Here is a 109,306-nt window from a genome sequence, read left to right on the forward strand (position 1 = left end):
TTAAGGGAGGAACAACCCAAGAGAGCCTTCTTTTTTCTTCTGATACTGTGTTAGTTAATTTGCCTTCATGTATCAATTAGGACAATCGATTTTAATGAATCTATGAAATATAAAGGTCCTTTAAGGTAAGTATATAAACCAAGAAAATATTACAAACCTTGTTAAAATGCTGACCAGGAAGAAGTTCATAGTTGTCTTATTTCAGTATAATCAGGGTGGCTAGCATATCTTACTGAAACAAATTATTAACAGGGACGACTTACAATCTTTCTCCTGATTTTTCTTACCTGTGTTACCCTTATCTTGACAAAAGGAAACTCCTGTTTACTATTTATAATCTTAACTAATACAGTATCACCATGAGGACTAATGAGAACCCAATGCATGAGTTTACTGAGCAAAAATAACCTAGTTTTAAAAAGTAAATTGCTGTTTTTGAATCAGACATTTCCCCCGCTGAAATCGGAAAGGCGTTCTTCACCTCTATCCGAGTTTCTCAACGGTGACACTACAGACATTTTGAGCTGGATGATTTGCTGTGAGGGCCGTGCTGTGCATTTATAAGATACTTAGCAGCTTTGTTGGCCTCGGCCAACTAAATGCCAGTGGTACTCCTCCAGAGATGTGAGGAAGAAAAATACCTCCAGACATTTTAAATGTCTTCTTGGGGACAAAATCGCCCCCATTAGAGAACCACTTAATAAATCCTAAGTTTTCTTGCTAATGAGGTTGGAAAGTTCTAAGGAAAACCATTAAAAATAAAAACTTGGCACGTTAGGCAGAGTTGTCTTTTGTAACTTTGGCAATTGCCTAATGCTAGACTTTACATGAACCCCTTTGAAAAGTTCAGTGGACCTTAACTTACTCCATTCTATTTTCATACTGTATCCTGACCCATTGAGATGAGATGATATTTGACTTTTGAGACCACTGGTGGTAGCAGTCAGGATAGACTAAGTCAGGCTGTGGTAACAACTCAAAAATCTTGGTGGCTGTTCCAACAAGGAGTATTTCTTATATGTGCTACATTTTGCCAATTGGCTGTGAGCAGTGCTCCATGTCTATACCCTGGGACCTAAGCTGTCACTGTCTTAAATTTTTCTAGGAGACAGTGTTCTGGAGTTTCACTCTAACAAATTTTGTGGTTCAGAAGAAACACTCATTTCCATTCATTGGCTTGAATTTGTCATATGGCCTCACACAAATAGGAAAGTACCCAGAGGTGCAGCCCTGCCATGCATGTGCCCTGAAGGCAGAGCTGGAATATTTGATGAGCATCATTAGGGATTTTCACATGTACTGAAAATACTGGAATTTGGTATTAGACCTAGATTTAAATCTTGACTGGCTCTTATTTTTTAAACTTTTGCATATATTTAACCTTTCAGAGCTTTGCTTGTTATAGAATAGGAATAATATTTATCTTAGTAGGAGAATGATACAAGTAAGTATGAAAGTACAAATAATGAATCTAGTGTTTTAGGAAATGCTCAATATGAAAATAATGGTTATTGTTTTGCTGTGTTTTGTGTGTGGGGGGGGTTGCTTTTGTTTTTTGTTTTTTGTTTTTTTGCCTGTGTGTCACCTGGAAGGGAAGCAGAGGTGATAGAAAGGCTAATGATTTGTTTTGGAAAAGTTTTGGATCGTGAAGGTGGTTCACAAAGCAGAGCCTGAGATGCTGGAATGGGGAAAATTCACTGCTGCCCTTGGTATTCAGCGTAGAAGATTTTCTGTAGCTTTAGGCCATTATGAGACCCAGGAAGAATCTGAGATAATAATGTAAAAATTCTAATAGTTTTGCTTCTTATCTGTTATCTCAAAGTTTGACATTTATATTCTGTTTGGAATTGAGCTGTCAAGATTCTTGATCAGAATAGAATTTTCAGGTTTGGTTATGATATTCTTTAATGAATTTTTAACTTTTCTGATATTATTGGTGAATTAATGTGAATTAAGGAAACACTTTTACTAAGCTTCACAAAGAATACCCAAACCGGCCTGGGTTTAATACCACCACTCCACTGAAACTGCTGTAAAAGCGGTACCAGTGATCACTTTCCTGTTCTTTTATCTTTCTGGAAGTCTCTGCTGCATTTAACACTGGACCACTTGCTCCTTGAAATTCTTTCCTGCTGTTCACAACACTATTCTGGGGTTCCTCCTCCTTAGACTCTGTGCTGGCTGCACCTCTTCTCCTGACTGTCTTTCAGGATGTTATCCTTGATGCTCTTTTTGCCTTGCTCCACCTGAGCTGGCTGAGTGGGGTCCAGACAGGTATTTTGTTTGAAGTGGTTCAAAGAAAATGCAAAAATGAATTAGTTGGTAGTATTTAAGAGCTGGGAGATTTCACTTAAAGTCCATGTTTCTACTTCTCCGAGAAATCATAACTGTCGACACTGGGCCAGGACTTCCTCATGGCAGCACTCAGCAAGGGCTGAGCCGTGGCTGTGGCCTTAAGCCAGCACATGGGCCTGGTTCACCCACCACCATCCCCAGCTGGTCTGGGAAAGTACAGTTCATGTCTCAGTCAAGGGTGCCTTGTTTTCAAGCCAAAATCTTGATTGGCATCATAACATCCCCCCTTAGGTTCACCTTTTTGTTCTTTAATTCTATCCGTAGACTTTGTAAACATTTAGTTACCTTATTGCGCTTGGTTTTATCTCACTGTTCTCTTTCCTGATACTTTCATTTCTACTTTTAATTTTAATTGGTTACTTCCTTCTGTTTTCTATGTATCTAATTTTTGGTAGAAACTTCCAAAATATATGTATATGTGGATTTGTGTGTGTGGGGGGGTGTTTAGTAGAATCGGAGAGGTTCTAACTTAGTGGTAATTAAATGCTGATCTGTAAGCTGATACCATTTGCAAAATAAGAAAATTTTGTATAAGATGATGAATTTTTCATAAGGCAAATTCATTTAATTGCATGAAATTTATACATATATGTGTATATATAACTAATTAACATTTATAACATTTATTAACATTTATAATACAAAAGAACCTGTCTAATTCCTATGACAGGGGCCCCAGTGACAAAGGATTTTGAAAGCTGCAAAAATGCATTGAGAACAGGAGTTCATAAACACAGGTTATGGCAGAAACCAACACACTTACTTGAATTATTTTGGCAAGCTTATTTTGTGATTAAAACGTGGTCTGAGATTTGGGGTAAACGTTTTCAAACATGAGCAGATCCTTCATATACTAAAAACCTACTGCAGAAATTCTCGGTCCTGTAATAAAAAAGGGCACTGGCCTTCTCTTGGTTCGTTTTCTTTTTAAATGTGGAAATGGAAGCTTTGATTTAAAGGGTTTTAGATTCTCAGGGTGCCTGGCTGGCACAGTCTGTTAAGCATCCAACTCTTGGTTTCGGCTCAGGTCATGATGTCAGGGTCGTGAGATTGAGCCCCGCATCAGGCTCCATGTTCAGCTTTGAGTCTGCTTAAGACTCTCCCTCTCCCTCTGCCCCTCTGCCCCTCCGCCCCCCCCAGAATAAATAAGGAAATCTTAAAAAAAATAAAAAATACAAAGGATTTTGCATTCTCAAAGGCCTGCCTTCTGAGGTCAGCCTTGCCACTTACTGTCAACGTGGCTTAGCAAATTGTTCACTCTCAAAGTCTTCAAGTCTCATTCCCATGTTTAGAACAGGGATGAGAATACCAACCCGACCTTCTGCAAGGACTAAAGCCTACTTAGGTAAAGCACTTAGCACACATATAGTAAATGCTCAATAAAACGTAATTCTGTTTTCTTTTGTACAACATTTTAAATCAAGATCTCTACCTTTTGTTAAATTTCAGATGTGCGCATGTACCACTTTTGGGACTGATTAAGGTGCTGATATATGCCTACTGTGTCAAGGACCTGTCCCTGCTGCGACCTGCAGTACACTATCCTTTATCCATCACTACTTTAACTTATTACTTAGATATCTGAATGCACTCTCATTAAAGGAGTTCAAATAGGGAATTAGGTGAGGATTTGTCAGCAGTGCTGTACAAAGAATTCTTGTTGGCTATGAGGTTAGAAATGTAACAGTGGTTTACAGATTTTAACACAGGAAGCAATTTGTAAGAAATTCAGTTATCAACTCTTAATTTTGCCAAGTAAAGTCATTTTATTTTTCTTATTTATATATTTTTGAAGATTTTATTTATTTATTTGCGAGAGAGAAACAGCATGAGCAGGGGGGAAGAGTGGAGGGAGAGGGAGAAGCAGGCTTCCCGCTGAGCATGGAGCCTGATGTGGGGCTCAATCTCACAACCCTAAGATCACAACCTGAGCCGAAACCAAGAGTTGGATGCTTAACAGACTGTGCCAGCCAGGCACCCTGAGAATCTAAAACCCTTTAAATCAAAGCTTCCATTTCCACATTTAAAAAGAAAACGAAACAAGAGAAAGCCAGTGCCCTTTTTTATTACAGGACCGAGAATTTCTGCAGTAGGTTTTTAGAATATGAAGGATCTGCTCATGTTTGAAAACTTTTACCCCAAACCCCAAAATCACATTTTATAGGTTTTTTTTTAAAGATTTTATTTATTTATTTGAGAGAGAGAGAATGAGAGATAGAGAGCACGAGAGGGAAGAGGGTCAGAGGGAGAAGCAGACTCCCCGCTGAGCAGGGAGCCCGGTGTGGGACTCGATCCTGGGACTCCAGGATCATGACCTGAGCCGAAGGCAGTCGCTTAACCAACTGAGCCACCCAGGCGCCCCCCCAAAATCACATTTTAATCACAAAATAAGCTTGCCAAAATAATTCAAGTAAGTGTGTTGGTTTCTGCCATAACCTGTGTTTATGAACTCCTGTTCTCAATGCATTTTTGCAGCTTTCAAAATCCTTTGTCACCGGGGCCCCTGTCATAGGAATTAGCTAGGTTCTTTTCTACTATGGATGTTAATAAATGTTAGTAGATGTGTTGTAGATGTTAATTAGTGTGTTAATAAAATTACTGATTGTTTTAAAGTCCTTGAGATTCTAGGATGCTAAATATTTTAGCATTCCTTCAGCACTGTATACTTCCAAAGTAGTTAATAATCAGCAGTTAGATATTTCCCACACAATCTCAGTGGAATAGATTGGTATTCTTGTTATTTTACTGATGAGAAGAGAGATAAAGCCAGTTTGACTGACTTGCTGTTTACGTAAGTCACCTTCACATTCTAGATTAACATTCAATTTAAGGTTCCTAGTTTTGTGCTGAGTTCACAGGATGATGCGTTCTCAAAAAACTGGTGATTTTTCAATTTTCCTGCAAATAGATAGATCTCTGGTTGCTGGGAAAGCTCTGGGTGCCAACATTCCAGGAGGCCAACCCATAGAGCAGAGCTCAGAGGCTGTTTCAAATGAGTGCTTATAGGGAGCATGTTTAAGATGCAAGTGAAAACTCCAAAGTCTGAAATAGTAAACCCCATCCCCTTTTCTACATCTCTCTTCCTAGGTTTTTAATGTCTTCATGAACTGGGTTTGTGCCACAGCCTCATCCTACCAAATATTACCCCACTCTCATTTCCCCACTTCACACCCTAAATTGTGGTTCACATCTAATCTAATGTACCTATGAGATCAGGTTGTAGTGGCAATCCTACCCACATTATACCCTATCATTTCTTCCCTGTCCCTTTCTCCTCTCACCTAGAATAGTACAAAAATGTCATAATTGCTGCCCACAGAGCTACTCCCTTACACTTCCCCCTTCCTTCATGCTGCCAAAGTGAACTGCCAGAAATGCAAATCTGAGTACTAAACTTTCCAGTGGCTTCCCAGTCCTAGAGGATGAGTCCATTCCTTAACATGGCATTTAAGGGGGTTCCTTTATGACTGGTCCTGTGTACCTCTCCAGCATCGCTTCCCATCACTCCTTTCTTTAGACTCATGCACCAGAATTATTTATATTCCTCATGGTCCCATGTATTTCATGCCTGTGAACATTTTTCTCATACCCCTTTTATTTAAATTCACCCCCACCTCCTTGTATTTATTTAATCAACTGCTTAATTCTTCTTAACCTGTTATGACTAGACTCAACAATCAACAGCAGGAAATCTTCCTTGAACCAACAAGGTGCCTTAGTTCTATAATGGTACCCAGCATGTAGTGGGCACTTAGTAAATATCTGATTATTGTGGTATTCATTTTGCCACATTTACACATATCAAATCATTATTTTGTACACCTTAAGCTTATACAATGTTATATGTCAGTTATATCTCAGTGAAACTGGAAAACAATAAATACTTGATGAATGAATGACTGATTTACATTTCTAATTTCCCTCTAGACTCTACACCCCTTGAAGACAATGACTGTTATTCATATTTGTATACTAGGCATCTTGGACAGTGCCTAACAAGTAATTACTCAATGTTTTAAACTTCTGTGTCTTCACATGTCTTTTCTCCTATATTTTCATGAACATTAATTTATGCTATACTAATAGACTTTATATAAGGTGCTTCTTCATACAACCCCTTAGCATAAAATTCATTTTAATTTAATGAACATTTACTGAATTCTATGCCAAGCATAGTGATAGAGATTGCGGTTCAAACGTATAGCAAGAGAGAAATATGACAACAATAATACAAAGTATTAAGCTAAATTAAAGTTTGTATAAAGCCCCACGAAACAAACATGGAAGCAGTTTTGCTCGGAGAGGTCACAGTTCAAGGAAAATGACAGAGGAAATACTTGAGCAGATTCTTCAAAGGATTAGGAACAGGCAGGTGGCAAAGGAATATAGGAAAAATGAATGGCATAAACAAAGGACTAAATATATTTGATTCTTTTGATGAATAGTAGTCTTCTAGAGGCAGAATAGAAGGTTAGTGAAAGGGAATGACATATAATGACGCTGGGGCTAGACTGATACTTTAATTCCAACTCAATAGTTGGGATTTTAACTTATAAGCAATGAGGGGCCAATGAAAGATTTTATTTATTATAAATTTGTCATAAAGCAAGATGTATTATAAGATGATTGATGGCAGTGACAATGTATGTAATTGCAGAGTGGCAGAGAATAGGCAGTAATACAGGTAGAGATGATGAGACTGGCCTGTGATAACAGCAGTGGAAAGAGAAGCAGATATGTGTGTGAAGGGTGATGGTGTGGTGGATTTGTACTGGATCAGTTTAAACTTAGACTATATCTCAGAATCCCCTTCCCTGTATAGTTTCCCAGTCCTGGCCACAAGAGACGTTTTGCACATTTGGAAGGCACAAGTCAAGCAGAAGCTTAGTAAGTTAGCGTGAAGGCATCGAGTGTCAATAACATGTGTCCTGTTGCCAATGTGCTGGCTTGCTTCACTGGTGTGAATTAACCATGGAGCCTGCAGCCTCTCCCACTTCTGCCAGATCTTCTCCTTCAGCGTCTCTGAATCCCGGGGCAAGCACAGCACCACACACATCATCAACATCCCTATATAGATGGCTTAAACAGCTCCCACAATTACCTAAGGCCAGTCTGTATGATTCTTGGTCTTCTCTGATAAAGAATTTGCTGCTTTAACAAAATACCTAAGCCCTGTAATGGGTTTTGGGACTGGGACTCAGGTTAAATTAGAAGGGTCTTTTTATTTTATTTACTTAAGATTTTATTTATTTGAGAGAGAGAGAGAGAGAGAGAGAGAGAGAGAGAGAGAGAAACTGTGTGTGAGTGGGGGGATGGGGTAGAAGGAGAAGGAGGGAGAATCTCAAGCAGACTCCATGATGGAGGCTGGCTTGGGGCTCCATCCCACGACCCTGAGATCATGACCTGAGCCAAAATCAAGAAGTCAGATGCTTAACTGACTAAGTCACCCAGGCACCCTAGAAGGGTTTTGAAGAGACTGTTAGCAGGAGCCTGATGTTACTCCAGGAGGCTGCTGGTGAGGATTTAAAGGAATATGAGGAAAATATTGGAAATGTTATTGTTACGTTATTGGAAGAAAGGTGACTCTTGTTACACAGTAGCAGAAAGTTTAGCAATGATGCCAGCAGCATTAACATGGAAATTAAAAAGTGTATCTCATCAACTGGATGACCTACCTAAGGAGATTTCTAGATAAAATGTTAAAGGTGCTATCTAGATTTTTCTAGCTGCCTATGGTAAAAGAGGAGAAAGGCAAGCAAGAAGAACTGTAGATGAGCCACAAATTTGGGGGTTTGAAAAATTAAATTTTCTTATTCCTAGTCTCTCCAGACAGTAAATGATCTAAAATTAAATGAGTTCCAGACAGAGAACAAATCAGGGAACTGTCAGGAAAATGAAGTATAGAAATGAAGCCATGAGCATGACTGCAAAACCCTTTGTTGAGACCTCGGGAAGCTTAAAGATGCTTTCTAGTCAACAGATGCGAGAGCTTCTCAAGTTATTATTTTTTTTAAGATTTTATTTATTTATTTAAGAGACAGAGAATGAGAGATAGAGAGCACGAAAGGGAAGAGGGTCAGAGGGAGAAGCAGACTCCCTGCTGAGCAGGGAGCCCGATGTGGGACTCGATACCGGGACTCCAGGATCATGACCTGAGCTGAAGGCAGTCGCTTAACCAACTGAGCCACCCAGGCACCCAAGCTTCTCAAGTTATTAAGGCTATTGTCCCATAGTAGTTTCACATGGAAACCTGAAATAGAGGACAACTCTAGCAAAGACGTTGTGGGTGTGGCTTTTGCTGATGGAATGAATTATAAACTCAAGACAAGCTTGCAAAATATTAAAAGGGACTGTATCAGTTTGGATCAAATGAAACAGTATAACTTTTTTTTAACATATTATGTATTATTTGTTTCAGGGGTACAGGTCTGTGATTCTTACACAATTCACAGCGCTCACCATAGCACATACCCTCCCCAATGTCTATCACCCAGTCACCCCATCCCTCCCACCCCCCCACCATTCCAGCAACCCTCAGTTTGTTTCCTGAGATTAAGAGTCTCTTAAGGTTTGTCTCCCTCTCCCTCCTTGTTTTCCCTCCCTTCCCCTAAGATCCTCTGTTTTGTTTCTCAAACTCCTCATATCAGTGAGGTCATATGATACTTGTCTTTCTCTGATTGACTTATTTCGCTTAGCATAATACCCTCCAGTTCCATCCACGTTGTTGCAAATGGCAAGATCTCATTTTTTGATGGCTGCATAATATTCCATTGTGTGTGTGTGTGTGTGTGTGTGTGTGTGTGTGTGTGTGTGTGTAACATCTTCTTTATCTGTTCATCTGTTGATGGACATCTTGGCTCTTTCCACAGTTTGGCTATTGTGGACATTGCTGCTACAAACATTGGGGTGTACATACCCCTTTGGATCACTACATTTGTACCTTTGGGGTAAATACCTAGTAGTGCAATTGCTGGGTCATAAGGTAGCTCTATTTTCAACTTTTTGAGGAACCTCCATACTGTTTTCCAGAGTGGCTGCACCAGCTTGCATTCCCACCAACAGTGTAGGAGGGTTCCCCTTTCTCTGAGTCCTTGCCAACATCTGTCGTTTCCTGACTTGTTAATTTTAGCCATTCTGACTGGTGTGAGGTGGTATCTCATTGAGGTTTTGATTTGGATTTCCCTGATGCTGAGCGATGTTGAGCACTTTTTCATGTGTCTGTTGGCCATCTGGATGTCTTCTTTGGAAAAATGTCTGTTCATGTCTTCTGCCCATCTCTTGATTGGATTATTTGTTCTTTGGGTGTTGAGTTTGATAAGTTCTTTATAGATTTTGGATACTAGCCCTTTATCTGATATGTCATTTGCAAATATTTTCTCTCATTCAGTCAGTTGTCTTTTGGTTTTGTGGACTGTTTCTTTTGCTGTGCAAAAGCTTTTTATCTTGATGAAGTCCCAATAGTTCATTTTTGCCCTGGCTTCCCTTGCCTTTGGCGATGTTTCTAGGAAGAAGTTGCTGCGGCTGAGGTCGAAGAGGTTGCTGCCTGTGTTCTCCTCAAGGATTTTGATGGATTCCTGTCTCACATTTAGGCCTTTCATCCATTTTGAGTCTATTTTTGCGTGTGGTGTAAGGAAATGGTCCAGTTTCATTCTTCTGCAGGTGGCTGTCCAATTTTCCCAACACCATTTGTTGAAGAGACTGTCTTTTTTCCATTGGACATTCTTTCCTGCTTTGTCAAAGATTAGTTGACCATAGAGTTGAGGGTCCATTTCTGGGCTCTCGATTCTGTTCCGTTGATCTATGTGTCTGTTTTTGTGCCAGTACCATACTGTCTTGATGATGACAGCTTTGTAATAGAGCTTGAAGTCTGGAATTGTGATGCTCCTAGCTTTGCTTTTCTTTTTCAGCAATCCTCTGGCTATTCAGGGTCTTTTCTGGTTCCATACAAATTTTAGGATTATTTGTTCCATTTCTTTGAAAAAAGTGTTTGTTATTTTGATAGGGATTGCTTTAAATGTGTAGATTGCTCTAGGTAGCATATACATTTTCACAATATTTGTTCTTCCAATCCATGAGCGTGGAACGTTTTTCCATTTCTTTGTGTCTTCCTCAATTTCTTTCATGAGTATTCTATAGTTTTCTGAGTACAGATTCTTTGCCTCTTTTGTTAGATTTATTCCTAGGTATCTTATGGTTTTGGGTGCAATTGTAAATGGGATTGACTCCTTAATTTCTCTTTCTTTGGTCTTGTTGTTGGTGTATAGGAATGCCACTGATTTCTGTGCATTGATTTTATTTCCTGCCACTTTACTGAATTCCTGTATGAGTTCTAACAGTTTTGGGGTGGAGTCTTTTAGGTTTTCCACATAAAGTATCATATCATCTGCAGAAAGTGAGAGTTGCACTTGTTCTTTGCTGATTCAGATGCCTTTTATTTCTTTTTGTTGTCTGATTGCTGAGGCTATGACTTCTAGTACTATTTTGAACAGCAGTGGTAATAGTGGACATCTCTGGCATGTTCCTGACCTTAGGGGAAAAGCTCTCAGTATTTCTCCATTGAGAATGATACTTGCTGTGGGTTTTTCATAGATGGTTTTTATGATATTGAGGTATGTACCCTCTGTCCCTACACTGTGAAGAGTCCTAATCAAGAAAGGATGCTGTATTTTGTCAAATGCTTTTTCTGCATCTATTGAGAGGATCATATGGTTCTTGTTCTTTCTTTTATTAATATATTATATCACATTGATTGATTTGCAGATGTTGAGTCAAACTTGCACCTCAGGAATAAATCCTACTTGGTTGCGGTGAATAATCCTTTTAATGTACTTTTGGATCCTATTGGCTAGTATTTTGGTGAGAATTTTTGCATCCATGTTCATCAGGGATATTGGCCTGTAGTTCTCCTTTTTGATGGGGTTTTTTTCTGGTTTTGGGATCTAGGTAATGCTGGCCTCATAAAGTGAGTTTGGAAGTTTTCCTTCCGTTTCTATTTTTTGGAACAGTTTCAGAAGAATAGATATTAATTCTTCTTTAAATGTTTGGTAGAATTCCCCTGGGAAGCCATCTGGCCCTGGGCTCTTGTTTGTTGGGAGAGATTTGATTATTGCTTCAATTTCCTTACTGGTTATGGGTCTTTTCAGGTTTTTTATTTCTTCCTGGTTCAGTTTTGGTAGTTCATACATCTCTAGGAATGCATCCATTTCTTCCAGATTGTCTAATTTGCTGGCATATAGTTGCTCATAATATGTTCTTATAATTGTTTGCATTTCTTTGGTGTTGGTGGTGATCTCTCCTCTTTCATTCATGATTTTATTTATTTGGGTCCTTTCTCTTTTCTTTTTGATAAGTCTGGCCAGGGGTTTATCAATCTTGTTAATTCTTTCAAAGAACCAGCTCCTAGTTTCATTGATCTGTTCTGTTCTTTTGGTTTCTATTTCATTGATTTCTGCTCTGATCTTTATTATTTCTCTTCTCCTGCTGGGTTTAGGATTTATTTGCTGTTCTTTCTGCAGCTCCTTTAGATGTAGGGTTAGGTTGTGTATTTGAGACCTAATTGTTTCTTGAGAAAGGCTTGTATTGCTATATACTTTCCTCTTAGGACTTCCTTTGCTGCATCCCAAAGATTTTGAATAGTTGTGTTTTCATTTTCATTGGTTTCCATGAATTTTTTAAATTCTTTAATTTCCTGGTTGACCCATTCATTCTTTAGTAGGATGCTCTTTACCCTCCATGTATTTGAGTTCTTTCCAACTTTCCTCCTGTGACTGAGTTGTAGTTTCAAAGCACTGTGGTCCGAAAATATGCAGGGAATTATCCCAATCTTTTGGTACCGGTTGAGACCTGATATGTGACCCAAGATGTGATCTACTCTGGAGAATGTTCCATGGGCACTAGAGAAGAAAATGTATTCTGTTCCTTTGGGATGGAATGTTCTGAATATATTTGTGAAGTCCATCTGGTCCAGTGTGTCATTTAAAGCCTTTATTTCCAAAACTAATGATGTAATGTATGGTGACTAACATAACATAATAAAATAATATTTAAAAAAAGCCTTTATTTCCTTCTTGATCTTTTGCTTAGATGATCTGTCCATTTCAGTGAAGGGGTGTTAATGGCCCCCACTATTATTGTATTATTGTCGATGTGTTTCTTTGATTTTGTTATTAATTGGCTTATATAATTGGCTGCTCCCATGTTAGGAGCATAGATATTTAAAATTGTTAGATCTTGTTGGATAGACCCTTTAAGTAGGATGTAGTGTCCTTCCTCATCTCTTATTATAGTCTTTGGTTTTAAATCTAATTTGTCTGATGTAAAGATTGCCACCCCAGCTTTCTTTTGATGTGCATTAGCATGGTAAATTGTTTTCCACCCCCTCACTTTCAATCTGAAGGTGTCTTTGGGTCTAGAATGAGTCTCTTGCAGACAGCATATCGATGGGTCTTGTTTTTTTATCCAATCTGATACCCTGTGTCTTTTGATTGGGGCATTTAGCCCATTTACATTCAGGGTAACTATTGAAAGATATGATTTAGTGCCATAGTATTGCCTGTAAGGTGACTGTTATTGTATATTGTCTCTGTTCCTTTCTGGTCTATGTTACTTTTAGGCTCTTTCTTTGCTTAGAGGACCCCTTTCAGTATTTCTCGTAGGGCTGGTTTGGTGTTTGCAAATTCCTTTAGTTTTTGTTTGTCCTGGAAGCTTTTTCTCTCTCCTTCTATTTTCAATGACAGTGTAGCTGGATATAGTATTCTTGGCTACATATTTTTCTCATTCAGTGCTCTGAATATATCATGCCAGTCCTTTCTGGCCTGCCAGGTCTCTGTGGATAGGTCTGCTGCCAATCTAATGTTTCTACCATTGTAGCTTACAGACCTCTTGTCCCGAGCTGCTTTCAGGATTTTCTCTTTGTCTCTGAGATTTGTGAGTTTTACTATTAGATGTCAGGGTGTTGACCTATTTTTATTGATTTTGAGGGGGGTTCTCTGTGCCTCCTGGATTTTGATGCCTGTTTCCTTCCCCAAATTAGGGAAGTTCTCAGCTATAATTTGCTCCAATATATCTTCTGTCCCCCCACCCCTTCTTCTTCTTCTGGGATCCCAATTATTCTAATGTTGTTTTGCTCTATGGTATCACTTATCTCTCGAATTCTCCCCTTGTGATCCAGTAGTTGTTTATCGCTCTTTTTCTCAGCTTCTTTATTCTCCATCATTTGGTCTTCTATGTCACTAATTCTCTCTTCTGCCTCATTTATTCTAGCAGTTAGAGCCTCCATTGTTTATTGCACCTTATTAATAGCCTTTTTGATTTCGACTTGGTTAGATTTTAGTTCTTTCATTTCTCTGGAAAGGGATTCTCTAGTATCTTCTATGCTTTTTTCAAGCCCAGCTAGTATCTTTGTAATTGTCATTCTGAACTCTAGCTCTAGTTCTGACATCTTACTAATGTCTATATTGATTGGGTCCCTGGCAGTCTGTACTGCCTTTTGTTCTTTCTTTTCTTTTCTTTTCTTTTTTTTTTGAGGTTAGTTTTTCTGTCTGGTCATTTTGTCCAGAGGAAAATAGATGAATGAGAGAACAAAATGCTAAAAGGGTAACCATGACCCCAGAAAAATATACACTTCAAGAAAGTGGTCACTTTTCTGTTCATAGAATTGCTGCTATTCTTTTCTTCGATCTCCTGTTGAGTTTGTAGGTGTTCTGAATGGTTTGATAACTATCTAGCTGGATTCCTGGGACCAGACAAAATTTAGGTCTCATACTCCTCTGCCATCTTGCTCCTTACCCCTCCAGTAGAACTTTTTAAAAAAATTTATTTATTTGAGAGAGAGAGAGAGAACACAAGAATGGGGAAGGGCAGAGGGAGAAGGAGAGACAGAATTCTCAAGCAGACTCCCCCTCCACCCCGCTGAGTGTAGAGCCCAATGTGGGGCTTGATTCCAGGACCCTGAGATCACAACCTGAGCCAAATCAAGAGTTGGACACTTAACTGACTGAGCCACCCAGGCGCCCCCAAATGTGACAGTATAAAATGAGAGGATGGGGGCACTGGTGGCTTAGTTGGTTAAGTGTCTGCCTCAGCTCATGGTCCCAGGGTCCTAGGATTGAGCCCCGTGTCAGGCTCCCAGCTCAGTGGGGAGTCTGCTTGTCTCTCTGCACCACCCTCGTGTGCGCTCATGCTCTCTCTCTTGCTCTTGCTGTCTCTCTCAAATAAATAAAACCTTTTAAAAAATAAAAGGAAAGGACGAACCCTCATACACTGTTGGTAGGAATGTAAACTGATGCAGCCACTTTGGGAAACAGTCTGGCAGTTCCTTAAAAGTACCCTATGATGTAGCAATTCCTTTCCTAGATAGATACTCAAGAAAATTCACATAAATGTCCATAGCATCATTTATAGTAGCCAAAAAGTAGAAACAACCTAAATTTCCATCCAATGATAAATTGATTAAAAAAAAAGTATTAGAGCCATATGATGGAACATCTTTAGGTGATAAAAAGGAATGAAGTGGTACATGCTATAACATGGATGAAACCTGGAAACACTGAGTGAAAGACAGTCACCAAAGACCACATTTTGTATGATCCCATCTATATAAAATGTCCAAAAGAGGCCAATTTAGAGAGATAGAAAGGAGATCAGTGGCTGCCTAGGGCTGGAGTGGATGGGAAGAACGGGAGGGTGATAGCTAAAGTACACAGGGCTTCTTTTTCAGTGATCAGAGTTCTAAAATTGTGGTGATCGTCGCACAACTTGATGAATATATTTAAACGACTGCATTGCACACTTTAAATGGATGAATTGTGTGGAACATGAATTACAAATCAAAGTTGTTACCAAAAAAAGAGAAAAATGAAAAGAGGTCTTTGGTGTCTTGAGCTTCTATGGACAAGCACTCTGAGAAAATTTAGCAAACAAGGGCAATGTTTTATGAAAAAGTAAAGATATTTCAGGAGTCCAGATAGGAGACCAAAAGCCAGCCCCAGGCAGTTGGACTGAACATTAATCAAGGATCTGACAACACATACCTACTTAAGTTCCAGAATTGCTACAAACCAAGGCTTCCTTGTGCCTCTCATTTTTCCCTTTTTTGAGTGGCAATGTCTACTGTCTGTCCTATGTTTCACCTCACCCATTGTTAAATTCTGGGTATGTGAGGACAAGATATCTTGTCTCTTTAGTTCATGGGTCTTCAGATCAAGATGAACTGTCCTTGAAATGGACTCAAGGAAGATGACAAGATTCTGGAATCTGATGCTCTAAACAGATGAAACTTTTGGAGAATGGGGATCTTGCAAGAAAGTCTATTTTGTGTGTTGAAGGAATATAAATGACTCATGGCCAGGGGGTGGACTGTGGTGAGTTTTAAGACATGTCCACTTACCATTGAGAGGTGATTCATCTTCTTTTGAATATGGGCTGTTCTGAGTACCTTGCTTCTAATGAATAGAATGTGGCAGAAGTGATGCTACATGATACGAAGCTAGGTCATGAAGTGATATGGCTTCCATTTCACTTTCTCTCTTGGGGTGCTCACCCTTAGAACTAAGCTACCATGTTGAGGGGAAGCTCAAGCCACCTTGGATTGGCTGCATGGAGGTGTTCTGGCTGACTGCCCAAAGGTCCCAGCACTTATTACCAGATATAAGTGAATGAGCCTTTAGATGATTTCCACCTCAGCCTTTGAGCCATCCCAACAGGTGCCAAAAGCAACAATGACAAGCTTTCTCCACTGAGCCCTGCCCATATTGCAGATTTGTGAATAAAATAAATGTCTTAAACCATGTTTTACAGTGGTTTGTTACCCAGCAACAGATAACTGGAACAGGTAGTATTAGTAGGACTGACTGATGTTGGAAGTAAGAGAAAAGGAGGAGTCAAGAATGTTTACCAGATTTTCTAGGTTAAGCAAATTAATATGAAGCAGTATTAGCTTGCAGTGTTCTGTTTACCTGTTACCTGGCAGTAACAAATTACCAGTATTTGGATAGTGTCAGCTGGGGTACTGGCTGCATAGAGTTACTTCAGAGGAGATGAGTGTCCATGAGATTTCTTTTTTAAAGTCCGTGATCAGTTTGTTTAGAGAGTTACAGCATGATTGTTCTTAAGAAACTAAAACAGTATCAGTAAAGAAGCTGGAAGATAGGTTTGGAAGAGATAAGACAAAGCACAGTGATTAAGTAGCTGAAAATGATTTTATTCTAGCAACTGGAAGTCACTACTTGCACCTCTTGTTTTACTATTATGATGGTACTGATGTACATACTACTCTTCATAAATTTAAAGATGATTCTTTAGGACTATATATATGTACATAGGCATATATATATGTTTATGTAACATATAACATATATATAAAACATATAACATATAACACACACACAATCCCAAATACCCCCAAGCCTCAAACTGACTCATAAGTTCTAATAGTAATCAGCTCCACCTCATTCCTGTTATTTTTATCTTGTCCTAACCTTTTATTTGAATAATGAGAATAATATAATGAACCCATATATACCCATTACTGAGCATCAATAAGTTTGATGTTTCTCCACTCACTTGTCCCCCCAGTATTTTAAAGAAAATTCAAGACATCATGTCATTTCACCTGCAAATTTCAGATGCATTTCTAGATGTTAAGTACATTTAAAAAACACTACCAGCACACCATTATCACACATAGCAGAATTAGCAATTCCTATCATCTAATATCCTGTCCATGATCACATTTCCCCAGTTGACTCCATAATATTTTTATTCAAATCAGGATCCAAACAAGGCCCACATATTGCATTTGGCTGTAATTTTTCTTGTCTCATTTATTTCCTGTTTCTCCTCCTTTTTATTAATGCCATTGATTTGTTGGTTGAACCTTTTATCAATTCTGCAGAATTTCTCATGTTCTGGATTTGGCTCACTGCTTCCCTGACATGAAGTTAGCTTGTTTTCTAGTCCTCATATTTTCTGTAAATGGCAGCTAGCTCTGGACACATGATTACATTCAGATTCAATTTTTAGGCGAGAATATTTCATAAGTGGTCCTGTGTGCTTTTTTTAATTGCATCACATCATGAGACTTAAAACATGTGGTTGTCTCAATTTTAATGATGCTAAAACTGATTTTTAAGTTATTAGCCTGATTTCTTACTTATAAAGTTCTCATCAACCTCTTACCTAATGCTCTTAGCATCCAATTATGATTTTTGTGAGCTCCGTTCTTTATTTGGATTTGCAAAAATAGTGATTTTTCTAAATCTGTTTTTCTTTCCTCATTTATTGGCTTTTATTTTTTCTTTGAGTAGGAACTTTATTAACCCTTAAGTTACACTAAAATGCACTTGTAGTGGAAAAGCAGAATAAATGCTTCCTTTTTTTCTTTATCAATTTTCAGACTTATGAGTTCCTTAGCAATCCCTTTGTAATCAATGAGTTTCTCTTATTTTTAAAATACCATTATGAACTCTTAGATTTTAATGTATTTTCACATGTTTGATTCTAGATTATTCTTTCTGATCCTCAAATTTCCTGGCTTAGACCAATGGGAACCTCTGGAAGTTGGTTTTTGTGTCCTTTTGACGTGTGATCTCATTAGTCTGATAACTTCCATGTCTCTGGCATAAGATACCCTAGGCTCCTCTTGTACACTTCCTGCTCCAAATCTGGAATCAGCTATTTCCTCTCCCTACCTTTTTCACAGGAAACACTCTGATGCCTCCTGTCCTCGACATGGTAGATCTCAGAATGTTTTTGTTTCCATGACACACCCATTCTATAATTAGAGGTTCTAAGGAGGCACAATAAGTAAGTTAATCCCTCGTGATTACCTTCTCCCTCTTCTATTTCTCTTATAAGCCCATGACTGAAAGGTTGTTAGTAAGAGCATTGAAGGGTGGTGAAAACACTAAGATCGTTACCTTGAATGGGAAGAAGATAACAAAGATGCCCTCAACATTAGATAAACTGCCTGGCCTGAAGACTCTGGATCTTCAGAATAACCAAATACCCAAGGTGGGCCCTGAGATAAGCACCTTGACCCAGGTGAGGAATAGCATATCATTTTGGACTGAGGTTGGAAAATAGGAAGAGAGAAAAGAGGTGAGAGAAAAATAAGGCTTTGATCTCTGGAGACAGCTCCCGGGAGTCTTACTATGGAGGGTTGTTGGAGAGGCATCAAAAAGCCCTCTCCCTTAGGGGATTACATATGGTAGGGGAGAAGATGTTTCAACTTATTTGTGTGCACATCTGGAATCAGAGGATTAGGTCTCTGCCATACTCATCTTTCTGGAGGCTGTCATCTGGAAAAGGGATGAGAGCCTGGATCTGCTTTGCCTACCTTGGGGGCTCCATCTGGAAGTGGGATTGAGGATCCCCGAGATGCGGTTCACCCTGGAGACTATCCTGAAGCTTTGCATATGGAATGAAGATAGTTTTTGGATGTAGCAAGGGGGTTCCTTTTCAATTTCCTAGAGCAGGCTGAATTTTGAAATGGGAGTGTTGGCAAGGAATGGGAAGGAAGAAACATTCATTTCTTCTGAAGCAGGCTTTAAAAGAAGGTTAGTATTTTAAATAAAGAATACCCTTCTGAAAGAGCAACAGTTGACATGAATGAATCCCAGATGCTTGTGTTAAACATTTCTGCCCAACAATGTGAAACTTCAATGGCTAAAAATCTTGACGTTGGGAGAAAGCAAGGAATATTAATTTTGCAGTTTTCTTTTTATTTGCTTCTAACTTGTCACCAAACACTGGAAGAACCTATAAACAGTAAAGTCATTGCAGTTCATTGGTTTTGAGTTCAGAGTTACCAAAAAAAAGAAAGAAATAAAAAAATCTATTTTCTTACCTTCACCTACCTCATTTCCTTCTAGATTCACAAAATTATTTGAACTTGTAATCTGTGGCCAAGTCTTTTAAAAAAAATAGGGTAATACTCACAAACTCCTCCTTTTAATGGTAACTTCCAAAGTGCATATATGGTTGCAGGACAAAGATTTGGACTTTTCTAATAGAATAGAGGAGTTTCTATGCAAAAGGATTTAGGATTTGTCTGAGTCACGACCTGATTTTCTCCCCCCACTTGATTTTTTTTCCATTAAAGTAACACAATGCATTGTTTTAAGAAAATCAAATACTACCAAAGGCTTATAATAAAAAGCTACTATCTTCTGTCCCACCCTCCCTCACCCCCAAACCTGATCTCCATGTATAAACATTTTTTACTCATCTTTTTTTCCTTGATTTTTCCATTTTAGATATCACTCTTCTTCATTCTTTCAAATACTATTAATATACTTAGTTTCTCCATAGTTGTCTTTTAAACTTAATATTACTACACCTTCATTTCTTCTCTTCCCAACTGCAGTCTCTTTGTAGTCCCCACTTTGTAAGATGACCGTGTCAGCATCTCTAATCCACCTTCAGCTCTCCTTCCCTCCTCCTCACCAAAAATTTTAAACTTAATACTTTTATAAGATGTATACCATTTACACTGTATTCAGTTATAACTGTGGTTAAATATTTTGTCTCTTGGGGAATTCTAAGATGCATATCATTCATTAAATATCATTCATGCAGAGTTAATTAATGTATTATGATTACATTTTCTTCCTTATATCCCATTTCTGTTCCCTTGGAGTTTCCAGTTGCCTTTCTTTTATTCTTGTGTCTTTTGCCTTTGGCATGACCTTGTTTTATTTCAAACTGGATTATGTTACATATTCTATCAAGTGTGCTTTTTCCTTGAGTGACATCCCCCCAGGGGCCTCCATCCTCCTGCCCCAGTTGAAGCTGATTACTGTGTAGGTTTGCTGGATAATGTCAGGCTAGGGCGGCTCTCCTGAATTGGACCCATTGTTTCCTCTGGCCCATATTTTCCTCTTGCTTGGTTTCCTTTCTTATTTTGTAAGAGTAAGTCTCCAGATACCATCCTCGTCTGGGTATGTGGTAGTTCAATTTTTTTTTTTAACCCTTGCATGTCTAAAAATGTGTATTCTTCCTTCATGTTTTGTCAATAGCTATTTAGTAAAAAAAAAAAAATTAAAGACTGTAAAATATATTTCCTCAGGGAAAAAAAGCCGAAGTCTGATTATCCTTACTTTGTCTTCTTCTCATGGCTCCCCCAGTACTTTCCTCCTTATCCTTCTATTTAGGAGAGCCCCTAAATTTTGACTTCTGTTTGCTCACAACTTCCTTAAATAGGGAGCTGGCTAAGCTCAGCCCTTAGTTTTAAAGACAAATTCATCTGATTTAGAAAGTAGACTTCTTGTGGTCTACCTCTAAAGTGCTTTACAAGTCAGATTCAGGCTAATGGCATAGCTGTTTAGCTGTTCATGAACTAGCAATTTTTCTCATATAGAGTCTCCCTAGTTGTGGAATTTTGAAAAAAGTCAATCTCCCCTTCATAATGGGAGTTGTAGACATAGCTCAAATAAAATGTGCTAAAAAAGATATAGATTGTTCATATGGTTCAGAAATGCTGCACAGTCATTCCCATAGTTTCTAACAGAAAGGACAGATGATAGAAAAGAGAGAGCTAAGAGGGGCTGCTCGCCCTGGAGGAATGTTTGGGAGACCTGGATATCTGAACTGGTTCAGCCACGTACCAGCTAAATAAAAGGGGCTTAATCCCCCTGGGTCTCAATTTCTGCCTTCATTTACTCCATCCACACGTAAGTATTGAGCACCATCTGTGTCTCAGGCTCTAGGAACTGGTGAATGAGTAACAGATGAAAATCCCTGCCTTCATGGAGCTTCAAACCAACAAGCAAAACAAACAGGATGTGAGGCAGTGATCAGTGCTAAGGAGAAGACGGTAAGAAGGCAGGCAGGACATGTGGCATTTAAGCTGAAAAACTGAGGAATGATCTAAGCCACAAAGTGTCTTTGTGATCTTTATAACCTGGTGATATGTATATCATAGTTCTAAGATCATCATTCTTATTCTCATCATTTTCTATAAAATCCCCGAATATATTTTTCAAGAGTTAGTTTGGACTCTTTCTTGTATTGCCTCAAATCCTACATTTTATGAGTAATTATTAAAAGTATCCCCCTACCACACTTTTGGGGGGTCTATACTGTGCTTGCCTTTTGGACTAGCCTTTTTTTTAAATCATTGTAGGAAGTCCAGTTTGCCCCAATATTCTGATTTTTGGTCATATTTTCTACAAAATATTAAAATGGTCTTGATATTTTTTAAGTTCCTAAAGCAAAAATAATACTTTTAAATTTCAGCACTCATAAAACGGTATCAAATAGAATAACAACATCAATCATTTCTTGAGAGCCAGGCACAATGCTAGGAATTCTGTTCATTTTCAAGGAAGTTACTACCCTCCTATTGTTAATAAAATGTATGTATGGTTCAGTAAGAGATTAAATCACTTGTCAAGGTCCCTCAACCAGTGAATACATCTATAAAATGAGGTCTCTTTCAAGGTTGCTTTCAGCTCTGTTTCATTAGTTATATACTTAATGTGAAATTTACCAGGGTGTGGTATTTCAACTTGTAGTTCCTAAAAACAAAAACTGGGTTGCCTAAAGAGAGAAAGTTTGAATGCTACATGGGTCGTCCCCACTTACCATTTCTTTTACATACACATTCTTTTAACAAACATTTACAATTCATCTTCCTGTGTCTGTGCTGGTCCCAAGGATACAAATGTGAAAAACACATGGACCCTATCTTTTTGTTTGAGGATTAAGTTAAATGTTAACATATGTAAAGCTCAATGCCTGGCACATAGGAACTTTTCGAAGTTATAATTGCTATTAAGATTACTATTACCATTGTAGTGTAACTGGCAACAAGCATAAAATGGGAGGAGGTTCTTTAGAAAATACAGATCCTACTTCTTTCTTTGTTTATTTGACTAGTGAAATTTGGGGAAATTTTAATCACTTCTAATGACATGAAAAAAATGAGTTAATGCCCTGTAATTTATGGTGAATGCATTTGGTCTGTGACTGATGAAGTGCTGGGATAGCAACAATGTTCAAAGAAGCACTTTGTAACTCTTGAGGGAGGAGATCTTGTTTTGTCCAGTTTACCAGTTCCCAGTGCCTGGCAACTAGTAAACCATATATTGTGGACTTCAGTGGAATGCGATGGAAGCCATTTTCAGAGTCCAATTTAGCCAAACACAATGTTATCATAATTATGGCATCATCTAGGAACAAAGTCTTTTTATAGGCAAATCAGCCATAGTTTTAAAATCCCCAGAGAAACAAATAACCATCATCTCTATTCGTGTGTAGCACTGTTAACACGCCTCATATGGTCCAATGGTAGTACAGTAACGTTCCCCTTATGAGGCTCACATGTGTAACTGCCCGGAAATAAGATACGATCTACCAAAGCTTTTTATTTGACCATAAACAATTGACAGTAAGTAAGGCCAATCTTAAGCAGAGTTGGGTAGTTTGTAAATTTGTTATTGTGTTTTTAGTCTCTCCTTTTCTTATTTTTACTGCCCTTCTCATTGACCCCTAACACAATCAACTTCCTTTCTTCCTCTCTCTCTCCCTCCCTTGCTTGCTTGTTTGCTTCCTTCCTTCCACTCGTCCTTTCTTCCCATGTTCAGCAAATAGTTATGTGTGCCCGCAGTGGATGAGGCACTCTGATAGATTTTGGCAATGTAAAAAAGAACAAAAATATCCATGGGTCCCTATTCTCAGGTTTGGTGGGGAAAGGCAATCAAATAGAGGTAAAATTATAATTGTGAGAAGTACCATGAAGGAGAATTATACTGTGCTATGAGTATCTCTAGTCAGAGAGGTAAGAGAAGGTTGTCCTGAGAAGTGCAACGGAGTGAAGATCTGGAGGATGAGTTATGCAGAGGAACACCAGAGGGACAGCACATGCAAACACTTCCCTTTCTCCCTCCTTTGGGGTTCCGGGTCTCACTCTAGAAGCCTCAAGAAACAGTAAGGAACTGACGTCATCTGTACTGTTTGTCAGCCGTACTGTCCTTTCTTCTGTCCTTACCACTGGAAATTTCTTCCTCCATCAAGTAGTGCCTCTGTTTTCTAAGCCTGGCTTTCCTATCAAACAGGGATTTATTATCCTGCTTTACTCTCTCCTGTCCAGGTACACAGGCCCCTAGGGAGTTCCTTCTCTCCAAGCTCCTTTATTCTTTCTTTGCCTCTGCCTCTCTGCGCAAGCCTGTGTTAAGCCTCTTGCACCCTTTCTGGAACTTGAGCTTTCTCCACTAGCTGGCAGTCAGGTGTCCAGAAGAGGCTCAAACCTCTTCTCTCACTTGCTGGCTAGGTGATGGGAAACAGCTCACATTATCTCTCTATGCCCTGCTTGCCTTATCTCTAAAACATGCTTCATTATTCTTAGCACCTAATGTTGCTGTCAGCATTACCTTGTATAGAATGCCTTAACATCCTGGTTACTAGGAAAACTGTAGCCCCTACCCTCACTCAAACATCCAAATACTTCATTCTTCCAAACACTTTGGGTTTTACATTTTAACTAAATGTCAGTTTTGTGTTGTAATTCCTCTTTTCTGACAATTTGAAACTCTCGTTTCTTCCATATTCTTAAGAAGCTTCTGACAGGATGCTAACGGGTAATATTTTGTTCATGATTTTACTGTGAATGCCAGTCAGAGAGTCTTTCTTATGATGAGTGAGTAGGACTTGCCAATTCCGTGACACTGGGTTTCACGTTGGGGGTCTAAGGGGACAGTACTTAAAGGTTGCAGGTATCCCTAGAGAGATTAGATGGTATGCTGGACTTTGGAAACTTTGCCTCTCTTTCCAATGAAATGACAATTGTTTTGAGAAATCTGACTTTATATATTAAGAAGTTATGCAAATTTAAATAATAGTTTTGAAATCTGCAAAATTATTCAAATAAACAAAGTCAGGAATAGCTGGACTTAGAGAAAAGCATTTGGCAATTGTATTAAACTGTGGTTTTATTTTATTTATTTATTTTTTAAAGGTTTTTATTTATTTATTTGACAGAGAGAGAGAGACAGTGAGACAGGGAACACAGCAGGGGGATTGGGAGAGGGAGAAGCAGGTTTCCCGCTGAGCAGGGAGCATGATGTAGGGCTTGATCCCAGGATCCTGGGATCATGACCTGAGCCGAAGGCAGACGTTTAATGACTGAGCCACCTAGGCACCCCTAAAGTGTGATTTTTAAATATGCCACAGATTCCTTAAAAAAATTTTAAAAAGGCATTTATAAGAATTAGCAGAGTGAGCCATAATGTTACCCTCCTTGATATACCTTGGTCATACACATGCTAATTAAAAAATGTAAAAATCCCGTTAATGTTCTCTCATTAATTTGATTCAATTATTTTTACTAAATAGTTTACAGAACCTAACATTATATTATGTATTATTTAGGTATAGTGAATGGGAATATTCACTGTCCTTAAAGAATTTCAGGCTTAATAGTCACATACTAGCTAAAACACATACATATATATGTTATAGGCAAATGATCTAACAGCGTATTCCAAAATGGTATCATCAAGCATGATTTAGTTCAAAAAGATGTCCAGATAAAATGGACATTTGCACTTTTTTATGATTTATTTATTTATTTTTAGAGGGGGGCAGGGCAGAGGAAGAGGGAGAGAGAATCTTGAGCAGACTCTGTGTTGAGCATGAGCGACCCAGGGCTCAATCTCACGACCCTGAGATCTCCACCCTGAGATCATGACCGAACAGAAACCAAGAGTCGGAGGCTTAACTGACTGTGCCACCCAGGCACCCCTGAACTCATTTTTTTACACTTTTAAAAATGTTTTTATCCAAGTTAGTCATAGATATCATTTTAAAAATCAAATAAGCAATTGAAAGACACAATAAATAGCACAGAGTTTACAGTGGCAATTAATAGTGACAAGCACAGCTTAATTAAATGTTAGAAGTTGCCTGGTGCAAGTTCCAGGCAAACATCTGATAGGTGGGCTCTACGCCAAATTGAGTATAGGGGTTAGTGAGAATGAGCAGATGGTTAAAATAAGGAAAACATGCAGCCCTTAGAAGGAAATATATCAAGTTGGGAAGATTGGAGCTGACTGCACTCCATAGATACTTGATTTAAAAAAAATGATGTGGAGCCATAATGAGTATTTCACAGGGTGAACCAGTAGGTTGCAGAAATGATCTAAGCAGACAGCATTCAACTAATGTTTATTGAGCAACAATTATGTTCCAGACACTGTTCTTTGAATGCTAGGTGAATCACATAGAGACCCAACTTAATAGTAGAGGTAATATATATGCACGAATCACTACAATATAAAGCAGAAGATAATAATTGGTCATAGAGAGTACACAGGGCCACACAACTACAAAAGGAAGGTGGCTTCGTGAAGAAGGAGGTATATGCCAAGGAGGAGCAGTAAATATAGAAACCTATCCTAATAACTGGAGAACTAAGGTAAAGTGATAGTTTAATGGAAACAGAATCCTGGAACACATTATCACTAGAAACAATAAAAAAATTTTCCCAACAAAATTAACAAGTTAACAGAAGTCATTATTCTGTGGCTAAAATTTTTCTCTTCTCTGAGAATGTAATTGAAAAGTGGCTATGAGAGAACAGAATGGTGCATACCAGAGGCTGGGGGGTGGGGGAATTGGGGTTACCTTGTTTAAAGGTACAAACTGGGAACTAGTAGATAAGTAAGTCCTGCACAGCATAGTGATTATAGTCAATAATAACTGTATTAAAAACTATAAATTTGCTAAGAGACTAGATCTTAATTGTTCCTAGCACAAAATAAAAAGATGATAATTATGTGATAGAGGTGGCAGATAAGGTTATGGTGGTAATCATTTTGCAGTATATATATGTATCAAATCAACACACACTGTACACCTTAAACTTACAAAATATTATAGGCCAATTATATTTCAACTTTAAAAAGTGGCTTTGAACTTAGAAATCTTTGAAAAAATCAGTTAGAAATCACAAAGAAAACAGTTTTAACCATGAAACTCTTAATGAGAGAGAAGAAGCTGAGGGTTGATGAAGGGAGGTGGGTGTAGGGATGGGCCAAATGGGTGATGGGCATAGGAGAGCACTTGTTATGATGAGCACTGGGTGTTGTATGTAAGTGATGAATCACTACATTCTACTCCTGAAACCAGTATTATACTATATGTTAACTAACTAGAATTTAAATAAAAATTTGAAGAAATTAAAAAAAATGAAAACAGGTGGAAAATTTGAAAACCGAATGGAAGTGTCAACTTATATATATGAAGCACCTACTGAACTGCTAGCACCATGCATGTCCAACATTTTGTACTATGGTCTTCTTCTGGATCTAAAAGATTATAGTTAACATTTCATAGTATCTTCTATTTTCCAGGCACTTTATTGTATTGTCTGTAATCCATAAGACAGCCCTGAAAAGTAGACACTAGTATCCCCATATTTTTAAAGTAATATCTACCCCCAACATGGGGCTTGAACTCACAACCCTAAGATCAAGAGTTGCATGCTCTACTGACTGTGACAGCCAGGCACCCTATCCCCATTAAAAACAAAAACAAAAAAAACCTGACACTTAGGAATTGGACTTGCCCAAGAAGCTAGTACATTGCAGAGCAGATGGTCTCCAAATCCTGTGCTTTGCCCACTGTGCAATACTAAAAAGTGTGAACACTAACAGAATATTTAAAATGAGAATTCTATGTACTGCATACAAGACAATTTCATTGTGTGTGTGTGTGTGAATCAAAGTATATATGTGCATGTATGTGCATATACATGATCATTCTGCACAACAGTAAATTTGTTTTAAAAATAGGCAGCACATTAGTATAGACAGTGTAGTGTAGAAGTTAAGAATATAGGCCATAGAGTGAAGCTACATTATTTCACCATAAATCATAGTCTGGATGTGAGATCCCTTTTCTGTAAAGTCAGGGGTGTTGTGAGGTCGACATGTACAAGAAATGTACAAGGCTACCTCGCACAGTGTTTGGCACAAATAAAATTCTATTTAAGTGTTAGTCATTAGTATTATCATTAATAAGTCAATCGGTACTTTTTCTTCTCAAATTTCTTGGTCTCTTCTCTCCTATTTATACAAAGATTGCTACGCATTAAACCTGGATTCCATAATCCAGAGGCATTGGTGACACTGAGATGCTTACCTCGCATCCAAGATGTAAGAGGAAACACATCCATCTATTTTGAGGTGGGCCACAGACAGGCTGTAACTTAGAGGTATGAATAGGCCTATCGAATACATAAAATCAAATTTAGGAAAAGTTGGGCCAGAGAGACACTGTTTGGGACAAGTATACCAAGATACAGAAAAGGTAATAGGGATACTGAAAATATTTAGGACATTATTGGTAGGGCAATTCCTGTGGACTGGTTATTTAGGCAGCCGTTTATATATAATGTAGTGGGACTGGATAAAGGGAATTTAAATACTCTTTATACACATCCCATTCTTTACATTCTTTGGCTATGTAATGCTATAGGCAGGCGGTAATGATCACCAGTTTTAGGGTGACTGCAATGAGATACAGCTGAAAAAGATTCATCTAAAAGGAATTTTGAGACTAAGAATGGTGACTGATTGAATTTGGGTGTAGAAAGAGAGAAGTTCTAGGCGATTCCAAAGTTTGGTCACGAGAGGCAATAGGATTAGAAGAATGGTGGGTGCATTAACCAAAGTGGGGATGGAAAAAACAGATCTAGTATGCCCAGTGACATTGTCCAGTTTTAGGCTTTGAATTTAGAGTGACAACATCACATTAACTTGAGAGGTCTTTTGAGCCAAAACCAACAAGATGCAATTTTTGCAGGGATAACTGTGAATTCCTACATTTAAGAAAAGAATTCAATTGCACAAGTCCAGGATGTGGGTTATCTCCTTCACAGTTATCTCTTTGGCAGTGGGTTTTTGATGGCCACACACAAAATCAATTATGCAACAATAATGTGCCCTGCTGCTGAAAGAGTGCATGCAATGTTGGGCTGCATTAATAGAAGTGCACTCATCTGCCCGAGGGAGATTCTGTGGTCTCACCAGCATCTATGCTATGAGATCACATTTCCTGTCTCACCCTAGGCAACCATGTTTCCAGAGAGGGGTGCTTATAAAAATGAGAGAGTGACCAGGACAGTGAGAGGTCTGGAAATTATGTCCTGAGGGAAATGGTTAAGGAAGAATGGAACAAATTCAGAGGGACTATGACAGCAATCTTCAAATATTTGAAAGATTATTATGTGGCAGAGAGGAGGGGGAATAAAGCTGTTTTTTTATGATTGCCATGGGAAGAATTAGATAGAAGTTATAGAGAGCCTGACAAACAAAAAAATATGAATAAATAAGTAAATAACACTTCCTAAGAAATAAAAGAGCTACCCATTACTGAGTGTGTACATGAGGGTTGCCCACTTGCATTTTATATGCTTCACTAGGTGACTTATACAAGTTCTTCCTGATTTTACGATGCGATAATTCCCTGGTCATGGGACCATGAGAAACCATTTTGGAGAGATGGTGTCTTTCAATTGATGGCAATGTGCTAGTTTCCAAAGGACAGAAGAGTTATGCCAACAGAAACTTCATTATAGATAATTATTGAAGTAACAGAAGTTTCAAACTTATCCAGTAGCTGTCTCTTATATGACCAAAGGCCTCCCCTCAGGAACTATCCATAACCATAGAGTGTTACTAGTAAAACACTGTATGTGCTCTTTCAGGATGCCTGGTATTTTTGAGACCTTTTGTGAATGGAATACCATTTGGAACAACCTTGTCAAGGCATCTCAAATAGTTCACCTCAACTTGTTAAAGCATCCCAGTTAGCTCACCTCAAACATCACCTTCTCAGAGATGTGTTCTCTAGTGACCCAATCTGGCCTTGAGTCTCTTCCCTCTCTCCCTGTCTCCCTCCCTCCCTCCTTTCTTCCCTCCTTCCCTCCTTCCTTCCTTCCTTCCTTCCTTCCTTCCTTCCTTCTTCCTTTTTAGATTTATTTATTTACTTAAGAGAGAGCCAGAGAGAGACAGACAGAGCACAGGCATGGGGGTGGGGCAGAAGGAGAGAGAAACTCAAGCAGATTCCATGCTGAGTGTAGAACTTGATATGGAGCTCAATTTCAGGACCCCAAGATCAGACCTGAGCTGAAACCAAGAGTTAGATGCTTAACCAACTGTGCCACCCAGGTGCCCCAACCTAGAGTTACTTTCCAACCCATTAACCTGTTTTCTTTCCTTTATATGAAACACCTAACACTAACAGAAATTACTTGTTTACTTGTTGTCTGTCTCACCTCCCAACATGTAAGCCCTAGGAGAGAGGGATGGTGGGTATACTTGTCACTCTAGCATTCAGAATACCATATAATAAACATGATTGAATTAATACAACATTTAGGTTGGATCTTGAGGTATATCTCAAAAGAAATTTAGTCCTTGCTATAATGTCTCTGGAACTTCTGTATAATTTATATAATCTAGCTGAAACCTGACATACTTGCTATAGTGACAGTGGTCATAGCATAACCACACAGTCTTTAGGATACCTTTATGAATTTAAAGGTCATAAATGAATCTTCTTTTAGTTACCCTACTCTATCAAGAATAATCCTGGTTCCATTCACTTCATCTTAGTTTTAACTTTAGAATTGTATAAATCTTGAGATTTTCAGTTGAGCCCTCTTCATCTTCTATATGTCATAGTCTTGGTGTTGAGCTCAGAATTTCACATGGTAGCCTTTTCTAGCCAAAGGGCCATGTATTTAATGTGTCATCCAAAGCCGGTGCCTTTTCCTGGGTCATCTATCCATTTTATAACATCTTCTTTGGAGCCTTTTGATCAGAAAACCACCTGTGGCTATCAGCCACCCTACCACATTTGCCCAGATTGCTCTTCAAAATTACATTTCTTCAAACTTCGTACATCTCCCCCTCCAAGCAGATGGTTTTGTTTATATTTGATTGAAAAAACAAACAAACAAACAAACAAACAAACAGATACTATCAGTCAGGAACTTCCTCAGCTTTCTATCACCAAATCCATCCACAGCCCGCATCTGCATGTGCTTTCTTCACCTTACTTCCTACAATCTCAGTGAAGAGTCCCTACTCTTATGCAGAGCCAGCACCCACTTACACTTTGGACTATATCCTCTCTCATTTTCTAAAGAATTTTGATTCTGAAGTGATTCCTCTCCTTATATCACTAGTTTCTCACTCTCTGCAGAATTATTTCCATTAGCATGTAAATATAAGATGTACTATCTTTTATTTTCAAAGAAAAACCCTCCAGCTGCCTGCTAATTTTCTAAGATCTCTTCATAGCCAAAGTTATTCAAAGAATTGTCTATTCCCCATTATCTTCACTTTTCCACATTTTCTCCCCAGCCCACTTCCATCAGTTTCTTCACCAACACTTCGCCCCTATTGCCAAGGTCACAAATGGCTTTCATGTTGCTAAATCCAGTGGTTGTATCTATGCTTTTATTTTACTTAACTTTCCCCTGGGATATGGCCTGCATCTTCTTTTTAAAAACAGCTTCCTTTTCCTTTTCTTTCCCCTCGGCTTCTGTTGTACTATGTATCTTGGAGAACCTAAGTCATAGATTTTTTGTAATTTATTGAGGCTGTGCTCTCAGGAGAAACCTATAAAAGTGTGAGGAAGCAGAACAGAGCAGGGAAAGAATCAAGGTTAAATCTGATTTCAGGAGAAATTTACCTTTAGCCTTATCCCATCAGAGTTCTGGAACATGCCTTGAGCCACAGAGGCAAAGGGGCTGGCTGTTACATCCCTGCATTCATTATGGGATATAGGCCACCCTGAGAGGATGGAGTAGAGGCATAACTTTCCAAGCACCTCCAGGTAAAGCATCTCCTAGTAGCCGAGGGAAATTCTTCAGAGAAGGATGCAGTAGAAAGTCCTCAACCGGAAATGTCCAGTTCCTGAGGATTGAGCACTGTCTCAATAAAGGAGATCTGTTACACCAGATGCTGCAGGTGTCCCACCCTCCCTGTCCACCTCTGCTGGCCATTCCTTCTCTCTGCTAGGCTCAATCCTCTCCTCATACTCTCACTCTTGGTGATCTCTTACAATCCCACAGGATGCCTTTTCTTGGGGAAGGCTCAAATTTAACCCTCTGGTCTTGATCACATTAGAGAGTTCTGGAGTTGCATTCACATCTGCCTACTTGATATTTCCACTTCAAGTTCTAAAAGGCATCTTAATTTTAATAGGGATAAAACAGAACTCTTGATACCTTGGTCCTTCCCTCCCAGCCTGCCCTCGTCCTAACTGTCCTCATTTCAGGCGTTCAAGCTCCAGAGCTTGATTCTATCCATGATTCCTCTCTTTCTCTTACATCTCACAAGCTTCTGACTCTACTTCCATAGCATATCTCACACTCATCCACTTCTTTCCACCTCCATCACCACCATTCTAGCCCAAACCATCCTGATTTCTTGACCTGACCACTGCAGTCGTGCCTCTGAAGAGTGTGCTGTCCCTTGCTCTCCTGAAGACTATTCTGTATACAGCTGTCAGAGTGCTCCTGATAAGACATACACCAACGAATATTACATTTGCTCAAAACCCTACACTCGTTTCTCACTTCACTTAGAGTAAAATCCCAACCCTTCACCCTGGTTTACAAAACCATGTACAATCTGGCCCAAGTATACCTTTGCAACCCCATGTTTTGCTGAGTTTGCCCATTATGCTTAGCCGCATCGGCCACATCTCCTGTTTCCTCAACTATGTCAAGAATGTTCCAGTTTTGAGGCCTCTATTTTGGCCATTTCTTTTTTATTATCATCGTTCAGATCTCAATTTAAATATCAACTTCTAAGACAAGCTTCCCTGATCAGCCAATCACTATCTCTTAATTATTTTAATTATATACAGAGCGCTTAATGCTACCTAATATTTTTCTTATTTTCTTATCTTTTAGACATTCATTCACTTTTTTCTTTTTTTTAAATTTAAGTTTAGTTAACATACAGTGTATTACTAGTTTCAGGGGTAGAATTTAGTGATTCATCAGTTGCATATAACACCTAGTGTTCATTATATCAAGTGCCCTCCTTAATGCCCGCCACCCCATTATCCCATCCCCCCTCCACATTCCCTCCACCCCCAGCAATCCTCAGTTTGTTCCCTAGAGTTAAGAGTTTCTTATGGTTTGTCTCCCTCTCTGGTTTTACCTTGTTTTTCCTTCCCTTCCTCTATGTTCACCTGTTTTGTTTCTTAAATTCCACATATGGGGGTTCCTGGGTGGCTCAGACTGTTAAGCATCTACCTTCTGCTCAGGTCATGGTCCCAGAGTCCCTGGATCGAGACCTGAGTTGAGCTCCCCACTCAGCGGGGTCTGCTTCTCCCTCTGCCCTTCCCCCCACTTGTGCACTCTCTTGCTCTCAAATAAATAAATAAAATCTTAAAAAAATAAATTCCACATGAGTGAAATCATATGGTATTTATCTCTCTCTGACTTATTTCGCTTAGCATAATACCCTCTAGTTCCATCCATGTCATTGCAAATAGCAAGATTTCATTCTTTTTTGATGGCTGAGTAATATTCCACTGTGTATGTATGTATGTATATATATATATATATATATATATATATATATATATATAACATCTTCTTTATCCATTCATCTGTCAGTGGACATCTGAGCTCTTTCTGTATTTTGACTGTTGTGGATATTGCTGCTATAAACATTGGGATGCATGTGTCCCTTTGAATCATTATTTTGTGTCTTTTGGATGAATGCCCAGTAGTGCAATGCAATTACTGGGTCATAGGGTAATTTTATTTTTAACTTTCTGAGGAAACTCATACTGTTTTCTAGAGTGTCTGCACCAGTTTGCATTCCCACTAACAGTGTAGGAGGGTTCCTCTTTCTTTGCAACCTTGCCAACATCAGTCGTTTCCTGAGTTGTTAATTTTAGCTATCCTGACTAGTGTGAGGTGGTATCTCATTGTGCTTTTGATTTGTATTTACGTGATGATGAGTGATGTTGAGCATTTTTTCATGTGTCTGTTACCCATTTATATGTCTTCTTTGGAAAAACGTCTATTCATATCTTCTGTCCATTTCTTGACTAGATTTTGTTTTTTGTTTTTTGGATTTTGAGTTTGGTAAGTTCTTTATAGATTTGGGATACTAGCCCTATATCTGATGTGTCATTTACAAATATCTCCTCCCATTCTGTAGATTGCCTTTTAGTTTTGTTGACTGTTTCCTTTGCTGTGCAAAAGTTTTTTATCTTGATGAAATCCCAACAGTTCATTTTTGCCTTTGTTTCCCTTGCCTTTAGAGATGTGTCTAGCAAGAAGTTGCTATGGCGGAGTCAAAGAGGTTGCTGCCTGTGTTCTCCTCAAGGATTTTGATGGTTTCCTATCTCACATTTAGGTCTTTCATCCATTCTGAACTTATTTCTGTGTATGGTGTAAGAAAGTGGCTCAGTTTTATTCTTCTGCATGTGGCTGTCCAATTTTCCCAACACCATTTGTTGAAGAAACTGTCTTTTTTCTGTTGGATATTCTTTCCTGCTTTGTCGAAGATTAGTTGACCATATTGTTGAAGGTCCATTTCTGGGTTCTCTATTCTGTTCCATTGATCTATGTGTCTGTTTTTGTGCCAGTACCATACTGTCTTGATGATTATAGCTTTGTAATACAGCTTGAAGTCTGGAATTGTGATTCCTCCAGCTTTGGTTTTCTTTTTCAACATTACTTTGGCTATTTAGGGTCTTTTCTGGTTCCATACAAATTTCTGGATTATTTGTTCCAGCTCTGTAAAAATGCTGGTGGTATTTTGATAGTGATTGCCTTGAATGTGTAGATTGCTCTGGGTAGCATAGATATTTTAACAATATTTGTTCTTCCAACTCATGAGCATGGAATGTTTTTCCATTTCTTTGTGCCTTCCTCAATTTCTTTCATAAGTGTTCTATAGTTTTTAGAGTACAGAACTTTTACCTCTTTGGTTAGGCTTATGCCTAGGTATCTTAGGGTTTTTGGTGCAATTGTAAATGGGATCAATTCCTTGATTTCTCTTTCTGCTGCTTCATTGTTAGTATATAGAAATGCAACAGATTTCTGTGCATTGATTTCATATTCTGCAACTTTGCTGAATTCGTGTATCAGTTCTAGCAATTTTTTGATGGGAGACTTTCGGGTTTTCTACATAGAGCATCGTGTCATCTGCAAAGAGTGAAAGTTTGACTTCTTTGCCAATTTGGATGCCTTCTATTTCTACTTGTTGTCTGATTGCTGAGGCTAGGACTTCCAGTACTATGTTGAACAACAGTGGTGAGAATGGACATCCCTGTCATGTTCCTGACCTTAGGGGAAAAGTTCTCAGTTTTTCCCTGTTGAGGATGATATTAGCTGTGGGTCTTTCATATATGGCCTTTATGATGTTGAGGCAGGGTTTTTATCAAGAAAGGATGCTGTATTTTGTCAAATGCTTATTCTGCATCTATTAAGAGGATCATATGGTTCTTATCTTTTCTTTTGTTAATGTGATGTATCACGTTGATTGATTTGTGGATGTTGAACCACCCTACAGCCCAGGAATAAATCCCACTTGGTTGCAGTGAATAATCCTTTTGATGTACTGTTGGATCTGATTAGCTAGTATCCTGTTGAGAATTTTTGCATCCATGTTCATCAGGGATATTGGTCTGTAATTCTTTTTAGTGGCGTCTTTTTTTGGTTTTAAGATCAAGGTAATTCTGGCCGCATAGAATGAGTTTGGAAGTTTTCCATCCATTTTTGGGGAAGTTTCAGAAGAATAGGTATTAATTCTTTAAATGTTTGGTAGAATTCCCCTGGGAAGCCATCTGGCCCTAGACTCTTGGTTGTTGGGAGGTTTTTGATTACTAATTCAATTTCTTTGCTGGTTACACATCTGTTCAGATTTTCTATTTCTTCCTGTTTCAGTTTTGGTAGTTTATATGTTTCTAGGAATTTATCCATTTCTTCCAGATTGTCCAATTTGTTGGCATAGAATTTTTCATAATATTCTCTTATAATTGTTTGTATTTTTGTGGTGTTGGTTGTGATCTCTCCTCTCTCATTCATGATTTTATATATTTGGGTCCTTTCTCTTTTTGATAAGTTGGCTAGGAGTTTATCAATCTTGTTAATTTTTTCAAAGAACAAGCTCCTAGTTTTGTTGATCTGTTCTACTGTTTTTTTCCCCTATATCATTGATTTTTGCTTTAATCTTTATTATTTCTCTTCTCCTGTTAGATTTAGGCTTTATTTGCTGTTCTTTTTTCAGCTCCTTTAGCTATAAGGTTAGGTTGTGTATTTGAGACTTTTCTTGCTTCTTGAGGAAGGCCTGTATTGCTATATACTTCCCTCTTAGGACCACGTTTTCTGCATCCCAAAGGTTTTGAACTGTTGTGTTTTCATTTTCATTTGCTTCCATGTATTTTTTAAATTCTTCTTTAATTTCATGATTGACCCATTCATTCTTTAGTAGGATGTTCTTTAACCTCCATATATTTGTGGTCCTTCCAAATTTTTTCTTGTGGTTGACTTCCAGTTTCATAGCATTGTGGTCTGAAAATATGCATGGTATGATCCCAATCTTTTTGTAACAGCTGAAACCTGATTTATGACCCAGTATGTAATCTATTCTGGGGAATGTTCCATGTGCGCTCAAAAAGAATGTGTATTCTGCAGATTTAGGATGAAATGCTCTGAGTATATCTGTGAAGTCCATCTGGTCCAGTGTGTCATTCAAAGCTCTTGTTTCCTTGTTGATCTTCTGCTTAGATGATCTGTCCATTACTGTGAGTGGTGTGTTAAAGCCCTTACTATTATTGTAATATTATCAATGAGTTTCTTTAAGTTTGTTATTAATTGATTTATATATTTGGCTACTCCCAAGTTAGGGGCATAAATATTTGCAACTGTTAGATCTTCTTGTGGGATGGACCCCTTTATTATGCTATAGTGTCCTTCTTCATCTCTTATTATAGTCTTAGGTTTAAAATCTAGTTTTTCTGATACAAGGATGGCTATGCCAGCTTTCTTTTGATGTCCATTAGCATGTTAAGTGGTTCTCCATCCCCTCACTTTCAATCTGGAGGTGCCTTTGGGTCTAAAAGGAGTCTCTTGTAAGCAGCATATCATTGGGTCTTGTTTTTTTTATCCATTCTGCTACCCTATGTCTTTTGATTGGAGGAGCATTTAATCCATTTACATTCAGAGTAATTATTGAAAGATACAAATTTAGTGCCATTGTATTACCTATAATGTTGCTATTCCTGTAGATTATCCCTGTTCCTTTCTAGTCTTTGTTACTTTTGGACTGTTCTTCCACTAAAGGGTCCCCTTTAATATTTCTTGCAGGGCTCGTTTAGTGTTTACAAATTCATTTAGTTTTTCTTTGTCTTGTCAACTCTTTATCTTTCCTTCTATTTTGAATGACAACCTTGATGGATGAAATATCCTTGACTGCATATTTTTCCCATTTAGCACACTGAATATATCATTCAGGCCTGCCAGGTCTCTGTGGTCAGGTATGCTGCCAGCCTTATGTGTCTACCCTTATAGGTTAAGGACCTCTTGTCCCAAGCTACTTTCAGGACTTTATCTTTGTAATTTGCAAATTTCACTATAATATGTCATGGTATTGACCTATTTTTGTTGATTTTGAGGGGAGTTCTCTGTGCGTCCTGGATTTGAAAGCCAGTTTCCTTCCCCAGATTAGGGAAGTTCTTAGCATAATTTGTTCAAATAAACCTTCTGCTCCTTCTTCCCACTATCTTTCTTCTGGGACTCCTATAACATGAATATTATTTCACTTTATGGAATTGCTGAGTTCTTTAAGTCTACCTTCATGATATAATAGTTTTCTTTCCCTCTTCTTTTCAGCTTCACTATTTTCCATAATTTTATCTTTTGTATCACTGATTCACTCTTCTAATTTGTTCATTCTTGTTTTTATGGCCTCCACTTGGGACTGCATCTTGGTAATAGCATTTTAAATTTTGGTCTGACTAGATTTTAGTTCTTTTATCTCTACAGTAAGGGATTCTCTAGAGTCTTCTATGCTTTTTCAAGACCAGCTAGTATCCTATAATTGTTGTTTTAAATTCTAGTTCAGACATCTTACTTATATCTGTATTGATTAAATCCCTGGCTGTGAGTACTACCTCCTGTTCTTTCTTTTTGGGTGAATTTCTCCATCTCATCATTTTGTCCAGAAAAGAAAAGAAGAAAGAAAAAGAAACAACAACAACAAAAGCAACAAATCACTGATCCTGGGTGTATTTTAGTCTGCTTGTTAAAGAAACTAGATACCAAAATAAGAAAGAAAGAAAGAAAGAAAGAAAGAAAGAAAGAAAGAAAGAAGATATGTAAATAAAATGCGATGAAAGGAAACAAAAAATGGAACATGCATATATAAATTAAACTTAAAAAAGAATAAAAAAGAGAATTGAAAAAAAGAAATAAAAAAAAAACCCCTACAGAATAAAAGTACAATGGATACTAGATACTATTTTCCCCTAGAGCTGAGCTTTGCAGCCCTCTATATAATCAGTAAATTTGGTGTGAGCAAGTTGTTTGTGCTGGTCTTCTTGGGGTGGTTCCTGTTGCCCTGATTCTCAGGTGGATTTGTCCTAGTGGAAATGCACCTCCAGTGCATAGGGAGGCAGGGCTTGATGTAAGCGGCTCTGCACTCCACTAGGTGGTGCTGTTTTGCTCCCTGAAGGCTTTCAGTACTGATGGGCAGGATGAATATGCGGGGGGGTGCCCAGCTCTCTAGCCTGGGAGCTGAAAATTCATGCCCCCCCCTCGTTGGTGAGTCTTCACAGAAGAGCAATCAATCAACTCATCTCCCCAGTTTCTGTCAGAACTCTGTATTCACTCTGCCTATGTCCGAGCTTTTTTATCTCAGGCACGTGACCAAGTTTCAAAACTCCAAATTTTAGGGACCTCTCACTGTTCCTCCTGGGGAGGGTCAACTCATGCTTCTGCCTTTTGTTGGACCTGTCCCAGGAAAGTGGTCATACGACTGCACAGTGGTTCACAGTTTTTGGCAACACGGAGCAGAAACCCGGCACCTAGACTTGCTGTTCTCAGCGGGCTTCCACACTCCTATGCTTGGGAACAGTGGCGCACTTAGGCACCACTTGTTTTTGTGACCCAGGGGATACTCAGATCATGGTGTCACACCTAGGATTCTGCCCCACTTCACCACCTGAGCACCTTTAAGCCAGGCATGTCTCCCAGTGTAGAAGACTTCTAAAAGTTCCAATTTTTCACTCCATTGCTTATAATGCTTTGTAGTAGCCTCCTAAAGCAGGCTTCCTCCCTGCTGCCATATACTCAGCTATATCGCACCGGATTCAAGTCTCTGCACCTCCTACCTTCCAAAAGGTGGTTGCTTTTCTACTTGTAGACTTGCAGTATTTGTTTTCTCAGACTTCTGATTGATTTCTTGGGTGTTCAGAATGATTTGATAATTATCTAGTTGTATTCAAGGGATGAGAAAAACTTAGGGTCCCCCCAGTCCTCCCCCATCATCATTCACTTACTTTTCATTCACTGGATTGCTGTTCTCTCACTGTTACTGTGTAAGTGTCTTGAGGGTAAAGACCTTACAAGTCTTTTTTTTTTTTTAAGATTTTATTTATTTGTCAGAGCGAGAGCATAAGCAGGGGAGTAGCAGAGGTAGAGGAAGAAACAGGCTCCCCGCTGAGCAAGGAGCCCCACGTGGGACTTGATCCCAGGAGCCCAGGATCATGACCTGAGCTGAAGGCAGCCACTTAACCGACTGAGCCACTCAGGCATCCCAAGACCTTACAAGTCTTATTCACCTCTGTGTATCTAGTATCTAGAACTGGTGGCTCAAAATAGGCATACAGTGCATATTTTCAAATGAATACTGACCCACTTGCTTCCTTATAGATGATTACATGAGCAGTTTAGATTGCATTTCTTCATAATTTGTTTGTGGATATATTTCAAAGCATCAAAAAACCCAATCCAGGGTGCCTGGGTGGCTCAGTTGGTTAAGCAACTGCCTTCAGCTCAGGTAATGATCCAGGAGTCCCTGGATCGAGTCCCGCATCCGGCTCCCTGCTCGGTGGAGAGTCTGCTTCTCCCTCTGACCCTCCCCCTCTCATGTGCTCTCTCTCTCTCTCATTTTCTCGGTCTCAAATAAATAAATAAAAAAAAATCTTTAAAAAAAACCCAATCCACTTTATAGTCAAGCTTGATTATATCCTGTGATTTCCCTTTGATATACCATGAAATCAAATTACTGTGTTATCTTCAAATATCTGGGCCATACCCTTAGATTCTGTAAAACAAAATGACAATATATGTAACTCATAGATGAAAACTTATGACATAGCATGCAAAATAAGCACCATAGAGGTTGTGCCCTCAGAAATACCTGGAAAGCACTGATAGTATGAGAAATCACAAGTTCAGTTCTTTGTTATTTACTTTAAAAATATATGTTGCCATATTTTCATTGGAGACAATTCTTCATGAGTCTCTCATGTTTTTGCACATCTCTCTAGGCAGAGGCACTGACTAGCTTTGTTCTGAACTAACTTTTGGGGAACATTTACATAGCAGATAGCCTTGGAAATTAGAAATCGTGTCTCCTCTGGAGCAAAGGGCAAGCACAGTTATTGCTTATTCTAAAAGATTCAGGTTCCCTAAATTCATGGTTTCTCTTCTGTAACACAATCCATTGCATGTCCAGGTATCATCTGGTTCTTTTTGCATTGCTGGTGCAAAAATAACAATATTCTGGATACTGTTGCTGTAGGTAATAAAATGACCTTTGTCTCGTGCCCAGAGGTCTCATGCTTTCTGCAGCATCTATGAAATAGTGGCAGGTTAACTATTAGCTTGCAAATTGAGTAAAATCTCAGGCCTTTCACAGTTCCCAACTGTTGTATTTCTCACTAGTACTCACAAAGATTTTGTCGAGCACTAGTTTACTGCTATGAATTTCTCACTAAATTTAGGCAAAAGAAAGAAATTGACTTGATTTTTGGAAAAGAGATTTCAAATAGTTACTGCTATAGACATATAATGGCCCCCAAAGATGCCTACATCCTAATCCCAATAATCTGTGAATATATTAGGTTACATGTCAATGAGGAGTCAAGGGTACAGATAGAATCAAGGTTGATAGTCAGCTAACCTTGAGATGAAGAGATCATCCTGGATAATATGTGTAGGCCCTGTGTAACTGTGAGGTTCTTTAGCAAAGGATGAAAGACTTATACAATCTGAAGAGAAATCAAGAGTATGAGGTTCTTTAAATATGGAAGACAGCATCAGAATTCACCCCTAGAGTCTCCAGAAAGAAACACAGTCCTGTCAACACTTTTTAAGTCAGTGAATCCCATTTAATTTCATCTGACCTCCAAAACTATAAGATAATAAATTTGCCTTGTTTTAAGCTACTAAATTTGTGGTAATTTGTTATAGCCCAATAGGAAACTAATATAGTCACAGACTCTGGAATAAGTCTTTCCATTAGAATGGCTACATGAATATATTTTAACTTCACCTTTACAAAAGAATAAGGCCAGGGCACCTGGGTGGCTCAGATCATGACCTGAGCCCAAGGCAGACGCTTAACTGACTGAACCACCCAGGTGTCCCCCCTAAAATTCAAGTATAATTATCATACGTTACATTAGTTTCAGGTGTACAGTATGATTCAACTGCTCTAGATATTTCTCAGTGTTCATCAAGATAAGTGTATAAGATAAGTGGGAGGATGGGTGAAATAGATAAAGGGAGTTAAGAGTATATTTATCTTGGGTGCCTGGGTGGCTCGGATGGTTGAGCATCTGCCTTCGGCTCGGGTCATGGTCCCAGGGTCCTGGGATCGAGTCCCGCATCGGGCTCCCTGCTCCTTGGGAGCCTGCTTCTCCCTCTGCTTCTCTCTCTCCCTCTCTCTCTCCATCTCTCATGAATAAATAAATAAAATCTTAAAAAAAAAAAGAGTATATTTATCTTGAGCACTTTGCCGACTTCTTAAAGGTTTTGACTGTATGGGTCACAATGTTAGGATACTCTTCGGGATGCTCAAGTGAATTATGAGTGAATCATTAATTGTGGTTTTAAATGGCTTTTTAATGATTTGCATTACAATTTTAATGAAGTTCAGTGCTTTATTAAAAATTAAATTGTGCTTTAATTAACATAAGATGTTTGAACATGAAGCTCAAATGAACTTTATAAAGCTCATTTTAGATATATGTGAAATAATTGTTTAAGATTATGCTGACATTTTCTTAGGTTACATGGATCTCAACAAAGTTCTTTTTAAAATCCCTATTGCAAAAATCATTTTAATGTTGAAATTGTCAGGTAATATCACATATGTATGAGAAATTTTCAAAGACATAAATTTTGAATAGAAAGAATTTTATATAGAACAATAACTAAAAATAATGATGCTATTTTTAACAGCAGTCACTTTTGTTGGCCTTTCCCTGGTTTGAATTACTACATTATTTTCACCACATTCCACCCAACATTGCTCATTTCCATTCCAATATTTTTATTCTGACATGCACTTTTCTTGTATCTTATCATTTTAATTTTTCATGCAGCATACTTAATAAGACTACTTTATTTTTTTCTACCAAGTTTTATTTAAATTCCAGTTAGCTAACATACCTTGTAATATTAGTTTCATGTGTAGGATTTTGTGATTTATCACTTACATACAATACCCATTTCTCATCACAACAGGTGCCCTCCTTAATACCCATCATGCATTTAACCCATCCCTCCACCCAGCTTCCCTCCAGCAACTCTGTTTTCTATAGTTAATAGTCCGCTCTGTGGTTTGCCTCTTTTTTCCCCCTCTATGTTCATCTGTTTTGTTTCTTAAATTCCACATATGAGTGAAATCATATGGTATTTGTCTTTTTTGACTGACTTAGTTTGCTTAGCATAGTACTCTCTAGCTCCATCCATGTCATTGCAAATGGCAAAATTTCATTCTTTTTTATGGCTGACTATATTATGTTGTATATTTAGCCACATCTTTATCCATTTATCAGTCAATGGACATTTGGGCTCTTTCCATAATTTGGCTATTGTTGATAATGCTGTTATAAACATCAGGATGCATGTATCTCTTTGAATCAATATTTGTGTACCCTTTGGGTAAATACCTAGTAGTGCAATTGCTGGGTCATAGGGTAATACTATTTTTAACTTTCTGAGGAACCTCCATACTGTTTTCCACTGTGGCTGCACCAGTTTGCATTCCCATCAACAGTTTAAGAGGGTTCCCCTTTCTTTGCATCCTCACCAACATCTGCTGTCTCCTGACTTGTTAATTTTAGCCATTCTGACTAGTGTGAGGTGGTATCTCATTGTGGTTTTGATTTGTATTTCCTTGATGATGAGTGATGTTGAGCATCTTTTCATGTGTCTTTTAGCCATTTGTATGTCTTCTTTGAAAAAATGTCTATTCATGTCTTCTCCCCATTTTTTACCTGGATTTTCTGTTTTTTTGGGTGTTGAGTTTCATAAGTTCTTTATATATTTTGGATACCAACCTTTTACAAGATATGTCATTTGCAAATATCTTCTCCCATTCCATAGGCTGCCTTTTATTTTTGTTGATTATTTCCTTCACTGTGCAGAAGTTTTTGTCTTGATGAAGTCCCAATAGTTTATTTATTTATTTAAAAGATTTTATTTATTTGAGAGAGAGAATGAGAGAGAGAGAGAGAGAGAGCATGAGGGGGAGAGTCAGAGGGAGAAGCAGATTCCCTGCTGAGCAGGGAGCCTGATGCAAGACTCGATCCCAGGACTCCAGGATCATGACCTGAGCCAAAGGCAGTCACTTAACCAACTGAGCCACCCGGCGCCCACCAATAGTTTATTTTTTTTAAAGATTTATTTATTTATTTGAGAGAGAGAGCATGAGAGGGAGAGGGAGAGAGAATCTCAAGCAGACTCTGCATTGAGTGTGGAGCCTGACACAGGGCTCAATCCCACAATCCTGAGATCACGACCTGAGCGCAAACCAAAAATCAGATGCTCAACCGACAGCACCACCTAGGCACCTGCAATAGTTTATTTTTGCTTTTGTTTCCCTTGGCTCAGATGATGTATCTAGTAAGTAGTTGCTACAGCTGACATCAAAGAAGTTACCTCTGTGTGTTCTCCTCTGTGATTTTGATGGTTTCCTGTCTCACATTTAGGTCTTTCACTCATTCTGAATTTGTTTTTGTGTGTGGTGTAAGAAAGTAGTCCATGTTCTTTTGCATGTGGCTGTCTGGTTTTCCCAATACCACTTGTTGAAGAGATTGTCTTTTTTTCCACTGGTTATTTTTTCCTGCTTTGTCAAAGATTAGTTGACCATTTATTTGTGGGTCCACTTCTGCATTTTCTGTTCTGTTCCATTCACCTATGTGTTTTTGTGCCAGTACCATACTGTCTTGATCACCACAGCTTTGTAATATACCTTCATGTCTAGAATTGCTATGTCTCCAGCCTTGCTTTTCTTTTTTAAGATTCCTTTGGCTATTCGGGTCTTTTGTGGTTCCATACAAATTTAAAAATGCTGGTGGTATTTTGATAGGGATTGCATTAAATGTGTAGATTGCTTTGGGTAGTATAGACATTTTTACAATATTTGTTCTTCCAATCCATGAGCATGGAATGTTTTCCCAATTCTTTGTCTCATCTTCAATTTCTTTCAGAAGTGTTTTATAGTTTTTGGAGTACAGATCTTTTACTTCTTTGGTTAGGCTTATTCGTAGGTATCTTAGGGTTTTTGATGCTATTGTAAATGGGATTGATTCCTGGATTTCTCTTTCTGTTGCTTCATTATTGGTGTAGAGAAATGCAACAGATTTCTGTATGTTGATTTTGTATCCTTTGACTTTACTGAACTCATGTATCAGTTCTAGCAATTTTTTGGTGGAGTCTTTCCAGTTTTCTACACAGAGTATCATGTCTTCTGCAAATAGTGACTTCTTTGCTGATTTGGATGCTTTTTATTTCTTTTTGTTATTTGATTGCTGAGGTTAATACCATGTTAATAGTGTTAAGAATGGACATCACTGTTGTGTTCCTGACCTTAGGAGAAAAGTTCTCAGTTTTTCCCTGTTGAGGATGGTATTAACTGTGGGTCTTTTATATACAGCTCTTATGATGTTGAGGTATGTTCCCTCTATCCCTACTTTGTGGAAGGTTTTTATCAAGAGTGGATGCTGTACTTATCAAATACTTTTTCTGCACCTACTGAGAGGATATGGTTCTTATCCATTCTTTTATTTTTTTATTTTTAAAGATTTTATTTATTTATTTGACAGAGAGAAATAGCGAGAGCAGGAACACAAGCAGGGGGAGTGGGAGAGGGAGAAGCAGGCCTCCCACGGAGCAGGGAGCCCGATGTGGGGCCCGATCCCAGGACTCTGGGATCACGACCTGAGCTGAAGGCAAACGCTTAACGACTGAGCCACCCAGGCACCCCTCTTTTATTTTTTTAAAAAAGATTTTATTTATTTAATTGACAGAGAGATAGTGAGAGCGGGAACACAAGCAGGGGGAGTGGGAGAGGGAGAAGCAGGCTTCCTGCCAAGCAGGGAGACTGATGTGGGACTCAATCCCAGGACCTGGGGATCATGACATGAACCGAAGGCAGACGCTTAACGACTGAGTCACCCAGGCGCCCTTATCCATTCTTTTATTAATGTGGTGTATCACACTGATTGATTTGCGAATATTGAACCACCCTTGAAACCCAGAAGTAAATCCCACCTGATCGTGGTGAATGATTCTTTTAATGTACTGTTGGATTCAATTTACGAGTATTTTGTTGAGGATTTTTGCGTCTATGTTCATCAGGCATATTGGCCTGTAGTTCTCTTTTTTAGTGGAGTCTTTGTCTGGTTTTAAGATCAAGGTAATGCTGGCCTCATAGAATAAGTTTGGAAGTTTTCCTTCCATTTCTATTTTTTGGAACAGTTTCAGAAGAATTTTAACTCTTCCTTAAATGTTTGGTAGAGTTCCCCTGGGAAGCCATCCTCCCTGGACTTTTGTTTGTTGGGAGATTTTTGATTACTGATTCAATTTCATTGCTGGTTATCAGTCTGTTCAAGTTTTCTATTTCTCCCTCTTTCAGTTTTGGTGGTTTATATGTTTCTAGGAATTTGTCCATTTCTTCCAGATTGCCCAGTTTGTTGGCATAGAATTTTTCTGTGGCGTTGTTTGTGATCTCTCCTCTCTCATTTGTGATTTAATTTATTTGGGTTCTTTCTCATTTCTTTTTGATAAATACTGGCTAGGGGTTTATCAATTTTATTAATCTTTTTCAAAGAACCAGCTCTGGTTTCATGATCTGTTCTACTGGGTTGTTGTTGTTGTTTCTGTATCATTGATTTCTGCTCTAATATTCATTATTTCTCTTCTGCTACTGGCTTTAGGATTCATTTGTTGTTCTTTTTTTAGCTCCTCCAGGTGTAAAGTTATCAACAAAAGTTCTTAATGATTTCTTCATCTTATTTGAAGGTGAATAATGCATGAGTTCATTAAATTTCTATATGTTTACAGTTGATAGTACTAAATCTGGGAAACAACCTTTTGGAAGAAATTCCAGAAGAGATGAAATACCTTACATCCCTGAAGAAGCTTCATTTATTTGGAAACAAGATTTGTAAATTTGCATCTGAAGCATGTGGTAAGTTAGTCAAAGAAGAGCAACATTATGGGATCAAACTTAATCTCCTTAAATCTCCTTATATTGAACAAGTAAAAAAAGTAAAAAAAGAAATTTTACCTTTTAATCTTTTTCTGTTGCAGATATTTATACAGTATTCTTGAAATTAAGGAATTTGGGGGACATTTTTTTCAACCATTGTATATATATTTCTCTAATGTGGACCTAAGAAAATAAGTTAATATTAGATTAGTGAATTTTCCCTTTTCAGAATCAGTGTACATTTTGATTCTTGAATCTGGAGGCCCTTTCCCTGTGCCTGAGAGGAAACTCAGTTTGAAAATCAAATTAAGAAAAGCTCTTTTTGTTCTTTACACTTTTTATTGTCTTTACACTTTTTATTGTCTCAATATTAAGCTACAATATCTGATCAAGATGCTAAGTTTAAAATCAGGAGACTTTGAAAGAAAAAATATGAGATCCAATAATTGGCATTTTTTTTGGTGTTTCTTTTCAACTTATAACTTCTCCGTTCAACAGGACACTCTTCCTATTTAATATTAGGTAGAGTGGGCTTAAGGACAAAACACATGACAAAGATCTAGGTGATGTTTATAGCTTCATTGACCTACGTACAGCACTTCATCATTCTATGTCTTTGCCTCTATTAGTAAAACTGAAGATATGTTATGTGAACTTTTGAGACATGGGTACTAGATATAATCCCTGTCACCATCGAGCAGCATTTATTAAGAATATCACTGCATGGGGTGCTAAGTTAGGGGAATATTTGGCAAATAGCACAAATAGACTTGGTATGATCTCTTTATTTTAAAGTCTTAAATCATGTATCTTGGAGAAATATTTTTTCAAAATAAGAACTGTAACAAACACTTATTGATGCTTATGCACATTATATATGCAAAGCCATAGTTAAGGGTTCAATTACAGTTTACTTAGGAAGAAAACAGTTTATATAAGAAAAAAATTAATGGCATGAAAACAAACACAATTTTATAAACTATTTCATAAACTATACTGAGGGGACAAACTTAGGTAAAACCCGACTTATATAAATAAGATTAAGCAACCTAATTAATGCTAATTTAGGTTTCCATAAAGAAATTTTTTTTCTCGTGTGCCCTTAAATTTGAGGTTTATAAAATATATGTAACCTGTGTACAGTGCCCTTGGATATCTGTAGTTTCTGTATTTCTTGGTTTTGGGCTGTTGAAGTTTGAAAAGCCCATGTGAGTGACACAGAATGTTTTAGGTTGTGTCCTTATTATCCAAGAGCAGAAGTAGTTTGGTATCAGGGAGCTGAGCACTATCCAGCATGTATTACATGACCCAGTGCCCCTGACCAGAACCAGACTGGGCCGGGGCTAGACTTATGTCCCAAGATAGGCCAATATTAGTCTCTTTCTTGGAAATTATGATGGAATCTAAAACAGTGTAACTGGTCTGAGCTAATCATATGAACTAAGACAGTGGTTGCAACTGGTGGCTTGAGCGCTGAAACTGGTTCACAAATAAGTTGGTTCTGTTTTGATCGCCTTTTAAAAAGTTTGAATTAGGGTACCAAAACTTGCAAATCAGAAGAGTTCATTAAAAAAAAAATTGGATCTCTCCCTCTTTTTTGTCAGTTTTAAAAAAGAACGACTAGGCAACACCAGAATCACATTCCCACATGATAGCAATGGCCAGGAGCTGGCTGAAGGGCAACTGCCCTGTTAGATAAGGCAGGTCCTCACCAATTCTACACACTCCTGTCAGGTGCACTCCTGCCAGGGTTACTACAATGTTCTGAGTTATCTTCTTAGTTCCTGTAGGCATCTCAGTTTGAGAACTGTCTACCCTGCCTGTGAACATTCAAACACAGGAATTGTAGGATGGCTATGAATATATGGAAAATTAGAGACAATCTGCTCAAAAGAGAAAGCCTGGGGAGTGGGGGAAAGATGGGAGTAGGGGGGAGAGAGAAAGAGAGAGAGAGAGAGAGAGAATATAAATATGAAGCTGAGGGAAACTGTAATGAGAAATAAAACTCTGTGTTCTGCAGAGACGCCCTGAGAATATATCCACTGGACTTTGAGAAACTCCTGGGGGAGACAGAGTATTAGCCTGGAGCATGGTGTGTGGGTCCTTGGATATCACAACTTGGTTCAGTGGTTCAGAAGAAGCATGAGAAGCCCAGCAGACCCAGGCGTGAGCATTTCTGTGACTACCAAGAGCAACCAAAGGCCTATGTATATGCACACACAGCCAGTACATATATATGAGCCCATAATCATGTTGCATAACACATGTATTTATATTAATATGATTCCCCCCAGCCCCCACGTGCTCAGGGCCCAGTGTGTTGGGCGGCCGGCACAGCCATAGCCAAGCCGAACAGAGAGAAGCCTGATGTGGAGATGTACCTGGAGCTGCCTTTAGTCACCGACTTCGAGTTCAAGGGGCCAGAATTCCGCGCAGGAGAGGCGTGCCGGACCACGCCGTGTGCGACACACAGTGCTGCCCGTCCGACGAGCCGGGAAGGACAAGTGCACAGGCCCCCAGTCCGTCCGCTTTGCCTTGGGCTCTGCGCAGAGGCTGGTGGCCGAGGAGGGCCTATTCCCCACAAAATGCGGCAGAGAATGCCTCAGCTCCTTCGCACCTCTGGTGAAGAAGATCCCCAAGTCCTCGCGCCACGTGCTAGCGCGTCTACTCGTCCCTCTTCAAGGTTGCGCTGGCCCTGGAGCTGCGTGGACACATGTCCACACTTAATGTCCCCTTCGTCCTCCTCTCTGGGGAGTTCCTCCTGCGCGGCTGCAAAGAGAGCTCCGTCGTGGGCCACGTGCCCGAGGGGCTGTGCAGCGGTGGGGCTGCGGCGCATGCACAAGGGCGTAGAGCCTGACAGGCGTGCACGCGTGCGGAGAGACGGTGGTACGCGTGCGTGTGTGAGTGTGCGCACACGTGCCGGGCTCGCTCACGGGGGGGTCTGCCCACTCACGTTCCCCAGCAGCGCGCCAGGGCAGGGTGCTGGTGGCCGGCGCCTTAGACCGCTCTGCACACGTGGTTTTCCTGATGGATGGGTGAATGCCGCCAGTAAGGAGGACCCTTTGGACTTCATTTATTCGCTTAACAAACATTTATGGGACAGCCCTTGTGAGTTAAAACTAAAACAAAATAACCCTGGGTTCAGATGCCTCTTAGTGTCTGGTTCCAATTCGTGGTAAGCAGGGCTGGGCTCTCTGCTCTTGGGCGCTGTGATTTAGCTTTTTAATTTGGTGATGAAATCCCCCTGTTTTGCTTAAGCTAGTTTAAGAGGGTATCTGTCACCAGCAACCGCAAGAGCCTTGACCAAGGCAAGAAACCAGAAGGAAAACAACAGTATATAGAAAAGTGGCTACAAGTTATTCTCTAAGAGATAGCTAACGTAACTAAAATTATTTTCCAACAGATGGGTTACAAAACTTGATTCTGCTTAATCTGAACAACAATCAGCTCACATGGATTCCTCAAGAAGTCAGCAGGTAATTTTGTTTGTAGCGAGACTTGGTTAAACATCCCTTCACCAGCTCCACCCTGGCCATCTGAACCTCAGCCTCATTGCCTGGCCTCAAGTCCCTGTGGGGTTTGTACATGGCAAAGAGGCATCTGAGGGACTGAGACAAGCCACTAATTTTAAGCAGACGATTCTTTAAACACTTCAGGGAAATGAGAAATAGCATGACTCGGTGGTCTAAGTGTAAAAGTGGGGGTTTGAAACCTAAAGTTCTAAAGTTGATTGCATTATTGATTTCCTAACTCCAGAGTTCTTGGTTTGCTCTGATACAGAATTGGGGACATTAAATTTTATTTCATAAAGTACTGGAAACCATTTTCAGCTTGATGGAAAAGGTAATGTAAAAGCAAAGTGTTGAAAATCAAGATAGCATTTTCGTTAAAAACCCCCACATTTTATTATCATTAACAACAACAACAAAATGCTGCACATCTTATCCTGCACATCTGCACAGATGGGCTGCTGTTACGGTGGCTTTCTTGAGCCAGCTTAGGGCCTCGTCCTTCTGCAGGCAAAACACTCTCTTGGGTTTTTCCTCTGACAGATGGAGAGAAACCTACTTGGGTTTACTTGACTTTGGAGACTCTTTTTATTGCCTGTTGAATAGAAACAGATGTATTACAACATAAGAGCATCCAGATTTTTAAAGGATACAGAACTATGAACAGTCCTTAACAAAGGGATTTGTGCAGCACCTAAAATCTATTCCAATTCACTTGTCTATACTTCTAGTCAATATATTATGCTTCCCAGAGAGATTTTCACAGAGAAAGTAACGTTTTAAGTCAGAGTGACTTGAAAAAATTTTAAGTGATCTAATTTTTGAAGAAGACTATTTATAACAATGAAAATGCCAATAGTTGTTTGCTTGCTCTTTCATTTATTTGGCTTATCAATGGATTTGTGTATCAGTGATATAATAAAGAAAGGGAAGATCTGGCAAACTAGGTCATATCTTTGTGCAGCTAGCCTTACGACTTTGGTCAAGTAATTTAACTGCACCTTAGCTTTCTTGTCTCTAAAGGAAAAATTTTGAGTAGATGTACTTCAAAACCTTTTCAGCTATAACATATTATGATTTCACAATTTATTAAGCTTAGATCTGATTGAAGTATTAAGTATAATAGTCACAGAACTGTATAAATCTATAGTGATATGTTAGAAGATGATATGAAATGAAATCTTTCACTGAAAAATGTAGTATTGCAAAATATGTAAGTCTACACTGTTTTGTAGATAATTCTGGATCGTCTGTATTCTGGCTTTGTCCTATATGTAGGCTGATTGGTCACTTCCTCAAGCTGGATTCCATTTTCTGATGTTGGTGAATTTTCTTCACCTTCCAATACCTTAGTGTCTTCAACTGCAGCACGAGGACAATAATAGTGCTATTCATAGTGTTGTTTTGACAGTTAAATAGGCAAATTCGTCAAAAATATTTAGGATTGAGCCTGGGACATATTAAGTGCTCAGTGGATGTTAGCTTTTCTTGTTATGGGTTGTTATTTTTATTCTTCTTTTCGTTCCTCCCTTTTTAGAGATGAAAGATTGACTTATTGGTGAATTTGGGAAAAGCATTGAGTGTACATAGCTCAGTGTCTTTCTTTTTACTCTGCCATCGAGTAAGCAGCTTCCTTAGCAGGAAAGTCTGTGACTGGGTGGGTACGTTTAATGCAGGGGAGGATTGGTAGGGAGCCTGAGAATGTTCGAGTCAGCTCTATGCTGACGTGTGATTCCCTTCTTTCCGAATCCCGTATCTTATTTCTCCATTTGTTTAGCATCTGGGAGGGGGAGAGTTCTCTTTGTTGGCTCACTTAAACTACAGAGTATTGGTTCATGGACTTGGAGTGAAACCTGGACAGGAGAGAGTTTTGCCCCTAAACAACTGTGTCTTGGGCAGGGCTGCACAGCCACGGAAGAAAAAGGAGAATGTGGGCATCCTGGGGACAGAATCTCTGTGAAAGAAAGGGAGAAAGGAAGGGACTAAGCCAGTGGGCTCAGTTCTTTCTCCAAATTCACCACTCAGTGAAGTTATTCTTCAGCCTACTGGAGAGGAAGGGGGGCAGGGAGAAGCTGCAAGTGTGCTTCCTGTAGTTTTCTCTTGGAAGAGTGAAGTTCTCCCTGCTCCTGGAAATGGAAACAATGACACATACTTGTTTTCCCTTCTGCTCTTTACTCACCCAATGAATGATGGCTATTTACAGTAGCCTCTGAGCTCAGCTTTATGCCTTGGAATAACGACAAAATGAAAAACCAACTGCCATAGTAGTAATTCAGAGTAGAATCAATTAGAGTCGTGATTATAACAGTGGTTAGTGAAGAAAATTCCTTGTCCCTTTTTTCACAGGACCTACTCCACACACTTTCACTCTCTTTTAACGCTGGGTCATCCAGTTTTGACCCTGTATCCTCTCTGCAAATGACTTTGCTCCTTATTTTACCAAGAAATTTGGCTCCCTCGTTCCCTTCTTTTCAGCCTCTCTATCTTGCCTTAAGTAGACCTTAAGACAAAGTCTACTTCTTGTCTTTTTTTCTCTTGCTCCCTCGTTCTTTCTTTTATAGTCAAATTTCTTTAAACTGCCATCTGTCTTTTGCTTTTGTTTTCTACTTAACCCCTTAAAATTATCTTTTTTCCGTCTTCATTCTACTTTATGTTATTTTTAAGGACCATTAGTATCCTTTGGACAATCAAATCTAATGGCCTTTTCTCTCTGCTGAATACAAATTACACAAAAATCATGAGTGTTCCATTCATTGAGTTTTGACCAATGTACACACAGTAGTAAGGTATTGAACATTTCCTTCAATCCACAGATTTCCTCATGTACACTTCCTGAATTCTTACCTCTCACAAGCAGCTATTATTCTATTTCTACCTCTACAAATTAGTCTTACTTGTCCTAGAACTAAATAAGTGGAATCATACAGTCTGTGTTCTTTTGTGTCTACTGCTGAGCATAAATTTTTTTTTGAGATTCACCATGTTGCATTTGTCAGCAATTCGTTGTCTTTTGTTTATCCCCAGTAGCATTTCATTGCATGAATTATGCCACAAGTTATTTTCGCCTGTTCATGGACATTTGGATTATTTCCCATTTGGGGCTGTTATGAATTAAGCTACTATAAATATTCTTGTAGAAATCTTTTTGTGGACATATTTAATTTATTTTTCATTTCAATACCTAGGAGTAGAGTTGTAGAGTCATTGAGTAGGATTATAGGCATATGTTAATTTATTAAGAACTGCCAGTAGTTTTGCAAAGTGGTTGTACCATTTTACATTCCAGCAGTTTTTAAAATGTTAACCACTGCAGTAGGTATGAAGTCATATCTCATGGTAGTTTTAGTTTGCATTTCCCTAATGTCTAATGACAGTTGAGCACCTTTTCATGTTCTCATTCCTTATTTTTATGTCTTTTGTGAACTGTTTGTATCAAGTATTTTTTCATTGAAAAAAATTTGTGTTTTTTTTTGTTTTTTTTCTTTCTTCGCATTGAGTTGTAAGAGTTCCTTATGCATTCTGGATACAAGTGTTTTGATAAGTGTTATGTATTGCAGATATCTCTTCTAGTATGTGGCTTGCCTTTTATTTTCTTAACAGTACCTTTAGGTGAACTGAAGTTTTTAACTTTGATGAAGGCCAATTTTATTTTAAGATTAGTGCTTTCTGTGGCCTTTTAAGGAAATATTTGCTTACCCCAAAGTTATCAAGATATTATCCTATATTTTCTTCTACGATGTTTATAGTTTTAGTTTTTATATTTAGGTCTATGATTCATCTCAAATTAATGCTTGTGCACAGTGTGGGGTTATAGTCAAAGTTCACTTTTTTCCCACATTATCCTATATTTTCTTCTACAAACTTTATAGTTTTAGTTTTTATATTTAGGTCTATGAGTCATCACAAATTAATGTCTGTGTGTGATGTCGGGTAATGGTCAAAGTTTATTTTTCCCCATATGTTTATCCAGTTGTTCTAGCACCATTTGTTGAAAGACTGTCTTTTCTTAATTGAGTTGCCTTGACACTCCCAAAATCAAATGACCATTTATATGTCTATTTGAACTCTCCCTTCTATTGCATTGTTCTATTTTTCTATAATTTCTCTAAATACTATCTTAATTACTGTAAGCTTTGAAATCAGTTAATGCAAGTCCTTTGACTATTTTTTATTATAGTTTTGGTCACACTAGGTATTTTGAATATCCATGTAAATTTTAAAATTGACTTGTCAATTTTTACACAAGGAAACTTTAAGATTTTTATTTGGGAGAGCGCCTAGGTGGTGCTGTCAGTTGAGGGTCCAACTCTTCATTTCAGGTCAGGTTGTAATCTCAGGGTCGTGAGATAGAGTCCAGCATGGGGCTCCGAGCTTAGCACAGAGTCTGCTTCAGACTCCTTCTCCCTCTCCCCGCTGTGCGCGCTCTTTCTCTAAAATAAATAAATAAATCTTTAAAGAAGATTTTTATCTGCACTAAGTTGAACTGTAGATCAATTTGTGGAGAAGTGGCATCTTAGCAATGTTGTTTCTTTTTACATGTGGACAAGACATAACCCTACTTTTATTTAGAGCTCCTTTAAATTTTCTCAGTCATAGTTGACAGTTTTTGGTATAGAGTTCTCTCATATCCTTTGTTAAATGTTTTCCTAACTATTTTATGGTGTTTTTTTTTTTTATGTTACTGTAAATGGGGTTTTTAGAACTTTTCTTTTCCAATTTTTATGGCTATAGTTTAGAAGTGCAATAGATTTTTTAAATAGCGACTTTGTAGTCTATGACCCTGCTTTTGGTTCTAGTAGTGTTGTTTGTATTACCTCTCTTTAACATTTACAGTGTTGACCATCTCTTTAATTTTGAAATTCTCTCCTCCTATACCTTTAAAGATTCCTTGTTAACCTGGTTCATCTCCTGTTTCTCTATTCAAGCCTTTTCTAGGTGCCTTTTTTGTTTTTGTTTTTGTTTTGGTCAGATGTTCACATTCCTCAAGAATCTTTCCCACTTCTCTGTCTTCTCCTGCCCTTTTTGTTGTTCTTCCTGTCAATCTCATCTATTCACATGGCTTTTCTTGTCAGGTTTGTAGTCTTCCCCCAGTCCCCTTCACCTACTCTGACCACTTTCCTCCCTCCAGGCCCCCTTTTTTAATGGTCTAAGAAACATCACCTCATTCTGTTATTACTTTAATCTTAACACATTGGACCTTGAGATTATTATATATTTTCATTCTTTGCTTTGCAAACAGACACATCTGCATTTGAATCTTGACAGTGTTATCTACTAGATGGGTAATTTGGGCAGGTTGTTTACTGCCTCTCTCCTTTATTTTCCTCATTTCTAAATTAAGGGTAATAATTCCAGCCTTAGGGTTGTGCTGACGATATAGTTTCATGCACAGGTACATAGTTGATGCTGAACATTACTAATTTCTTTTGCTTCTTTATTCAAAATATAATATTTTTCTCAGCTTATTATGTTGCCTCTGTTGCCCTGGTTTTACGAGTTCTGTTACTCAAAGCCAAGTTCAAATGTTTATTCTTCCAAAATGTTTGTGATATACTTTACTACCATACCTGCAACTAGAAACTCAGATTTCCTTAATCCCTTTCTCCCTCTCTGATGGCATTTCCTATCTTCATTTTATGGCTCTAATATCTCCTTCTAGACCATGATATCCATAAGGCCAGAATTTGTGGCTGATTCATCTTTGTATCTTCTGCAGCAACTAAGTAGTTCTCACATCTGTTTGGTGCAGGATATTTAAATCTATATCTATACCTCTATCCATTTATATCCATGTATATATGTATGTGTATATTTATGCACATCTATGTCCTCCTTTGTCTTCTGGCTTCTTTTTTTATTATAGCCAATGTATACATACAAAAAGTGAAAATAGAGTTTTCTCTCTCTTAAATTGAAGTTTTTTTTTTAAAGATTTATTTATTTATTTGAGAGAGAGAGAATGAGAGAGAGAGTACGTGAGAGGGGGGAGGGTCAGAGGGAGAAGCAGGCTCCTTTGCTGAGCAGGGAGCCTGATGTGCGACTCGATCCCGGGACTCCGGGATCATGACCTGAGCCGAAGGCAGTCACTTAACCAACTGAGCCACCCAGGCGCCCTTAAATTGAGGTTTTGATTACCTAAAATTCTTTTAACATAAGCTATCTGATTATAAAATATCTTTAAAGGTTAAATTATAGTAAAGATTTTTTTATGCTCAAAGTATTTGTAGCAGTTGTGAACCCATGACTAAAGTAAGGCTTAGACGAGCTACAAAAAAATGAATTGACACATGGCTTCTGATAAGTACAATGGGCTTTCTTATTCTCATAAATTTCATTCATATGCTTTATTTTTTAGATTGAAAAGTCTTACATATTTGAGTATAAATCATAACCAGCTAGCCAGCATTCCTAAAGGACTTTGTTTTCTTAAGAATCTTTCTGAACTTCAGCTTAACTACAATCAGCTCATTTGTATACCTGAAGAGATTAAGTTCTTGAAGAAGCTCCGGAAGCTTCTTCTGGTCAGGAACAACATTGAAGTTTTGCCAGAGGTAAGGAAAACATGGAACCAAATTTTCTTGGGGAAGAACTCATTATGACACAATGGGGAGTGGTTATGGAATAGGTTTGGACATCTGAATACAAGCCATCATTTACTTTCCCTCCGATTAGGCATAGTCAGTTCCCAAAGCCCTATCACAAAAGAGGGTTATAACTTGGATTATTCCACATAGCTAGGGATGCCAGATTTAGTAAATAAGGATACAGGATGCTCACTTAAATTTGAATTTCAGATAAGGAAGGAATAATTTTTTAGTGTATGTGTGTTCCAAATATTGCATGGGATATACTTATACTAAAAAAAAAATTGTTGTCTGAAATGTAAATTTAAGGGAACCTCTTGTATTTTATCTGGCAACCTATGTATGGCATCAATTGTAAGTACATTTTGGTTTTGGAATATGTGCTATATGTCTTCCATTTTTCCTACATATCTACTATCCATCTTTTTCCAACATGTTCTGTGCCTGGAAATCTGACCTGCATGGGCATCAGTAAGCTCCTTTGTCCTCTGGCTAATAGGACTTGAAAGGGCAGGAGGAGAGTGAATACCAGATGGTATTCCCCTGGTACCATTCCTGATAGGATGTCATAAGTTGCGTGCACACTTTTCTGGCAGACCATGGGGAATATTAGGTTATCCTCATATGGACCATTACTACCTCCCCTTGGTTCTTCAGGCCCATGGCAGTAAAGAACTCCCTGCTGTTGCCAGCTTTTGGGAATGTTGTGGGAATCTTACCAAACTTTTATAAATGGTGGCTTTATTAAACTCTCCTCAAATTTCCCAGTTTGAGAGTATTGTTTCCTGCTAGGAACTTGTCACTGGGTTTACCTTCCTTCCCTATGCAAGTTAAAGTTAATTTGATAGGAGGGGGAATTCATGTCATGCAGTAAATTGAGGAATACAAAAAGTAGATCAATTCCTGCTGTTTCATTTTTTCTCAAGAGGATATTCCCTTTAAAAATTCTGGGAGCCTGGGTGGCTCAGTTGGTTAAGGGTCTGCCTTCAGATCAGGTCATGATCCCAGAGTCCTGGGATCGAGCCCCACATACAGCTCCCTGCTCAGCGGGGAGCCTGCTTCTCCCTCTGCCTCCGCCCCTCCCTCTCGCTCTCTCTGCCTCTCATGAATAAAGAAAATCTTAAAAAATAAAATAAAAATAAATAAATAAAAATTCTGTGCACACTGTAATGTGATATGTGAAAATATAGCAAGTTGTAGGCTGTAAATAAGTATATTTCAAAAATTTTATTCTTCAATTCCTTAAAAAATCCTAATTTTTGTAAATGAGTAGAAACAGTTCTCAGAATTACAAACTAAATCTATTAAAAGTGTAATACCTTTATTTGAGGGAAAAACAGTAACAGTAGTACCACAATCATTGTCATGAAGCATTATATTATTTAGTGTTCATAACAACTCTGTGATGTTGCTTTTCTTATTTACCCATTTTATTTTATTTTTTTTTAAAGATTTTATTTACTTGAGAGAGAGGGAGAGCGAGTGAGAGCATGAGCATTGGGGAGGGGCAGAGGGAGAAGGAGAGGGAGAAAAACAGACTTCCTGCTGAGCAGGGATCCCTGATGCAGGGCTCAGTCCCAGGACCCTGGGATCATGACCTGAGCCAAAGGCAGACATTTAATCAACTGAGCCACCCAGGGCCCCTACCCATTTAAAATAAGGAACCGAGGGTTATATGACTTGAACACAGTTTGCAAAGGTCAGAGAAGGGGCTTAAATCCATGTCTGTCTGACTTAAAAGTCTGTACTTCAAACAGTACTCTTCCTACAATTTTTTTTAAATCATGAGGATTTTGGACTTCAAAAAATTTAAATGCTACTAAGTCCAGTCCTGAATTATTATGTAAAGAATGCCTATGATCATATGTCCTTGTACATTTAATATGATTCAGTCTATCATTGTTCTTTTTGGTCTGCATTATAAATGGTAAGGCATTATAGGAAATACTCATTTGCTTTGATAATGAACAAATTATGAATCATTTTCTGGTACATTATATTTAAAAATTTTTTTAAATTTATTTCTATATTTTTAATTTTTTAAAAGATTTTGTTTATTTACTTAGAAGAGAGAGCATGAGCATGAGGTGGGGAGGGGCAAAGGGAGAGAGAGAGGGAGAGAGAGAATCTCAGGCAGACCCCACGCTGAGCGTGGAACTTGACGCTGGGCTCCACGTGGGGCTTGATCCCAGGACCCTGAGATCATGATCTGAGCTGAAATCAAGAGTTGGATACTTAACTTACTGAGCCACCCAGGAGTCCCTGGTACATTATAAATTATGTGTATGTCTGCACATGGGTGTGAACGTATATGTCCATTCAGTCACAGTGGGCATGTAGATAGAGACATTAACAGATTTTATTTTATTTTTATAAGGAAAGGATTGCGTTAGCACGGTGCTAAGCAAAAGGTAGATGTGAAATAAATGCCTTTGGAATTGTTGATAGACCTTTTACATCTGTTTTCTGTTTCTCAAAAGTTCTTTGTATTTTAAATTTAGTAATGTCTACTAAGTTCTCAGTATAAGGCCCTCAGTAAGCACTTTCTGATTAGTAACTTATTTAATCCATTCAATAACCATATCAAAGTAAGAGCTTCCATTACCATTTTCGTTTTACAAATGGGGAAACTGAAGTGCAAAGAGATTAAGAAATTTGTCCATAGTTACATAGTGTCAGACGTCAGATCTGAACCTACAAATAGCCTAACTTTTGGCCACCATGTTATGTTGCCCTGGAGGAAATGGAGACCACAGAGAATCTGGCACCCCAGGACATAGGGATCTTAGGAGGTACTGAAGCATTGATCAGGTAATTAGGAAAGATGGTCAATCCCATCAAGTTTGAAGTTGGAAGCAATATTTTTAGATTTTTAAAAATCTCTCTCTTTTGTTTTCTGACACAGGGACTTTGTGATCTTATAAACCTAAGAATCCTAGACATAGCTGGAAATTTTATTCAGACATTTCCATCAGGAGTAAGTAGAGTCTACCTCTATTATAAATGAAATATAACTTTGTTTATATGCTATTGAGATTAGAAAAATATGAGCAGTCGTAAAACCTTGTAATTGGAACCTTGTATTATACAAATGACTCAAAGATTTTGTTTGTTCTAGAATTTCAAAACCTGTTCTCTCCCATTCCTTCCTATGTGTTCTCTGCCTGCTTAGATTGTTTGAACTAAGTGAACTCTGATTGCTATCATAAATATTTTAAATGTTTTTTATTTTATGCTGCTTTGGTCACCTCAGACTTTTTGGAAATATGACTTTCCAGAGCATACATTTTTATCCCTTGTAATTAATCCAAGGTGACACTTTTGTTAGTTGCTTTTGAGACATGAACAACGAAAAATACACTTTTTCCCATTTGGAAATGAATTTTGACTTTACTGTATTTCAAAAAACTGAGGAACAGTTGGTCTTGGCAATGTTTGACTTTTGAGAAAGAAATGGCAGTTTTTCATACTGCATTTTTATACCCGAGCAAGCATAGTTCCACATGCAGGGTAATAATTAGAAGCTCATCAATCCGGAAGGTATTCAACAAATAGTTTTTGATCTGTTAAATACTTTTGCTGATTGATCAACTTCAAACTGAAATTTGAGTCCTTTTTACCCTTAGAAAAATTTTTTTTGCACTCAAGGCGACTCAAATGTGAAAAATGAGTGTAAAGTCTGTTTTAGAAAAAAATGTAGTTTTAATTGTGTTAAAATATATATAACATAAAATTTACCATTTTCACCATTTGTAAGTGTGCAGTTCTGCAGCACTAGGTATATATTCACAGTGTTGCACAGCCATCGCCAACTGTCTCCAGAAGTGTTTTGTCTTCTCCCACTAAAACTTTGTTCCCCTTAAACACTATCTCCCATTCCCCTCCCCTCCCAACCCCTTGCAGCCACCGTTCTACTTTCTGTCTCTACAAATTTGACAACTCTGGGAACCTCATTTAAGTATAGTATACCTCATGGAAACATACAATAATTTGTCCTTTTGTGACCGCATTTCATTTAACATGTCTTCAAAGATCATCTATGTTATAGCCTGTGTCAGAATTTCTTTCCTTCCTAAAGGCTGAATAATGTTCCATTGTACGTATCTGTTACACTTTGTTTATCCATTCATCTGTCAGTGGGCACTTGAGTTGCTTCCACCTTTCGGCTATAGAGAATCATGCTGCTATGAACACGGGTTGTACAACTGTCTCTTTGAGTTTCTATTTTCATTTCTTTGGGGTATATACCTAGAAGTGGAATTGCTGACTCATATGGCAATGTTTACTTCTTTTGAAAAGTTTTTATTTAAATTCCAGTTCGTTAACATACAGCATAACATTCATTTCAGGTGTAAGTGCTCCTCACAACAAATGCACTGTGTAGGAATCGCCAGATTATCTTCCAAACATACACAATTTTGAATGTTTAATGATTGGATGTTGTTGATATTGACCTGGTAAAGGCAATCAGGTCTTATCAGCCTGCAAGTCTTAGCTCACCTCTCTCTGCCCTGTGATGCCTTCCAGGTTTTCCAAAGCAGTCTTCCGGTGCCACCATTTCCGTGGGACCGTTAGAGTTTATACCAACCACATAGGAGAGTAATTCTTTTCAAGTCTGCCTTGCAGGTAGACGGTAAGCTGAGTAAATTACTGAGGTTTTTAGTCCCCTCGAAACAATTATTTTTAAATTTTTAAAAAAATCTTTTAAGCAGCGATCTTTCTCCAGCTCCTCTTTCCCTCAAGAGCCCAGTTATTTTTCAAATTGCAGTCATTTGAAGAAAAAGTTGACCTGACAAAAGTGAGAAAAAGTTTTAATGATGATCACCAGGGAGCATCATGACATTTGCCTTTGATGTGAAGTTTATAACAAAATATCTATAAAACATTCGCAGACCTAACAGAAAACTTCACATTTCTGTAACCCTTGTGATCAGAATCCTCCGTTAGTCTAACTGCCTGAACTATCATGACTGTACTTTTCAGATTGAGAAGTGGCACTAAAAGTTATATTTCTAAAGCAGTACTTCACAATTATTTAGTAATTAGCAGACTTGCAAAGCAATTTTGCATGTTACTAAATATTTATAACAGTTTAATTCTAAATAGCCCATTGAAGAAGACCAATCTGGTATTATTATTCCTGTTTAGCACTGAGGCTCCAGAGAAGTAATTTCTTAACAGCAGTTCCCCTTAGACTTAAGAGGGCATCAGAGTCCCTGGATGACTTGTGAAAAGGCAGAGGGCTGGCCCATACCTGTAGAGTTTCTGATTCAGTAGGTTGGGGAGCCCGAGAATTTGCGTTCCGGTTAAGTTCTCAGATGATACTGATGCTGCAAGTCTGGGGACCACACCTGGAGCACCCTGGGATGGAAATGTAGAGCAGTGATAGAGCTTGGATTTGCACTCAAGGTTTTCAGCTGCAAGCCCAGGGCTCTTCCCATATTAGAACTCTGCCTCTGATTAAAAAAAAAAATACTGAGCAACAAATTCTTTGTCTCAGGAATGACAGGCAGGGGCAGTCTCTGTTATGCTATACAAATAAATGAGACCTTTCTTTCATCTCACAGGGAGTTTGGGTTCTGAGAGCTTCCCTGTGTCTTCGCTAAAACGATGCTCAAGGAACACACCTTGAACAAATACAATACTTGTATGCTCTGGAAAATATTTTACAGAGAAACTAGGATTTTGGTTTGTGAACACAAGGAATGCCTATAAAGTTGGAAGCTGAGTTTTATATGTTGCTCCTCTTCAGCCACCCTGTGGATGCACTTGGTCAATGTATACCATTGACACCACCTCTTAAACATTTATTTATCAGCCAATCTAAACATTGAAGAGATTTTTAGCATATGACTTTAAACACTAAACTTTATTTTGGGGGAAGTTTGGTCAAATCCGTCATCATGTAACTTGTAATAGTCTCTAAGTTTTGTCTTTAAAAAGTTTCCCATTTGCATCAGGTGGTTGTATTTGGAAGTGGGGCTCAGGTCTAGGTAAAATATTTACAAGGACACATATAAATATGATAACTTATGGGAAAGTGCTTTGCTGAGGGTAGACATAGAGGAAAAATGCTTTAAAAGATGTAAACCATAGCCAACCCGTCGTTTTCCACAATTGCTGTTTGCTTTCAGTTTCAAATTCATGATATTAATATTCATTTGAAGCCGTGGCCTCCATAAAGAGGTTCTGTGTCAGGGTTAAGAATCTTGAGTATTTGTATATGCCTAAGATCTGTAGGCATATAGTGTTTTCATAAGAAAAAAATACAAGGAGAAAAAGCCTCATGCAGTGGTGTTGTCATGAGAAAAATATGTTTGGACTATTTATGGGAGGGATAATAGTTATAGCACCTATTCCATTTTATCAGCGCCCCCCCCTTTTTCCTTCAAGAATTCTTCAGAGTCATCATAAATCAAATTTGAGAACAGTGCAAACACTTTCCCCTTTCACAGTATGAGAAACACAGGAGAAAAAAATGTAAGTTAACTTTCTCAGAAACACAAATCATTTGAATGGCAAAGAGACTATTTGAATCCACTGTTCCCAAACAAAAATTAAATATGCCTAAGTTAGCAATTTACCAGTTGTGTGACCTTGAACACATAACTCAATCACTTTATGTTTCATTTTTTTCCCTATGGAAATTGGGGATATTAATAACACTTATAACATTGTTGGGAAAGGGCCTGACACAACAGTTGGTGTTCAGCAAATATAGAATGAATAAATGATTAAATGAGATTATCCGTATAAAGCTTTTACTGGTGCTTGGCCCATGGTAGATAGTAAATGTTATTTTCTTTTTATTTTAAAGTTTGGTCTGAGCTACCTGCCACTGAATCCATCCCAAATGCAGGGACACTTTTGCATGCTTTTAACACATGAGAGCACCTGAATGATTTTAACTTGCCAAAAGCAGGATAATCACTGATCTGTAGATGCAGGTATACTGGGGTGGGGGGAGGGTACAGTCTTATAGTACTTTACTATGCTTTCTGTTCTCCATGTGCTTTTTGCCAGAATAGGTTCCAAGTTATTTTCCTCTGCAGACCCATTTACAGTCTTCTGGCCTACCTTGGCTAAGCAATAAAACAGAACCAACAAACAATTTCCCCGAAGGGGGTCCTTCTTTCCCTGGATCTTCACCAGTGATTCTGTTTATTTCTGTCTCACCCTTTTGCCCTGTGGCTCACTTGCTCACTTGTTTTCTGATTGTCACACTGGATTCCTCTGAAAATAGGACCCCTCGTTACTGAACGCCCTTTACTGAAATTGTTGCCTATTACTTATCCTGATGTCCTTTCTTCCCTCGAATACCTTTAGTTTAAAATGGTTTCTCTATTTGTAGCTGATGCTGACTGATTTTGATCCATGCCAGTCTAAGCATATCTTGTTATGGTGTCCTGCATCTAGCATGGCACATACTCTGGCTTAGTGTCACTTCAGTCTCATAGTTGTTTAATCCATAAAGCCTAAATATTTCACAAATGCTCCCAGTGTCTTTTGTTTTACTTTTCTGTGCTTAATTCAAAATCCAAGTGAAGAAAGGCATTTTATTTTTGAATGACTCTCATCATTTACAAATGAGGTCACCTGTCTTCAATAGAATGCTTTCTCTATATGAGCAAGTACATACAAATATGTGCACTACACATAGGGAGGCCATTTAGCTTTGGATGGAGAGAAGTAGTACTGTGAAACTGACCGAACACATGGAGAATGGTTATATAAAATTTCAAAATGTCCATGATCAAAAATGTGCTTGAGTGATCAGAAGTGCGGTACAATCATGGGAAAGGAATTGCCTGGGAAAATGAAATTGTGATGTTTGTCTTGTATCAAAACTTCTGTCCAGAAACTCTGTTGCAAGATGTTTAGGAAGTAGCCTAAAAGTTTAAAACTGATGTGCAGGGAAGTGTCCATGAAGCTGTGTTCAAGGACATCTCCAGATGTCTCCACCATCTAGTGATTTGGTTTGAAGTATCCACTTTGCTCAGTAGCCCATGAGAAATTCCATTCCTCTACTTCATCCCCTTTGCTTTTCTGCCTCTTGAACAGCAACATTAGAGATCCACGTTGTTCTTATTCCCGTGTCTATAGTTTATTTTCTGTCTCTGTTGAATATCAAGGAAAACTGTACCCTATCCTTAAAGCTCATTAAATCGTCTCTAAAATTTGACCTTAATTTGAAAAAAAGTATATTTTCTTTGGTTGTCGGTGCTGTCTTCAGTGGCTTAGTTTATTAGGAGATATACATTTAAAACAACATTCAGTGACCTTTAAAAAAAAATGGGATACAAGCCAATGCTTGCCGAATGAAAACCCCTTGTGGCCTCTGTGGTTTTATGTAAGTGATGTAAGCTTAGCTAATAGAGAATCAGTGAGTTCCAAAACTTGACTAAATGCCTTGCCTGTCACTACTTTTACGAGAATGAGATCATGTTTTCTGCTATTTCTTATATAGGGGGAGGCAGGGAGGAGAGTGTCGAATTATATGTGATTGCTTCTTTCACCTTTCGAATTCTAAAATTTCATGAGACAGACTTTTTGAAATGAAAAGCATAGAGAAAACTCATAAAATATTACCCTGGATGCAGTGAGGGTTTTGTTAAAACTCTAGCTCAAAAATTGAGGGCTCTGTTAAGTTACAGGTGTAACTGATATTCCTCGCTTAGCTAAAGTAAATAATCTGAGTTCTGCCATTTTACTTCTCTATGTGCTCTTCTCAGAATTAGGGATGGGCTGGTCCCTAATGACTGACTGTAACTGCTCTGGAGTACCCCGTTCCACATCGTGTGATGGGTGGTGTACAGTGTTTAACTGTCGCTGGTTACTCTTGGAAGTTTTATTTATTACTCTTGTTCTAGCCAAGTGGCTAAAGAGTGATTGAGGTGACAAAGGGGATGCTTTTCATTCTCAAAATGTAGACCCCAAAATTTAGGTAACATACACTTCACTTGTTGAGAGAAAAGGAAGCATAGGGTTATTTGCTCATAGAGTCGAGTCAGGGCTACTGTTTTTTTCTGCTGTGTGATAAAAGCTGAGTTTAAATGATTTCAAAATGAGGGCCAGTGTTTTTCAAGGGGTAAACCTAATAAAAAATGAGAAAAATTTTAGAGAGACTTGGACTGAAATTCAGTAATGTAGTTCTTAGGCAGCCTATTTAAGCATTGATTTTGATTTAGATGGTGAGTTTTTTCTACTGCACACCCCTACCCCCAAATGTAAGCTCTATGAAAGTAGGGATTTTTGTCTTTTTTCATTGATGTATTCCCAACTCCTCGAACAGTGTGTCTTGCAAACTAGGCACCCAATAAATACTTGCTAAGTGGACAGATGGGTGGATGGATGGATTGGGTGGATATGGACTTTACCTAACAAACAAACATAACGGCTTTGTTCTGCTAGAAAAATCGAAACACTGATTGGTGAGAATGAGTAACGAAGAAGTTGGTCTAAGGCAGTAATATCCAACCAGAGAAGATTTTGCCCTTCGGCGACATTTGGCAGTATCTGGAGACATTTTTGGCTGTCGCAACTGAGGAATTGCGGTGGTTCTGTTAGCATATAGTGGGTGGAGGCTAGAGATCCTGCTAAATGTCCCATCATGTGCAGGACAGTCCCCTGTAACAAAGTATTATCTGGTCTAAAATGTCAGTGTCTTGGTTTGGAAACCCTGGTTTTAAAGATTTACTATTTATTCCTCTGTGTTTTCCAGATTGTAATCCTTATAAAATATATCCTTATTAAATAAATTTGGGACTGCGTAAGAATCGGCATTGGTGCTTGTTAAAATTTTGATGTCTTGGCTTCGTGCTTATGTATTCTGAATTACGTATGCTTTTTGCTTTAAAGTTGAATTTTCTTATATTAATGTGGCTTTATCAGCTACGTTTATTTTGATTCATGCTTGCAGGATACATCTATTTTAATTCTTTGCTTTCAACCTTTCTGTATCCTTAGGTTTTGGATATATTTCTTATAAATAGCATATGACTCTTCATTTTAAGAAGTTCAGTGTGATAGCCTTTGTCTTTAAATTGCAGCAGTTAGTTCATCTAAATTTAATGTAGCTGCTGATTTATTTTGGGCTAGCTCAGTATCTTCCTGTATCTTTGTAATCTGTTCCACTAACTCTGTGTTCCTTTTTCTCTCATCTCTTCTTTTGGTATGATTGGAAATTTTTGTGATTCCATTTTTAAGAATCTTTGTAAGGCATTTTTATACAGTTTTGTTATTTTTTCAATTTACTACCTTAAAATTAAAAAAATCCTACTTGCTTTATGAAAGTGTATTATTAATTAATACTTACACCCTCCTCTTGGACAATGTAAAAACTACGACACTTTAACTCTATTTGTTGACCTCCATTCTTAGATATTTTGTGTGTACTATAATTTTGTATTTTAAATACAATTATATTTTAAATATAATTTTTTATTTTAAAAGGTTTTATTATTATTTTACACAGATAGTATTCATTTAGATTTATCTGCAGTTTTCGCATTCTTGTTGTTATTCATTTCTTCCCATATCTCCAGTCTTCCTTTTGGGATTCTATATTTGTTTCCAGCTCAAATCACATTTTTTTAGTTCCCTTTGAGAATGAGCCTACCTGTGGTTCAGTTTCACAGTTTTTGTTTGAGTTAAATTATGTTTCTTTGAATTTGATTTTTGAAGAATAAATTTTACTGGGTATAGAATTTTAAATTGACTGTATTATATTTCACTACTTTCAAAACTTTCTTCCATTGTCTTCTAGCTTCTATTGTTGCTGTTGAGAGGTCTGGGAGAAGTGTAGTTGTTGCTCCTTAGGTAACCTGTTTTTCTTTTCCTGGCAACTTTAAACATTTCCTCATTGTCTTTCATATCCTGCATTTCAAATAGGATGTGTCTAGATGTAAACTTCATTTTATTTATCCCACCTGGAATTTATTGGGCTTCTTAGATATGTAAATTAATGTCTTTCATTGTTTTTTGAAAAATTCTTAGGCATTGTCTTTTTCAGTATTGCTTCTTCCTCCCCCTTCTTTTGCAACTCTAATTTGCTATATGTTACAGCTTCTCACTGTATCTGTTTTTTGTCTTACCCTTCCCTCCCCCACTGTTTTCTCTCCTTTTGTCTCTATGCCTCATTCTAAATATTTCCTCCTGATGTATTTTACAATGGAATAATTTATTCTTTGGCTGTGTCTAATGTACTTTTAAACCCATCCATTAGGTTATTTCTTTCAGTTTTATTCAGTGGTACAATTTTTGGTTGGTCCTTTTTCATATCTACCATGTTACTTTTTTTTCTTTTTAAAGGGGGGCTTGAATTCATGACCCTGAGGTCAAGACCTGAGCTGAGATCAGGAGTTGGATGCTCAACTGTCTGAGCCACCTAGGTGGTGCTACCATGTTACTTTTTTTTTTTTTAAGGTTTTATTTATTTATTTGACAGAGTGAGAGAGCACAAGCAGGGAGAGCGGCAGAGGGAGAGGCAGAAGCAGACTCCCCACTGAGCAGAGAGCCCGATGTGGGACTCAATCCCAGGACCCTGAGATCATGACCCGAGCCGAAGGCAGATGCCCAACCAACTGAGTCACCCAGGTGCCCCCATGTTACTTTTTATATTTTTCAGTAATCTACTGAAAATTTTAAGCTTGGTTTTTATTTCCTGGAACATATTAAGTATAGTTGTTTTAATGTTGGAGTCTGATAAATTCCATATTGGGAAGTACTTTTGGGTTGATTTCTGTTGTCTGTTGTTTGTGCAGTTTAATTTACCTGTATCAGTCAGAGTTCTCCAGAGAAATGCTATTCAACCCAGTGCACCATCTTTTCTTTTTATGTGCTTAGTGATATATATATATAGATGAATATTCTCTCTCTGTGTGTATATAAATGCACCCACATATATGTATATATATTGAACACATGTATTTATTAAAGTGTAGTTGACACACAATATTATATTAGTTGCAGGTGTACAACATAGTGATATTACTGTATAATGCTATAATGCTTGGTTATATTTGATTATATTTAGGACATTGTATTTGAAAAACTATTTTTGAGAATAACTTGAGGCCTCAGATGCTGTAACTTCCTAGAGACATTTTCTTCTGCCACTTTGACAGTGATGTAATGGCACCCTTTAGTACAATGGAAATAAGAATATGGTGTCACTTTAGTTTCAATGCTTAAGAGTCACCCAGAATAGTCAAAGTTGGACTGCTATCCAGTGGGGTGGGTATTTTTTTATTTACCCTTATTCCTAGGTGAAAATTTCTTTCTGGTCTCAGGGGAAAAATTGTGAGACTTCTTTCTCAGGAAAAAAAATGTGAGACTCAAATCTTTGGATATTTATGTGCTCCTAGATCCTGTCTTGGTTTTTCTGTTGGTCTTTTATGTTCTTTGATGCCTTGAAGATTTCTGATATATATTTATGTTTATTGAGATATTTTGTCTGAATTACCTTTTTTCCATTACTGGATTTGTAAGTTTTTGATAGATTTCATTAAGACAGTAAGAAAACTTGAGTGACTTCATTCCAAAAAAACTCAGTTACCTTCTTCAACAGCCAATGCATTTCCTTTTCTTTAATGATCACTTCTGCTTGTTTCTAGGACTCTTCTGCAGGTATCAGAATATGAAGTAGCAAAGTACTCTAACTTTGACTCATTCAAACCATTCTCTTGCTGTTAAATAGATACTAGGTATGGTTCTCTGGTTAAGAGGTATGTATGGTCTCCTTATTTCCTGCCTTCCTGAGGAAATAGTCTTCCCTCATCTCTGCATGCCCGGTTTTTCTATGTCGTTATAGGTCTCAGATCAGGTATCAACTTCTCAGGAAAGCCTTCCCGGGATACCCAATCAAAGTAGCCATCTCATTACTCTATTATCTCAATTCTTAAAATTTTCTTTATGGGACTGTTATAAATGTATGTTTATTTGTTCACTTGCTTATTGTATGTCTTTATCCACAATCCATTCTTTTATGCCCAAGGGAATGTAAATTCCCATGAAAGCAGAATGCTTGTCTGTTTATTCATTACTGTGTTCTTATTTAGCACCCTGAATATATCATGCTAGTCCTTTCTGGCCTGCCAGGTCTCTGTGAATTGGTCTGCTGCCAGTCTAATATTTCTACCCTTGTAGGTTACAGACCTCTTGTCCCCAGCTGCTTTCAGGATTTTCTCTTTGTCTCTGAGATTTGCAGGCTTCACTATTATATGTCAAAGTGTTGACCTATTTTTAATGATTTTGAGGGAGGTTCTCTGTGCCTCCTGGACTTGAATGCCTGTTTCCTTCCCCAGATTAGGGGAGTTCTCAGCTATAATTTGTTCCAATATACCTTCTGCCCCTCTCTCTCTTTCCTATTCTTCTGATATCCCAATTATTCTAATATTGTTTCACTTTATGGTATCACTTATCTCTCAAATTCTCCCCTTGTGATCCAGTAGTTGTTTCTCTCTCTTTTTCTCAGCTTCTTTGTTTCCCATCATTTGGTCTTCTCTATCACTAATTCTCTCTTCTGCCTCATTTATCCTAGCAGTTAGAGCCTCCATTTTTGATTGCATCTCATTAATAGCCCATTTGATTTTGACTTGATTAAGATTTTAGTTCTTTTATTTCTCCAGAAAGGGATTCTCTAGAATCTTCCATGTTTTTTTTCAAGCCCAGCTAGTGTCTTTATAATCGTTATTCTGAACTCTAGTTCTGACATTTTACTTATATCCATACTGATTAAGTCCCTGGCAGTCAGTACTACCTCTTGTTCTCTTTTTTGAGGCGTCATTCTTGTTGATGTGGGTGTGCTGCCAAAGCAAGGACCCTTTGTCATGGAGCAAACACACATACCTGGCCCAAGAGTCTGAGAAGCTGAAGGATCCCAGCAAGGTGGAGGTGTGGTAGGCCTGTTGCTGCACACCCAGGAGGTGAGCCAGCAGATAACCCCATTACTATGTTCTTACTGCCTAGGGGAGTGCTTGGCAGATGGTAATGTAAGCTTTTATCTCATGACCCTGAGATTAAGAGTTGCGCGCTCTACCGACTGAGACAGCCAGGCACCCCTGAGAAATTACAGTTTGAGAATCCTCATCTTTTTCATATTTTTGAACTCTCATTTTATTTGCCACAATTTATAAGTCTTCTATCATAAGCCACCTGAAGTTCTTGGAAGGTAATTGATAATATATTAAAATACAAACCAAAACAAAAATAAAAACCTAAGCACTGGCTGAGTAGGTATCCCAGGAGACTTCCATAGCTCCTTATATTAAGTTACAGAGCATTTAACATTTTATTTATAATCAGCAGTGAGGGTAGGAGGGAAGGGGGTCACTTTTCTCATTATTTATAAGACTTTTATGAGGCAAGCATCAAATAAATTTATAAAAACTACTCACTGTATAAATGTTAGCTTTCTCTCACTTTTTTTTCCCTTTAAGTGCCCATATGCAAAAAATCACAATAGTGTGCAGAGAAGGTATAATGGGGAGATAGGTATGTATAGTGATTAGGGACAGTAAAGACTCAAGGTTCTGGAACATAATGAGGGGAAAATAATCACTTGTGTATCAAAAAGACAATTACTCAGAGGTGTCAGGGAACTCGGCCCAGAAAGTGGTTCTTTCATATGTTAATACCAGGGCAACTTCCCTTTAGGAAGTTCTGGCAAGAAACTTCCCCAGAGTAGATAGGGTCTGAGGGGAAGAACCAGCAGGGGTGGGCAAAGGCCATCATGGGAGGCATGCTCTTCCATTTGTGAATGTATTGTTATATTGTTAGTAAGAGTTTTGTCTACCTGGGTCACAGATGCTTGCTGGAAACAATATCATGCTAAGGAAGATATATAAAAGTTACTATGTAAAAACAAAAAGTGATAACTAATATTTTTTGAAAACTATGTGTTTGGTTTTGTGTTAAGCACTTTAGAAACATCATCTTGTTTAATCCTCACTATAGGTCTGTGAGATGGGTACTATTGCTATTCCCATTTTACAGATGAGAAAATTGAGGCTGTGGAAAGAGATTAATGCACCTCTAACAGAGCTGAAATTCAAACCTAGGCCACTTCAAAGTCCAAATATTCTTAATTACTGGTAGTAATTTATATAACTATACCATGCTTTATTATTATAGATTGTTTCTATTTGTCAAGATTGTATATTCTTTTGATTTTTGTGGAAGGCGTGTTGAACTAGCCAGAGAAAGGTCTGATCTCTGAAGCCTGCTATACTCCTGTAGGCTCTGGCTAACTTTAGAAAATTGAAGTCAAGACCTCTGGAAATGTGTTCTTTAGGAGAACTAAAAGCATAGTTTCATTTGAGATGAGGAGTGGAGATTAGCAGTTAACTCTGCAAGCTCTTGCTTTTTGTGCCTAGTAATTAGGAGGAACAATTGGTAACATCTGAAGTCCCTCTACAAAAGGAAGCTCTAACCTTACTATTGAGGGAAAGAAAACATACTGGGGTTGGAGCATATTTTTATTTATTTATTTATTTTTAAAGATTTTATTTATTCATTTGAGACACAGAGATAGAGAGAGCATGAGCAGGGGGAGAGCAGAGGGAGAGGGAGAAGCAGGCTCCCTACTGAGCCAGGAGCCTTATGTGGGGCTCGATCCCAGGACCCTGGGATCATGACCTGAGCTGAAGTCAGATGCTTAACATCTGAGCCACCCAGGTGCCCTGGAGCATATTTTTAGATACCATGTGGGAGAGTCTGTTGCTGGCATTCCTGGATTAAAGGGGGGGAACTTCAAAGAAACTGCAGGTGTGACTTTCTAGAAGGGTAGACTAAAGAGAAAGCAGAGCTATAAATCAAGAAAATAATTCCAGCCTGAAGACACTGGATTTGTAGAAGGCTTAAGGCAGCTAAGCGGTGCAGTGGTTACCAGGGAAGCCACTCGCAGGTGGGGAGACAGTAGGTGACATTGATGAAGGTTGAGTGTGTCACTGTGGGGACACTTGATATTACAGTTCTTTGTTTCAGAGTATAAACATTTTGCTTTTAATAATACAAATAATGCTGGCTGCTGTGATAACAGACTGAGCTGGCAAGTGTAAGACGTCAGAAACCTAGTTAGTGCTTTATACGTTATAGTAGTCCTGACTCCTGTCTTTGTTTTTCACCAGTAAAGCACAAGCATGTGCCCCCGCCCACACTATGACAGTGGTGTCAGATTGCCACCGTGATGTGAAGGCTCTAGAGATGTGATGCCAGATGTCACTGCTGCTGCCTCCCCTACTTTTGTCAAAGGTTATCCCTTACAGATCTATGTGCCCCCTGGGCAATCTGACCCAGACTATGAGAGAATGAATGTGGGGAGGGGGATGGGGGAATACTAAATGGAAAAAATATATAACCTATGCGTACCTGAGGGGGTATTGTTAGAAATCTAGTTAAAGCTAGCAATTTTTTCAACTTTATGGCAGGAAGAACAGTTATAATGTATGCTTATGGATCAAATATACACTCTGTAAAGCAAGAACAAAATAAAGTGAAACAAGCATGTAGCTTGCGTTTAATATGGAAGAGGCCATTTTATGAAACTATTTTACAGCGCTCCCATGTAATTTTTATTCAGGTATTCAGTGTTTTGGAGTACAAGTTCCACTGAATGTCCCCTGGGGAATAATAAGTAGAGTCGGTCCAGCACTAACTGTCCTCATATAAAAAGAACAAGAGGATTTATGCGTCTTTGGAGTAAGCCCAGGACTGTCAACCAGGCGCTGTCTTTCAATAAAAGCTCTGCCCCTGCCCATTTTCATAGACACAGAGCTGGTTATAAATTCTGCTGTTCTCTTTTCTCCACCTACACCCTGGTGATCTTGCCTGATTTGCTTGCTGAATAGCCACAATTTTTAGTTACTGGTTTGCCCCACCCTTGTTGAGCCACATGTGATCCTTGTTCAAAAATTTAGAGATTTGGAAAGTGGAGAAAGCAAGAGGAGGGCACCATGCTGAAGACTCAGAGTCCCACAGAAACAGCAAAATAAGGACAGCTCCTAGGGAGAGAAGTCTGGGTAACTCATGTAAGTGCTTTCAGCATGAATAGACAAGGAAGTGGGATGGGAAGGAGATACCCAGTGGCGTTAAATGTTTGACAACTAGCTCTCTTTGTGGCATCCGCCAGGGTCCGTGGGGTAAATACTCCCACAGCCTGTATCAGGTTCCCAGCATGATATCACTGGAAGCCAGGTTGAACATTGATGCTCATAACTGGTTTTCCTGATCTGGTACCAGTCAGCAAATCAATGGCAGTAAGCTTGGCACCACTGTTATAGAATTTAAAGAGATTATATGTCTTTCTTTTGTGCCAGAGATTCTTAATATATTAGCTTTGTTATTTACAAGCTGTCTATTCTTGGGTAGAGATCCTTCAATTCACTTAGTCTCATTTCCTTACTATTAATTCATTTATTAAATATATATTTACATATCTTTTATATGCTAGGAACTATTGTTCTAGGCATTCTGGATACAGAGGCAAATAAAATAAACTCTGTACCCTCTTGAATCTTATATTCTAGAGGGGAAGACATAATAAGCAAATACACAAAAAATATAATTTTAGGTAGTTCATGAAGAAAGCACACAGGGCATTATAAGCCCAGAAGGGGAGATTTTATGGATTATTTTTTTGTGCACTGCTCTATTCTCAGTGCTTACACCACTGCAAGAACAAATCAGCATAAAGGAGGGTTTGCTACTCTAAGCGCGGCTGACATGTGATCAGAGAGACTGGAATGATATAGAAGAACCCATGCGGCAGGTGCTGCTGGGAAGCTGGTTGAAGGCTCCATCTCAAACCCTCTTCTCTTGAACTAGTTTTGTGGGGAGTGACCATGTGTCACAGTTCTGGCCAGAGAAAAATAAATGGAAATCTTTTGGGTGGGGTTTCTGGAAAAACTTTTATTATTATTGTTTTATTATTAACTAATGTTAATAGTTGTCAGGAGATACTTCTTCAAAGCTTCCAACACTTACATGTGAAAACAGAAAGCAACACAATGCTTAGAAAAAATCTACCATTTTATAAGTATTCTTCTTTTTGTCTACAAACTTCAGTATACAAGCAAATTGTTGAAGAGTCAATTGATTGAGTTTTCTAAAACAAAGGAACATGTGAACATGTATGTGTGAACATGTGTAATAAAAAAATAAATAACAGTAGTGAATGCTCTAAGCACCCTAACCAAGAGAGGATATATGAAAAAAAGAATTTGGGTTTTAAGTTCCTATAGCTGAACCAGTGTTTCTCAACTTTTTTTCATTATTATCCCCCTTTTGCCAGAAGCTTTTTAGACATTTTTTCCCCTAATAACTTGTTCCCCACCCCATTACATTTTAGCACTGGAGAGAAACTGTACATATGTTTATATTGTCAGGTAGGATTGAGTTTTGGAGGGCCACGAGCCACTGTAATAATATCTAAGATTATTTTGCCTCCTCCATAAACCAATTTTCACCTCCTTGAGGATCATATCAGCCCTCACTATTGAAATGCATGAGCTGAACCAGCACAGAACTTGAAAACATATTTCTTACAGTCTTCCTTTTATACCTCATGGGCCAGATATGTGGGAGAGTTTTCAAACTTCTGAGAGAGTCTCAGAATCAGCACAGATGTTGAGATAGCTTTCTTGAAATCCTTGAAATAATTTTAGTCCTGGGAAAATTTTATCCACTTTGGGAAGCTGTATTTTCAGTCTTTCAACCCAGTACAGAAAGAGTCTATATCCTGTTGCCATTCCCAAATGCATCTTCTGAAAGTTTGCAGATCAGAAATCAGAATTAGGGTGATGTGAGTTTGATCATTTTGGAAAAAAAAATTGGGAATTTCTTTTCACTGTGAATTATTTGGAAAATAGAGATAAACAAACAAACAAATAAAAAAAGCAAAATTACCCACAATCTAAGCATGCTGGGCTGGGGGAGGGGGGAATGCTCATACCTTAACATGTTGGTTTATTTTTTTCCTATTCTTCCAGGTTTTTTTTTAAGGTCTATGAATGCGTGTGTATATGTGCAGATACAGATTTTTATAAAAAAATGGAATATTCATACATGCTAATGTGTTCGTATTATTAGTATTACTTGTACATATTAGTGTATTATTCATATGTACATGTTTTATAATATGCCTTTTCAACTTCTATTGTAAACATTTCCCCATTGCTTGAAGTATTTTCCTACCTATTTCTTTCTTTCTTCTTTCCCCCCGCCCCCATTGGGTATCTAGATTTATTGTGGAAATTTGACTAAATTATTGAATATTCTTTTATCTTGGCCAATTTGTGCTAACTTTAAAAAATTATAGTTGACATTAACTTCAGGGGTACAATGTTACATTAGTTTCAGGTGTATGACATAGTCATTCGATGTTACCTATTTCTAATGGGTGGGTGCATCATATTGATATTGTTTATATTTAAGCAGTCTCCTGTTTTTTGACAGGTGGGAGATTTCAGACTTCTTGCCACAACTAAAATGCTTCAGTGAATGTCATTGTAACTAATCTTTGTACATACCATTAGTTACTCCCTCAGGAAAGATTCATTGAAATGTAATTGCTAGATCCAAATTATGCATACTTTTACTGCTTTGATAAATGTTGTCAAATTTTGCTTCAGAAAGCTTGACATTTCCAAGTTTTAAAACTGGTTCTTATTCTTGCTTTACCTAGGCAGTATTTCACATATCTCTTTAAAAATATTAATTATACTAATTACTTTAGAGTCCAGTCCTATTAGCTCTGTTTCTTCTGATATAAGTTCTTGCCTCTATTATTTCCAATGGTATTGACACTCAGTGATTTTCAGGTCATTTTATTTTTAAACTTTCATCTTATTTTTGAATTTGGGACACTTGAGATTTCCTGAAAGCTGGCAGCTGTCTTTGCAGTTCACTTTATGGGAGAAGATAAAGTTCTTACAGAGTTTGTGTTGGTCAGTAACAGTAGAGAAATGGTTGAGAATATATTCCCACAGGTGTAATGCATTCTGATAGCTGCTCATTCTTCCCCGGTGTTGCCAGCCACTCAGGGTCCCTCTCACCTCTCTCTATTCAAAGCACTGCTCCTATTAAGCTATGGGTGTGTGGGATTCAGGGAAAGGAGATATGGAGGTAGGAGGTGGAGTGTGGCCATGTGATAAGAATGGGTGGATGAATCCATAGTATCTGCCAGCTTCTTAGTATGGTAATCCTCCTGTCTGTTGTTTCACTACCTGTTCTTTTCTGGAGACCTCTACTACCTCTGTGTACTGTCCCTCAGTTCCATTTTTTTTGTGTGTGTGGAAATTTCCCCCTGGGCTTCCATTGCATCCTGGGTTGATACTTCTTTCTTCAGATGATAACTGTTTATAGGTAGTTTCTGTTCCTGTGAGAATTTCTCTTCCTGTTCTTAAGTGGCTATTTTTTATTTTAAAAGGTATCTTTGTGTCATTTCTAGGATTTGTCATGGGAGAGGGATATTGCTGATTGTGCTTAGTTTTACCATCTTGAAACTAGAAGTACTTATATCAGTTTGCTAATACATTTGCACATGTGGAAATGCCTTTACCCTTGTCTGGTAGCACTTAAATGAAACAAAGTATTGGGGGAAGAAAAGGAAGACAAAATAATGGCTGATCTTAATAAGCCAGAAGAACAATTAATGTGACTTGCCTATTGTAGACAACGGACTACATGTTGGTGTAGTACCTAATTTTTCTAGAATGCTTCAAAGTTTACCACATACTTTATACTTCCTCATTTGACCTTCACAATTAGTAAGATACATATTGTTATATTTATACATGAAGAACAGGCTCAGATACTTTAAATGGCTTGTGTAAAGAGATTGTGTGGAGGAAATGGATTTGATCCCAGTCCCCAGCCTTTAAGACCATGCTTTCTCTGTTCTGCAACTAAGTAAAGATTTAGTTATAGGAAAAGCTTAAAAGAAAGGGTATTTTAGTTAAAATAACAGACTTAAGGGAAGGTAAAGAAAAGCATTCAAGAATTCTTGAAACATTGCTATCTAATTTGAGTAAAGGACAACAAAGATATATAGAGTGGAATTAAAGGTGTTTTACCTTTAGATGCTTTATTTAAAACCACATTGGGACTTGCATGAAAACCAAGGCAGAAGCTACAAACTGGCATTCTTTCTGCATTTCTCATCATGAATCTGGCCACTAAAATTTTAATTTCCTGTCAGAATAAAAAGAATGGAAGACCGAATATCTCACAATTGGTTTTTAAACCATAAACAGCTTTCACAAAATCTTTGAATATCTTTCTTCTGGTTCACTACTCTGAATTGTTGTCTGGTCTGAATAAATCTTAATATGTAATTCTTTAGTTTAAATTGTAGACTATCCCAGGGCAGAGGTTGGGGACTTTGATTTCTTTGTTATTCCCCAAGGAAAGTGCCTTTTATAAAAGTTTGGTTACTGCTGATGACTGCTTTTTATCTGTAACCAGATCTGTGAGGTTTAGAAATATGGATGAAAGAATATCGTAAGGTATATGGCTTCCCTGTCCAGTGGAGAGGTACTAATTATTACATAATTTGCTTTCAGAAGCCTGAAACTGTTTCTAAAGAATGAGTATTTGAAAGTCTTAAACAGATTGAGAGAAGGGAGGAGTAGATTTTTATGTTTTGCAAAGAAGGGTTCGAAGAAAAGCACCCAGGAAGGTTAGTTGGAGTAATTCAGAAACAGTGGAGAGAATTGTTTATCTGCTGAAGGTGGGACAAAAGAATTCTATGACATGTTGAAATTGGTGTGCATGATTTCTTTTGGCTCTTTGGTTGCAACATAAATAGAATTTAACTAAAGTTACATAGGGAAGAGTAAGGAGAATCTCATGGGGATTCAAGCAGGAGCTACGGTAAGGTTAGGCGGAGCTCAGAGGATTGGAGTGAGTGTTTTCAGTTCAGGTTGCTGCTGAGATCTTCAGCAGCATGAGGATGAACCATTAGGTCATCACACTTGTTGGTATAATGTTGATATGTTGTTATAATGTAGCCATATTCCAAATGTTGCTCTGTTTATACCTTGTTTCTGGTCTCCTATGAGATCAGCATACACATAACCTACTGTGGAGTTTGCAGCAACTTGACATAATAACTGTTTTATTCCAGCTTCCAGAACTCAGTTGCAAATTATTTCCATGTTTCTTGGTTTAAGTGTATGATTAGGCAAGTCTGTTGGATCGCATATGATTGGATCAGGCCTATGATTAGCTTTCTTTGGCTCAGGAGTCAAGCCCCTGTTTAAGTGTCCAAGTAGTAGAATCATTCCATGTAAAATCTATAGGTGGCAGGGTCCCTGGCTAGTGGTGGAAGGTGGGGCTTGGAGCAGCATCAGCAGAGTAGGAAAAGTTTGGTGGTCCTAGTATATGTTTAATGGAGCTGAAATTTAAACAAGGCAATTTGATTACCAAGTCTGTCTTCCTAGACCCATGCTTGTTATAAACTGAGTCTTGCACTAGGAATTCAGGATATAATGGTGAGGAACCAGATGGGGTCTCTGCTTTCTCAGAGCTGTAGTATAGTGGGAAAACATATTGATCAACTAATTAACATTATGAATATGTAATTACAAACTGAAATCCATCCACTAAAAGGAAGAACCCCTGGTCTATGAGAGAGAGAGCAGTAGTCAACAGGTAGGTTAGGGAAGGCTTCCAGGAGGAAGTAACATAAGCTGAGAGCTGAAGAGTAAGTAGAAATCATTTAGGTGAAAGGAAGAGACACATTTCAGACAGAGTAAACAGTGTGTGGAAAGGGCTTGGGAAGGAACATGGATGTTCAGGGACCTGGAAAGAATTTAGTGTGGCTGGAGCTCAGAGATTGGACGGAAAGAGACCATGGCCAAAGAATATAGGGTATGTGTAAGGATTTTTATCTTTATTTGAAGGGCAACACAAATTTCAAAGGATTTTAGGCAGGGGGTGATAAAATCAGATTTGCATTTTGAAAATATCATTTTGTCTGAAGGGTGGAAGATCTATTGGAGGACACCAGAGCGAATGTTGGGTACACTTCAGGTAGACTCTTTCTGAAGCCAAGTAAAAAATTATGGTAACTTGGTCTAAGGTGGTAGCAGTAGGAGTGGAAAGACTTGAACAGATTCAAGAGACATTTAAGAGGTAAATTTGGAAATGGTGATGGGTTGTAAGCTTTCTATGGTCTAGGATAGAAAAATGCTGGGAAAAGACCAAGCTTAGGAGAGCAGATCATGAGTTCAATCTTGGACATGGTGAGTTTCACTTGTGTTTAAGACATGAAAGTGAAGATTTTGAGTAAGCAGTTGGCTATCAGATGTGGAATCAGAGTCATTGGCTTAGAGATTTAATTGAAATTGTGGATGTGGGTAAAATTGCCTAGGGAAAAGAAAAAGTAAAAAGAGAATGTGGTGGGCTCTGTGGAGAACTATTTCATGGTTGGGCAAAGAATGATAGGCCAACAAAGAAAAAGCCGAGTTAATGTTGGCTAGCATGCTGAGTAGAGAAGAATTTCTGGCAACCCCTGAGGGCATTTTGGAAGGTGGTGACTGTGATTCCTGTCTAACATGCAGTGTGATTCTGCAAATGGGACTTATTTGCTCGAGACAGGGAAAACTGATGGCAGGGATGACCCAGGGTTAGGTTTTCTTAAACACAGGTAGTGAAAAGGCAGAGGGCCAGGGGATTCAGGTATGTCATATAATTTACCAGACATTTTTTTTTAATATAGGAGACTCTTAAAATTTTAAGTAATTCTGAGAAACACATTTTGTGCATAAATATTTGTTCCTATTTCAAATATTTATTTTGGGCGAATTCCTTCAAGTAGAATTAACAAAGAGAAAGAATGACTTTCAGGCTTTTTGATGACATTGCAAATTTGTTTATAAGCAGATTGCCCTAATCTTGTTTACATTGGGCAGTGGGTGTTCTGATGTTTATTTTTATTTTTCAAATTTTTTTTCTTTAGATGTTTCTAAGAAGCTACTTTATTTATTTTTACTGAAGTATAATTAACATACAGTGTTATCTTAGCTTCAGGTGTACAATATAATGATTCAGCATTTCTGTACATTACTCAGTGCTCATCATCATAAGTGGACTCTTAAACCCCTTTATTTTTCCCATCTCCTCACACACCTCCTAATTTTTATTTTTTGCATTTTGACTGGCAAAATAAATGTATTCCCCAAATTCTTCGTTTTTGTTACTCTCTTTCAGCTGCTTTGTATCTTGAGGAATTTTCTTTGGTTAAGGTAATTAGCTCAAACATGTGAGAAGTCTTTCTATTGTTTTTGCATGTTAATGAAAACTTGTCTGGATTTCGAATCCATGGGTCATCAGGATTTTCCCTCTCAAATGGCTAACTGTAAGATTACATTTTTTTTCCTGAATTTTAATGGTATGGACAAGTCTGAGAGCAGAGTGCTAAAAAGTGGGAAGTGCAAATGATCCGAGGTGAAGAATGTGTGGAAAGAAAGCCAATGTTGCCAGAATGGAGACTGGGATAGAGAAAGTGAGAGTGAGGGCTAGGGGTCAAAGATTGGGTCAAAGATAGTGCAGGGTCCAATCATAAGAGTACTTTAGGCCAGTGTGAGGAGTTTGCATTTCATCTTGAGTGAGATGAGAACCACTGGATGATTTTGAGCAAGGGAGTGATATGATGTAATTTACATTGTAAGGCGATCACACTGTTGAGGATGGAACACTCGGGGCCTGTGGAAAGAGAAGGCTCTTCCTCTGCTGGTTCTCAGGTGGTTCGAAGACAGAAGTGGGGTCTAAAGCAGGGGTGGGGTGGGGATTGTGAGGAGAGACAAACAAGCCCTTGTAGACCAGTTGTTCTTTTTACAGTGATGTTTAAATCAAGAGGACTGAAGAGGACGCTAGAGCCATTGTCCCATCAGGTTAAGGCCCAGTGTATTGAAGGCAGGAAGGGGCCTGGGCTTGGGGCTTTGGCCACTTCTCCCTGGCCAGAATTGAGGAAGGGGTGTGTGTGTGTGTTTAGAGCTGGAGAGGTTAGTAATCTCCTTTGCTCTAGTTCTCTCTTGGCCTGCCCTCTTCAACTCCTTCTAAGTGTCTTCTTAGGGACAAGTATCCAACTGATACTGAAGGATCCTGACTTTAGGTCACTTTATGCCTATTTCCACTCCCACTCCCAGAATGGAGTTTTTGGCTTTCTTATGTTCAAATGTTATCATCAGCCTACTCATTATACAATTCTAATTAGATATGAAGTTTATCATATATTTTCTTAAATTTCTCATTGGTTACATATCTTATTTCTGTCCTTTTTAGAATTGTTCATATATTTTTTGAATGCCATAGCCTGACACTTAAGATCTTATCCTCTTTACAAGTTGGGCTTTAGCTTATTTAGAAATTCTAATTTCTTGCTAACAGGAACCCATGAGCTTTGGGATGGTCCAAAGAGCCCATGGTAATTTGCTGTTAGCCTACTTATCAGTTCTATTTTAGCCAATGTGAAATCTCAGCCTCCTTTTTTCTTGTTTACTTTAACAATGTTCTTGCTAAACCAGACCCTTCTGATCTCCCTTATTACTTTAGTCTGAAGCAACAGAAGGACTTGCTGAATTTATACATTGTTCCTGAGGCCTGGGGCTTTGGAGGAACAGTTACAATTGACCACCTCTGGAGAAGAAGGCCTTTGAAAATTTTGAGGTCTTAGGGAGAGCTGTGTGTGCCTGGGGTTTCTGAGAAGACATTTGTTAATTTACCAGTTATTTACTGGGCATCAGCTGTGTTCTAAGTACTGAATTTAGAGGTTGTATTACATAGGCACTTAAGATGTGGTTCTTAAAGAGACCAAAGCCTGAGAGATGAAGATAGACTTTTCAATAACGATTGTTTCATAGTATTAAAGGTGGTATGATTAATATATAAGGCCCAAGGATTAGACATGGAAACATTTGGTAGAAGCCGGAGAAGCTTAAGTGGGTAACATTTTCATCTTGAAGAAGAGGTAATCCAGGAATGGGGTGAGTAGAAGGCACAGCATGAGTAATAACTGTGAGATAAGACACAGGCCTCTTGTGAGACCCCTAAGCACCTTAGGATGACTGGCGTATAAGGGTGAAGGTTGGGCTTACCAGGATATAGGGTTGGAGAAACTGGCCGAGAAAACCCAATTATGATATACTAGGGTTTTTGAGTTTATTCTGTGGACAAAAGAGAACATTGAAAAGTGTTAAGCAGGATTGTATTATGATCAGATTCTCATTTTAAAAGACAACTTTGGCAGCAAAGTTTGCATGGAGACTAATTTGAGTACTGTTGGTGAGGGCCTTAATCATATAAGGTGAGGGCCTTAATCAAGGCAGAGGGCCTTAATCAAGGTAGAGGGTTAGTGGCTGGGGTTGGGAGTAGGAGGAGATTCTGCAGAGGTAGTGAGGAGAGAAAAAATCTGTAACAACGTTTTATTAAACAGAAGAGAACGTAGCTAATTGTGCTACTGGAGTGATGACAATGACCAAAAATATTGTCCTAGTAAGAAGCAAGGCTGACCGGAAACCCAGTAGTGCACATAGAGAGAGGGTATGAAAAAAATGTTGTTCTGGGGAATATTCAGAGTGGACATTGAGAAATTGTGTGACTTCAGGTTATTGAAACTTACCTGCTCAAAACACATGCTAGTGAATTTCATTAATTAATGTCCTTTCATGAGGATAACTTCTTTCTGAAATATTTTGTGTAGCAAGATAGCAAACTGAGTCGCTCATTACCATGTATGATGGAAGGGTAGTGACAGGGTTCGAAGGAAGAGAAGCATGACCCCTAAAGAGAAATGTATGCCCTTTGAACCATGGTCAAATTTGAAATGAGGTTCATATATGTTAACAATACTTACATATAGCAAGGTATTCAAGTTTGTATCTGTTTGAAAAAGGGCCATGAGTTTTGATATAAATTATGGAGTGTTCTTTAGGACAGAAAGGAAAAAATGATATGCTGGGAGTGCTTTCTTGATTTCAGCACATCCAGCACTGCCTTGGGGCTACCACTGGATTCAACTCTCTAGGTTGCTTCCTGATGGTAGACAACATAGGAAACTGCCTGAGGAAAGTCAGAATGCCTGCTGTGGGACCAGGAGGCAGGGTGATTCCAACAGGGCATTGAGCTCTGTATTTTATTTCAAAATGTTGTTTATGTTGTAGAGATTCCCTGAGACTTTTGAGACCTAGTGATGTGATGACCTGGAAAGGTGTTTTAAATAAATTATTTTAATTTGTTGAATGCTTGCTGTGTTTCAAACCCTAAGCTGAAATCAGGGAAATATCTAATTCTTCCCTAAGTGTGATGATGCCGGCTCATCCTGGCTCAGAGGAACCGATTTTCCACATCTCTTCCCAACTCTGTGGTTGGTGACTGGAATCAGCCATGGTAGCAGTATTTATACCAGCGAATCAAAACATGCCACAGTTCAGGGCTTTTTAAAATGTTTTATTTCCAGAGAACTGTTTTACCAGTGCACCACTGAAGATAGGTCTTATTTTTTTTCCATTTCACAGGTGAAACTGAGGCTCAGAAAAGTAATTCTCTAAATGAATTTAACTTTGAAAACACATAGGTTCCTGGGAAGCAAGGCACACTATTAATATGAAAGAATCCTTTGTTTTTCTACTAAGATGGTAGACTTAAATGGTAGACAATTGAATTTAGGGTTTCTTCATAGAAGATTAAATATCCTTGTGAAATCTGTTCTCCTTTTTTTATTTTCACTGTGCACAATAGGTTATAGTGAGAACATTTTGATTTTCCTTTGTTTCTCTTCCCTTTTTCACTGAACATAAATGGATCATGGTTCACAGTCTTTGAGACATGGATTTTGGTGTATTATTAGAATGTTATTTTTCATCATACTTGGTTTTCTAACAAATATATTATTTGCAAAATGTTCCTAGCATTTGATTAATTAACGACCCCTTTTCTATTACTAATCAATCCCATTATCCTGAACAAGTTTTTGCAGTTGTCTAGTATGGGGGATGCCACCAGGGACCTGTAAGGTCATTGCCATTCATGCTAGCATGAAGACTCTTAGGCTTCTAACAACTAGAGTATGTCCTGCTTTTAAAATACTAACAAGGAACGTAAGTCCTAAATAAGATGTAGCCTCAAAAGTGAAGTTTGTTATTTTATCATGCAATGAAGTTTTTATTTTGTTTTGAAAGTTTCAGAATCTGAAGCTGAAGGAATTCTACTGTGAAGGAAACGCACTGTTCCTGAAGCAGCCAGTTAATGCTGTACAACAGGAGGACGCCTGGAGTCTACAGGTGAAGCCTTATGTCATTTACACAAGTCTTCAAATAAAAGCTGTGATTTCAGTTTTAAAGAGTTTTCTGTAAATATTCTTGCAAGCCGGCAAATGTTTACTGCAATCCTAGTCCGTTGGCAGTGTGGATCCTAGACATAATCTCTTTGACTTGCTTACAGAATCCAATGTAATCCTAATTTCCAGAGTGACTATATTTGGAGAAATGGAAACATTTTGTTGGATGAAGAGAAAAGAGAGGAATTTGTTTTCACTTTAACCTTCCAAGTATTTTTTAAATTTTTTATTGTTATGTTAATCACCATACATTACATCATTAGTTTTTGATGTAGTGTTCCATGATTTATTGTTTGCGTATAACACCCAGTGCTCCATGCAGAATGTGCCCTCTTTAATACCCATCACCAGGCTAACCCATCCCCCACCCCCCTCCCCTCTAGAACCCTGTTTGTTTTTCAGAGTCTATCATCTCTCATGGTTCATCTCCCCCTCCGATTTACCCCCCTTCATTCTTCCCCTCCTGCTATCTTCTTCTTTTTTTTTCCTTAACAAATATTGCATTATTTGTTTCAGAGGTACAGATCTGTGATTCAACAGTCTTGCACATTTCACAGCGCTCACCATAGCACATACCCTCCCCAATGTCTATCACCCAGCCACCCCATCCCTCCCACCCCCCCACCACTCCAGCAACCCTCCGTTTGTTTCCTGAGATTAAGAATTCCTCATATCAGTGAGGTCATATGATACATGTCTTTCTCTGATTGACTTCCTTCACTCAGCATAACAGCGTCCAGTTCCATCCATGTCGTTGCAAATGACAAGATCTCATTCCTTCCGATGGCTGCATAATATTCCATTGTGTATATATAAATTAACAAGTCAGGAAATGACAGATGTTGGCAGGGATGTGGAGAAAGGGGAACCCTCCTACACTGTTGGTGGGAATGCAAGCTGGTGCAACCACTCTGGAAAACAGTATGGAGGTTCCTCAAAAAGTTGAAAATAAAGCTACCATATGATCCAGCAATTGCACTACTGGGTATTTACCACAAAGATACAAATGTAGGGATCCGAAGGGGTACGTGCACCCCAATGTTTATAGCAGCGATGTCCACAATAGCCAAACTGTGGAAAGAGCCAAGATGTCCATCGACAGATGAATGGATAAAGAAGATGTGGTATATATACTCAGTATTATCTAAATATGTATTTGATTTGTTCTTACCAGGATCTTTGCCTCTTCCATTGTATTTTCACTTGTCCCTATTTCTAGTGGATGAAAGAATGTGATCCAGAAATCATGTTGACTTTAGTCAGGCAAATTGATGATATTAAAATATGGAATAGAAAAGCATATTAGAGGACTCTCTTTGTGTGTTTTTTGGTGACAGGTGAATTAAAGATTGTAGATCTTCCCACATTTGAGTATGCATCTCCATCATGCATTTGGACTTCTCAGGTTCTAAGTGCTTGACAGGAATGAACTAATTTAGTCCTCTAATAATCTTAAAAAGGTAGTACCCTTATTGTCCTCCTTTTATAGATAAACTGAGACTCAGATAGGTTAAATAACTTGTCCAAATTCACAGAGCTTGTAGGTGTTGGGATGATGATGCCAACCTAAGCAGCTGGGCTTCAGATTCCATTTTCAGAAAGCTCTATTGTCTCAGAAAGATGCTGCTGGAAGGTGAGGGAAAAGGAAATAGAGGTAGTCCCTTCCTGGAAGAGGTTCTGACTTGTGGAGGGGACTGAATGAGCAGTTAACTCGATGTGGCAGTGGTCTCATTGGGAGCCCTTGTATTCAAGAGTGTTGCCCTGTGGCTGGGATGAAGATGCAGAGTGAGAGAGCAGTATTTCTTTCCTTTTTTTTAAAACTGTAAAGACCTGGGAACACAAACATTTTACACACACACACACACACACACACACACACACACACACACACGGTTGACCCTTGAACAACACAGGAACTAGGAGCACCAGCCCCATGCAGCTGAAAATCCATGTATAACTTTTGACTCCACCAAAACTTAACTAATAGCCTACTGTTGCTGGAAACCTTACCAACAACATAACTAGTTGATTAACATATTAACACATAACAAATAGGTGTTAATGTACATAGGTTTTATATACTGTATTCTTACAATAAAGTAAGCTAGAGAAAAGAAAATATTAAGAAAATCATAAAGAAGAAAATACACTTACAGTACTATACTGTATTGAAAAAATTCATTGTCTTTGGAAATGAGAGGGGCTTAATATCATGAGTTTTTAAAATCTTTGTTTTGCTTTGGCACATTGTGAGATTTTATAATCAGTGAAGCTTACCACCTGGAACTTTAAAACTCAGCAGCTTGGTTCTGGGAGAGCCAAAGGGTGATAAAAAACTGAGTCCTCACCCTTAAAGAGACAGCATAACAAACAGCCCCAGTGATACAGCATAGAAGCAGGAGTTTGAACAACACTTGGGGTATGGGAGAGATATTTGTTTATTATCTCAGAACTTGTGCAGGAGGGGCAGAGATCTTTGGGAAACTTCTCTAAGCACGAAAGAGCTGGAAGGCCCACACCCCCAGCCTAGATACACAAACACGTGCAGGAACCAGCAGAGTGTGAACACTCCACCTAGCTTGCTAACAGTGTACCCCACACCCACCCTCTTCTGCAGACTAACTCCCTCCAACCCTGCAGGAGTTTTCCAAATTGGCTACAGGTCCCCTCCCACGTTAGACCTGCACAAAACTTCCTGACACTATGTGCCCTGCCCTTGCATTCTCCTGTTGAGCAGACGTCTCCATCCTGCCCCCCACAAGAGTCCAAAGCTAGGCCACAAGTGTGGCATTGTGCAAGCAGCCCCAATAGGGGTCAGCACCATTCCAAAGTGACTCCTGTCCTGGGGAGAGTGGAAGATAACCACACATACCAGTTAAACTGCAGCCCCAGCGGTGGGCTGAGTGCAAACATCTGGTCTAACTACAGACTCCACCCATCAGTGAAAGCCCCCCCACCCCCACCCCCGGGACAACACAGGAAGAGTGCCCTGCAGTTTGGTGCTACTGCAGTTCTGACAAATGCCTGGTCTGACCCAACTCAAGCCCAGGGCAGCCCCAGATTGGCCCATTAACAACAGAGGGACCAAACCCTGCCAATAACAGGGAAAGTAAGCCGCTGCTGACAACTGGACTGAGACAAGTACAGCTCAGCCACTACAGTAGGGCACACACAGCTCACATAGGAGATACCCCTGAAACTCCAAATTCTGATGAACCGGGGACATTATACTAAAGGACACCGCAGGACCTCTCCTTCATAAGGCCACTACCAGTAAGAGCAGGAGACTATAAAAAAACTGCTATAACTGATAAATGAATTTAGTAAACTTACATGATACAAAAGCAGTATACAGAAATCTGTTGCATTTCTATACACTAATAACAAAACAGCAGAAAGGGAAATTAAACAGTTTTATTTATAATTGCACCAAAAATAGTAAAATACCTAGGAATGAACTTAACCTAAAAGGTGAAGACCTGTACTCTGAAAACTATAAAACATCAATGAAATAAATTGAAGATGACACAAACAAATGGAAAGAGAATCCATGCTCATGAATTGGGAGAACAAATATTGTTAAAATGGCCTTACTACCCAAAACAATCTACAGATTTAATGCATCCCCATCAAAATACCAACAGTGTCTTTCACAGAACTAGAACAAATGATCCTAAAATTTGTATGAAACAACAAAAGACCCCAAATAGCCAAAGCAATTTTAAAAAAGAACAAAACTGGAGGAACCTCAATTCCAGATCTCAAGATATACTACAAAGCTGTAGTAATCAAAACAGTATGGTGCTGGCACAAAAAGAGACACATAGATCAATGGAACAGAATAGAAAGCCCAGAAATAAACCCATGATTATATGGTCAATTAATCTACAACAAAAGAGACAAGAATACAATGGGAAAAAGACAGTCTCTTTAACAGATGGTGTTGGGAAAAGTGGACAGCTACATGTAAAAGATTGAAACTGGCCCACTTTCTTACACCATACATAAAAATAAACTGAAAATGGATTAAAAACCTAAATGCGAGACATGTGTTGTAAAAATCCTGGAGGAGAGGACAGGCAGTAATTTCTCTGACATTTTTTCTAGATAGTCTTCTGAGGCAAGGGAAACAAAAGCAAAAACAAACTATTGGGACTACATCAAAATAAAAAGCTTCTGTGCAGTAAAAGAAACAATCAGTGAAACAAAAGGACAACCTAGTGAGTGGGAGAAGATATTTGCAAACAATATATCTGATAAGGGGTTAATATCCAAAAAATATAAAGAACTTATACAACTCAACACCGAAGGAACAAATACTCCAATTAAAAACGGGCAGAAGATATGAACAGAGATTTTTCAAAAGACATACAGATGTCCAAGGGGCAAATGAAAAGATGCTCAGCATCACTCATTATCAGGGAAATGCAAACCAAAACCACAATGAGATATTCCCTCACTCCTGTCAGAATGTCTAAAATAAAAAACACAAGAAGCAACAGGTATTGGTGAGGATATGGAGAAAAAGGAACCCTGTGCACTGTTGGTGGGAATGCAAACTGGTGCAGCCACTGTGGAAAACAATATGGAGGTTCCTCAAAAGTTAAAAATGGAATTACCATATGATCTAGTAATTCCACTACTGGATATTTACCCAAAGAATGCAAAAAACTAAATCAAAGAAATACATGCACCCCTATGTTTACTGCAGTATTATTTACAATAGCCAGATTATGGAAGCAGCCCAAGTGTCCATTGATAGATGAGTCCACAGTTCAAACCCGTGTTGTTCAAAAGGGTCATTTGTACTTAGTAGAAATAATGATTTTTACTTATATTAATGATTTGGCTATTTTTGAAAGTATGTCTAAGATTTTTTCTTAGGAAGGTGCCAAATTTATTATATATTTCATATTTGTACTTAAAGTAAAAGTCATTGCTAGTGGATATTTGGGTAATGTTACTGATATAAACTGTTTTTAAGAAATATTTTTTATGATTTTTTATTTTTTTAAGTAATCTCTACACTTAGAGTGTACAGATTACTTAAAACCCCGTGGGGCTCAAACTCACAACCCTGAGATCAAGAGTCACATGCTCCACCAACTAAGCCAGCCAGGTACCCCTGACTTGATCTGTCAAAGAACTGTAGAGCTTTGTTTTAGGCTATGCCTTGATTAAGATTTTTAAAAACTTTTCTTCATCTCAAAGATTTATGAAATAAATTTAATGTTTATGATTAGATTATAACAAAATATTAACCAAAGCATACTGCACCAGTAGATGCTGCACCAGTAGAGTTTTTACCCATGTTATCTAATTTAATTCTCTGAATTCTATGTGATAGTATTAGAAAAAAAATCCCTATTTTACAGGTGTGGTATCCAAGATTAGAGAAGTTAATAAGGACTTGGCCAGATAGGGTCACACCCCTGATAAGTTGTAGAGCCAGGATTTGTACCTATTTATCTGTCTAGCTCTAAGAATCTTTCCTTTTGATGATGTTTTAGTGTCTGTCATATACACAGTAACGTTTGATCATGCAATAGTTTCAAAGTTCATCGTTCCTTCTAAGGCTTCATATTTGTTGTACATTTTATAATTTTTAATATTTATAAAAATATAATTTGTATATGCATAATTTTAAAATTCAAATTAAATAATCATACGTAAGGAAAATAAAAGAATTCAGCTGAAAGTGATTTTAATATATGATGGTTTAAGCATAGGAATAATCTCTGATGTACATATAGTTAGCTAACAAATGTTCTGACAAAGTAGCATATAAACTATTCAAAAGGAACAATTTATTTGTTCACAAAAGATTTCTTGACTTTTAAACACTAGAATTAGGCCATCATTAAGTCGTATGTTCTCAAAGACTGCATTGCCTGTATCTTTAAGAGGTGTCCTGAAAGATACTAGTGGTCATGCTAATAGTATCTTACTTTATATATACTAGCAGTTCCAAGTCATAACTTTATGTTTCAGTGGTATATGTTATTCTCCCAAAGTAATATATTGGCAGCAAGTAGGAGAGGAACATAATTAATTGGTAATGTAAGAGTTGTCAAGAGACATATCAAATGCAACAAACGTATTTGGTTCCAGAAACCATAAATGGAAAAAGTGAACTGTATGAATTGTGACCTATTTATAGGTCCGATGTATTTCAGCAAATTTTTCTACCATCTGCTGTTTTGGGAGTGAATCCTTATTTGTTTGTTTTCTGCTTTATTGTGAGACCTAGCCATTGAGATCTGGTAGCTAAAAACTTACCTCTAAAATCAGTGTTTCATTCTGAATCACAAACTCTGCTCTGTGTAAGTAGTTAAAGAAAAGGATTTGATAATGGACATCTAATTTAGGAGTCCTGGTAATTAATATTAGTGTGAAAGAGTATTTTTTTCAGAAAGGTTGACTTATTATGTAACCATCCAGGAGAAAGAGCTGAAGTAGGTAGGAGGTTGTGCTTTTGAAGGATCATTTAAGGAACCCAAGCTTAAGGCTGTTTGCTGTAGAAAGGCAGCTTTCTCAGATGCTTGGGTAAATGGAAGGGATAGAGTAATAAGGAACAGGGAGGCAACAATTTATAGAATTTTGTTGTTATTTTTTAAGATTTTAATTGGGGTGAATGAGTGAAGATTATGTATGTACATATGTATGTATGTATATATTCCCAAAGATTCCTATTAGAGCCTGATATGGGCTATCTTAATACCGGAGGGAAATCTTTCACTTCGGCCAGAAAAAAAAAAAAAAAAAAAAAAACCGGTCCCACAAACTGTTAAAATTCACGCAGTGTTTGTGTAACATTTATACAGGACTTCCATGCTACCGGCACAAACAATGCGGCTCCTTTAGTGGAGTAAATCAAAAGTTTATTTTGTTTTCTTCATCAGTGAAGATTTGATTTTATGTATTATATAGTATTTTACTTTAAGATGATGATATTGTTGGTGGTCGTGGCAAAAGCCAGCTTATATTTTCTCACCACCCCTTTTGTTATTTAATATTCTAATTATTACCTAAAGTGAAGTTTCTGGATATGGCTGGGTGGATAGGTGTAATACCTATTGAATTCAGAGATTTGGGTAATATAAATCAGTGCTCTTTACCAATATGACTCTATTCAAGTACTCACTGCAGTGGGTAACTTAGACCAGTGTGTCTCAAAGTTCAGCAGGCATACTGATTGCCTGGGGAACTTTTTAAATTGCAGCTTCTGGTTTAGTAGGTCTGGGGTGCAGGTGGAAGTCTGCATTTCTTTCTTCTTCTTCTTTTTTTAAGATTTACTTATTTGAGAGAGAAAGGGAGAGAGGCAGCAGGGGGAAGGGTAGAGGGAGAGGGAGGAGAGAAGCAGACCCCGCCGCTGGGCACGGACCCTGGTGCTTGGGCTCAATTTCAGGACCCTGAGATCAGGACCTGAGCTGAAATCAGGCGTTGGAAGCTTAACCAACCGAGCCACCCAGGCACCCCAGGAAGTCTGCATTTCTAATAGGTTTTGAGGTGATGCACATGCTATTGGTCCATGAGTCATAGTTTAAGTAGTAAGGATATAGACGTTAGTAAATATGACAGACTCAATATTTGAGTCCAGTCTGAATTATTTGTACAGTCCTTGCTTATTTTAATGAGAGGTACAAAATTTGAACCTAAACTTTAATGATGTAAATTTTTATTAATTTGGATTCCTGTACGTAAGAGACATAGAGATATTGAAATGGAAGTAACTTGTTTTTCTTATATTATTGAAAATGAATTTATAATGTCGGTCACTAGCAATATAATTTATAATATATATACTATCGATAATTAACTGTGAGAAATAGGCCAAAAATGTCAATTAGCGAAATGTCAATTGTAATATAAAATAGTTATCTTAAAAATAATCCGAGGAACCATTTTTTTTTATCTAGGAAATAACTTCAAGATTTATAATGAATGAGCTAGCAGGAAAGAATCCTTTCATAATGCACGTCATAGAACAGCACCCACAGGTCAGGAACATAATCTCTCAGGGAAGAAAATGTGCAATATGTGGAAGGTGCTTTATAGCAGTATGGCTGGAATGTGTTGAATTTGTTCCTCCACCAAAGGTAATGGTGCTTTTTTGTGTGAATAGAGCCTAAGACCTTCACTTATTCTTTGTCCTTATCTAAATCAACCAGTAGTAACTAGATTTTTATCTAAGAATTGACTTCTATGATAATATAATGTTATTTATTGAGCTTTATTGAGATATAATTGACACATAACATCGTGGAAGGTTTTATGGTATTAAGGTTTATGTAAGACATGTTGATTTGGTACATTTATAAATTGCAAAATGATTACCACCATAGTTAGTTCTTTTTTTGAGAACACCTAAAATCTACTAAATTAGCAACATTCGAGTATATGAAACAGTATTATTAACTGTACTTACCATACTGTGCATTAGATCCCTAGACTTGTTTAATCTTATAACTTGAAGTTTGTACCCTTTGACCAATATCGCCCCATTTTTCCCATGCCAACCAACCACCACTTTACTACTTTTCTGTATCTCTGAGTTGGTCTTTTTTTTTTTTTTAGATATCATAAGTGATATACAAGTGATATTATATTTTAAGTGTTATTATAAAGTGTTTGTCTCTCTCTGTCTGACTTACTTCACTTAGCATAATGCCCTCAAGATCCATCCAAGTTGTCACAAATAGTAGGATTTCCTTTCTCATGGCTAAATAATATTCCTCTGTGTGTGTGTGTGTGTGTGTGTGTGTGTGTGTGTGTGTGTGTATCTCACATCTTTTTTATCCATTCATCCACTGACAGACACTTAGGCTGTTTCCATGTCTTTACTACCCACTATTATGAGTAGTGATGCAATGAATACAAGAGAACTGATATCTCTATGAGATAACTGATTTCAATTTCTTTAGATATATACTCAGAAGTGGGATTGCTGGATCATATGGTAATTTTATTTTTAAGTTTTGAAGAACATGCATACTGTTTTTCATAGTGGCTGTACTAATTTGTACTCCCACCAATAGTGCACTAGAATTCTTTTTTTCCCATATTCTTGCCAATACTTATCTCTTGTCATTTTAATGATAGCTATTGTAACTGGTGAAGTGATATCTCAATGTGGTTTCAATTTGCATTTCCCTGATGATTAGTGATGTTGAGCACCTTTTCATGTACCTGTTGACCATTTGTATGTCTTCTTTAAAAAAAAAAGTCTATTCAGTTCCTGTGCCCATTTTGTAATTAGGTTAATTTTTTTGCTCTTGAGTTATATGAGTTCTTTATATATTTTGGATATTAACCCTTTATTAGATATATAACTTATAAATATTTCCTCTCCTTTTGTAGGTTGCCTTTTCATTTCTCTGAGTTTCTTTTGCTAAAAAGCTTCAGAAGCTTTTTAGTTTGGTGTAGTCCCACTTAATTTTTTTCCTTTTGTTGTGTTTTTGGTGTCATATCCGGGAAATCACTGCCAAGACCAAGGTAAAAAGGTTTTTCCCTTATGTTTTTTCCTTGGAGTTTTACAGTTTCAATTCTTTTTTTTTAAGATTTTATTTATTTATTTGATGGAGAGAGACACAGGAAGAGAGGGAACACAAACAGGGGGAGTGGGAGAAGGAGAAGCTGGCTTCCTGCTCAGCAGGGAGTCCGATGCGGGGCTCAATCCCAGGACCCTGGGATCATGACCTGAGCCGAAGGCAGACACTTAAGAACTGAGCCACCCAGGCACCCCTACAGTTTCAATTCTTAAATTTAATTCTTTCATCCATTTTGAGTTTACTTTTATGAGTGGTGTAAGATAGGGGTCCAATTTCATTCTTCTACATGTGATTGTCCAGCTTTTCCAACAGTACTGAAGACACTATCCCTTCTTCATTGAGTATTCTTGCTTGCTTGTCAATTAGTTGACCATATATGTGAATGTTTATTTCTGGGATCTAGATTTTGTTCCCTTGGCCTAAGTGTCTGTTTTTATGCCAGTACAGTACTGTTTTGATTACTATAAACTTTGTAATACAGTTTGAAATCAGAAAGTGTGATGCATCCAGCTTTGTTCTTTTTGGGGGGATTCCATTGGCCATTTGACATCTTTTGTGGCTTCATACAAATTTTAGGATTGTTGTTTGTCTATGTCTGTGAAAAATGTCATTGGAATTTTGATAGGGATTACATTAAATTTATAGATGGGTAATATGGATATTTTGACATTAATTCTTCTGATCAATGAACATAGGATATCTTCCCATTTGTTTGTGCCTTCAGTTTCTTTAATCAAAGTCTTATTGTTTTCAGTGTAGAGAACTTTCACCTCGTTGGTTACATTTAGTCCTAAGAACTTTGTTTTTGATGTGCTGGTGAATGAAATTGCTTTTTTAATTTCTTTTTCAGATGTTTTGTTGTTGGTGTACAGAAACACGACTGTTTTTTGTATGTTGACTTTACTGAATTTATTGATTAGTGCTAGCAGGTTTTTGGAGGAGTCTTTAGGATTTCTTCTACATAATATCATAGCATCTGCAAACAAAGACAGTTTTACTGTTTTCTTTTCTATTAGGGTACCTTTTATTTCATTTTCTAGCCTGACTGCTCTGGCTAGGATTTTCAGTACTCTGTTGAACAGGAGTGGTAAGAATATAGAGAGCTTAGCACAGTGCTTGGTACATATTTTATTTCTGAGAAAGGCTGATGAATCACAAGATCTGGATTTGAAACCAGCTCTTCCATTCTATTAGGTTATTAATATATTATATCAAATGTATCTTAGAGAAAAATCTGGCAGAGGTGCTGCCAATGAGGGCTAATATCAAGGTAAAATAATGGTTGAAGTGAAATTTAAAAGTCAAAACCAGCTGGACATGAAATACCAAGAGAAGAGAGAGATCATCAGTGGAAAAATGAAAATAGAAATGTATGTTGATTCTCAAGATGGGAGTAAATCTGTAATCCTGATTGCTTATGTAACCTATCTGTGAATTGTTCACATTACCATCTGGAATTGATTGTTACATTCAAGAGATGTTTAATGAGTATAACACATGCCATATTACTTGGTAAAAGTTGTCAAAACACTCTGCTTTTCACTGGTCATGACACGAACACCTTGGAGAAGTTGCCATTTTTCTCCCAATGAACATCTTTCAGTCTTTCTTGGGGAGCATGTTCTTGCTCTAATAGATTTTTTTCTTAAAATCATCTGATAAGCTGCTAGTCTCATTTCAAGTAGAGAAGTCACACTTAATGATAGTAACTGCCTCCAACACTTATTTGGTACTGTGTCTCATGTCATGCTAAGCATGTTGCCTTGGCATCCCTCAGTTAATGTGCAAAATAACCTCATGACACAAGTGATAAATCCAAGTTCAGAAGAGCAAAATACTTTGGCTCAGTTCACAAAGCTGCTGAGTAGAGGCTATGCGGAGGGAACCCATGTATGTGATTCCTTGCTCTTAACCAGACATGGTGGACCATCTTTCCTATGCTTTTCAACCCAGTTATTTCTCATTTGCTTCAACTGAATTTAAGGCATTCATGTTAAAGAGCCTTATTCTGTCATCATTTATTTATCTACTCAAACGCATGAATTTTTTTCCTAGTATGTATCAGGTGCTTTACCAAGGGCTGGGAATATAGAGCTCCGGCCTCTCAGGAACTTACACGTTCCAAGGAGAAGTGGTATAAGAAGGTGATTGGACTCTGACAAATTAGGCTTGATGACCAGCCCTGCCACTTAACCATCTGTGTCATCTTAATTTACCTTTGGGGCTAAACTTCCATTTGTAAAATTGCAATGATAATAATAGTACATATCTCACAGGGCTGAGATGAACGATACATTAGGTATGTCATAGATGGTGCTTAGCATAGTAGGTGCTTCATAAAGGTAGTGCATAGTAGATACTTAATAGGATAGATTTAAAAAAAATAAGGCCTTCAGGCAAGAAAGAATTATTACATTCTTATGTAAGTACAGTGATGGAGGAGTGTACAGGGTGGTGCTATAACACAAACAATCGTGGATCACTACATCAAAAACTAATGATGTATTCTATGATGACTAACATGACATAATAAAATAAAATAAAATAAAAGAAGTCATTTCATTTAAATGGGGACATTCTCTGTCTATCCCTGGGGCCTAGCACAGTGATCATTCTTGGTACTTGAATACATAATACGTGTTAACATTATTTTAATAAGCATTGCTTGTAAATGTGCTTTGAGTGATAGGAAGGTATTAGAATAAAGTACCAGCGGACAGGCATTTTTGGTATGGGAACTGCCTGTGCAAAGGTAACATTGTGTGAGTAAATTATGCAATGAGTGCCAGAAACTCGCAGAGATGGGAGATGAGGTTAGAGAGAGAAGCAGGTGCGAGATCAGGATGGCTCTTGTGTGTGAAGTTTGAACTTAATTTTGAAAGCTACTCTCTTGGTTTGTTACAGTTTATTACAGCTGCCATCACAAAGTGCCACAGACTGAGTGGCTTCAACAACAGAAATTTATTTTCTCACATTCCTGGAGGTTAGAAGCATGAGACCAAGGCATCAGAAGCCTTGGTTTCTTTTGTGGCTTCTCGCCTTGGCTCATAGATGATCATCTTCTGTGTGTGTTCACATAATCTTCCCTTTGTACCTGCCTGTGTCCAAATTTCCTCTTCTCATAAGCACATGGTCACCTTGAATTAGGGACCACCATAATGACCTCATTTTAACGTAATTACCACTTTAAAGACCCTATTTCCAAATATAGTCACATTTAGAGGTACTGGGGGTTAAGATTTCAACATATGAATTTGTGGGGGACAGGTTTCTGCCCATAACACCTACTTAGAGTTGTTGAAGTAGTGGAGTAGCCAGATGAGATTATTTATTTATTTATTTTTTGCGAGATACTCGAAGCCAGGGGAATGAAGATTGCTCAAGGAGCCTTATATGGTGAGGTGAGAAGGTCAGAAGGACAGAACCCTTGAGGATGATAATACCATACTATCAAAGGGGTGAACAATAGCAGGAGTCAGCAAAGGAGAATGAGAAAATATAGTCAGGGAGGCAGTGAGGGCCAAAATCAGGTATTGCGAGCACAGATTTTCTAGCTATAAAACACAGATGTGTGAGAAAGAGGATTTTCTTACTTTTTCTTCTGCTGAACTTATCTTCTATTTGGGCCCTCATTCTACTGGAAAACTTATTTTAGTTCCAGGTTTATGTGGTAATTTTAGGAAGTTTTTGGTCATTTAAGATATCTTGATCATTCAGGATTTCCTTCTCCTCCCTTTCTTCCTGTATTACCAAATTTTTGGAGCTCTTGAGTAGTGTCCCATGTGGTCATCCTCTGAAGGGTATGGTCATCCTGTCAAGACCTCAGATGTGGTTGTATCTTCATGACGGTGTCTGCTGAGTTGCCCACTGTCATTAACTTCTGCTTATCTATTCTGTGCCCTGTCCCTTCTATTTCTGACCTTGGAGTCTCTTTGTTCTGCTGGTCCTTTCCTACCACAGTATTCTCTGGGTGAGATAATTTGGCTGTTCCCTTACTCTACTGTGGGCTCAAGCATGCGTTGGTTAAAGGTTCCCAGTTGAGAGATTCGGAGCTGAGGAGAAAAAACTGAGCTGGAAAATTGGGAGAGGAAGATTGTCTCCTTTGTGTCATTAAATGGGAAGCAGGTTGCCTTGATCAGAAACCAAATGGGAACACAGAAGTGAAGTCTACAAGTCTTAACTAATCTCCATGAAATATATAGGGTAAAGGTAGGAGAGCAATAGGATGTTCCCTAGAGTGTGAGGAAGGCTTGAGGAAAGATTTTGAGGATGGGGAAATATGTGCATGATTGTAGGCTGTGGAAAGGGCTAGTAAAAGATGAAACTTAAAATTAGTCTGTGTTGGGGTGCCTGGGTGGCTCAGTTGGTTAAGCGACTGCCTTCGGCTCAGGCCATGATCCCAGGATCCTGGGATCGAGCCCCGCACTGGGCTCCCTGCTCAGCGGGAAGCCTGCTTCTCCCTCTCCCGCTCCCCCCACTTGTGTGCCCCCCCCCCGTCAATTAAATAAATAAAATCTTTAAAAAAATTAGTCTGTGTTGTGTGCTAATTCAGGAAGGGTGTAGTGTTTTGATTATGTACTGCCTACTTTAAGGAATTAATAGTGCTAAAATTTGGTTACCACATGATGAGCCTCATCTTTTCCATCACCTTAAGGGATTGAGTAAGCTAAAAAGAGCAGATATGAAAGTTTTTAAACAACTAGAAAATGGGGGGGCGTCTGGGTGGCTCAGTCGTTAAGTGTCTGCCTTCAGCTTAGGTCATGATCTCAGGGTCCTGGGATCAAGCCCCGCATCAGGCTCCCTGCTCAGTGGGGAGCCTGCTTCTCCCTCTCTCACTCCCCCTGCTTGTGTTCCCTCTCTCGCTGTGTCTCTCTCTGTCAAATAAATAAAATCTTAAAAAAAAACAACTAGAAAATGGATAGTGGTGGTAGTTTCCCACTTAAGTATGATTTGTATGTGTTTGTTTCTTTCAGTTACCTTTAGTGGGTGCTTACTATGTGCAAGGTACTGTGCTTGTCTCTTAGGATCCAAAGATGAATAAGACAGTCCATGCCATTAAGGAAATCACATACCGTTTATTAAAATACATTGTTATAAGCATTATAGTAAGGTGTTATATACTCATACTATGACATCACAGAGCAAGCAGCTACTTAGGTGTCCCTGTCTGTTCAGGCTACTATAATGAAATACCCCAGAAAGAGTGGCTTATAAATAACAGAAATTTATATCTTACAGTTCTGGAGGCTAGAAGTCAGAGGTCAAGGTGCCAGCATGGTTGGTTGAGGGCCCTCTTTTGGATCACACATTTCTTGTTATAGTCTCACGTGTTGGAAGACGCTAGAGGGGTCTCTTCTAAGGGCACTAATCCCAATCATGAGGACTCTGTCGTCCTGGTCTAATCACCTCCCAAAGGCCTCATCTCCTAAAATCATGACATTAGTTATGAGGACTAACACATGAATTTTGGAAGGACACAGGAGGTTTAAGGGAAACTTTGCTGAGGAGGTGATATTTGAGTAACATGAAGTCACAGTGTTCATATTAACTTTATGACTTGTTTTTCATTGCCTCCATTTAGAGGTGAAGCAACTAAATAAGATAAGCAGCTTGTTCATCTTAAGTTTCAAATCTTTGAAATAACAGGACTTGAGTTAATGCCTCTTGATACCCCCTTTAGGTCTCTTTTTGTTGTACTTCTATAGCATATACATTTTTATTTTGAACCATAAAAGAAAGTGCAAATAAATTCATTGATTGATGGTTATATAATTATTCACAACAGCTGTCTTCCATATTTGAAAGACTGTCAGCTGGAAGAGAGAGGAGGCTTTTCCTCTGTTGACTTATGGAGTGGAACGTAGAACCACTGGAATTCAGGCCACATGAAGGGAAGAATTTTCCTACGGGATTTTACACAGATGCATACACACATGCACTCATGCATGTTAACATTGGTCATTACTGAAGAAACAATAAGGATGGAAGAAAGAATAGAATAAAGAGATTTGGTATCTACATAATTTCATTTTAAAAGTTAAAAGGGAAGGGCACCTGGGTGGCTCAGTTGGTTAAGTGTTTGCCTTCTGCCTTTGGCTCAGGTCATGATCTCAGGGTCCTGGGATCAAGCCCTGTATCGGGCACCCTGCTCACTGGGGAGCCTACTTCTCCCTCTGCTGCTCCCCCCAACTCATGTTCTCTCTCTCACAAATAGAGAAAATCTTTAAAAAAATTAAAGGGTGATAAGAATACCTTTTTTATCAATTAAGTAGGTCTGAGTGTGTTATAAAAACAGCAACAGAATGGCATAAGAATATAGCATGGGTTAAAAACATAATGGTTAAAAAAATAAACCAGAGACCTAGGTGTGAATACTTGCAAATGGCAGAAAATATTCAGTTATTGGAGAAAGACATGATCCCTCACATTGAAATAGCACATTGGGTGCAAAGCAGAATAAGAAAGAACAAATCCATCTCTAGACACATTTTGGCAAAACTGCATTATGCCAAAGAGGAGCTATTAAGAGCTAAAGATAATTTTTTTAAAGATAGATTTTTAATAAAATAGATCATCTACAAAGAAATGACAATGGACTGAGAGCAGATGCCAGGAAAAAAATGGTATAATATCTTCAAGCACTAAGAGAAAATAACTCAAAATCTAGAATTCTATGCCTAGATAAGTTGATAGGCAAAAGACATTGGAGTGTCAGGAAATTGTGAGAAGAAAAAATTTGAAAAGGAAAATTGTTTTGCTTTGAAACAACCACTGATCCTAACTTTATTAAAATAATTGAAAAAATTAAACAAGTAACATTTAGTAAGTTTGTGACAGTGAAAAAAGTATGTAACAATGGAATTAGAATAAGTGTATAGTATGAATTTATAAATTAAGCCAAATAAATTTAAGGATATTTAAAAATTGGATAAATTGGGATATACATTACCAGGTACTTGCCAATTGAAACATCTTATTTTAATGGGGTTGTTTAGTTCCCTGTTTCTAGAATAAAATGTGCACAGAATACATGGGGATGATAATCAGATTAACCATGTTGGTAAACAGTTGCTTTTATATAATCTTTAGGATTGTGTGTTGCCTTTCCACTTAAGTAGAAGGAGATTATACAAAAACTAGTTTGCCTAGAAGCCTTCCTTTCTATTTAAAAAATTTTATATCTTAATTATCTTTTCAGGAACGAAACTTAGAGAATGCTGACCTTTAGAGTAAATACTTGATCATGAAGGGAGAGCCCATTTGATAATGCCAACGTCTGGTTGCTTTGTTGTGCTTTGCAGAATGTTCTGTCTCTGCCGGAGTTTGCCATCTGAAGGCACAGTTGAAGGGGGGGTACCCTTGATGACAAATGGGTCTTTATTCTTGACACAAAACAACTAGAAACAACCAAATATCAAATTGTAATTGCTTTTATTCAGGTGAATGTGAAATTATGTGGTACTTATGAAATAGTGAGATTAAGGACTGAAAAGTAGTTGATGAAAAGTTCCACTCAATATCAAATATTAACCTTTACCATAATTCATCCAGATGCCTTTGTGTTTTTCCAAATGTTACAGCTCTTGCCATCTGAGTTCAGCAAGTCCTTAGCAATGATAGAATTATCAATAATTTCAGCGTAATTGATATTTAAGTATTAACTGCTAATGATGTAAATCTTTGAAATAGCAACAAAGCTAATCCTTTTTAGTTACTACCAACTCGGGCCATATTTGAACTAGTAACTTAGAGGTAACCTAAATAGTCTCATAAAATCCTTTCCAAACACTTGAGAGTGATCCTGGGCCCAAGATATGCATTTGATAGTTTTCATTTTGTATAGTTACATTAGTTGAACTTAACATTTCCCCAGATACCTTTAAAGTTGAAGAGTTTAGGGAGGGAACAGTTTGGAATATGAACTCTCAACCCTGTATTGAATGATGTAATGTAATTAAAACTACCCTCAAAAGAGATTAGATTGAATAGGTTTCACTACAAATGAGTGAAAATGCTGATCTACTCTATGAAAATAAATGAAAATTTGCAACCTTAATTCCTTTTTTATGACAAGCTGCCAGTAATGAAACATGATATAAGATTACATTTAATAATTTTACTCATTACTTGTAGAGCAAAATCTTACTTTGCAGTAAAAGGTTATTACTGTTTAGATACCACTGACATTCATTTATGAAACTGATCATTTCAGCCAGCCAACTGTGAAAATGAATGTAGGTTTTAAAACATTTATGCAGTGGTTAGTCAATTTAATGTACATTAGGCACTAAGAGGATCAGAAGGCATCACGTTTCTAATTCTAAACAGTCGTGAAAGTGATATGTATTTATTGTTCAGAAAAATTGAAATGGTATGAATGTTCTTTATTATTTTATTCGGAAAATAGCAAAACAATTATAGTATAAACGAACTCACACACTATATCTTGATTACTTCTACTCCTTTGGGAACTCATTGAATTTTCTTTTCTCTTTAGAAAACTCTCCCTTTTGTTCTTAAACTGCTAGGTAGAGTCACAATTGTATTCAATATCTATGATTGTTTTTTCTTCTAAAGAATCTCAAATTGCATTCAACTTCAGTACATTTATCTGAAGCTGTGCATCACCAAAATGTTTGAACCTCCCACGTGAAATTCAAAGGACATTGATGATGAAGACATGGTGTTGTAGAGCAGGATCACTCTGTAGAGGAGAGAATGCTGCTTGCTTTCTGGTTTCTGCTCTTATCACAGTCCAAAGTGCCCTACAGGGCAGAATGACCATATAATGTATTACTTAAGTCAAGATGCTTTTGAGAGTGAAAGTGAACATTATTAGTAAGCTGGAAAACCAGCAGGAAACCAGGACTATCCTGGGCAAATCTGAATGTGTGGCTCCCCTTCTTAAGTGGAGCAGTTAACTTTAGAGTAGTGCTCATTGCTGGCTTTTATCACTGCTGGTGTGGAGGAATTGTCATTCTGAATGTTCATCTGAGATTTTTAAAATTATTTTCAGTCACTCTGTAAATATTTGAGGTCCTGCTTTAAACAGGAAACTCTGGGAGCTAAGTACAGGGCAAATAAGTAGGGGACCTAGTTGGTCCCAAATCGTTTAAAATCTAAGAACTTAAACTCTAAAGATGAAAAAGACACTAGCAATACAAACTAAATGTTAAATGAGTGGTAAGAGCTTTTGTGCTTCACAATGGAAGACGAGATTGTTGTAAGTTGTTGGGCCTGGAAGGTACCCAGAAAGATGCTGCGACTTTACAAGACCTTGATGTGGGTAGAATTCAGATACATGGAGAAGGGAGCAGAGAGGATATTTTAGAAGAAAATGATATGGAGGAGAATGGATCTTGTTCATAGGACAGTGAATTAAGTTGGTTCATGGAATGAGAGGAGGAGACATTATAAAAAATAATGAGGTCAAATTCTATGAACCTGTCAAAGGACAGAATAAGGAGTTTGAACTTGATCCCATTTGGAAATGGAGTCCTACTGAATGTGTGGGGACAAGCCACTGATATAAAGAAAGATGTATTTTAGAAGGAATCATTTAGCAGTACTGTGCAGGATTAACTGGAGGTTGAAGAGAAGAGAAGAGAAGCTGAATAAAAGAGACCTATTAGTGGTTGTCTAGTGTGGGTGTAAGGTGTAGCATTAGAAAATGCAAGGAAAGGAACCTTCATGGGAGGAGGAAGGTTGATGGAACTTGATTGATTGGATAAGGGAAACTGCAGAAGGGTGTGAAGGAGAAAAACCAGAAAACTCCAGAGGGAGCTGATGTGGGAGGCAAGACCCCAACTTTTATCTCAGACATACTGAGTTTCAAGTGTTGTGCGGATAATTCAAGTGAATATGTTTGGCCAGTTGGAGATAGATCAGAACAGCAAAGCAGTGTACTTCTGTGCATTATCTGAAAATGTGTGCACTTTCCAACAACTGTTCATTCTTTCAGAGAGCTCTGCACATTGTTACTAAACCACAATCAAAATCCTACTTTGGTGAAAGAACGTGGGAGGAATACTCTGACTAACACAGTCAGTTAGTTAGTTCACAGTTTAGTGAACTTAGAGTCTAGTTCTGTCTCTAGCTTGAACCCTGAGACTTAAGGTAAACCACCTTCCTTCTCACTGTATCTGGACTAATTTCCTCATCTGGGCAATGAAGGGATTAGAGCAAAGCCTCTTCTAGCTTCAGAGTGTCCGAGGGGCTGTCATAGTCATGCTTTTCATGGTCCTGCTAATTTGGAACATGATACCAGTATTAGTGTCCCATTGCTGATGTAACAAACTGCCATAAACGTGGTATCTTAATGAAAATTTATTATGTTACAGTTTGGTAGGTCAGAAGTCCAACATGAGTCTCACTGAGCTAAAATCAAGGTGTCAGCAGGGCTCCATTGCTTTCTGGGGGCTCCAGGGGAGGATCCATTTTCTTGTTCTTTCCAGCTTTTAGAGACAACTGACATTCCTTGGCTCATGGCCCCTTCCTCCATCCTCAAAGCCAACACTGGCAGATCTGGTCCTTCTCACATCACATCACTTGGATCTACTCTTCTGCCTCCTTCTTCCAGTTTTAACAATCCCTGTAATGAAATTGAGTCCACCTAGATAATACAGAATAATTATGGACCTCTGAAGGTCCTTATATTAATCACACCTGTAAAGTCCCTTCTGTTATGTAAGGTAACATACATATTCATAGGTTCCAGGGATTAGGACATGAACATCTTTGCAAGGGGGTCGGGACACTACTCTGCCTACTATGATACTTTTCCAAAGAAAACAGGAAACCATTTTACTCTTTTTTCTTATGCTTTATGCATCATGTAATACTGAAACCTTATTCAAAACTTTACTTTTACTGTGATATTAATATGTATTTTGATAACTTTTTATTTCTCAGTTTAAAAGATGACAGTCATTGTCACTGATAAGGCATGTGTTGAATTTTTAAAAAAAACTCTCAATTCCACCATTCAAAAAATATAAAACTTAGTAAATACATGTTTTTAAACTTAAAGGGCAAAACTACTTTTTCCTAAAATAGGGAGAGGATGTAATCATCTATTCATTTGCTTTAGGAAATAATGTATTTCACTATAAATAGTAAAGGGTGAAAAATTAGACTGTAGTATATTTTCACATTTTAAAGCTTTTTGCTACAAAGATACTTCAGAATAAAAGCATGCCTAATCATAGACCAATTCCTTTTCCTTTTCTATCTTCAGCTTGACAAAAAGGAGCTTTCAGATGTTTCAATTTCTATCTGTAAACAACAAGCAAACCAGTAATTATCTTCCACAGAATCTTGGAGTTATGTTAATTGAGGCTTGTGAAGAGAGGTCCTCTATAAGAGGGTGTGTCGTTATTCTTTTGTAACATGCTTATGTCAAATGGACAAGTGTACTAGTAGAAACCATTGTGATGATGCCACAAATGGGCATAGAAATTTAAATGGATATCAACAGGTCAGGTATTTGAGACTTTCTTTTTTTTTTATGAAAACATATTACTGCATCCAGTGACTCTAGATGGAAAAGTATGTTCCTAAGGAATTATGTTGAGTTCATTTTTCTTAGTAAAATTTCCAGCAAACAATTCATAGTACTGAGAGATACCAGAAATAGTAATTATTAAGTTATAGAATAATTATAAGCAAAGATTCATATTCAGTACAAAACTGATAATGGCCATTGGTAAAATAAACTTCTAAAAAATGAAACAAAACATTTTATTTTAATTAACTAAACTTTGATACCCCTAAGAAGGGGAAAGAGGGATACAGACCCTTTGCATTCCTGCCTGCAACAAGAGCCAATGCAAACCTTGCCCATACAGTTTCTTACTGACACAAGGGAAATGGCTAAAACCATAGTGGAAATAGAAAATGTCTTTTAATAGTTTCTACTGTAAACTTTTTACCTCATGGAGAAACTGGACAAAGCGAATCAGATTAACTGTATGGCCCCACTTGTTTCCTTGGTTTATGTTTGTCTTTCTGTAACCTCATTTTAGTTGATGGCTCTATTCTTTGTCCTAGTTCCTTAAATAGCAGCTAAGTGAAGTGTATTAGCATGGTTTATTTTGATAGCCCTTAGTTGTAGATGAAATGTGCTACAGTAGTAAGCAGGGGTAGCTGGTTGGACCCATAGGCTAAGGGGAAAAAACACATTTAGCTTTTGAGCACAATTTCAACACTTAGCCACTATAATCCAGTTGATCACTATGATCTCATATAGATTTAAAATACTGTACATAATTTGTATATCATTGGAAAACTTTATGAATTCTTACCCCTGGACTAATGTATTCACTTATTGTTGATAGTCCATGATTCAACATTTTATGGTCTGTTTATTGTTTATATTGTATTGTTTCCCCAATACAATATGCACATTCCTGAACTTCTGCTCTCACAGCCCACTGTTTTGGAATGTCCTTTCGTGTCCTTTCCAGGCAGTCACAACATAGTCATCCTTCAAAACCCAGCTCACCATTTTCTTATACCACAAAATTTTGCTTAATGTGCAGTCTATGGTGGTGTCTCCCTTCTCTGAATAACACAGAACCTATCATGGTGTTGAGCCTTATGTTTCTAGTTATTTTTTGTGTTTATGTATTAGCTTTCCAACTAGATATTGAAAAGATTCTTCGAGGCAGAGATTGTTATATATCTTTGTATCCTTGGCACTTTGCTTAATGTGGTTCAAGTTTAGGTTGCTTATAATTTTTTAGAACTTTTGGTTGCAAGTTAAAGAAACCCAACTTATGCACTAACTAACTAATGACAAGTAATAAAGAAAGTCTAGGAATGGGTCTGGCTGAATACTTAGTCATGCTCGATCAGGTAACCCAAATTTATCATCAGGAATCTGTCCTTCTTTGTGTATTGTCTCTGCTTTCCTTTGTTTGGTTTTGCACTCATTGCACCCTACACTATGCCCTCTGTCAATAGAGGTAGAGCTTCCTTCTCTTAGTAGATCCAGGGAAAGCCCTAGGGCTGATGTTCATTGGCTTTATTGGACTGTCTTGGGTTATGGGCTGGATTTGAGTTATGTGGCTAAGTTTTGAGCCAGGGAGTGGAATCAGTTATCCTCTCTCTTCCATAACATAAACACTGAAATCAGTGAAGGGATGTTTCCCAAAAGGGAAAAGATGGGCTTTTTTGCCAGCAGAATGGGAAATAGATGCTGGACAGGTAAAAACAAGATGCTGATTGGAGATTTCACTAAATGTTTGCTGATTGATCAACTAAACTTCCTTTTAGGAATAAAGTCAGATTTGTAGAGATTCTGTACCATTTTCCACCTTAATCCCAAATATTTTATCATCAGATAGTGCCATGTATCCTCTGAGTACTTCATAGTCATGGTTGGAGGTAGATGAGAAGGTGATGTGACATATGACTTTGACTTTCAACCCACCAAGGTTGAAAGGCTATTACTCTCTCAAGGATGGATTAATAACTGTGCTTAGGTATTTGAACGTTTAAATGGGTCCTCACAGTTCTTTTGTGGAAGAGTGAACCAAACGGTAATGAAATCTCTCACTGTGGATTGTGATGATGACAGCCCAGTGGGTCCATGATAAAAGTAAGTAGCATTGTCAACGAGTTAAACTACTAGTTGTGTGACTGTTTTGGATTCTTTGAGAGCTATGTTGACTTCAGAAGTTGTTTATAAAGCATACAGATGGTAAGTTTTTGAAGTTGCCATTATTTCCACATTAGTGGTGAAAACATGTATACTAAGTTGGCTAACAGGGTTTTTGACTGCCTATTTTGTGTATTGAGAATTAAAAACAGAGATTTGAAGTACAAAAACTTAAGTCATGTATTGGGCAAATTGTCTGAAATCCAGCCAATCTTAACATTATGCATAGTGAGCAAAGAATATTAATTTCCATGGGAAATGGATGCTGGACAGGCCAAACCAAGATATTCACTGGGGAATTCAATAAATGTCTGCTGATTGATCAATTTAACATCCCTGTAGGACAGAAATCAGGTTTGTGTGGATTCTGTATTGTTTTTTATCTTCATCCTAAACACATTATGGCTAGACAGTATAATAATATATTTGGATAAAAGCACAGATAATCCTTTATCATTGAGTTTTGTTTATTTTTTTTAAAGATTTATTTATTTTAGGGAGAGAGAGAACGGGAGGAGGGACAGAGGGAAAGGGAGAGAGAGAATCTCAAGCAGACTCTGTACTGAGCCCAATGACGTGGAGCTAGATCTCAGGACCCTGAGATCATGACCTGAACTGAAACCGACAGTCAGATACTCAGCTGACTGAACCACCCAGGCACCCCATTGTTTAGTTTTGAATATGCCTTTCTTAGCTAGTTAATTTGTGTGTGGGAAAAGAGCAAATCAAACATAAATAGAGTACTGTGTGCCCTTTAGAAATTAATATTGTGAAATCTCGGAGAATGTTAATGTTTATTTTATTCCAAAATATTTATTGAGTACTGCTTTAATTTTATTTTTAATCTTTACCTTTTAGAACTGGAAGATAAGCAGAAATCTACAGCTGGTACCTCTTCGAATATTAATTTGTTCTTACAAATGTTTTAATCAACGTGGCCCTAATGTCTTTGGAATTGCTCAAGTGTAGAGCCGGTGAGCAGCTCACTTAGAGCCTCACATGACTTGCCCCATCAGCTCTGCACACAGAGTCAGATTATGCCCTACTTATGATACCATGCTGTGTCTCTTCCCTTTGCCGGTACATTAAGCAAAGGAAGAAAAATAATTTACTTGTAAAGATCCCAGTTTAAGCACTATCATCTACCTTTAGCTTGTTTAGACTCTAGGTGTGCTGTTCTTTGACTTAAAAACAAAATAAAGAATGGAAAAATAAAGATCTGTGTGGCAAGTATTTTTTCCTGTCATTTTATGACCACCACCCTCCTTTTCTGGGTAAGTATTAAGAGACTTTGATGGGGACAAGTATTTATTTTATGCATGTTTTGCAATTGAAAGAGGATTACCTTTTAGTGTGAGACAGTTGTATCACATTTGTATGATTTCAGCTGAGCTCTTATTTTTTAAGAGGCACTAACGTCTTATTGACTAAGATAAAACCTTTACTCCACTTAAAGCTGAGTAGAAGCCTGGAAACTCAGGCTTGTTTACTCCTAACATCACTTTGTTTCTACTTTTAAAGTTTTGTTCTTTATTTAGTTTTGTTTTTCACAAGAGAAACTTATGGAAGCCAGGGCAGTAGCGCTGAAATGAGAATTTG

At 38.0% G+C, this 109,306-nt stretch overlaps 1 protein-coding gene across 4 annotated transcripts; it reads left to right on the forward strand.

Moving 5' to 3' along the window:
- The first annotated feature begins 18,177 nt into the window (after nt 1-18,177).
- On the forward strand, nt 18,178-108,886 carry LRRC69 (leucine rich repeat containing 69). 4 transcript variants are annotated; one of them, XM_025871487.2, is made up of 8 exons: nt 18,178-18,396; nt 45,920-46,046; nt 49,471-49,543; nt 55,932-56,127; nt 59,066-59,137; nt 84,339-84,440; nt 92,416-92,595; nt 108,566-108,886. In XM_025871487.2, the coding sequence occupies exons 1-8, from the start codon at nt 18,214-18,216 to the stop codon at nt 108,674-108,676; spliced, it is 1,044 nt and encodes a 347-aa protein (XP_025727272.1). In that variant the 5' UTR covers nt 18,178-18,213; the 3' UTR covers nt 108,677-108,886. The 4 variants fall into 4 exon arrangements, with proteins under 4 accessions (XP_025727272.1, XP_073749052.1, XP_073749053.1 ...); XM_073892951.1 differs by having other exon boundaries at nt 92,416-92,496; XM_073892952.1 differs by lacking the exon at nt 92,416-92,595.
- The last annotated feature ends 420 nt before the right edge of the window (nt 108,887-109,306 follow it).

Source organism: Callorhinus ursinus, unplaced genomic scaffold (assembly GCF_003265705.2).
Source record: "Callorhinus ursinus isolate GAN/ISIS: 27379988/994484 unplaced genomic scaffold, GSC_fseal_2.0 scaffold5, whole genome shotgun sequence".
Lineage (NCBI taxonomy): Eukaryota > Metazoa > Chordata > Mammalia > Carnivora > Otariidae > Callorhinus > Callorhinus ursinus.

Excerpts from the sequence above, each read along its gene's own strand:
- LRRC69 (XM_025871487.2), top strand. The coding sequence starts at position 18,214 with ATGACTGAAAGGTTGTTAGTAAGAGCATTGAAGGGTGGTGAAAACACT. Across the intron at positions 18,397-45,919 it reads AGATAAGCACCTTGACCCAG|TTGATAGTACTAAATCTGGG; the intron begins GTGAGGAATAGC and ends ATATGTTTACAG. Across the intron at positions 46,047-49,470 it reads ATTTGCATCTGAAGCATGTG|ATGGGTTACAAAACTTGATT; the intron begins GTAAGTTAGTCA and ends ATTTTCCAACAG.